This window comes from Acipenser ruthenus, chromosome 33 (genome assembly GCF_902713425.1).
Source record: "Acipenser ruthenus chromosome 33, fAciRut3.2 maternal haplotype, whole genome shotgun sequence".
Lineage (NCBI taxonomy): Eukaryota > Metazoa > Chordata > Actinopteri > Acipenseriformes > Acipenseridae > Acipenser > Acipenser ruthenus.
This window is the reverse complement of record NC_081221.1, coordinates 12,186,635-12,330,813: the sequence shown is the minus strand read 5'-3', so window position 1 is coordinate 12,330,813 and position 144,179 is coordinate 12,186,635. Positions and strand designations below refer to the sequence as shown.

The 144,179-nt window shown below is 39.4% G+C and overlaps 1 protein-coding gene across 1 annotated transcript; it reads left to right on the top strand.

Moving 5' to 3' along the window:
* The first annotated feature begins 56,431 nt into the window (after positions 1-56,431).
* Positions 56,432-111,590, top strand: LOC117433341 (tumor necrosis factor receptor superfamily member 16-like). The gene is made up of 6 exons (XM_034055499.3): positions 56,432-56,824; positions 69,898-70,039; positions 87,002-87,361; positions 102,756-102,981; positions 104,653-104,822; positions 108,366-111,590. The coding sequence occupies exons 1-6, from the start codon at positions 56,783-56,785 to the stop codon at positions 108,674-108,676; spliced, it is 1,251 nt and encodes a 416-aa protein (XP_033911390.1). The 5' UTR covers positions 56,432-56,782; the 3' UTR covers positions 108,677-111,590.
* Positions 111,591-144,179: the final 32,589 nt, after the last annotated feature.

Genomic DNA, 144,179 nt, shown 5'->3' with positions numbered 1-144,179 from the left:
TTACATAGTAGTTACATGTGTACATTACAATGTTATTATGCATAGTTACAATGTACTTAATATGTAAATTATTTTGCATGATATAACCCAAATCCTAAACCTAACCCCAACCTCATTAACCCTAACTCTAAACCTAAGTAGCCCTAACTCTTTTCTGATACAATTGTGTACTTCCATATATCATGCTAAAAGATTTGCACATTAAGTGCATTGTAACTATGTATAATAACATTGTAGTCAAGCGCTGCACCTGTTTGAATACGAATTGTATTTTGTTTGTCGCCGAAGCAGATCACTGTCAGGTTGTTGGGGAACATGATGTGAGTGTAAAAAGTCACATGATAGTGGGACTGTATCGTTTTATGTCTTAGATTGGCTATGCAATGTGTCAATCATTCTGGGGCTGCATAAGGCATTGCAAAATGATGCGGGAGGGGCGGGGCTTTGCTCCAAACAGTGTCTAAGAATCCGGGACAAATTCCGTCCCAAAGTGATTTAGTCTGGGACCGGGACTGGATCTTTACATTTAGGGACTGTCCCGTCCAATTAGGGACGGGTGGTCACCCTGTGTCCAGCCCAGTGTCAGTCGCTGTCCTTATAAAGAATCAGCCTGACAGCTGCTGGAGTACTCTTCAAAGACACATGTGGATGATTCTATAGTTTTGTTACTCAAATTTTCAGTTATTACATCTGCCTCTACCTGTCTTTGAGCTTGTCTGGTGAATCCTAAATGCCGGGACTAACAGCTCTCATGCCATTCAAATCATCTGACAATGTAACCTTTCAACTCTATGAGCCCCACCCACTGTCCATGTTTATATTTGCTTAGAGTAGGTGGGGCTAAGCAGAGTTGAGTCATCCTGTCACAGGATTGGAATGGAATGAGGGAGGCTGGCAGTCCTGGCGTTTTGGATTCACCAGACAAGCTCAAAGCAAGTCCAGTGATTGCAAACCCTGCCACATAATAAGGGGAAGGTAAATGAGCAATACAATGGCATTACAATCTCATGACTCTTTAAATCCTGTTCATGAACTGCTGTTAGCACATGAACACAGCGATCTGTTTTTAATTCATTTTGTCTGCCACAGGGCCCAGTGATCCGGTCACTAATGTTAAAGGTATGAAGCCTGGGCTTGCTGTTCTACACAAAAAGCCCACTAGATGGGGCTGTTGTTCTTTGCAAGTTCTTGACACACAAAGCTCTCTAAACTGCGCTGGAGAGGAATATTGCTCTTCAGTACACTTTTCCAAAACCTTTCAAGATATCATTCAACTTTTTCCCAGAAATAATAAGTTATATTAGCTATTTTCAAACTGCGTTAATAATTGCGTAGCACTAGGACACGAATAGAATATCTTTTAAATAAGACTTTTCAATTATAACACACTCTTTTTGCAATCTCAGTTTGTCATTCGACTCAACATGACTCCAAAGCATTGGCTTCAATTGAAACTGTATCATATCTCAGGATCTCAGTGAATACACTCTGTGGTACACAGCAGTTGCCTTGTGATTCTGAGGCATGTTTATGACCTTTTTTATTTTTAATAAAGTTGCATAACAAGCAGCAGCCCACTTTGTACAGGGAGCGATCCAGTGCAGATGTTGCACAATAAACTTGGACAGCATCTGCATTGGATGGTTAAATATCTTGTGGCAGAGTAGTGCAAACAGTGTAAACCAGCCCCAGCCTGAACAGGGCTGTGTTCCTGGTATAACTGCAGTCAACCACTAGATGGAGTGCTTGGGTAACTAAAATAGGCTTCAGGTGAGGAAATTAAGCACTCCTGATCAGGCTTACTAATTAGTAGGTTCTTATAAAGCAAGAAAAACGCTGATGTCGGGCAGTCTCTTGTTTGACCTGGCTTGAGACAAGACTACCATTGGTGAAGAAGCAGAAAGACAAAGCCAGATGTGTAAGAGACGACCTGAATAACTGTTCTTGAAGTATATAACGATCACTGTGTAAGATAATAAAACAGGAGTAGCTTAAAGGAGGAGTTTAAGTGTTAGTCTAGGACCTCAAAACAGGGTTAGGGTTAGTTTTAATTTCTGTTTTTTTTTTTTCGGGGTTCTTAAAGGGCAAGGAGCTCAATTATGTGAAACAATAAAAGTGTGCATGACCTTCACTAAAACCCCAGTTCAATGGTGTATGTTTTTGAAAGACCACTAAAGAAGGTGATCATTATGGTTAGGGTGCCAGATATACTCGGAGCTGGGTTCAGAGAGCTCTGGGATACCAGATGCACTCGGGGCATGGCTCAGAGAGCTCTGGGATGCCAGATGTACTCGGAGCTGGGTTCAGAGAGCTCTGGGGTACCAGATGTACTCGGGGCAGGGTTCTGAGAGCTCTATGAGTGCTTTCAGCATTTAAACAGCCCCCTGGATGTGAATCTGTCTGATGACTGGAAACTCCTGACCAAACAAAGGCTGAATATGCTATTGCTGATACCCCCCACCCCCCTCTACTCCCAACTCAGGCCCTGCGATGGTTTTATAAAGGCTGTCCTACAATAAAGGGGAGCTTGTATCTCTTTTGAAAATGGGCAACTTCAAGTCAGCCTGTTTGCCAGCTTGCACTTTGAGTATCGAGGAGTATAGAGGAGAGCCTTGTCCGTGGCGGAGTGGTGAAGACAGCTCATTGTCCACTGAACGACTTTCTCTCTCTCCATCGTGCTCTCTCTCTCTCTCTCTCTCTCTCTGTCTCTCTCTATCTCTCTCTCATTGCCTGGTTTATATCACAAAGGGCTCTGTAGAGAAAACACTGATGCTGGCCTCAGCCTAGGATAGAAGCCCCTCTTTGTTTGGCACCCCTCTCACTTCAGACTGGGATTTCCTGTTGCTGAACTCATTTGAAGGGGAGACAAGGCTACTCGTTATCTCTGGGTGTCTTGGGGTAAAGGGTCAGGGGTCAGTAATCCACAGCCCTCGAGAAGCATGCAGTGATACCATTTCAACAATGCAGGGAATTCCAATGCCACTGTGGGCTGACCCTGGAGACTCCACTTTTTGTTGCGCCAATCGAGTAAAAATATCAGTCGGTTCGTCCAGAGTTTTGTTCTTGGCTTCTGTTTAATGGTCTGCTTTTCTCGCTGGAATCTTCATTTTATCTTAGCTCAACCGAATTAGACAACTGTGATTATTTTAATCTGTAATCTTTAAGTTACTAAATCACTTTCTACATCTGTGGACAAAAGTTTTGCATCACCAAGAATTTTAAAATTGAGACATACTAAAACTGTATGACCATAATTTAGATCTTTTATTTAACATCATGTAATCAAAGAAATGATATCGCAAGTCTACCGGAATTTCGGATTTCGAAATGTCACATTTTTCAATTTTAGTTAGTTTCTTTAAGTATATGGAAAACTACAAAGCAGGTACCCGATGTAGTTGGAGCTGGGCTCAGATAGCTGTAATGAAATATCTCATAAACATTACTGAGAAAAAGAATAAATGTTGATCCAAGAAATGCTAGCAGGGCAATATTCATTAAGCATGTTTACCATGTTAAGGTGCTTTGACAGTTAGGTCTGCCATTAGTTTTGCTGACAATACATGGCTGGCTATTTCTAATATGGCAACCCTTTGGCTAGCCTGCATATGTCTGTGTATATATCTGATACAAAAAAGTAGTATAGATGTTTAGTTATAAATGCATTATTAAAAGAACTGACTTTTAATAAGTTCGGTATAAGGGGCATGATAGTGGGTGCCAACAACACGGACATTGAGACAGTCTCCCAGAATGCAACATTCAGAAAACCAACAGAAAGAACAAAGACTGAGCCTCCAGACATATTGACAAGCGATAGAAGTGCTGCGGTAGCCCAAATCACACAGAAGCCTTCAGCACTGGATGAGAAGCACCTGTTTGCAGACACTGTACTGGGCGCTGTACAGTGAGGATTTTAGTAGCTGGGGCAATGGTCATTTTTCTGCATGTCAGCAAAAGCATTTTTGCTCCGTGAAAAAATAAGAGGAATTCCTTGATCAAACGTACGGTTTCCCCAAGAGTTGACATTTATTTCAGGTGACCTACATCACAGGAAGTGATAAGACACAAGAAAGCAGAAGTTGTGACTTTGAATCTATAGCGTTGTGTAAAGGGTTAATAAGAGGCCACAAGACAGATTTGAATGAGGATGTGTAAGTTATTGCACGCCAGCAGGTGACCCGTGACTTATGATATGAACTATTACCCACAATGATGAGTGCGCTGGTGTGAGATGCAAGGCTTGACCCTTCACGCCACCAGTGTGATTGCAATCAGCTCCCGAGGCTTTGAGATGTCTTTTTATCTCCCTCCTGCCCTCAGAAGCAGCTCATATTAAAAGTGAATGGCTGAAATGCCAGTATACTGTATTGAAATCCTAAGTAATGATGTCAAGCCCAACAAAAGATAAGACAATGAAACGCCCTTGGGCTGTGCTGGCATGGGTATGTGTCACAACCGTGGCACTGTCACAGCAGTGCTCAGTCAGCAGGCGCGCAATAATAGAGGGCACTGTGCCGGCGATCACTGGCACAGCCACGGCAGTGACACACGTGAGTAAGTGGCATTTATGAAAGCAGCGATGGTGGCGTTTTCTGTTAAGAGCCGCAGGGCTTACAACTAGACAAGAGAACCCTTCATTTCAGGGGATAGAGCTGCTGTTAGCCCAGAAAGCGTGAACAAGTCCAACAATAGGCAAACATGTCTGCAAAGACCACTGTTTGATTTTAATGAGCTTCTTTTATTATTTATATTTTCTTAATACCATAATTGATGTAATATAGTACGCACCCCTTGTATTGTGTGCATGAATTACCAGTTATATTCAAAGGGTACATAAACTTTTTAAACTTTTAAATTGCATTCCCTGCCTCAAGATGGCTTCCCATGTACCCGCATGGACTTCTCAGAACTACATTTCCCATCATCCTCCTGCTCACTGGTAAATCCATCTCAGTTACATATGCGAGCAGGAGGGCGATGGGAAATGTAGTTGTGAGAGCAAAAATTGCAGTGTCCAGATGTGCAAAGCTGGTAGAGACAAATAGACTCATGGCTGTAATTGCTGCTAAAGGTGCCTCTACCAAATATTGACTCAAGGGGGTGAATACTTATGCAATTAATTATTTTCTGTTTTGTATTTGTAATTAATTTAGAACAATTTGTAGATTTTATTTTTCACTTTGACATTATGGACTTTTTTTGTGTTGATCAGTGGCAAAAACTCCTAATTAAATCCATTTTGATTCCATTTTGTAACACAATAAAATGTGGAAAAGTCCAAGGGGGGTGAATACTTTTGAGAGCCACTGTAACCCTATCCCTAACCCTGACACTGCACTGTCATGAAATTAAAAACAAACCAGCTACAGACCTGCTGAGATGTTCTCTTCCCCTCTCACTCTCCACAGATCAGCATTCCTCTTTCCTTTCAAAGTGTAACTGCATCTCATTGGCAGTGGACAGGGCAACCAGGCTGGTGACCCCATTCAGGATGTGGTGGTTATAAAATTGAATCAATAGACTCATAGTCTATTAATACACCCATTGTCCTGCTCCGTAACCCTTTAACACCATTACAAATATATTTACATTTCAATGGAAGATAAATACCATTGCTAATTGAATCTGGATCTCACATGTTTGTGTGGGATCATCTGTGTAAGGTGGTCATGTTCCCTCACATTAGGGATGAACTTGACATTCTTGAAAATACTGACCTATGATTACGGTATGTGCGGGGACATGTATCTGTGTTTGATAATTAATATACACGCTCTAACAGTTGGATGTAGTACAGTTTTTATTTAGCATTCCTCTGGCCCCCTGGAAGATATGGGACAATATAGGATACAGATAATGGTCACTTTTTATAGGTTAATATACTGTATTTATCAATATATCAAATAATATATATATATATATATATATATATATATATATATATATATAAACAATACACTATGAAACTGAGTGACCAATTACCTTGCAAACGCTACCGAAAAACACAAAAAGACACATTATCCACCCCTGTCTGACACAGATCTTGAACAAATTACTGAAATCCGAGACGTCGTTGAATTTATTTTTAACCCTCACGTCTGTTCTGCTCAGTGTGTCTGCACTGACAGGAAGAAAAAGAAAAAAACTTAATGCCATCTCAACTCCACCCACTGGTAGTTTTTTCAATGGCAATGTGCACTCTATCAAAAAAATGTTTTAATTGAATTAATTTACTCAACTTAGCTAACATAGGACTACTTTAATTGGTGTGAGAGTATTTAATAAAAAAAAAAAACACTAATAATTTTTTTGCCTTAAACATGATTTATGCTTTTTTCCCCCTCCTGGATTATAAATGCAATAAGGCCCTTCATACGTTGAATATACAGACTTCTCTGGGGTTCTGTATACCTTATTGCATATTATCTATCATCTGCTGTACAAAACAAAGGGTTGTTTTATGCCACATTAAAAAAAAAAAAAAAAAAAAAAAAAAAACACTGATAATTATTGGCTCAAATCAATCTCAAGTTCTTGGTTTAATCAAATGATTTAATGAGTATCGGCCAATTCAAGAACAGGATTTAAATCAGTAATGAGTTTATTGACTAGGATCTAAAATGAACCTGTACTAGTATTCAGTAGTTTACTGTAACATGTAGAGATTTTTAAGACTATAACTTGCATAGGTGGTCTGGAGATGAAGAGCTTCTGAAAGCAGACACTGTAAATCCAAACGTTTGGATGGGGCAATATCCAATTAGAAAAGCTGGACTGTAAATGAACCAATAGTTTCACAGTTTGATACAGGCATCGTTTTGATTACAATTCCTGCTGCACCATGGTGGGGGGCTTCCTGGATATGGATACAACAGGACAACCAGAGCTCTTTCTTGATATGCTTGTGCAGAGCATCTGTAATTGTCTAATGGCAGTTATGCAGCTAATGTTGTACAGAAAGAAATAGGATTATAAAAAACAACATATTCAAGTAAAATACAGCACACATGGTAACACTCAGCACTGGCTGTTATACACTGAAATCCAATCAATATACACTGTCCTGCCAAAACAAATAAAAAAGTGCCCCTCCCTGTATTCTTATGGTGATGCAAGGCCAAAGAACTGTAAATACATTTTTGGAAAAAACAAAACAAAACACTGGTTACATTTCGTACAGTTTTCTGAGAAATGAGGCACCAGAGGGCTGGGACACTGCTGCTGTAACCTTGAGCAAGGTACTTTACCTAGATTGCTCCAGTAAAAACCCAACTGTATAAATGGCTAATTGTATGTAAAAATAATGTGATATCTTGTAACAATTGTAAGTATCCCTGGATAAGAGTGTCTGCTAAGAAATAAATAATAATAATAATAATAATAATAATAATAATAACAATAATAATAATAATAATAATAATAATAATAATAATAATAATAATAATATGAGTCAGTAGTTGGGGGGAAAAAAAGTTCTTAGTTTGTTACCTAGCCTTGCAGGAAATCTGTTCCTGCTGCACTTCCCAGGTTATTTCACCTCAATGATGTCTTCATGCTCAAAGCATCTTACTGGCTGAAAAGTATGTCAGTCAATAGGAGCAGCAGCTGGTTGGTTACTGACAGGAAAGACTCTGAAGGGGTGGGGACCATTGCACTTTATTCTCAGATGCTCAAGAGCACTTGGCCAATGTTGTTTTTTTCTTCTTCAGTAATTGCTTCTTTACCGTCATGTTTGTGATTACTATGGATGAACATGTGAAATCTGCGCGGCGATTATAAGATACATTAGTGAAGATTGACTGGAAGTATCTGCTGCACTTTGCGTACTCAGACTCTACATGTTCTGTTATGATGGTGGGGGGTTCCTGAGTTTACATTAATTTTATTACTGTTTACATTGTAATGATATCTGCAAAAAGTCTTAGTGCTGCTAACTGCAATTTCCCAAATACTGTATTTGACATTTTTTTATAAATCTCTATTAAGCATCACTGGCAAGGCTGTTCCCGTCAGAGAGAGTCTCAGACACAACAAGCTAATGCGCACTTTTATTTACAAAACTAAACCAACAAAACACAAACAAACTAAACAAATAGGAGCAGTGGCCAAAATAAATGGCTGAAGCAAACGACACGAACAAACCACTGCTGTACGTACGCCCTTCAATACAACAGAGCACAGCACAGCACCCACAAACCCACCAATAACCTCATCACTGACATTAACTCTAATATTAACACCAGTGATTTCCTTTTTATACACCTGTGGCTGGAGCCTAATTAATCATCAATCATTTCATTATGGCCCCAGCTACATTCCCATGTGTTATTATTATTATTATTATTATTATTTATTTCTTAGCAGACGCCCTTATCCAGGGCGACTTACAATTGTTACATGATATCACATTATTTTTACATGCAATTACCCTTTTATACAGTTGAGTTTTTACTGGAGCAATCTAGGTAAAGTACCTTGCTCAAGGGTACAGCAGCTGTGTCCCCTAACTGGGATTGAACCAGTTAGTCCAGAGCCCTAACCACTACTCCACACTGCTGCCCTGTTCTGGCAGGGAGGAATTTAACCCCCTCTCTGCCAAATCAGTATTCCCCACACATCACACTGGCAAGGCTTCCGTCCTGCTACAAGGTCATTTGACAATAAGTTCAGGAACTGCTCTTCAGTTTATCTGGCCTGCAGTGGAGATACAATGTGTTACAAAGCATCGGCTAGCATAACTATAGTGGCAGATCATTAGATGGCTTTGCCATAAATAGACTTGATCTAATCTATGTTACATATATATATCTACAGCACCTGAACACAGACTCAACATAAACACAGTAATTATAATCAGAAAGTACAAATCAGAATAATAGCAAACGTAAGAGGTCACTAAGAAAATGAATTGTGACAGAGACCAGTTTTTCCACTCCATTACCAGAGATCCAATCAGACATTTAGTAAACAACAGAGAATTCAAAAAGCCCTAGACTATAAAGAGAGCTCACTTACATGATTTAAAAACTGCTAAGTGATTCATGAACCATGTTTCCAATTTGTTCTCTTCCCTGTGTGCTGTGAGTAATTGAGGCTACTCTCCTGTTTCAAATGAGCTGTCCAGTCCTATAGCAATAATGTGGGAGGGTCCCTGTTTGATTAAACACTCAAGGGTTAATTGGTTTACTTCGGCTTTCTTGCTGGCATGAGATTTATTGCCTTCCTCTCTGCAGTGAAGGATCGGTCTGCAGATTTCATGAGCATGCTTCTAGTTAATTGCAGTGTGGGATGACATTAAACTCAATTCCCCAGAGCTTGCTAAAGTCTTAGGTTCCTCTGTTCCGGCAGCACTTGGGGAGGGCCAGAAATGAATGATGAACCTCTTTCGACATTTGAACTTGAGGATCACTGGGCTACTCAAACCCACTGCAGCGCAGCCCAGCACACTAACCACTGAGCTACTCAAACCCACTGACTTCCACACTGCAGCCCAGACTCTAACCACTGAGCTACTCAAACCCACTGACTTCCACACTGCAGCCCAGACTCTAACCACTGAGCAACTCAAATCCACTGCCTTCCACACTGCAGTCCAGCACTTTAACCATTTAGCTACTCAAACCCACTGACTTCCACAGTGCAGCCCAGCCCTCTAACTACTGAGCTACTCAAACCCACTGACTTCCACACTGCACCCTGCACTTTCTATAACTCCTGAGCTACTCAAACCCACTACCTTCCACACTGTAGTCCAGCACTTTAACCACTGAGCTACTCAAACCCACTGACTTCCACATTACAGCCCAGGGCTTTCTCTAGCAACTGTGTGACTAGTGCCCATTGAAGAATGACATTAGTTTGTGCGCCTAATAGATAATGATCGAAGCAGAAACAGCAAAAAAAAAACAAAAAAAAAAAACCCACAGTGAATAAGATATTATGCAGGTAAGAAATTAAACATTTCAGACATGTGGTATAAAGTTCTGACATTTGATCCAAGGACATTGTGTGCTTCCAAATCTAACAGTACACTTAATAGGTTATATTATAGAAAACAATAGTGTTTTGGGACAGTACAATTGTACTTTTTGTATATTGTGGAGAACTGTAGTACAAGTGTAATATTCACTCTTGAAAATGATAAATCCACGAGACTTTTGCAAGTAAAATTAAATCAATCAATCAATCAATCTTTATTTTATATAGTGCCTTTCATAGTGGACCACCATCACAAAGCACTTTACAAGATAGTGAGGAACAATGCATAATACATTAAATACAGTGAAGGTCCTTATAGCTGTTGATCAGCTAACACAAGATGATCTCAATGCAAAAATGTGCACGCCGCAGTGTGACAGAGCACTGGACCGCTGTCTTGCTCTCCTTCTCATTGATACCAAGCCTTGCACTCTATCCACTAATTGGGTGGCGATATGCAAATTAGCTTAATATCAAATATTAACTCTTAAAGGCATAGGCTCTGCATTAGGCAGAGGCTCATTACAATATGGATGACCAGCCTCTTGCCCTAAGCACAGTGCTGTGTGAACCAGTTATCATTGCATACAGAACAAACACCCAGTCTCTTAAGACTAGATTCCCAGCAGCACTGCAATACATTACAATACACGATATCTCCTTAGTGTAGTATTGGGAGCAGCATTAAATTCAATGAATAGAAGAGCAACTCAAATCCAGACAGTCCATGTTCAGCAGGTGAAGCTGGATGTTGGCTGTCAGAAGTGCCCTTCTGATGGAAGTGACTGACTCAGGGTGCCCTTAATTGATCCCACTGCAATCTGTAGGATATGTGTCAAGTCTCTTCAGGGTGGAACTGCTGTACCAGCCTTGCATTTCTTTTGTTAACAAAACCAAAACCAAAATATCCCCATGTATAAACAAAGCTGAATGTCATACCAGCAGTGTATGTTATCAAAGCGTGTGGTCTGTAGCGTTGATATGCCCAGGAGTAAATTTTTCCTGGACAACCATTATAAAAGCTTGCCATAGTAAAAGCATAGAAAAGTGAAATAAAGCATAAGCTATAGATGTGGTGAGTATAGGCATACACAAATGCAAAATTGCATATATGCATTATTTTACATTGCGTACACGCATACCCATACACAATCCAAATTCCATACACATAACCAATATGTTTTCATTGTGTATAGATTGTGTATTTGCTTCAGCAAGTTTTGGACAGAACGTTTTATTGAGCAACCAGAATACACAGACAGAATAGAGTGAAAATCAAAAGATAGATCTGACATAATCTAAGGTAATAATCAACGAGATCTAAAGAACCAATAAGTAAAACAACACGTAGCAGAGCTGGATAGGAGCTAGAAGATTGATGAGAACTAGTAACTACTGTAGCACTGGGCACACACAATTATGCAAGCCACTACAGATCAGACAAAGTAAATGATCGAATAGGAATGGGAGAAAATTCTGAAGAAACTCGGAACAAAACTGTAGTTGGTGAGGAGGAGGAAGGCCAAGAAGACGATGAAGATAGACCAGCTGAAAGTGATGTTTGGCAATTTTTTGGCTATGATGCAGCAGCTGATCATAGTGGATGCAATATCTGCGGGAATGAGGTAAAGTGAATGATTTTTTAAAATGTTTTTGTAGATGGGTGAATTTGCACTGGACATTTCCAGAGTCTGGCTTAATTTCAAGCCTTGGTGGAAGGTTGGTGTTATTGTTACATGAGGTCCATTACTTTGTTTTCATAAAATGTGTGTATTTGCATGATTACTGGCATAGAATTTTGCAAAAGTGGTACATTTTGAAATGTCAAGCTATGCACAAACGCATACTCTTACTCAATCGTGAGTGTGACATTTTGAAATACACAACACGCATACGCAATCTACATTTTCATACTTGCCACATCTCTAGTGAAGGTATGGTAAAGCATTTTAAAAGACATGGCATACCATGGTAAACTATAGTATATGAGAGAAGCATGGGAAAACTGCAAAATTACAGTTAGGAAACACAGGTAATGGAACTTAAATTTAAAAAATAGAAAAAGCCACATGACCTCAATATGGCAACAATATTAGGTCGGAGGTCAACGTCATGTTCAGCACCACATTTAACATGCAGGGTTTATGATGAATAACCCTAAAATGACCTCCTGATTTCAGAGCTGCTTAAAGAGTGAGAACTCACAGGACCCCAGTATGACAGCCTATAGGTCGCAGGTCAAAATGAAGGGTTTGTTAGAGTTTACTCGAAGAGTTTCCATAACACTGACAAACAGTAGTAGGTATGGAGGATTTTCATGGAAGTGAATTGTAATTATGTAGTTTCAACACACAATAGCACTAAAAATGCTCTTTACATTTTATTTTGGGGCTTGAAAGCGGTCTTATATTATTATAATATTATTATATTATTATTTTAATATTAGTAGTAGTATATTAATCATAGTTTTTAAATTGTAATTTGTGTTTTCTTACTTTTTGAAAATAAATAACAATTTGAAATAAAAAGGTACAGGAATAATACTCTCTTATGTTGTTTGTTTTTCTTTTTGTAACATTTCAATTTTTTTTTCCTTTAAAAAAAGTAGGAGTAAATTTAAGATCCAGAATGTGGACACAAAGGTTTTGGCTAATGGATGCCTCCATCAGGGTTCTAAGTCTGCAGTTTAGCAACGGGAGCTGTTTTATGGAAGATTCATATTTGAGTTGCACTGTGATTAAAATACTTGACTGTTTGTTTTCCTCTACTGCTGGTTCTAAATATTCAGGATTAATAATATAATATACTCTCATTCTCTAAGTAGATCTACCCTTCCCTTGAATTTAGTTGGATGATTATATATCTTCCGCAAGCATTAAATGCAGTTCGAACCAAATTGAGGAAGAAGAGGAAATGTATCTCATTTAACAAAAACTAAAACAATTAAGCATGCATCTGTCTCCGTTCGAGTTGCTGTTCCAAGCGATTATTTCTGCCGGCCCCTTAGTAGTAAATAATGTGGTTTGAAACTTGCTTCCCCCCCTCGATTACCTTGAGTTTCACAGGCAGGCAGGGGATAATGCAGTATCTGGCTCCAAATTGATATTCTCTAATTTTAAGGAAGAAGGGTATCATCTAAGTATCAAAATCTGGCAAGTGTTGGATCCTGTCAGTTTGTCTGCCTGTCCGAGAGTCAAACACACTTTTTACATTTACTTCCAGAATTGAGAGCCACTGGGCTCGGCCTTGGACAGATGTCTCTGCTGTCAACCACCGGGCGGTTTCTGAAAAGACTCCTAAAAGATGAATTTCTGAAGGGAGCTGGTTTTTGAAACACTGCTCTGCAACTAGAGCAACTGTATTAGTAAACGGAAAACTCTCTGTACAAACTCATAGTTATTCAGTGCTCTGTTGAATTAATGACCTATGCAGCTGCAGTCTATTGTCATTCACCCAAAAATCACTTGAAAATGCTTATTATGGTGCATAAGGGGAAAAAGAATGTCCGATTTAAAATGAAAGGAAAGATAAATGCAAGCCTATTTATATGGAAGCTGGCAGTGTGTTCCAGGAAGATCTTAAATTGACTCGGTGTCTCAGGAAGAGAATAGGTTGTTAATATGTTTTTTTTGAAAAAGAAACAAGGAGCCTTGCCAAAAAAACAATTACAAAGTAAATATGAGCAATGCAAGTCCCGTCTGCAGTGTGGAGATGCAACTTTGACAGATGGTGAACAGCTTGAATAATGGGCTAGCTGTCCGGGCCCAAGACTAGTAAAAGACGTTTAGTCTCAATTAACATCAAATAAATAAATAAATACATTTACATATACTCTGCCTTTATTAGTCTATCTGATTGAAACTGACATTGCCCTGGGTGTCTTCTCCTGGTATACCCTGGTGTGGGGCATGTTCTCCAGGTATACCCTGATGTGGGGCATGTTCTCCTGGTATACCCTGATGTGGGGCATGTTCTCCAGGTATACCCTGGTGTGGGGCATGTTCTCCCTGTATGCCCTGATGTGGGGCATGTTCTCCCGGTATACCCTGATGTGGGGCATGTTCTCCCGGTATACCCTGGTGTGGGGCATGTTCTCCCGGTATACCCTGATGTGGGGCATGTTCTCCCGGTATACCCTGGTGTGGGGCATGTTCTCCCTGTATACCCTGATGTGGGGCATGTTCTCCAGGTATACCCTGATGTGGGGCATGTTCTCCCGGTATACCCTGATGTGGGGCATGTTCTCCCGGTATACCCTGGTGTGGGGCATGTTCTCCCGGTATACCCTGATGTGGGGCATGTTCTCCCGGTATACCCTGGTGTGGGGCATGTTCTCCCTGTATACCCTGATGTGGGGCATGTTCTCCCGGTATACCCTGGTGTGGGGCATGTTCTCCCTGTATACCCTGATGTGGGGCATGTTCTCCAGGTATACCCTGATGTGGGGCATGTTCTCCCGGTATACCCTGATTTGGGGCATGTTCTCCCGGTCCCTTGATTACTCTGGCAGGCAGAACGAATGCTGTATCAGCTGCATCATCCAACAAATAAGACTGCCGTTGTGTCCTGATAGTGACAGTATCTTTCAGGACGATAATACACCCATCCAACAGAACGAGGCAGTCACCATAATCCCTGGACCTCAATCCAATTGAGCAAGTTTGGGATGACCTTGAAGAACACGTTAGTCTTAACAATTCCCATTCCGATTGCATCAATTCCTTGACATATTAAAGACTGAATGGATTAACTTCTCTTCCAGACCCTTGTGGAGTTTATGCCACATCAAGGCTATGATCAGGGGAAATGGTGGCCATACCTGAAATTAGGTACCGGTCCTAATAAAGTAGCCGGACAGTGTTTCACAAAACAGATTACTCCTTAGAGCTGCACAAACCAATCACTCAAGTGCTCAGATTGAGCTCTCCGTAGGTGAGGGTCATTGGTGAGGACCGGGCTAATTTAATATTCAAAGTAGAACGAGTGGAGAAACAGCTGCTTTGGTTTGTGTGAAGCGCTGTTCTCCGCAAAGCTGAATAAAAACAACAATCATCACAAACCCAAGCAGCTGTTTCTTCACTCGTTTTACTTTAAAGAATAATGCATTCGTTAAGAGAGCTGCGATAATCCAGACCTGTACCAAGTTCTTTTTAATCTACTCCTAATCAAGGTAACAAATGACCATCGCAATATAGCTGTGATCTTAATTAATCACACCTGAGCTTAATCAGAAGTATCCCACAGACCAGACCCTCGAACTAATTAAGCGAAAGTACTAAATCCTGAAATGGGTTGCACTGCTCAATGATTCTTTTCTTATCTTAATTATACTTAGGGCTTGAACTTTTTGGTTTTTATTTTCCAAATCTCTACCCCCCCTTACATGTTAATTAGTAGTTATTAAGCTGTCTGTGCATCCTAATAAAGATGACTAGGTGTGACAGAGATCGAATGATTCTTGGTGTTAGATCTCCCTCCCGACCTGCGAGGCAGCTGTATAAAGGGAACAGAGTACCCTGGACTAAATGGCACGACAGTTTATTCCCAGGGTTAAGTGAAAGTCGGACATCTAGAAAGGGGGAAAAGCTACGGTATACAAACTCAATGACCCAGATGGGAAACGGCGTGGAATCCGCGGATTGGAGGAGCAGATGCGCTTGTTGACCAAGGGGTCATGGGTACCCTTATAAAAAGGGGGCGTAGTGATGTGATCTGTCCCTTTGTGAATGGTTACATTAAAGGACTGGAAGGAGGACCTGTATTGTGAAACGTGAGTGTTTTGTTTGTTTTTGTTTGTCGTTAATAATACTGTTTGTAATTATTTGAACAGCTAACACGATCAAGACCTGTCGCCAAAGGCCAGCACTAAACCCGGATCAACAACACTGCACTTTTGTTTAACACTAAAGAACTGTATTCACCACAAACACTAGAGCACGCACTGTGGACTGGTGTTTGTGTTTGTGTCTGTGTTATGTGTGGGTGAACTAAAAACGGGACTGTTATTTCAGGGCCAACCCGCGGATTACAAATAAGCAATACACGCTGCTGTATTGCTTCATTACCATTGTTATCATTTACTGTTGTTTTGCCATCAGGCCATTGGATTTAAAAAACATTAAACAACATTGCACTTGGATTATCACTGTCTGTCTGTTTATTTATCACCTGCACCTGCACACTGCTAATCACTTTGCCACACTGGGTTTAAGATTATTTCTTTGCTGTACATCAAGGAGATTTTAAATGATCGTCTTGCTATCAGGGGACACTTCGTACTGGGTATTTTATGCTGAAAAGAAAATCTGTCAGGACAACTCTGTTAAACGAGTGAATATAACAAAAGCACAATGATAAACCAGGTGGCTGCAAGAATGAAATGCAGTAAGGATCAGCGATGAGAAATTGACGTAATCAGACGTCTGTTTGAAATTAAAAATTAAGTGAAACAGAATCAGTCACAGTCAAAATATGAAGGTAAAAACAAATGACATTGTTTTGTAATTGACAGCCAAGTATCAAGTGACGTCACGTGATACAAAATAATAACCTGAAAACTTCAAGCCCTGCTTATACCTTATCTTCAAATGTTTGAAGACATTGAAAAAGACAGCTAGTCAAAATATTTGTCACTGGATTTATTAGGTTTCTTTTAGTAATTCTAAATGTAGTAAATGGTAAATGGTTTCAGTGAGCTCTTGCTCTCCCACCCTCGCTGATGGCAGTGTGAAATGGACAGGCAAATACAATTAGGCCCTGGTGTAAAGGCCTCGCTATTCCATCTGTGTGCTTCCTAGCTCCCTGCTGACTTTCTAGAGCAGAGTTGCTATTGATCAGTCCGGCTGATTATAGCCCCTGCCAAGGGTTCAGCTAACACATTACAGGGGTCAACTCACTGGGAAATAGGTCACTGTGGCCTACAGGCACAGAATGCAGAATAGCGGAAAATGTTTGTCCAGTCAGAAATTCTTTATTATGAGCTATAAGTGTTACATAATTATTATTATTTTTTTTTTTTTTAAACCCAGAATTCTTAAACATATTTGACATTGTAGGGTTGAGTTTTGGGGGAATACCTTCTCCTTAATGCCTGCTAATAGAGAGGAACACATAAATCAAATGGGCCACTCTCCTACCACTGAACTCTCCAGCTGTGATTGAATAGTTTTAGTGCCCTAATGTTTGTAACAATGACTATTGTTAAATGACATTAACACCTTTTAAAATAAGTCAAAGCACAGGCTATAGATTACTAGTACAGAAATGGACTGACAACCATAAAAATACAGTAGAACTTTACATTGTGTCTCTGAGTACTGTGTATTTACATAGTAGTTACTTAGTAAATACATGTGTACTTACACATAATTACAATGATATTATGCATAGTTACAATATACTCATACTTGCCAACATTTGGAAACTGTTCAGCGGGACGCTCGTCTCCGGGGGGGGGGGGGGGGGTCATACGCAAAAAACACTCATTATCATATAATAAACATATCCCCCCCCCCCCAACTCAACGCGACACGACCATCATGACAGTAAAAATAGACATAATGAAGCGTTCTTAGCTTTGTATAAGTTAGTGATCAGCAGATGTGTCAGCCGCACAGCTCTACTTTGCAGAATAGATTTTTTTTTCTATGGGTAAATATCAGGACTTTCTTCCTATGCATTGGGATATTTGCTAGGAAATCGGGACTGTCCTGACCATATAGGGACTGTTGGCATGAGGGCAGCAGTGTGGAGTAGTGGTTAGGGCTCTGGACTCAATGGGTTCAATCCCAGGTGGGGGACACTGCTGCTGTACCCTTGAGCAAGGTACTTTACCTAGATTGCTCCAGTAAAAACCCAACTGTATAAATGGGTAACTGTATGTAAAAATAATGTGATATCTTGTACAATTGTAAGTCGCCCTGGATAAGGGCGTCTGCTAAGAAATACATAATAATGTGTACTTAATGTGTAAATCTTTTTGCACACTTGTATCAGAAAAGTGTTAGGGTTAGGGATTGGATTAGGCTTAGAGTTAGGGCAAAGTTAGGGATAGGGTTAGGTTTAGGGTAAGGCTAAGGGTTATTTCATGCAAAAAGATTTACACATTAAACTACAGCTACAAGGGCTAACGTTTGCTGTGAATCAGAGCACATGTGGAGTGTGAAGTGTCCAGGGAAGCACGTTTTCTTTTCAATAAATCTTGATCAGGACACTTCTCATTGCTGGGGTCAATGACAGTGTGTGTAACTCGATACATCGACCAGGCTGCAGAATTGATTTGGAGGCTCGTTGTGAATCCCCTGCCTCTGAGTCCCCCTCCCCTTGGCTGCACTGCTCTGTCAATGAGTCCCCTGTGGGGCTGTGCTTAGTACAGACCCACCCTCTGACAACTGTGACTGGAAAGATCCCGCCACGGAATTAAATCATCTGCCCGGGGCCGTGTCTAATGATTATGTTTGTTGGCTTTTTTTTCAGGCTAATAAATTGAAGGGTGTGATCTGGCCTTAAATGTTCTTCTGGTGTGGGAGCCTTCCTTTTCCTTGTATTTTATTTTTATTCAAAAAATGAGGATGTTATGGGTTTGTCCTTTCGTCCATCTGTCTGTCTGCCATGCTCTTGATGATGAACGTAAAATTACGCAAAACTGATTTTCAGTTTTAACCGATAAAACCTGAAAAACACCCCCAATTCAATAATTTATTGGATAGCCAATAAACACCGGAAAACACCTGAAAAACTGTGGAAATGGTTAATCAATTCATGCTGACGTCACCCTTTTTCTATAAAAAATAAAACCTACTACAAGAATAATACATACATTTCCCAATGCTGCTGGGCAATGTCCCGCCTTCCTGACTTGCATCTATCCCTTGATTCGTTCTGAATACTTTAAACCCGCCCCAACTACTGAGTGACAGCACATTACATTTCTATTGGAGACTCCGCTTGCGAGATTTAAAACGAGATTACAATCAGGATGGATGTTTGTTAGAGGGTTTTAAAGCTATATTAGTTAAGATGCAGAGGATTTAAAACATAAATGCCTCCAGACAAAACCCCCAGAAGAATGTGCCCGTGAACAGAGGGATTTCGTTGTGGAAGACAGCGAAGTAAAGAAGGTACAACTTAAGTGTACAAGTACTGTCGAGTTACTATACATATTTTGACAGAAAAAAAAAAACGCTCAAGCATTTTGGAAAGTAACCAAAAACACTAATTTTATACAGTATATCAAAAACGAAATCCCCGAAAAAAACGATTTACAAAAAAATGCGAAAATAGTTAAAAATAAGCATCGAAAAATACAATTTATAAAACCTGAAAAACAGAACCCCTAATTATATGTTAACAGATATAATTTTATAAAGTGTCTATTTTACCTATTAGAATGCACAGCTGGTCAGATTTGTGGAATGACCTAAAACACATTCAATATAATATAGACAGTAGTGACTGACGAAGTAAACCCTCTATTCAGGGTTCAAACCACCTCTCTGCTTGCTACACCAAAAGACCCACGTTCCATTTACAATGACCGATCTATTACTCATCTTGTTCCTGCAGGAGAGATATTGGCTCTAGGAGAGACTGCAGTAGGTCCAGACCCACCACTTCTAGTGGGCGTACCTATTGAAATCTATCAATAGTTCTGTGACAGATTGTGATAATGGGCTGTAATACACCTGTTTATATATATATATATATATATATATATATATATATAATGTGTATATATACTATACCTTACTATGGTTACCATAGCAGCACTACAAAATAATGGCCTAATGACATCCTCCTCCATTGTTCCAAATGATACCAATTGAGTATTTTAGAGCAATGGTGACTAACATTTTATTTGTAATAATGTGACGCACTTACAGTGTACTATAACAACATCTATGAGCAATGTATCATTGCCTTTAATGATTCTTGTTTGGCACATAGGACCAAAATGTACCTCTAATTATGCTAAACAATTTACTGAGTGGGGACTCATTGTGGCTATTCGCTTATCCATCTTGTTGAAAAAGTTGAAGGCTAGACCTCTCAGCGCTTCTTGTATAAAAATATACTAAGCAGCGGCTCCACTCTTAACTACTGGCTTACTGGCATTTACAGAAGGCTCTACAAACACCGGAAATATAATAACTGTCAATAGCACGTGTTTGAAGAAAAGAAATAAACACTGTCAAAGGACTGCGGTTTATAAAACTGTGTGTTATGACCAGTGACGGAGAGGCCAATGTAATGAGGGCAATCTCAAACGTCTCATAAATTCTGAGATAAAACAAGTAGACCATCATTTCAGCTAATGCCTTCAGTGTTTAATCATTGCTTTGCTGGAGTGTTCTTGATGAGAGTTTACATTAATAAAAGAGACCCGGAAGGGAGGGGAAGGGGGGTCTCGATAACACCCAGACATTGTGTAGCTCCAGCAGGGACGGGCTGACAGTGAGACCCTACCAGATGGTATTGACCACACAGCCATGCAGCATATGCTGCATATTGACCCAACGGTGGCCATCTCCAGTCTTTAACATCTCCAGTGAAAACTCAATGGGTAGAGTTACCAGGCGGGTCAAGGTTAAACCCCCAGCTCCATGCAGAATCATATAGAACCTTAACTCTGAGGATCCTAATCTGTTGTTCGAGAGCAGACACAAGGAGGTTGAGTTTTGGGGGCATACATGCTCTTAAATGTCTGATACCCATTTCCCCGCACCCCAGAACCCCGGGCTTGGGACTTGGGTTCGTGGTCCCCCTTTCCTTGAGAACACTGAATTATTAAAATGACATTTTAAATCAATAAAAGAAAACAACAACATTAGTTAATTTAAAATGATATAATTTGCAACTTGAATTAAGAACCCATCAATGGATGCAGTGCAGGCTTTCATGCAATCATATATTGATCATGACAAACTTCAGTTTTTTACAGGGTCACTTAGGTGGTGTGTTTAAAATTAGGGTTAAACTGACTTCACCAGAAAACTGCGTCCAAAAAATGCGCCCTTTATTAATGTTGTGCAGCTATTATGGATCAAGAATATACTTTCTTCTGAAACAATGTACAGGATCAAGTAAAACACGTAAAGGGATTCTCTTTTTATATTAATTTATGACATATGAAAATATGAAGCTTCTGATTTTTTATTTGTGAGTGTGAGAAGTAGGTTAAGCACCTAAACTAGGTAAAGCTGGGTGCTAGTTTTCAGTCCAGCAATGCATCCTTATTTTGTCAGGGTGTGTCTATTTTATCCAGAAAAATTGACTAACTAGTTTACCATTGATGTGGTTATTCCTTGATGTTGTGGAATGTAAATAAATGATTGCGTGCCGAATAAGTGCGAGGTGGAGGTAAAGGAAAAGAAAAGACAGAATGCTTCATTTCATTTTCTGACACCTACTTATTTTTGAAAACCAAAACCAAACAACTTTGTAAAAGAATTCAAGATCACTGAAGCACAGACGTTTTGGTTGCTTTCAAACATTCACATGAAATGTTCTGTTTAAAAAAAAAAAAAAAAAAAAACGAATACTGAAGTAAACACTAGTTTCTTCATATTGACAGGGTGTAAAAAACACGCATTATTAAAATTATAATGTTTTGAAGTATATGTATCATTGACGAGGGGTCCTCATTCAAAAACAGGAACCCTTAATCACTGATCGTGTCCTTCTGTCTGTCTGTGTAATAACTGTGTTGTGCTGGATTGCATTATTCTACATGTGTTTTATATCCAAGTCTAATTGAAGATGGATACTTAGCTGATGTATCTCATTTCATTTAGAATATAATTCTAAATTGGCCGAAGTAGAGTTTGACTATTTAATCTGTATCATCTGAGGCACTTAAGCCAAATTTCACTGAAGGAAGGATACTGCCAGATATGATTCTTATTGAGCTTTCTAGTGAGTCAGTGTTTTATCACCTAACCTGTAGTACTCCTCTAAAGATCCAGTCAGCAAAGCTGAATGGAGTTTTAAATCATTAAGTAAGCACCCTGCAATAACTTGTCCTTTTTGTTTAAAGATCTAACTTGTTTTGTGAAATAAACATTCAAGTCCAGGTTTTTTTTTTTTTTTTTTACATCAGTATGCTGAATTAAAACAGCTCTGCTGTGTAACACTGGGTTAGCATGAAATGCTCGTCTGCCAGTCAGGGATACATTGCATAAGCAATTGAATCGGTATTGTTTGCAGCTTCTCAATTGGAGGGGTAATCATTTTCCTGATATAAATTGAGCTGGCCAAGTGTGATTGACGGCTGTCTTATGGTGGCAGTCCGTCAGTCCCTGAGGTATAGATCTGGAGCCCTCTGTGAAAAGCACAGATTTCTCCTCCCCAATGTCTGCCTCTGTCTCTTTGATTCATGGCTCAGGCAAACTGGGCTGGCAGCTTAGATTAGCTGGCTGCTCAAGCAAGAAACACATGAGCAAATGTGGATGGCTTTTCAATAGCGGAGGTCCATTTAAGCCTTTTGTGAATTCTGCACTGTGTTCAGGATGAATGCTGCAATAGAGGAAGAGAATGCTACACGATTGCTGTAGTGTGGAAAGTAGTTTTATATTTCTGAATAAGTATGCTTCAAATGAAATGGTGGAATTAAATAAGGTGAACATATAAAGTGCATATATATATATATATGGCAGGGAGGGGGTTAAAATCCTCCCTTTCAAGAATACATGTGTAAATGTGTGTTATTGTTGATTGTATTGCTTGATTGTTAATTGTTTTGGCAGTTGGTGATTATTGTAAATCCGTGCAAGCTGCCTATCCCTGTTTCTGTGGGGAATATAAACCTCACAGCTGATTCATTCAGGGCTGCTGAGCTGAAGGAAGCAAAGTGAGCACTGTGTGTACCGATGTGTCTGTAGTGTTTGTGGTCAGGGCCGTTCCTGCTTATAGTTAACGCTCCGTAAGGAGTTAGGCTTTAGTTTGTTTTAGTTTATTTTGAAATTAAAAGTGCGCGTAAAAGCGCATAACTGTCAGTCGGTGTATTGAGTCTCATTATTAAAGAAGGGAAAAGAATATATATTGCTGTTTCTAAGGAAGATATGGGTGATTTGTAAAATAACTGCAAAAGCTTTTCATAAGTATTTTCTTATTCTGTCTTTGTCATCATACAACTATTTTTTTCTTTAAAGTAATTCCAACTAACACAAAGAAGAATCCGTCTCTTAGCCATTCTGCACTTCCATTAGCTACATAGGGCTCAGACATGCAGTTCTGAAAGAAACACTGTTACAGCACCATGTGTTTTCATTGTCATGCATGGCATCTGGTACTATATTAGATGTAAAAGTTCTTGGTTTCCATGCCTTACTTGCAGGAACTCTGTTAAACTTGCACTTCCTGTGTCATTTCACCTCAGCAGTGTCTTCTGGGTCAAATCTTGTTACTGGCAGCAACTGGTTTGTTCATGACAGGAAAGAAGCTTTTGGAAGCTATTGCACCCTCCAAGTGAAATGACCAGAGAAGTGCAACACTATCTCAAAGTAAAGCTTGCAGACAGAGATTACTTTTACCTAGTCTAGAATCATGTTTTGGAATAAAACAGATATATTTACTATAACATGTGCTGTTTTCAAGACCTGCAAAACGAATGGAAGTGCACCCAGGCACGATTTAGAGAATGTTTCTATTAGCTACAAACACTGTAACAGAATTAGACAATCAGACAATTAGAAAATGATTTAAGACCTGGAAAAACAACGAGTGTACAGAAAAGGCGCTAGCCGAAACCTTTGTCTACTTGATGCTTTGTATAGTTTTAGCTTATTTTTTAAATACAATGCTATACACAGAAAAGTAAACGTAAGAACTGCTATTGTTTAAAATTTTTTTTTTTAATGAATGTATTTTTTGTTGCAGATAATCATTAAGAAACAATAACATTTAATACAGTGCTTTTAGAAATACTATGAGAAATAATGGAAATTCAATGACAAATTACAACACTAAGACTTCAAATCAAAGGTCCTTTTAGTATGTCTAAATGTACCACTACTAAATATTTTATAGTTATGAAGGGAATATCTAGTGCTGTATTTGAATAATTTGTGTATTTTTTTACTGCAGGGGCGAAAAGAACAAAAAGCATGCTAAACAAGGGACCAGAGCTAAAAAGAGGTAAGAAAATAGATTGTAAAGGCTTGCTCAGCTCTTCTAAATATAAATCCATAACTTATAACACTCTGAAAATCTGTATAAAAAATGAAGGAACGTATTAGCCTGGTTCACAAACATTTCAACAACTCTCTTTAAAAAAAGAATGCCTACAGAAAGATGACATTTCTTGTTTCTGGTTCCTCCATTTGATGCCTTTGCTTAGGAGTAGAAATGAGTGACACTAAACTATTCCGTGTCTATGAATAGAAATCGTATCTCCCCTTTGTCTGGATTTCCAGTGCATTTCATCCCAGCCATGTGTGCAAAGTGCCCTGGGCTGCCTCTCTGCAGTTCACTGGGGTTCTTTGATTGCTTCTATTGAGCAATTGAGGGGTGAATGGACAGGCAGCAGGCAAGCCATCATCCCCTGATGATGCATTGCAAAGGAGTCCTCATGCTTCACTTACATCTCTCCCCCTTTGGTAACAAGTTCCTTCTTCACTAATTATCAGTAAAACAGTGATACTTTTGTATTGGAGCAGAGCAGCAGGGGTATAACAGTTAAAAAGCAGTGTTGGTTCCAGAGGGATGATGGTCTAAGGGTTAGAGGGACTGGGTGGGAGGTAGTGTGACCTAGTGGTTTGAGCTGAGGGAATGGGAGGGGAGGGAGTGTGACCTAGTGGTTTGAGCTGAGGGAATGGAAGGGGAGACCTAGTAGTTTGAACGGAGAGCTGAGGACTAAAAAGCCAAGCTCTGTTTACGTGGTAAGACTCTCCAGGAAAGCTGGAATCAGATACCGTCTGGTGCTGTGTTCTGCAGAGGAGTGGTTATCTCCGTTTTCTCAAGTGTCATGACTGGACTCTAATGAGACCCATTTCCAGGCACATTGCTCTAGTCTAGATTAATATATGTCTTTATTAAAGTCATTTGGGAGGGGTGTTCTATCAGTACACACATAGGGGAATCTGGAGAGTATGTACTCATGGTTGAGTCTTTGCTTTGAAATGCACTACCCAGCAGAGGGAACCTACAGGAACTGCTGAATTTATCCTGAATCACTACAATTTAACACAGGTGGAGGCCACTTATTTTGGTGTGTGATTTTGAAGGCGATTGTAAAAAGGAACATGTTGTTCATTATAAATCATGTGTTAGACATCTGTTAAGGATCTTATCCTATGTACATCATGTCATTCCATGCATAAAATATGCAAAACAATTTTAAAAGGAAACAGAATGACCTGTTTCCTTTTAAATGTTATGTTATCAGGAAAGTATTTTTTGTTCCTTCTTCGAGAGTCACGGTATATTGGAACATATAGATGTGATGTCTTGTAATTGGAGCAAGCGTGACCAGTCTGTACAGGAGCAAACTCCATGAGAAAACTATGATCACCGCACCTATAGCATTGCTTGCATGCCATTCTGCTGATGATACACTCAAAACAAAAGCTATAGATCTGTTCATACATACGTAGTTACAAAGAGGAACAAAATATCCTTCCGTCGAAGAGGCAAAATAGATCAATGCAGAGAGATCTTCATGAAACACAGAGTACTTGTAGGGATTGAGATGATCCAGGGAGTTTTGTGTCTCTAATTACTGTGTATTTACATAGTAGTTACTTAATAAATACATGTGCACTTACAAACAAATTGCAATGTTATTATGCATGGTTACAATGTACTTAACATGTATTTTTGCACGATATATGTAAGTACACAATTGTATCAGAAAAGGATTCGGGTTAGAGTTATCTTGTGCAAAAAGATTTACACATTAAGTATATTGTAACTATGCATAATAACACGGTAATTATTTGTAAGTACACATGCATTTACTACGTAACTACTATAGTATGTAAATACACAGTAATTGAGATGCTTAATGTAAAGTGTTTTTATTTACTGTTTCCATGTTTTTTTTATATAATATTTATGGGGTTGTGGGTGGCAGGATCCACATTGGTCACTTCAGTATGGCCTCATGGTCCAGATATTATTATTATTATTATTTATTATTATTTATTTCTTAGCAGACGCCCTTATCCAGGGCGACTTACAATTGTTACAAGATTTCACATTATACATTATTTCACATTATACAGATATCACATTATTTTTACATACAATTACCCATTTATACAGTTGGGTTTTTACTGGAGCAATCTAGGTAAAGTACCTTGCTCAAGGGTACAGCAGCAGTGTCCCCCACTGGGGATTGAACCCACAACCCTTCGGTCAAGAGTCCAGAGCCCTAACCACTACTCCACACTGCTGCCCTATATTAGTCTGTCCTGAAGATATAAGTTAAACATTTCCCATAGTAAATGCATGGAAAAGTGTAATGAAGCATAGTGAAAGCAACGCAATGCATAGGTAAGAACCCAACTGTAGCAAAGCAATGAATAAAAAAAGAAGTTCTATCTCTCACATGTGCAAAAACAAGAAGAAGAGAATAAAATATTCATTTTGCTATAGTAGTAGTTTCTGTTGCAGTAAAAATGGTAGAAGTTGTAGATATCGCATCTTTATATGGCTGTTTTTGTACTTGTGAAAGATCTCTGCTGAGTTAAGCGTACACCTCACAATAAGATCCTGGTGACTTTTACATCATGCTGCTATTTTGCCAAATCCTTTTACAAACACTTCTGTGAAATTGATGAGAAGCAGGCCGGTATGCTTGAGAGAGGACAGTCCCGTCGCTCAGAAGCAGGCCGGTATGCTTGAGAGAGGACAGTCCTGTCGCTCAGAAGCAGGCCGGTATGCTTGAGAGAGGACAGTCCTCTTCTCAGTGAGTTGTCTAGTAATCCGGGTCAGGAAAGGCCTGTCGCCTAGCAGGGGGTAGATGGTTCAGGATGCTCTTTCTTTCCAGCAGGAATGCAGCATTTCCGCCTGCCTCCTGCTTCCCTCATCATACAGGCAGGAGGCCGGAGTTCTGGCTCACTACACCAGGACCATTGGGCTTGTGTTCATGAACACACTGGGGTAAAAGGAGCCTCTTATTTTGAAATCAGATAGGGCCAGTACATTTGGAAAGGTAATAAGCCTTCAGGGCATAGCAATTAGCAAACAACTGCACTATACTTCCCCACAACCTGTTTTAAATCATCAATCATGTTTATTTTGTTTACACTGTATTAAGATGCAGATTGAGATCAGGAGCAGCATCATAGTTCTATAGCTATGGCAAAATGTTTTGCATCATCCTATAGAATTAGCTAAGTTTGCTTCATAAAGTCGAATGAAACCTGCTGAATAATGTGACGTTAACATATTGAATTACACACCGCTTTCTAGTTTTACATATACCTAACGAAGAAATGACAAAAAATGTGACATTTCAAAATCTAACATTAAATACTGTGCTACTATTATGGTTTCCGGTAGACTTTTGCGATATTATTTTGTAGTTTTTTTGATAACATGATGTTAAATAAAAGATACATCATGTTCATATAGTCTCAATCCTTCTAGGTGATGTAAAACTTTTGGCCAAAGCTGTAAATGTAACAGAGATTGGAGCAGAGATAAATACATGAAATATAATGCAAAGTTTAATTCAAAGAAAAGGGGTGGCTATATTTAGCATAAGATATATATATATATATATATATACACACACACACACACATTTGTTTGTCTGCAGGGCAGAAAATTGTAGCACAGTTGCTAACGGCTGGTGCCCAGCTGTATCAACCCTGGGAAATAGGGCTCTCTGATCTAAATACATTCTTAAAATATAGACCCCCTCAAAGATTCTGTCAAAAGAGATGTTTATCAGTTAAGAAAAAAAAAATGACTTAAAAATATAGTCCAAAATGTCCAGACAATGCATGAAAGGCCCCCCCCCCCCTCCCCCCCAGTTCGCCCACAGTGGCAAGTTGGATCAAGTGTGGCCTGAGTGCTATTCAATACCAACACATCTGTGTCTCATCTCTCGATATCTATCCATATATATTGGAAGGATTTCTGGCTAATTGCAGCGATCATTACCTGGTGTGTGTATAAACAATGCCAAGGGGCTAATGTCTTCTGACATACAAAAAGCAGCGTTTATTGAATTTGTACAGCATGCTGTGCCCAGATTAATTTTGTTTTCAATACAAGTAAATGACAGAAGCATCTTGAATGAGCTAGCAGTCACTAATATCCATTCGCCTTTTGTGGTCAGTCAGTGCAGGTTTCACTGTATATTTTTCATTGAATACTTCACTAGAATATAAAGACAATGCAGGAAAAGAAAAAGAGAAAGGTTTCACTCAGAACATGTAGAGCCTCCACCACATTTACAGGTACCTCTGATTGACTCTGTACCACCCTGTCTGCACATGGTAGCCCAACACCCTATAGACAACACTGCTGTACAAATCCTGCAACTGCAGGTGAGACAGTGACCAGAGAGCAATGGGAAGAGGATCGCATGTTTACTGGTCTCTTACTGGATTCCCAGCTGATACATAACCCCCAGCTTGGTTTACACCAATTCGATTAATCTATGGGGGGTAGACAACACTCATTTGAAATGTACAGTAAAGGGAATTTCAATTGACTTCATTTTATGGCCAGCTTGTCAACCTGCATTTATGTGATCTCATCTAATCGTTCCTGCTATGTCATTCATTACCGATTTAGTTTCCTATTAGGGAAAGTGAAATGCAACGCTAATATGCTTCCCCACCTCACCTCCCCACAACAAAGGGGTCTTTTCAGAAGCATCTGTTGCTGGGATAGTTAGTAAGCCTGGTAAATAATGATCTCAGAAGAAACCGCAATAGAGGGTCATACAGAATACAAATATCAGGGTATTAAACAAGACATTACTAGAGGATATCCCTTTAAGTGCCTTGAACCAGCATGACCAGTTGAATACCAGTACAGTGATGATCATTACTGGTATTTCCGACAAAGAATGTTATGGTTGGTGTGTTTAATTGTCTAACTCATGTATGTGTTGCATACAGACATAACTTCCTTCTGGAAACTAAATATATTGAAAAAACATATTTCAGTACATTGGAACATATATGCAGTGCAAAATACTTTCCCAAATATATTTTCAGGTTTGTAAAAAAAAAAAAATTAGATATAATATATATATATATATATATATATATATATATATATATACACACACAGTTTCCCTTTCAGAACCATGCTTAATCTTCCAAAAGCACTCCAACCCATTTTTGCTCTTCTGTTGATTTCGCACATTTGGTTCTCCGTTGCCGAAACTAACTGTCCTAAGTATATGTTGTTATTGACTTCTTCAAGCTTGTTCCCATTGACTTCAATTGCCTGTGGAGTGGTATATATATTGGTTTTACATAAATAAATAAATAAATAAATAACAGATATAAATAGACATATTTAAAAATAAACTGTATATATTTACCTGACTGTGTACTATATTATATTGACATAAATGTATTTCCCATATATATTATCCTGTGATACATAATATCAAACAGCAATAATTTGTATATTTAATAAAATATATGTATATGTGTTGTCATAAAAATGTATATATATATATATATATATATATATGTGACAGACTGGGGGAAAAAATGTAGTCCAGGAGGGGTTACAAAAGACTACATCCCCCAGAATGCCACAGGAGGGAGCCAGGATGAGACTCACCAGGCTCCAATCAATAATAATTATCACCTTCCTGCAATTAGCAGGCAGGTATTTAAACCAAGAGAACTGTTTGTTCGGGGCAGTCTTCAGTGTGTGGAGTGAGGCTGTTACAGTGGTGAAAGCCTGTCTGGGTTCACGAAGGTAGTGTGGAAACCTTTTTGTGCGTGTTTGAAAACTGTTCTGTTCTACATGTAAACAATGTAGCCGTCCCGTTTTATAGTTAGGGATTTACCCAAAAAGTTTAGTTAGCGCTCCAAAACTGAGTTAGGTTTTGTTTTGTTTTGGTGCAATTGTCTTTTATTTCTGTAATTAATAAAATGGCACAAAAGTGCTATTAAAAACTTCAAATTCCTGTGTCTGGGTCTGATTTTAAGGGGCTACGAACCTTAAAATTAGTGAAATCTTTCACTATATACAGTATATATGCCCATTGACCATATGTTTCATTTCATTAAGGGCATTGGTACTGCATGTTATCCCATTAAACAGCACAGAACCATCAGGTACAGTGCAGGGCCTGTTTGGCTGTGAGGTTCACTGAATGAAGAGGTCCTGTGTTTGTCTGATGGTGGGTGTGTTTTTATGGGGTTCTGTCAGTGGGAGATTGCAAAGGCATCTCAACATGGGGCTGCCTTCCTCACATACAAATACAGCAAGCTTCCAGCCCCCCGAACTGTGCCATATCATCTGGAACGCAATGAAACGCACAGTAAAAGCAGGAGGCAGCACTGGTTACAAAAACATTGAGTATGCTCTGAACTACAGCAACTAGACATTCAGAGCTTGTGGGATGCTGAATTGGTGTTATATATATAAATTAAGGTTTAGAGCTTCATTTTAAAGTTCTAACTATCCCTCACTGGTTTTGCTTATACAATATCTAGAGACGCATCTGCCTAGTTGTCACAAAATTTGCGAAGGATCTTCTTAATTCTGGGCTAAATGAAGACTGCTTGTCTTCCTTTCATTGACTATATGCAACAAATGTGCAGTTTTGATATTGCAAACATATATATATATATATATATATATATATATATATATATATATATATATATATATATATATATATACTGTGTATATATATATTGCAAATGATTGCGCCACACACGGGTTTGTGCCCCTTTAAAATTACGACCCAATAATTTTTAAGCGCGGTTGCGCTAAATTTTAATAAACACAAAAATAAACAGCAACACCTAACTCCTCCTGGAGCGCTAACTAAACAGGATTTTTCCCTTACTAATACGCAGAACGGCTAAGCCGTTTACCTGCCCTACACACACAAAAACTACGCTGGCTTAACACAGTACTTACTCCCACGACTGCTCGGAAGCAGAGCACCTCATCTGCCTCCTTCTACTCAGCAGCTGTCCCGCGCAGACTGGCTGCACGTCTTAAATACCCTGCCCCCGGTTCTAATTTTTAATCACCCCCGGGTGCAGGGGATAATACACAATAAAATAACTAACAAAACTAAATTAAACAATAAAACAATTAACAAAAGGTGCAATTTTTTTCTTCAGGGAGGTTTTAACCCCCTCCCTGCTGTCTCACACAACCCGCTGCCTTACAATATTTATAAATATATATATATAAATCATTTTAAAACATGACATTACATAATGTTAAAGAAAGTTATCCGTTTGTTTGCTTCGTCTTCCAGGAAATCTCTTACACTTGCCCTGTGAAAGCATTGTGTTTGGACAGGAATTAAAAGGGCAGGTATCCTGGTGAGAATTTTACAGAAAGAGAATGATATTCTAGTCACGTGCGTCTCATGGAATGTTGTCTTTGTCCCATTCCTTTATCAGACAGCACAAGCACGCTGTCCTAGCCCGGGCTTTCAGAACACTAACAAACAAGTAGCCATGACAACCAGCCCTTCAGTTTCAAAGGCCTTGCTGCCCTGACAACGCTGCCAAGACCTGTGAGGAGAGATGTTGTTCTGAATTGTGCCTGTCTAATTGGGATTCAAATGCACACTCGTACCACAAGGAGGATACTTCCTTTTTTTAACCACCTTTTGGTTCCAGTTAGCTAGCTTGCAGCAGGATATCTCATGTCGTGCCAGCAACGTTAAATTCTGGCTCCAGCAGACATGTTTAATTTTTTTTTTTTGTAATGATTTTATTTTTATTCATTAGCAACAATATTTGATGATGATGATAGTTTCTCATTGGGTCTGAAACAGTCACATGACCTGCCCACACTCCTCCACATACACAGGAGAGAAGGTTTGTGCTTGAAGGTGTGAGGAGGCTTGATTAAGACGGGGTTTGATCATTTAGCACCAGTAGGATCTCTGGTGCTAAACTTTCAAAACAGTTTAGCACCAATTTTCAAAATGATTTGCACCCCTGTTACAGTATGCAGTAGGCTCTTTCAGAAATTCTATCTACAACCTGTTTTTTATCCTGGTCAGAGCTGGAAGTTTGTTGGTTTTCAGTTGATCATGCTGGTTCAAAAGAGAGGGCTAGGCTGGTTCAGGAAAAATACAAACAATTCAAAATCCATTTACTGTAAAAAATCTCAATCGATTGTTGTCTACACTCCTAAATGAATCTAAATGCTTTGAATCTGTGCCAGGGTCACACTGATAAATAAATTTATTTCCCATTGAAACTAAGAACATTGGAAATTAGAGCTATCAGTATAAAGTTATTGAACATGACATATATGAACAGTATGGGTAACACTTTACATTGGGTTGCTAAGTAGTTATTTAGTAAATACATGTTTACTTACACATAATTACAGTATTATTATGCATAGTTACAATGTAGCTAATGTGTAAATCTTTTTGCACAATATATGCAAGGGCACAATTGTATATGAAAAGGGTTAGGTTTAGGATTGGGGGTTGGGGTTAGGGTTAGAGTTGGGTTTAGAGTTAGGGCTAGGTTTGCATAACTTTTTAGGGCAGCAGTATGGAGTAGCGGTTAGGGCTCTGGGCTCTTGACCAGAGGGTTGTGGGTTCAATCCCCAGTGGGGGACACTGCTGCTGTACCCTTGAGCAAGGTACTTTACCTAGATTGCTCCAGTAAAAACCCAACTGTATAAATGGGTAATTGTATGTAAAATAATGTGATATCTGTATAATGTGAAATAATGTATAATGTGATATCTTGTAACAATTGTAAGTCGCCCTGGATAAGGGCGTCTGCTAAGAAATAAATAATAATAACAAGATTGTAATTAAATGTACATACTAAATAACTGCCATGTAAGTACAGTCATTAGGGACACCATGTTTATTCACAATATGAAAAGCGATTCTCCAAAGATAAGCAAAAATGTGAAGTGTGACATTGTCACAAAGACGGCCGGAGTGGGTGGTGTCAGACCAGAGCCAGGAAATAAACAGACAGAGAGGTGTGGTTTGGTGGAGCTGAGCGAATGGTTTCGCTCAGCATTTAATAAACAGAACAGAAAATAAAAAGGTTGAACAAACAAAACACAGGGCACGGCACTGGTAGCCAAAATAAAGAGACGAACACACACACACACTCTCTCTCTCTCTCTCTCTCTCTCTCTCCCGTTCTCCACTCACGAACACCCAACCACAAGTGAGTCAAACGTGCATCTATATATACTGTTGTGCTGGGATTCAATTACTAATTAATTAATTCACTTGAATCCCAGCACGTGAATTAATTACGTGCAACCCCGTGCTCACATATTAATTACTTTAAATGCACGTGCAGTGATGTGAAATCCTGTGCCTAAATACAAATATACAATTTAAATACTCGTGCTGCACTCACCCATTTATATCCCATGTACCAACTACAATACACCAACATTAACACACGCACGCAACATACAACACAGAAATGCACACAGGGGCGGAGCACATTGCTACAGACATACATACTTGTTTGCCCAGGAAGTGCAAGACAGACCAAAAGCATGGCTTGCAAACAGAGATATCTTTAACCTAGTGTAGTACCAGATATCTCGTTTTTAAAAAAAAGTTTGCTAAAACATGTGCTTCTTTCAAAACTGCACACTTGAGACCTTATATAATGAATGGATATGCATGGAGCAGAAAATCAATTGAACTATTTTGTCAGCTGCAATTACTGTAACAAAGGAAACTTTTTAAGGAAAAGTAAGTTGATCAGAAGCAATAAATGTCAGAATGACCGAACGCAGGCAGCTTCACGTATCAGGTAGTGTGCAAGGCCCAGAGCATTACCAGGCAGAAATCCTCACTTGACTGGAAACTAATGGAGTCAGCAGTGAGATAGTGAGTGATGGGGGATTATAGCTGGAAAATGTGCGGAGGGTTGAAGCACTGACAATGCTGCAGCAGCTCATAGTGGAGTGGGTCGGATTCCCCTTGAATAACAAATCATTTCTTTCATTTAAACGTTTTCAGCACTAATCTCCCTCTGTACTAGTTATTTCTTCCTAGGTAGCTCTTTGCCCATTGACAGAAAAATGGAAAATACTGGAAGAGGTTTTAGTTTGAAAGTGGTGTCAGGTGAAGTCACTTGGTTTGTGTTTTCATTTACCTTGGGTTTTGTATTTTTGCATAAAGCTTTTTTTTTTAGATAGGGGATAGCTAGTTCTGGGGTATTAGGTATTTATTTGTACCATTATCCCTTATAAAAGTTTGTCACTGTATTTTTGCAGTTTTACCATACTTTTCCCATGGTTATACAGTGCATTTCCCATAGTTTACCCTGGTTTGCCATGTTTATTTATATGCTTTACCATACCTCGCTATTCTTTAACATGCTTTCGCTATGCTTTCTTACACTTTGCTCTGCTTTACGATGGTAAACTTTTACAAGGAATATCGCTTCGCCATGATTCACATGTCGTATGGGATTTGCTGGAACTAATATCTTGGTATCAGCTATCCTATATGTACCTTTACCACTAAGGAAAGGCCATGACCTTATTCAGGATATGTTTTATAGACCCCTTGACTGGCCTTCATAGCAGTTTGTATATGATTATCAGATTACCACTATTTGTTTTCTAAACATTTCTCTAGCAATTGAAAATCTTTCGACAGCTAGATGAATAATAAAGCAGATATTTTGGAGCCATTTCTCTAATTTTAGTAAATTAATAAAAATGTGTTCCTGTTTCCGTGATATTGAAACGAGACTCATATGAAATAATTATTAATAATTTATTTCTTAGCAGACACCCTTATCCAGGGCGACTTACAATTGTTACAAGATATCACATTATTTTTTACAGTTACCCATTTATACAGTTGGGTTTTTACTGGAGCAATCTAGGTAAAGTACCTTGCTCAAGGGTACAGCAGCAGTGTCCCCCCACCTGGGATTGAACCCTCAAGAGTCCAGAGCCCTAACCACTACTCCACACTGCTGCCACATGGTTATCATCTTGAAAGTAGATTGAGGTACAATCAATGTCAATCCCAGCCCTCTGGTGCCTCATTTCTCAGAAAACTGTACGAAATGTAACCAGTGTTTTGTTTTGTTTTTTCCAAAAATGTATTTACAGTTCTTTGGCCTTGCATCACCATAAGAATACAGGGAGGGGCACTTTTTTGTTTGTTTTGGCAGGACAGTGTATATTGATTGGATTTCAGTGTATAACAGCCAGTGCTGAGTGTTACCCTGTGTGGAGGAAAAATGCTCTATTTTACTTGAATATGTTGTTTTTTATAATCCTATTTCTTTCTGTACAACATTGGCAGCATAACCGCCATTAGACAATTACAGATGCTCTGCACAAGCATATCAAGAAAGAGCTCTGGCTGTCCTGTTGTATCCATATCCAGGAAGCCCCCCACCATGGTGCAGCAGGAATTGTAAGCAAAACGATGCCTGTATCAAACTGTGAAACTATTGGTTCATTTACAGTCCAGCTTTTCTAATTGGATAAAGCCAGAGCCCAGAGCCCTAACCACTACTCCACACCTAAAAAGAGATGACCAGAAAGACACCAGAGTTTAGTACCCTGCTCCTCAGTGAAGACTCAGTTGATAACTATACAATTTAAAGATTGTATAGTTAAAAAACTAAGTTTGAAATGACATTTTGCACTGGTGTTTATTTTGCTCAGATGCCTTTATTATGTCATTGTCGGTCTGTTATTAAATATGCTTCAGCAGTCAAACAATGAATAAGGATCAGATTTGTTTTCTTCTTTTAATGCCCATTCAGACTATTATAAAATATGAAATGATGCATTTTTATCAATAGTGGAAGGACTTATTTTAAACGTGTAATATGTTAAAATAGGAAATATGATGTCATATATATATATATATATAGCGAGAGAGAGAGAGTTACCTGTTTGTCCAGTTGTGGCGAAACTTGCTTAATGAAGTCGACATTATAATTTCAGTAAACTAATAAAAATGTGTGCCTGTGATATTGGAAGTAGACCAGTGGTAGGAGGCTGTGTGGTCCAGTGGTTAAAGAAAAGGGCTTGTAAGCTGATGCATAGTTCACACACCCTAGTCTCTGTAAGTCGCCTTGGATAAAGGTGTCTGCTAAATAAACAAATAATAATAATAGACCAGCACAGCGTCTGAAATCCAATCCTTGAGCCACTAGATTGGATGAAGATAAAGTCAGCAGAGCTCAGGGTTGATGATTGGATAACGGTAACATTTAAAGATAATCTCCTTGAAATTACATTTTGAGAACCGCTTGTCCAGCGGCGGTGAGACTTTCTAAGGACCTCTAAGGACTTCTAAGGACGCTCCTTATCCCACAGCACTGTGATATAGAGCTCCTTATCTCACAGCACTGCTATATAGAGCTCCTTATCCCACAGCACTGTGATATAGAGCTCCTTATCCCACAGCACTGCGATATAGAGCTCCTTATCCCACAACACTGCAATATGCTGAGAGCTCCTTATCCAACAGCACAGCAGTATCCTGAGGGCTCCTGAACTGTTTCAGTGTGCTGTCTGTAGTCTGCTCTTCCATACATTCATAAATGATGGCCTTTCTATATGGGGAGCTGCCAATGGTTTTCGTGAATGGTGTCCATTATACATTGTGTTTTGGAAATGAACCAGGAAACAATCCAGGATGGGAAATGATCTGATAGCACCGAAATCCCACAGGAAAAGGGAGGATCCTAATATTCCAGTGATAAGCCTTTAGCCAGCTGGCCCATTGTGACAAAAGTCTGCTAAGGGTAAGACTGCTCTAAGATCAAGACCTAAGGAATTGTTAACTAAGGCTGCACTTATCAGTAACATGATTGCCAGCCCCTAGTACTCATGATCTTTTAGCTTGCTTTTTTCATATGCAGAATATTGAAGCTGCTTCTTCTTTGACCTTGTAAGTTTCTGCACTGCTTGTCAATCTAACTTCAATAGCCTAGTGATATGAGGCCAGGATCATTAGAATAATGCTGCCAGACCATGGGAGTGAAGATCTGTAGGGTAGATAAATGATGTAATAATGTCTTATTTTAGCCCATAGCAGACGTAAGTGTACACATCTCAAAGCAAACCCCTCAAGGTCCCTAAAAGTCTCACCTGGTAAAGGCATGACCACGTAGTGTAAAGGGTGAGTCAGGGGATGTGCAGGTTTGCATCCTGACGATCTTCGCTGGAGATTCCACAGGGAGCATTGACGTTCCAATGGGTGAGGGAGGAAAAATGGGCAGGGATCGTTTCTTCTCACTGCGCAACAATGAACTTTACTGGCCAGGCGCCAATTGAACTCAAAGCAGACCCCTGCAGGGCTGGCCTTTGTCCTCCAAGAACCCGTAGCATCCGCTGTGGAGCTCCTGTGTGTACAGAGCAATGGGCTTGGGGCTCAGAGGATTCCCACTGACCTTCTCTTGAGCTGCTGTAGGGAATTGCTGCGAAGAGGGGACATAATTGGACAATTTAAATTGGAGAGAAAAACAATTGGGCACACTAAAAAACAACTACCACATAATTTGTCCCAATTCATCATGATTGTCAGTGCTTGAGAGTGAGCACAATGATAGACAGTTTGGAGATGTGTTCTGTTATGAGAAGCTCACTCACTGTCTGTAACCAGTGCCGTTGTCCCTCATTCTTCATGAGCACTGCAAAAAATGTGCATGCATGTCCTGTGTAAATTGCTCACAGAGGTTTCAAAATTGCAAAGGGTTGTAGTTTTTACATTCCCTACTGCACACATTAGTGCCTAAAGTGTAGCATGCGGGCTGGGATAATGAGATTAGAAATGCTGCTGCAGACTCATCAGGACGTGCGCACATCTGCTGAGCCAAATTGATCTAAGAAACCTGAACCCCCTCTGCAGAGTTAAAAGCCTCTCTCAGAAATACTGGAATTATAAATGTGTCAATAGAATTATACTCAGAGAGGGGTGGGGTGGGGAGCAAGGGAATCTGGATGAAGAGACCTAGAGCAAGTAGAAATGTTATTACAGCAGGCTGTGCAGCAAATCAGTCTACAGATAACAGGGGTGCTATCATATATATCAAACGCATGGTTCAGTATGCAATGACAATGTTAATCACATAAGAGAACAGATTAACCTATACGCAAATTACGCTATAGCATAAGGCTCCCAGCAGAACTGGGGCCCACACGAGGTCGTTGTTTGTTTGGGACATTGTGGGCCGGGCCCACACACACAGGAAGAGAGGCGCACAGAAACTTGCTGTCGGTTTATTTTTTTCTTTTATGGTGGCTATGCATTTCTTTGTCGATTACAGCATACCGGGTCTCTGTGTCTCTCACACAAGCAGCTTCCTGCTAATGTACAATACCAAATGCCCTCTACCTCCTGGGAGAGATCCGTCCCTAGTCCTACTACGTCAGAGGCATCAGTCTGCAGGATAAAATGTATGAATCAGGCTCAATTTACGCATTCATTTATTTCAGTTTTAGGGCCAATTTAAAAACCCGTCCTGTTTCAAATGTGCACAGTATGCCTCTTTAAATTTTAGAAACTTTCCTTTTTAATTAGGGGGTTGGAATTTTAGAAAAAAAGGCAGGTAGGTAAATGAATACAATGCGGGAGTCTGAAGGAAATTCAAACGTAGATGTCTGCAGCTGACAAGAAGGGTTCAAGTCCATAGCAATTGCTTCTCTCCCTTTATAGCTAACCAAAAGTTTAAAACAAAAAAGCAAAGAAGTCAGAAAAGTTATTCTCTTTTTTTTGTTAAACTAGGTTGTTTGGTTCCATTGAATGCAATGCTATTACTGGTCCGTAGAAGGGATCGATATCACAGACTGCGTGTAAATTGTGAAATTAGCCCAATATTGCGATACTTTCAATATTCTTAAGAAATAAAAATAAATTATTTCATACAAAAAAAAAAATCACATTAACTAAACTGTACAGCTCTGCTGTGTGCCTACGTGTAATATTCGCCATGCACATAGTGCTGTGCAAGGATCATGTGACTATATGCAATCTAGATGGGAAATTAAAAGAGTACACACTAAACAAGAAAATGGATGTCTCTAAAAAGTCTAAAAATGTTTGTGCAGCAGATCGTGTAAAGCAGGTAAGCTCTTCTGCACGTTGTGCAACGTTACTGTAGTTCAGTGACAAATATCGTCTGTTGACAGGCATTTCGATTCAAGTATTCTCTGAAAGAGAAAGGCGACTTCCATGTTCCAAAAGTCCACTGAAAACCATGAAGCATGAAACACATTACATTTTGACCTGACAGAGGCGTTTGTTTGCGCAAATATGCCCTCTTGAAAAATTGGACATGATAAATTCTTCACTGAGTGTAGCAAATGGTGGAGCGATTCCTTCATCAGCCCAGCTGAGATCTGAATACTTACCTAGAGTTGCCGAGTATCACAAGCAGGAGATTATGGAACTGGTAAAACAGTCTGGTTGCTTGTCAGTGGTCACTGACGAGTCGACTGATGCCCAAGATCAGTACGGGTTACACATTGTATTTGTTTTTGCAAGACCTAAATGGTGAACATGCATCTGATGTAGAAATGAAAGCTGTCCTTGCAGATACACTTTACCTACAGGCTGTTAATTACAACACCATTTCACCAGCTATTGTAAAGTGCTTGAATAACTTTGACGTTGATTTTGATGATGTCAGTGCATTTATCTCTCTATTTGCTGTTTAAAAAAAAAAAAAAAAATCTGCGATTTTTACAGGGTCTTAATAATAGCTGCTAGACTTTCTGGTAAACTAACAAAACCACTGACCCATTAACCTCAGTGGATGTTATATTATGCACTTGCTAATGCTTTTGTACTTTACTGCCTGGGACTGAAGCTTTTTTTATGTCTGTGATCCATATTGCGTCATTATGTGTTCTCTGTTCCTACGGATGTTTGCATGAATTGTTTGCATTAATTAAAATGATCATTAACAACAGTGAGATTTAATTATTATCACTTGCATGTGATTTCTGTCGTATGGTACAAGGCAATAAAGTCATAAATAGTTTAACAAGCCCCATACCTTGAGTACCATGGTTGTGAAAGGGTGATTATGTAGGTGACCCCCAAAATATGGCTTGGTATATTTCCCAATGCAGGCCAGATCAACCAATATGCCAATAACACCATTTGCCATAATATGCACGGGGCCCCCCAAATATGGGTTAGCATAGGGCCCCCACGTCCTTTAATGTGGCCCTGCAAGAGAAGATGGCCTTATGCAGTAAAACCTGTCCAATCCGGCGTCGTTTAATACCGGAAAATTGTGCTGGATTAGACAGAGGAAGATTGAAAACGCAAAGCTTGCTTAAACAAAGGTATTGCTTGACCATCTTAAATCAACCTTCCTTCATCCAACAGCGTTTCGCTGCACTTACTAAACTCAATCCGAGACTTCATAGATAACCTGCAGCTGCACGCAAAGTGGATATCATGGTCTTCCTGGGCCATGAGGGTGCTCCTGTTTAATAGTGAATCAGACACACAACATATGATTGACATCCAACACGCACAGAAAAGTTTAGTAATATAAATGCAACCCTTTCTAAAAGCTTTTGACGTCTGTTAACTTTAGCTGCACCTGTTGGCCATTGCAGACCCCAAAAGACCGTACAGACGTTTTTAAAGGGCCAGTGCTTTTTGGATTCAAACCAAACTGCTGTTGTAATACGGGAGCCCCCAAAAACGTGGATATTCATAACTAATTCAAATGTGAATTAGTATGCGAGCTCAACTCTTATCAAGTTTTGCATTTGTATAGCTCCCCTGTCCTGCATTGTGTACCAAATGTACTAGAATATCTTTTATTCTGACTTGTCTGTTTTGTACTTTTGAATTGTTTTCATCATTTCAGGGAAACACATTAAAATTAGTGGCAGTTCATATCAATAGGAATTCAGTTTCCAATCACAAGAATAAGTGGACTTTCTCATGAATATCTGATTACTTTACTGGAATCCGGTATGAAATCATATTTAAAGAGCATTTGAATTCCTGCTACTAATTGTAAAGTGTTTCCAAATATGGTTATGCACGGCGAGCATCTTCAATTATTGTCATTATTTTAAATGCGTTTCCCTCTGGGAGGGGAGTCCTGACTGCAGTACAAACACAGCTGGAGATCACAGCTATCTGTGAGGCTGTCCAGCTTTAAACTAACAGAATAGGTCCTGCAGGATCTCCCAGATACTCTGTTTCTACCCAGTTATCAATCACATAAAGGCTTCTTCATTTTTCGGCATTTATTTTTGAGGAGCGCACAAAATATTGGAATAAATTGCTCACCTTATGGTGGGTTTGTTTTGAGCTGATTCAGATTGTTCATTGAAACATCATGAGACCTGCTAATTGTCAGTTTTAACAATAGGAAAGAGAATGAAATGTAATCTTTGCATATTCATTTTTGGTCACCTCACTACAAAAAATACATCACTGCACTCGAGAAGGTACAGAGAAGGGCAGCTAGGCTGATCCCAGGACTGAATGACATGAGCTAGGAGGACAGGCTAAAATAATGAAATCTCTTCAGCCGAGAAAAAAGAAGGGACTTGAGTGAAGTCTTTAAAATCATAAATGGTCTAGATAAAGTTAACCCAAGACACTACTTCACATTTATCACAGAGAGAACAAGAGGGCATACATGGAAACTGAATAAAAGTAAGTTTAGAACAGAAGGTCAGAAACACTTTTTACACACAGTGAGTTACACATGCATGGGACAGCCTACCAGGTGAAGTAGTAGGATCTAAAACACTGGGAACATAGACTAGATTCTGTGCTTTTCGAATAAAGGAAAAAGGGGAGAATAGTTTGCTAACAAGGGACGAGCCATGATGGTCCAAATGGCCTTTTCTCGTTCCTAAACTTTTCTTATGTTGTTATTTTGTAAACGACTGTACATTTCATATTATCTCAAGAAGCAGCAAAGTGCCATCTTTACTGCCAAACTGATAGTCAGCAGGTTTTAAAGATGTTAAAATGAAGAACATGTTCCGTTGAAGATCCATTTGTCATTACTTCTTGAGATTTTATTTTGTATTTCTGCTGTCCTCTTTGGCTATGCAAGTACATAATCAATACCTGTTCTTCAATTTGATTTGACCCCAATGTTTTAGCTGCAATCAGACCACGTGACATGCAAATACAGTTACCAAGAAAACCAGGCAATTGCGTCATCTGTCAAAACATTTTACACAACAGGCAGAATATTAAATGCAGAGGTTGGGTGTTTGTTCAGTGATTTTGAAGTTTTTCATTCCTAGTTTGCAGAATAAACATTCATACTCTACAAGAGAGCAGTTTCCCCGCAATACAGTGCAAATCAAACTATGTTCAAGTCTTAACAACAGAATATGGAACAACTCCCTAAGTCTGAAGAGGGAGGCAGGTACTGTTTATTGTAATTCACAGTTTGGATTAGGAGACACAATGGGAATTTCCGCAGTGACACAGTGAGTTTATTCAGAGTGTGGTTTTTATATAATCCTGGAATGCCACTGGTTACCCTGGTGGGAGGAGTGCTCTCACGCACCGAGGGGAGACAGGCAGCTTGCAAGAGAAGGACATAAACAACCTGCTGAAATTAAAGGGAAACTTTATCATCTCCTAATATTTAAAGAGTAAATAGCTTTCAAATGTATCACTGTTTTATGATGTATAAAACCAAGCAGATCTGGGTTTCAATGCCCCAATACTGAGTTATTATCATTCTCTTATTTGGCTCTGAGCTTGTCTGGGGAATCCTAAGTGCAAGTATTGTAGTGTGAAGTCCATAAGTGAAGCATTGTGAACTGAAGTCAATGCTGATGTGCTTCCCCACCTCTGCTTTGAGGAGTCTTTTCAGAAGCAGTTTGTGTTTGAATGGTGATCTTAGCACAGACAACGACAGAGAAAAACTTACAGATCTATATTGCTCACACAAGAAGAAAGGTTTCACAAGATATTCAAAGTTATAAAGAAATCGTTTCAAGTAGCGACGACCTACCTCCCGAAATGAAAGATTACTCCAGACTTTTCTGGTATATCACACACAGCCTGCCACTACTGAGGGCTCTGGATTGATTTTGTTGTATGATTTTTATTGAACAGCCCCATGCTGAGGTTTTTATATTAACTGTAGGCACTCATATGTTATTATTATTATTATTATTATTATTATTATTATTATTATTTATTTCTTAGCAGATGCCCTTATCCAGGGCGACTTACAATTGTTACAAGATATCACATTATTTTTACATACAATTACCCATTTATACACTTGGGTTTTTACTGGAGCAATCTAGGTAAAGTACCTTGCTCCAGGGTACAACAGCAGTGTCCCCCAGCTGGGATTGAACCCACGACCCTCCGGTCAAGAGTCCAAAGCCCTAACCACTACTCCACACTGCTGCCCCCGTATGTCAATACTGACATCTTTGCTGAATTTTCTGTCTCACTCAGAAAGCACAGAAACAAAAATGCTTAAAAATGAGTACCGACTAAGAAAATCAATTTCTCAGCATCTCTTTTTAACATTATTACCGTTTTCTTTGTTCAGCCGCTTTGATCTGGTTAGCTGCTCCTTTTGTAAACTTCTGCTCTGGGTCAATTTTGCTTTGATCAGAAAAAACTAAAGTGGCATATATCAGATCCCTACTATAAGATGATCAAGCTGATAGATCATTAAAATAATTGTACATGTGTTTAAAGGCACTTAAAAAAATACTCTAGTAATGTTTAGCAAATCATATCAGGGGTGAGAGTGGAAGTGGGGCATTAGCCCCCCCCCTCCCCCCAGTTAAAATTAAAGAAATGCTGAGACGTCCCAGTTAAATCAAAGTTATCTTTCAGTGCTCTCTTTCTTTTTAGTATTGGTCTGCATTGATCCTGGCCCCTGGTGCACAGGTGTGTGTATTGCGTGGGGGAAGATTGGGTTGGCAGGGAGGAGGTTAAATTCTTCCTTGCAGAAACATGTGGGAATGTGGCTGGAGCAGTCAATTGAATAAGTGATGATTGATTAGGCTCCAGTCACATATATGAAGGGTGTTAATGGTGCTGGGTAGAGTTAATGTCAGTGTTTATGTTGAATTGTGTGTTGGTATCAGTGGTGTTTAGGGGAGTGCAGTGTTGTGTTTTATTGGAAGCAGCGACTCAGTTAGGGTTAGGGTTAGGGTTAGTGTTTGTATTGTTTTTGTTCAACAGTTTCTTTTGGCCATCGTGACTCGGTTATTTTGTTCGCATGTTTTGTTTGTTGTTTTATTATTTATTATTAAAAGAGCGCTTTAGCGCATAAACTTGTAGCTTCGGTCTCTGGGTCTACTTGCTGATTTCCACCAGCCTGGGCTGTGACGCTGTCCCGTTCACAATCACCCATTACATTATTCTAGGGCATAATGGCTTTTAAAGCTCAGTTTACTTGGAAGTTTCAGCACATTAAAGAGATGACCATTTCACAGTGTTTTTAATAAGTTCAGCGACAACTTTTAACACCTGTAGATCTAAAAGGGTTTCAATTAATTCCTTAAAAGTGACAATTATCATTTTGTCCAAAGCTTTTGGAAAAGAAGACAAACATAGGTGGAGAGCCTCTACCAGCGGGTTAAAGAGGCAGGGTCCACCACTCTGTCACAAGCAGAGAAATAATCAGAAACTCATTGCTTGTTTGGCGTGTTCCTCATGTATTTCGAGTTTAAAGCATGACAGGGTTCAGGTGTGTAATTAATACGCTTCAGACCGGGTACCAGATAAAGCTGCCTGGACTCTAATGGCTGCAGAACCTGCTGATCTCCTGCTGCTGTTGGCATCCCTCTTCTCTGCAGCGTACTTTCAATGCTCTTGTGGTTTCTTTTGAAGGCAGCAGTGCTCAGCAAGCACTTTATAGCTCAATAATACAGTATAACTACACTACAGGAATGTGAAAATGGGTCTTAAACTTTCGTGTGTGTTCAATTTTATGTGACTAAGTGGGGTAGTCGGCAAATTCACAAGCATTTTTTCACCTTTGAAGCCCTTGGGTTCAACCACAGATACCGGTAACTGAGGCTTGATCAGCCTTTAGAGGAGTAAGAGCCAGTGCCATCTAGTGATTTGACACTTCCTTTAGATGTTGCTGGCACTTAATAATATAAAACAGTTTGGCTTATCTAGTCTGTGTCACATATGTCTATGGCAGCAGACTGTAACTGAAATGCAGCTCCTGAACTTATCACCACAAAATCAATAAAAAAAGAACCATTCTGACTAATTGCAAGCATCATAGAATAGGGGACAACGAGAGACAATTCTGAGAAAATGTCAATTGAAATTGACTGTCATTTTCCAGCAAATCCTGACACAGATGGAATTGCATTCAATCATGGACCAATTTAGTAATTACAGGGTCCAATGTGGTGGGTATTATTGCAATTATAATGAATATATAGAATGTGGAGAAATATTTGTGTTATGTTTTCAAGATCCACCCTTGTCAGTACCCCTGGGGCCTGAAATTGCTTCCCAACACCCCCAGCCTGCCTGCCATTCAGTCCTGGGCCTCCCCAGTAAATCTTCCATTACTGCCCATGCATTATTCTATATATAATGTGGATTATCTAATATATTGTGCAATATATGTACAATATATAGTATGGTAATATTACAATGTTGCAAAATATTTTGAAATATATTGCTAAACATATGATATAATGTGAAAAGTAGCAATTATCTGTGAATGTATTTATAGTTTACCATATAATTACAAAAATGCATATACATCCACATGAAAATAATCAATAGAATACTACAGAATTGCTACAGTATTGTATAGAATACCACAGTGTGTTCCGTGGTACCTTGTTATGTGCTATAGTATAAACTACTGTACCCTGTGTACTAATGTATGCCTTATAATACCTGTAGTAGACTGTATTATTGTGATGTATCTCTATAATATTTATTGTAAATACTGCAGTACCTTGTAGTCTACTACAGTAGGAACTGCCGTATAAAATGACAGCTGTTTTGTAAGTATTGATAAAACCCCTTATTGAGCTGGAATTCAAGTCCTATACTGTACCTGTCAGCCTACGAGACACATGCATTATCCCCTGTTCCATTTTTAATTATCTTCTTCAGGTCTAGAATAATCATTAAAAAAATAACAATGAAACATAAGTGGCCATTATTTTATCTCCCCCAGGGGTGCAAACATACTTCAAAAAGTAAATTGTTTGCTTAGATGTAAGAGTTAAGATTAATTTAGAAGGTTATTATCTTGGTACGCTTGATTTTAAATTGTTAGTTTAATATGTTTTTGTAACAAGCCTGGGTTTATAAACAATGCTATCCTTATTTTATCCCCTGAGAAACCTCTTGAGCAAAACCATGTACTTAAAGTTGAAGTAAACACAGGCATGTAATAAAATAAAATCTGCTGTAATGTATTGTAGAGGATAATTACAAAATGTAAAAGCTACACATGAAACCAATCAAAGGATTCATTAAAAAATACTTTAATAACAAGTTCAATATAAGATGGTATTTCATAAAAACAGCAGACTAGAAAGAATACAACGCTGCCAACTTCTGTTTGTATCTTTCCAAGCTGAGTTTAATGTAACAGGATATTTTAAAAGCAAGTGTCCTGTCTCTGCTAAAGTAATATTGCAATGATCTAGAATAAATATATAAATAAATAAATAACTTGGGGCGATCTGAGGCAATAGGATGATTCCTAATCCTCTCATGCCTTTTACCAGATTCTCAACAGAGACCCCAGTGGGGACCAGTGTAATCTACATCACAAAACAAACACCACACAGCTTGACACAGTTAGCAGCCTCTGCTTGAGAGAGGCTCAAGACTGAATGTTAAGGAGTGTTCAGGTCAGATTGAGGTGCCTCAATCGCTTGCATCACAATTGAAGCTCTCATAGGGCCCTTTACTTTTCTCGAGCAAGAACATGTACAAATTATTTTAAAAATCTGCAATATTAAGCAACAAAAAAGTAGAGGTATTTCCATTTTTACAGGTCAGGGCGGATCTCTTTTCATTAGTGCTGTTTTAGTGAATGTTATAAGCTGAAACTCAAAAAAAAAAAAGTGTGTTATTTCTATGTAAGATATCAATTAAACTATAAGAAACTAAGGGGTCACTTTTATCAACCTATACAGACCAAATGACCTGCATTTCACAGGTCAGACCCACAAACTGCCACTAAAACCTGCAGGCCCTTGACAACACCTAAAATAAAACGTATATGTAAGATTGGATGTAAGGTGAATCCTGTCTGGTTCCCGGTCTCAGTGATGGGTTTTTAAGCCGGGTTACAAATTCCATAATTTTAAATTAACCAGTGTTGCTATTTTCTTGTATTGATTCGAAATGTCATTTTAATAATTTAGGTCAAGTGAATCATTGTCCAAAATGTTCTCGAGGAAGGGGGATACCCTAAACCCCCGCACATACAGTCCGGACCAGAATTCCAGTTTCTGAAACTTGGCACCCATGCTCTACCCCGCTGGGATAAGCCACAGCTGGATTTTATTAGAGCATTTTACTGCACTAGGAATGACAATGCATTGTATGTGTAGTGACGTCGGCTGGCTAGGACGTCACTTCCGAAAAAGAGAACCGAAGTGGGAGGGCAGACTTCCAGAGGTATTCGTAGCGACATGGTTAATAACATGAGGACTAGCAGTATTGGGCAATTAAGAGGAATAATCACCAGCATGGCTATGTTATAGACCATATAATAAATAGTTGTTCTGTTTGGGTTATTTTGGATAGAGTGTCGTTATTGTGGGGAATTACACTACGAGGAACCCAAGATACAACAGTATGAAACAACTATCCTTGGTTATCTTAAGATAACCCCTAAAAATAAGAGGTTCCCCAGTAAAGCGCTCTCATAAAATCCAGCGTGGGTTATCCAGTGTGGTGTATATCAAATTTACAGTTCAGATTATGCTGAAGAAGGCATTGGCTGAAATGTTTATCTACTGGTCGAAGTTCTCAATTGCCTAACTTCTACCCACTTGACGAAGTAAGATGGCAGTTGGCATCAGCCAAAGTGTTTGTCTGCTTGACTTACAAAACTGTGCTACTTACAAAAGTTACTGCAGTTTCACTAATCTGTGAGCCGAGGAGGGTTCAGTAGCTCCCAGTCTCTTAGTGTTGCTTTCCATTGAGCATGACATTCCAGAAGGAATGAACTAAAACCACATTGTTGACGGGTTTGCCGGCAGAGAAGTTCGTAAAGTGAGAATTTAAAAATCACTGTGGTATCTCCATATCGATTTAAAACTGTGAGCTCACTTAAAGAGCTTCCCAGATCCATTATTAAAGAGCTCACAAAGAAAGTGACATTTGTTGGCCTTTTAATACTGTACATATGTTTATTTATTTTTTTAGGATTTTTTATTGTTCTGGGTCGTTTGCCAATAGTTTGTTGAGTTTCATGATGGCTTTGGAAGTGATTGTCAATGGCAATGCATTGACACAACGATGACAGTGTTATAGTTCAGCACTTAGGGGCAGTGAAGCAGGACAGATGGTCTATTCTCTACATAAGAGGCCTGTGCACACATTTGTTGCCTAGCAACACAAAATGGAGGGAGTTTTTGACTTGATTATGTACAGATGGCCTAGAATACTATCCCATGATGGTATTGTTGTTACCTTGGACACCACGAAGTAGTTACTTAGGAACCAGGGATATTTTAGTAGTTGCGTCCAGTAAATAGCTCTGTCAATTAGTACTGTTGAATGGGTATATAATATGGCAGTTTAATAAACAAATTGATTCAGATTATTTCAATCTCATGTAACTTTATTAAGCTTAAAATATTGTAGTGGTTGAAGCATATCTTTTATCGAATAATATCAAAACTTTGTATTTATAATCTTGTTTTATGTTGTCCACAGTAAATCGGCACAGTAATTTTGTAGTTTTCCCATGATTTTCTCACAGCTATAATATGCATTTACTACGGTTTACCCTGGTTTGCCATGTTTTTAAATATGCTTTACGATAAATCTCTGTGGTTTCCAATGCTTGCCTATGCTCTAGCATGCTTTCACTAAGCTTTATTACACTTTGCTGTGCTTTTACTACAGGGAACCTTATTTTACTGATTTTTACCAAAAACATAATAACCTAGATGTTCATGTGAGCCTAAAACTGGCAAACTATCCCACTCTTTTCCCACCCTCTGAATCACAAGCTATTTTAAGTTTCTCTCATAAAAATTCCTTGAACTTGACATCCATGAATGAAGTTTAGAAACAAAGTCTGCCTGGATTCTCTTATCACAGAAACCTGTTTGCAATCAGGCTCAGCGGGGCTTGGAAAGGCATACAACCCTCTCAATAGCATGGAGACACCAACTGGCTCAAGTCTGGCTTATAACAAGTCCTGCTTACCTAGCAGAGCGCAGGCTTCTTGCTTTATTTATTTTTTGCTATTAAAAGAAAAAAAAAAACTAGTGTAACATTTACAGGTGATTTAAATGTTTAAGCAAGGGTAGAAGTTAAAATAATTAGAAATAACATTTATTGATAACAACTGAACATTTAACGAAGTACAAGGTTTAAAATTAAAGCAGTAAGACTGGCTATGTGTTCTTTATAAACTAGTAGAAACATTTGGAATCAACACAAGAGTTTGAGATAGTGTTTCCTGGAAGGAATGTTTTAGTGGTAACGCAGTTCCGCCCACGGCAGGAAGCAATGCGAGTGGCTTGTTGTCTGTGTTCGCGTTTATGCAACAACCGAACAGCCAGTGATTAATGTTGAACATCTGCATTGTTAGACCCTGATTCAAGTCACCTTGTTCAAGACCATATCTGGAGTGGTCTCGATTGTTTAAACCCACACGAAGTCTCTGAAAAGTCTTGGCTATGCACACCGGAAGTGAACGACGCGAATTCGAATTCGAGTCGAATAAAGTGTGCAGCGCGCGAGCCAAGCGAACGACACGAATACAGCGCGAGCTCATAAAAAAGACGAGACTGCAGCGCCATGAAAAGAAAATACTGTCTCCTTTTGTGAGACGAAATCAAATAAATAAAACAATGAAGGAGAGTCTGGGGACACAACACACTACAAAAAGGAAATGCAACAGAGACTGTTTATATGAGATCTGGATTAACATGTAAAGCATTCAAAAAGAATACATCCTTAGACATATTTATTTGGAAATACTGAAGAAATTAGTTTAATATATGCCTTTATTATATTTTTCGTCTTTAATAATTACATTCTCATTGATGTCATTTTTTTATTTCTGTGGTAATCTCTGCGTGAGCGAGACAGTGACAGTCTGACAGCCGCTCCCTTTGATCTGATTTCTGATTGGTGCATTGCGACGCCAATAGCTCGTGTCGCGAATAGAAAGAAAACACATTGATTTCTAAATTCGCTCGCTTCGTTCGCGCCGCTCGCTACGGCTGCGCTGTGCATCGCTCCATTTAAATCAATAGCTTTCATTATTTTGTATTTGCTCGCTCGCGTCGTTCGCGTCCGGTGTGCATAGCCCTTTACACAACTATAAAATTACAGTTTATTCTCGACATTTTATATTCGTGTGTGTGTGACTGTGTGTGCGTGTGTGCGTGTGTGTGTGTGTGACTGACTGTGTTTGCGTGTGCATGTGTGTGTGTGTGTGAGAGTGCGTGTGTGCGTGAGCTTACATCAGGCACTGATACAGTCAAGCCGACACTTGGTCTGGTCGAGATGACTATGAGCCAGCTAATGAAACCTCATTAATTAAGAGAACTCGTCAATATCCTGTAGGATGTGGGCTTATCGGCGGACATGGGAATCGATGTGGGATAAGAGTTAGGAAATCCACTCGGCTCTGCAACATGATACTTCTTTAAAGAGGCTGTGAGGGTTTTGTTGAGCCGCATCATTAGACAGGGTTTAATCATTTCCATCAACAAAAAGAATGTGCTGGTAGAGGGGATTCGGGGTATCCCCCTTCCTCGACAATGATTAATCTGACCTAAATGATTAAAATTACATTTCGAATCATTAAAGGAAAAACAAAATTTGTTAATTTAAAACGATATCATTTGCAACTCGAATTAGAACCCATCACTGAATGGAGTGTGCATCCATCAGCAGTGTGGAGTAGTGGTTAGGGCTCTGGACTCTTGACCAGAGGGTTGTGGGTTCAATCCCCAGTGGGGGACACTGCTGTTGTACCCTTGAGCAAGGTACTTTACCTAGATTGCTCCAGTAAAAACCCAACTGTATAAATGGGGAATTGTATGTCAAAATAATGTGATATCTTGTAACAATTGTAAGTCGCCCTGGATAAGGGCGTCTGCTAAGAAATAAATAATAATCATATGTTGATAATGACAAACTTCAGTTTTTTACATCACCCAAAGAGTGACCTTACAATTTTGTTGTACAATGACTGTCGCAGGTTTGCATGTTTTAATTTCATTTTGCGGGTCTGACCCGGGGAATGCGGGTCACTTAGGTGGTCTGGGATGAGTGTCAATATAACCCATACACTCGCAGTCCTATATAACTCTATTATATACTACTTTACGGTTAACATGCGAGTTAAAAAATCCAGCTATATTTGTTTTCTGTTCATGACCAACCTTTATTTAGTCCATTGTGATTGCCATTGAAAAGAGGGATTTCTGGTTTGATGCTAAATTAGGTGGCTGATTGTGATGTCACCGTTTTGAATGGACCGTGCAGCTGAATGGAATTCTGGGAGGTACCTCGGGTATATTTTTTGTAAAGCAGGTGACTTGGCAAAAGTGGTACGATGACGTCATCAATTGAGATTATTTGTGAGGCATTGTAGCATTCAGCAAGTGCAACGCTCTGATTGGCTGAAAGATCCTTAGCAGTCTGTGATAACAACCTCTTTAATTAGATGCTTTGTAATTATTTTAATACACTGTAAAACATTTCCACTTTGAATCTTAAAATAACCTTGTATTGATCGGATTGTCTAATCCCTTACCAAATGATCTTCAACTGCAGTGTAGGAAAGACACTATGACGGCACTGCAGTGGTTCTGAATCTGTACCAAGGCTGAGATCTAAGATTAGAAAAACAACTAGAGGTCATTCATTAAGATCATTTGGGGGTTTGCCAAGGATGGCCTTATACACAATTATGTATCAGTGTTTCAATCTTTGCAAAGATAATATATATATATAAATCATAACCCAACACAGTGAAAGCATAGTAAATATAGGTAAGCATAGTGCTGTTAACCCAGCAGCCAATGTGTAACCCTTTGATGAATAACCTTGTGTAGGACTTCAACACATAACTGTTTGGTATTTTTAATGAACAGATATATATATATCCAAATGGAAAGTTGCATGTTTATATCATGATTGCCGTGCAGGCATAAGTTGTGATATAAAGTGGGTCATGATACAAACCGGGTTTCACGTTTGCCGATAACAGCACATCACGAGTGCGAGAAAAAAAGAAAGAAAACTAACAGTGAATTAAAGAGCAGTGCTTTAATACTGTACATATAGTCGTTCTTTACATTTAAACACATGCATTTACTACAGGAGAAATACATTTTGTATCAACTGGAACGAAACAGTTGGTGTCATTATCTAAAAAGGGCATTATTGTCGACTGATCAGAGCTATCAATTAGCCGTTGCACTTGGTGTTTTGGCGAGTGGTTTTTGAAAAATCGTGACAATAAACGGCCATGATATTAAGCGAGGTGATATAAAACTGGTTCTTCTGCACATTTTACTCACGTAGGGCCCTATTCATAAAAGTACTTGCCGACTGCAGTAATAAAACGAATTTCATTTAAAACTAACGAAATTCGTCTGTATTGCTATTCATGAAATGATCTGAGCAAACGGGCGACTGTTGCAAAGCACTTTATGAATGGGTATACAGTCGTTCAACAATGAAAATCCGCCTCATTTTGATGACATCATCAGCATTATTAATGTTCCCTGGGTGGAGTCAGTAGCCCACTACCAAAACTCGAGTCTGCAGTTTGACCCTATCACGTCTGCCAAAAATTCAGGACATGTCATAATTTAGATAAAAAAAATATTTTTTAAATAAATGCTTTGTATTTTTGTTTTGTTTGGCAATGCTGGTAAACACATTTCCATACACACACATTCTTAACTGTAGGACCAAAATAAATAAATAAATAAATAAACAAAAAACACTGTAGGAGGACATTTGAATAAATCTGTAATTCTAGTAGTAGTAGTAGTAATAATAATAATAATAATAATAATAATAATAATAATAATAATAATAATAATAATAATAATCATTTTGAAAACTTTAAATGTTAATCTTACAAATTCTCAATTATTATTATTATTATTATTATTATTATTATTATTATTATTATTATTATTATTATTATTATTAATAAACCCTGATAAGAGCAGGGAATCAATCAGGGGCAGGTTTATGTTTATGAATCAGTGAAAGTTTCACACTGCATTGCACACTGTACATAAAATGGAATGTTTTGTGGTGTGCAGAAAAAAAGACTCCCTTTCGAACATTGATCGAGCCTCGCACTGAAACTATAACAGAGCAAGTACAGCAATAAAATATGTCTTTTAGAAAATAGTCTGCCGAGGCTGTTGTTAGTTTAGACTTGACTGTAGAAAGCGTTCAATAACGTCTAGTTATCGACAGCATTCACTCTTATGAATAGCAGATTGACGCTTAGGACAGATGAAAACTTTATGCTAATGAGATAATCGTTAACCTTTCTCTAAAATTCGTTAAAAACATTCCTTCATAGATGAAAATCATTGGGGCTCTTATGAATAGCAACTGCAGTTAAATAGGCGGCTATGGACGAAATCTGATCATGTGCTCCTGTTTTCTCATTTCGACAGGCATTAACCCTTTATGAATAGAACCCTCAGTGTCTAAATTGGAGAGGAAATTACTCAGTGACCCAAAACTTTATCTGGAGTGCTGCACATAGGGGAGGCAGTTAACAGTGGAATGGTAAAGCATATTACAAAAATGGCAAACTGTGGTACAATGTAAGCTACAAGTTGGGAAAACATGAAATAGTAACAGCTTCATCTAATCTTCATGTTCTGCCCCACTTTAATAAAAAGCAGCTGAGTGTGGGCCTTTGAAACTAATGCAAGCCAGAACGATCACACTGGAATAGAGAGACAAGGAAAGAAGGCTCACATCCTTCAAACCCCACAAAAAATAACAAGAAAAGATCTGTGCTCCAGAGTCAGCGGGTGTGTCTGGGTATCCTGGACTCTGGGGAGGTGTGTGTGTGTGTGTGTGTGTGTGTGTGTGTGTGTGTGAATTGCAAAGTGCTTGTCTTTCCACGAGGTCCTGCCAGCTTAATGTATGGATGACTGCAGTTCAAGAGTAAGAAGCATCTCATGTCATTGGTTCTGAGTTCTGTTGCTTCCTATTGCATTTGCACACGTGCATGCTGGCTGGAGAGCTTGCTCTTTAGTTGAATGTTAAGACATGCAGGTCCAGAGCTTGCTCTTCCATTCAATCCATGAGCTGATTTATCACAACAGATTACTTCTACTGAAGAGAGCAGGGACTTCTGCTTCAGTCCTTTTATTTCCGGTTTCTAAATGGAAAATTAACTACAGGATTTATCAGCTAGCCCTGCAGGAGGGCTCACCAATATCAAACAGGAAGAGAGCGCCAACACAGCACACGAACGAATGCATGTCCAACACTGTGAAGGTCTCATTACAATACTGAATGTTGACCCATGTGTAAGCATCACCAATGGTAATGAAGATGCACTGGAACAGGCTCTGTGGTCGATCAGGGAAGCAGCCCTATGATCTGTCGTTGCTCAGCTCAAGCCCTGGCATATCTTCAGAGATCCCAGGAGCTCCTAATCCAGGATCGTGTGGCTCCAGGCTGTGAGCAGCTTTGTTAATGTCTTCTGTGTAAAATACAAACTGAGTTTCACCGCAAGTCATGAACAGAGGAGCACAGCCTCCATAAAGCTTGCACTGTACAGCGCCCTCTACAGTATTTTATATATGTACTGCAGATGTGACAGGAAACAGACCTCCTGCAGTGGCCTACATTATTATTATTATTATTTATTTCTTAGCAGATGCCCTTATTCAGGGCGACTTACAATTTTTACAAGATATCACATTATTTTTACATACAATTACCCATTTATACAGTTGGGTTTTTACTGGAGCAATCTAGGTAAAGTACCTTGCTCCAGGGTACAGCAGCAGTGTCCCCCACCTGGGATTGAACCCATGACCCTCCAGTCAAGAGTCCAGAGCCCTAACCACTACTCCACACTGCTGCAGACCCCTTCAACACTGGTCAACACAAACATGATTCTGGGCAGCAGTGTGGAGTAGTGGTTAGGGGCTCTGGACTCTTGAAAGGTTGGGGGTTCAATCCCAGGTGGGGGATATTGCTGCTGTATCCTTGAGCAAGGTACTTTACCTAGATTGCTCCAGTAAAAACCCAACTGTATAAATGGGTGATTGTATGTAAAATAATGTGGTATCTTGTAGCAATTGTAAGCTCAACTCTACAGTTTGCGTTCTACAGCTGGCTTGCTAGGTGTTTATGTCGCCCCCTTGTGGCACGTTATATATTGTTGGGGACACACGCTGCTTCATTCTCATTCAGGTTGCAGTTCAAATGGGAAGCTGTGAAAAGTCCAAGTTAGAGATTCATATTTAATTCATACAACACGTTGCAATAAGACGCTGTGGATTTTATTATTAATATAGTATCCTGAAGTCTTACTTTCACCTTGCATTATAATACTTTAATTTGCTAACCAGTCGACACTAACACACTGATCTCTGATGTGATAAACGCTTAGTATTTGGTCTTCAGGTACTTTCGTTTCTCATTTGTATACTTCTTATTCGTTATGCATTTTTATTAATTATTAATCATTTTGTTTTTTTCACGTCAGCTAATAATATCATGTCAAGGTAAATCCTAAATGAATGAAGACATAAATAAATAAATAGTACCGAATCAAATTACCACAACTAGCCCATTTCCTTATTGAGATAACACATATATGGGTTATTATCGTTTTTTTGTTGCAAAATATTATTTCATACAAGTGTACTAAGAATTTAATAATGACTAAATCAATTTTTTAAAAATTATTATTTAGATTTTTTTTAAAAATCAGTTTGGAATGATACGGGACACTTAAATCCAGCGGTAGTGAACATAATATACAGCATATTGGAAAGATAGTGACAGTACAAAAAGGGGCGTGACTTCTGCGGGGGGGGGGGGGGGGGGGGGGGGGGCTCGCACCCAACTGGTGAGAGGCGTCTCATTGCTATGAAAGCAGAAGCTTTGCTGAGTCCCAAACCAAAAGAACTGTCCGCTCTGCTACTGTAGCCAGTCGCACACTTTTCAAACCTGTCTCTGCTTCTCCGCGAGCAACGCACCCACCTGACAAACCTGCCGCCTGCAAATCTCAAGGAGACCCCACTCAGAGTGTGCATTGGAAACAGAAGATTATCAGACAGCTCGGGGCAAAGAGGATAATAATAATAATAATAATAATAATAATAATAATAATAATTCATAAACGTTTCAACATCGAAGTATATTATTATTAGTATTATTAGTAATAATAATAACAATAATACTCATTATTATTATTTTTCTTATTTCACATTAATACCTCCTGAAGCAGTGACTTGAGCAAAAATGGAATTCGTGGTCTATCTGTTTGTTTTGCTTCTCGGAGCGGTAAGTGTCAATCTTGTACTGTATTACCTATTTTCTTGCAGTACATGTTCTAGTAGCCTAGAGTATACTGTAGTTCCGTCTGTTTTTGCATGACAGTGGTTTTGCATGACTGTGTGAGTTCCCTGTGTGGGTGTATCTGTATCTGGTGGCAGGACAGTGCAGCAGGCAAGGAGAGAAGAAACGATCTTTATTACTGCTCTTTGAAACCGACGCACTGACTCAATACTGGCAATATTTTGCAGTAACTCCCAAATTTATTTCACGACGTTTATGGGAAACGTTTGGGGAATAATGACCCCGAGGGACAAGCAAGGGTGTTTCTCGTTTTGTTTGGGTTTGTTTTGCACGACATGGCTCATTTATAGATACACGATTCGAGAGAAGAACTCGCCACGAGCCAAATACCACTAATCTGAAAAGTGCGGCCAGACAGATGGAACGATATTCGTCTTAGTGTCCGTGCAACCCATTACAGCCTATCATTAATCAAATTAGTATGATATTTATTGTTGTTTAAAAATAGTTTTCAGTGATATAAGACAGATGCAAGGATTATGCATGCCGTATTTATAAGTGCAACGGATATATGCATTTATGAATTAATACAAGGCGTGAAACTTAATAAACAAAATGCCCAATCGATGTTAGCTTGCTTTAAAACAATTCGTCAAAACTGTTCGGAGCAGTTCCAGTTATCAAAAGCGTGAATATATGACTGAGGGGGTATGGAGCGTGTAAATATCGCATAGTCATAAGCGATGCACCCAATTGGTTGGTTAGTATTAAAGAGAATTAAGCTCTTTGGATGAATGGCTAATGTAGATAAACAAACATCCACCTCCCCGATTATTATGGAGGGTTTAATTACCGTGCTTGGAAAGCAGCAATGTGGTTGGCACTTAGTCGGTAAGCAGGGGCAATGCATATTGCAACTTACTTTATCTCTTTGAAAGCGTAGTTTGTCCCGCACTTGTCCCGCAGTCGGTTGCCTGGTTTGGAATTAGTTTTTTTGTAAACTAATTGCTTGGATTTACTTACAAGTCAGCAGAAACTAAAGAGCACACGAAACATGCCCTCACCTTTCACCACAGGGCCTGCGGTAATTATCGGGCATTAGAGGGCAGGCGCGGGTTAAGCGCCGCTGCGGGGGTGCTGTTTGCTCCTGCGACCGCTGTCTCGGGACGAATTATTGATGTCTTGGTGCTAAGCTCCACAGATTACATGTAATTTTTTTTTTATTTTATCTTATTTTTTATTTTTATTTTTTGGTTAGGCTGCTGACTTTTTACCATGACAAGGAAAGAAGGCCAAAAACGTAATTTTAAGAATGTACTATTTATTCATCATAAATTACCACGGATTACAGCAGATACATAATTATGTCGAATGAAAAATATTTGGCACATATGAATCACTAACGATACAGACTCAGGAGTGCCCAGGAGTTACACACCGTATAATCCTAACCACACGACTACATGTTATTGATATCACGATTAATCACCTGATACATTACAACTGCCAAATAAAGAACCCAGAATGGTTCTTTGGTATTCCCCTCGTGCGTAGCAATTGATGCACAATACACGCATCTTTTCATAAAGTCAATGACTCTAGTTAATGGCTCTTACTGTAAGTGTCACCTGGTCAAGCACACACTTTTTTGTAGACGGGTGCGACTATGTATGTATATGTCTATAGGTTTATGTCACAGTAAGTCATGTTAGTAAATTCAATAAGTTAATGGACTCGTGTTCACTACTAGTGTATTGTGCAAATTTAAAAATGGCTTTGTTTTTAAATCCTGTTTGTAATGTATCTTTTAATGTAATAGGCTTTTATTTTATTCATTGATTTTTAAATGTATTTTTAATGTGAAGCTGTACAGCGCTTTGATACGTTTTACAGGAAAGGTGCAATATCAAAATAAAATTGATTGATGGATTTTGTTTACTTTGCCAGGTGGTAGATTTAGGATACTTGCTTGTTCTTCCCTACCTCTGTATCTCTACTACTTGCAGCTGTAGGAGGTTATGGAATGCAAATTTTCCCAAACTTTGTTATAGCAGGGAATTTAAAAATATCCCATTATATTCCCAGTGGATTAGCCTGAAGAATCCCTAGCAAATCCATTAGCAGACCACAACATTCCCAGCAATGGAAATCCAATGGATTAGGAACAAATATCCCAGGTGCCGATATTGTACACTGTTTGTTACAAAAAAAAAAACCCCACTATTTTATAGTCCGTTCATTTTAATTCCGTACATGGTCTTGTACTAGTGCTAAAATACACACTGCCTTTTTTCTTTAAATATTTACCCGAAACCTTGCTTAATATAATTTTATGAAATGACATGTACTTGCATCCAGAGCCCGTCTGCCAATGAAAACAAAAATACTGCTAAAAACAAAACAATATTCAGTTCAACAGAGACAGTCAGTAGCTAACAAATAAGCTAAATGCTCTGTGTCTATTTGTGTAGTTTGAAAGGAACGTTGAAAAGAATTGTGGGATGCGTGGGATTGAGTCAAAAGTTAAGGTATATTTCAAGGTTTTAAAACAACATTTCCCACAATTCTTTTCAACGTCCCGTCCCTGCCTATTGGCTGAGCGTCGCAGAGCAAGCAGGGGCGGCACATTCAAATTTCAAACTGTACAGACAGACATGGAGCATTTAGCTTATTTGTTTTTAAGCTACTGACTGTCTCTGTTGAACCGAATACTGTTTTGTTTTTGGCGGTATTTTTATTTTCATCAGGAGACGTGCTCTGGATGCAAGTACATGTCATTTCCTAAAATTATGTTAAGCAAGGTTTCGGGTAAATATATAAAGAAAAAAGGCAGTATTATTTTAGCACTAGTACAACAAGACCATGTACGGAATTAAAACAAATGGACTAAAGAATAGTAATTGTTTTGTAACAATTTAATTGCTTTTTGGTTGTTAGTAGTTTATTGATCCCAGAATCTCATCAAGCAGCTTCTTGAAGGATCCCAGGTTGTCAGCTTCAACAACATTACTAGGGAGTTGGTTCCAGACTCCCACAATTCTCTGTGTAAAAAGTGCCTCCTATTTTCTGTTCTGAATGCCCCTTTATCTAATCTCCATTTGTGACCCCTGGTCCTTGTTTCTTTTTTTAGGTCGAAAAAGTCCCTTGGGTCGACATTGTCAATACCTTTTAGAATTCTGAATGCTTGAATCAGATCACTGCGTAGTCTTCTTTGTTCAAGACTGAATAGATTCAATTCTTTTAGCCTGTCTGCATACGACATGCCTTTTAAATCCGGAATAATTCTGGTCGCTCTTCTTTGCACTCTTTCTTTTTATAGCGAAGTGACCAGAACTGAACACTATTCTAGATTAGGTCTTATTAATGCCTTGTAAAGTTTTAACATTACTTTCCTTTATTTAAATTCAACACTTTTCACTATATATCCAAGCAGTCCCGTCTCAAAGACCTTGACCTTTTATAGGGTGAAATGAGGAATATTATCCAGTCAAAGCCAATTATTTTCCCAGCTTTTAATATATTTGGGAGGAGAAAGCTAATTTAAGTAAGTAACTAAGTGCCGTTTGACAGTTTCCTGTGCTGGGGGGCCAAGGTGCTATCTGTCAATTATAAATACTTTGTAGTTTGAGAGAGCCTAAGAGAGGAGGAGTGGATAACAGCACTCTAATATTCTGTCTATATGACAAGTGCAATCTGTCATTGGCATTCCAGATCCTGCTTTCCGGTGATCACAGGACATGGTACAATTCCAATAAGCAAACGTCAGAAACACCTTCTCATTTTTCATTGAGTGTTTTTGAAGTTATCGAGGAATTACTGCAGAGATCTGCTCATAATGAGAAGTAACAGATGCTCATAATTAACATCGGTACAATGTGTTTCAAAGCCTTTTTTTTTTTTTTTTGGTTTAACTTAAAATGATATATTGGTACTAAAATATACAAAGTAAAACACCACTGGTAGTTGGTTTAAGTCTAAAATAAATTTGAAAAAGGTTTCTGCAAACTTGATTTAATTAAACAAAATGGGCTTTAAAAAACAGTACTTAACAAAACAGTCTTTAACATAGTCCTTTATGGGAGTATGATATTATATGATATTATATTATATTATATTAGGAATAATGCATGACAGGGCGTGTACTGTGTTGGGATAACATCACGCCTCATCATAAAATAGTTCCTGTTTTCCATTTACAGCTGTAGTAAAGTATTAACTATGATGTTCTAATAGATATACTAAAGTGTTATTACTGTTTAAAATGAGTTAATAGCAGTAGGATCTCAGGTTTGTTATGTATGCTGTGAACACATTGTTGGCTCAGTTGAACTCTGCATTTGACAGTATATTAATGTTACAGCTCAGGGGCGGTTCATTTAAGTGTCTGTTTAAGCCCCACGTAACTGCTTGTGCCATACGGCTCTCCAGAGCTATTTCTGACAGAGCCATACAATTGTTGTAGAACTGTATTGTTCTATTGTGACAGTTTTCAAGTCTATATTTGTGTTTTTGTCATAAAAAAAAACAAAACTTTGCCTGCCCAGTTGGTTTGTCGTTTCGTGGATGCTTCATTTCTGTAAGATTCTGTCTTGTCTAGTCCCTCAGAGTACATCTCCAGGTGTCTATTTTTTGTTCTCTCATTGAGAGGTGCTGTGAAGGCTCTTTGCCAAACGAGGTTTCCACAGTTCTCATGTTTAAGGTAAAATTCACTGCAGGAATTGTGTCATTTATTCTGTGTTGTTGACAGCTGTGGCGGATTGATATGTCTATCTAGGTTTTCAGTGAGGAGGTTGCCGGTACTAGATCCGGGATGTTATGTGGGGATAACATCACGGGTCGAATGCAAAGCTGACCAATCAGAGCTCAGGAATTTTTCTTGCCATTGTATATTATATAATCTTATTATATTATATTATATTATATTATATTATATTATATTATATTATATTAAAGAGCCTGACAATGAGGGTAAAAGAGTTGATTAAAAAAGCAGCGTTCTATTATATTTTATCAGCTACCAGAGAAGACAGTTTTACAATAACTATACAGACCATAGATGAAAGACACACTAACTCTGTCCTGAACTAATCTGGAATCTACCTGATAGTGCCTTTAGCAGCAGGGGACGATTTAAAACTGTTTGAAAACATCTGTTAGTGCCACTGCATTTTATACACTGAAAACACAGCACACCCAAATACACTGGAATACACCTAGTTTAGCCTTAAGCAAAGGTGATAACTTCCTTACCCATAGACACGCACAGTGCACTCGTACTGAATCACTCCTGTCAGTGTCAGCATTGATGTTCTTTTCAAAAGGTAAGGAGCGATTGGCGTTGATGATTTTCAGAGCTGTTAACAGCAGTTGACAGCTGGGGTCACAGGTTCAACCACATAGCCACCCTTGATCATCCAAACGCAGCTTCCACCAACACCACAGAGGTGTGTGCTGCTGTCAGACCTCAGTGCACACATTGCAGGTGAATTGGCTAGTGTTCAAGACACCTTTTTGTTGGGCTGAGCTGTTTAAGGGCGTGCTGACAAGGTTTTTAATCCCTTCTTTTACTTCTTCTAGAGTAAGAAGAGTCTACCCATGATGTTTTGCACCTTGTGAAAATCACAAATTGAAAAAAACATGTTGGTTTTGTTGCATTTTGACCGTGCTTTCAGATGATTCATTTTTATTGTATTCTCTTCAAAACATGTTTAAACTTTAATGTATAGGGAATGTTTGAAACCAGAACTTGAGAATCTCTCCATCGTGTTTTATAAATTACTGCAACACGCATCTGTGTATAAGGCTGTGTGTGCACTGCTGTTAATTGTATAATTGGTAAGAAATGAGATATTAGGAATTTGAGTTCTAGAGTTCAGTTAAAAAAAAACATGCTTAACCCATTAAGTACCATAATAAATGTTTCATTGAAAAAATCAGAACACAAGCTGTATTTATGTAATTTGATACATCACTTTTGTGGTTAACACAATTAGAGTAAGTTATCATAGCAATATAATTAAAGAAAACATTTAAATAACAGATAGAAGCCAGTTAAAAAAAAAGTTCCAGAAAATGACAAAGTAGCCTGCAAATGAGGACAGTGGCACTTAATGGGTTAAGCTTGATTAAGACTCGTGAATGAATAGTGTAAGCCTGGGCAAAGCCAGGGGGGACTGCATGTGCATTGTGTACATTCACCATGATGAATGTTTTTTAAAACACACTGCATGTTTTACAAAGGAGCACAAAGCTTTGTTGTTGAAGCTGTGAGTCAGTGTTGCTGTCAAAACACTCACAGGTAGCAGGGGGGGGGGGAGCACTTTCGACCCTGGGGGGTAGTGTAAAGGTGTGGTACAATCTGTCTTGAAGTCATCTCACCTGCCCCAAGTAACTTCCCTTAGAAAAATAAATAAATACTAGGGTCTGCAACTACCCCCTTATTTAAATATTGTAATTTTTTTAAATCCACTAATTTTTACATTTTTTAATTAGTAATTAATTTGCAAGAGTGTCAGTAACAACGGCTGTGAATTTAAAATCAGAGCTACCAGTATGACAAAAAACTTGAAGACCATGACATATAACAACAGTGTAGAGAATAAGAAACAGTAATGAATAGTGTATTGAAAATTTGATAAGTGGTATTAAAGACATTGATGTCACATGATGGATGTATAGACAGAGAGACATCTCCGTATATCCTCACAATCGGATACTCCCAATAACATATATTACATATTGTGAAAAGCAAGTTTCATCTCAGTTTAAGAAGCATTTTTCCAAATATAAGCAAAAATGTAAGTGTGACATGCAGATGGACAGATGGAGGACAGAAAGACGCCTCCTCACATCCCTACAATTGAATACTTACACTACAAACTGTTAATACCAAGTTTCATCACAGTTTAATGAGGTAGGTGTGTTTGTGGCTCTCACCACTGCTATAGCAGTTCTCTTCAATGGGACTGCGTAGGATTTGGATGCATGACTCCTTGTCGAGCTGGAGCCCTCCTGTCATGTCTCTTCCTCTGTATGAAATGTCATCAGCTGATCTTAGTCACGTGTCGTCTAATTCAGTGTTCCGCATTCCCTCCAATCTGCTTTACTCACATTAGCTTGTCAACCACACCCGGAATCCCCTCAGATCCTTAAAAGGGATTTGAAAGAATAGACAATATTTTGTCAGAACTTTATCCCTTCAAATCCCTATTTACTAAATGTGTTAGGACCCCAAGAAGGAATATATGACCCCTTTGGATTAATAGTGGACCACTAACCCTTAACCTTTAACTCTAAGCTGATAGCCAGTGTTGCCCCGCCCCCCCAACACACACACAAAAAAGAAACAAGCTGAAAATAGAGATCCCTGCAGTACAGTTAGTCAGCTGATAGCCTTCCGGTAATGGCTGAGCAACCTCATCTAAAATACACAGTGAGTGAGTGGGGGGGGGGGGGGGGGGGATGTGAGAGCACAACAGCCTTGCTGACACTACAGCTCCCCCTGAGAGGATTGAATTGCACCGAGCCAGGAGATTTCCCCAGCACAAAGCAGAAGGCTGGAGACACCCAGCCTCTGTCTTTCAATGGCATCCAGCAGAAAAGAGTGGGAGATTCAAGGTGTAGCAACCAAGGCTTGAAAAAACATGTCCCCAGTGGCTCAAGGTAAAGGCACTACCGCAGGGAGCTCACAGTGAGTCATGCACACAGGAGCTAAATGTTGTACTTGACAAGTTGCTGGTCTTGGCCTGGGGCCTACAGGGAGTGCTGCACTGGCCTTTGTGCTCGTTCTGCAGGTTAGGGAGGCAAATTCACCTGAAGACACAACCCAGACTCCTACCATCCTGTATAATGTTTAGTTGACTATATTTTCACTTTGACTCAGGTGTTACCAATTTATAGGCACCCTGAAGGACAACGGTCCTTTTTTCCTGGGTCCAAAAAGAAATCTAAACTACCATCAGTCCAAATTCTGCCAGCTGTTCAATCCTGGGCCTTTCTCTCAAGTAGAGACTGACAGTTGTGCTCTGATATCCAAGGAGGGTTAGATTGAGTTCATTAAACCAATTTCACGTAGGAACTGAGCCTGATATGACTGGTGTTTCTGACGACTCTACAGGCTATTTGGCACAATCACGTATCTCCCTGAACAGTTCAAACACCTTGCAGACTTCTCATGTCAAATCATTGCAGTGCTAAATGCCCAGGGTGGTGTCAGGACAGTGTTCCTGTATTTTACAAGTTAATATTCTAGGAGATACTAGAGCTGTATTTTTGTCTGTCTGTCTGTCTCTCTCTCTCTCTCTCTCTCTCTATATATATATATTGTAATAAGATTGCACCTCACACGGTTCGTTGCCCCTTTAAAAATAGACCCAATACACAGAAATGGATTTTGACAGCGCGGTTGCGCTAAATTTTTAATGAACACAAACAAAACACAAAATAAACACCTAGCTCTTTACGAGCACTAACTAAACAAACAGGAACCTAAACTATAAATCAGGACAGCTAAGCTGTTTACCTGGAACACAAAACAAACCACACAGGTTTACACTACCTTTCTTCACCCGACTGCTCGGAAGCACCTATCCTGCTTCCTTCTCTCTTAGCAGCCATGGGCAGACTATCTGCCTCACTTAAATACCCTGCACCTGGTACTAATTTAACAATGGCTACCAGGTGCAGGGGATAATTAATACTACCACAATTAACAAATTCAATTAAACAATAAAGCAAAACAATTAAATTAAACAAATGTGCATTCCGCACATGTTTTTTCTTCAGGGAGGCTTTAACCCCCTCCCTGCTGTCTTACAATATATATATATTTTGTGAATGTGTTCCTATCAAATTTGCACTCAAGTCTGAGAAAGACAGATCCGTACAACATGGTTTTCAAACAAGGCCAAGTGCTTGATACTGTGTGTGTGTAGACTCTGCTGAATCCCTGAGCAAAGCCTGGCTGCTGTTTGTTTCATCGAGAATGAGTTACTCTGTTGATCTGTGATTCAGATGTAAAAGCTAAACCATTCGACAAATATGCATGGCATGAAAAGAGCAGTATAATACTGGTAAAAAGTGTTGGAACCAGCAGATGCTGCTTTTGGCGTTCAGTAAAGAAGCTGATGTAACGACTCAAGTGAGTTTTGTATGGCACGGATAGGGCTCTTAGTTTTCGTTTTTTATTTTTGGTCATGTGATGTCCATATTAAAGTATTGAGCCTTTTCTTAATTAAACTTTTGGAAAAGCATTGATTGTGAAACAAGTTCACTTTAGTTGTTTTGCCCGTAACTTGAATGAACCTACAATTCTGTTTCATTGATTATGTAAAAAAAATATCAATCTATCTATCTCTTTATCTATAGATAGATAGATAGATAGATAGATAGATAGATAGATATAAATATATTTTTTAATTAAAACTGAACACAAAAAGCAAGTTCAGTGAAATTGCTTTTCCCAGATTTAATATCTTAATGACACATTGCAAAAATGTTATAACCTGTTTTGCAAATAATAGTTTCCTCTTTATTACGATGTAATTAAATCAGTTTAACTTCACTTTGCGTTCTGTTTGAATTATACATAAGTAGCTGCCTTTTTTAAAATGACACAGCATCACACTCCCAATTAAAGTACGGGGGAAAAAAATGAAGTGAACTTGTTTCACAATCAACACTTTCCCAAGAGTTTAATTGAGTCAGCCCAAAAAAAGGGACATCACGTGATCAACAATAAAACCGAAGAGCCCTAGGCATGGAATATCGCTCGTGCCAAACATACTTATTCAGATGAATGAACCTTTTTACAAAATTGTAGTGCTGGTGCTAGACTAGAGAATGCATGTTTAAATGTTATATTGCAGGTCTAAAATAAATATTATATGTACATGTCTTACGTCTCATCATGAGCAGTTCTCAAAAGTATTTCATACACGCAGCAGGCAGCATACAAAAAAAACTGAGCATTCAGATCTTCAAGTCAAAAAGAATCCTTACAAAAATGTGTCTTTTTATGTGGTGTTTTTGGTGAAATCATTTCAGTTATCGTATTTTGCTTCATAATAACTGAATATATTTTATTTAAAGTGCATAATACAACAGTATAAACATACATATTGAAAAAAAACAGCATAGCGTTACATTTAAAATTGAATACACTGTAGATCTACAGTACAATAAAAATTACACAGAAACTGAGGCTCTGCAAGGCTCTCCCTTGTTCTTGTGTATTTTGCTACCATCAAGAGATAACAACTACTGTACTGCACAGAGCAAGTGCAAGACTGTTATAATGTTCATGAGAATAAAAAAGAAAGTTAAAAACAATGCTAGTATTTCAAATGTCTTGCTTGCATACATTTCATGTTTTACAGTGTCTTGCGGCTCTCTGCCATATAGAAATGTTCTTATAGGGCTCGTGAGGTTAGGAAGTTTGGCCACCCCTGATCTAAACTGTGCTGTGTTGTGTTATCGCTGGATAACTTGATTGAGAATCCAAGTGAAAGTGAATGGCTGAGATGTTGTATTATTGATCAGTAAAGGCATTTGAAGACTAAGTACCTTTTTAAATATCAATTACATTGCTTTCTTACCTCTCTGTTCCCATTGTATGGTTAGGAACAGTAATTGTTTTGAGCGGTTCTGGGTTCTAGAGTTGTAGCCGATGTTGCATCTTAATCCAGGTAAAGGCAGATTTATAGAAAAGTGATAGAACTTCAATATAGGGCCAACCGAACCCAGAACCTCTCAAACATATTGCAAACACCGTAACATAGGAATGGAAATGTTATTTAGAAAAATAAACATTAACATTACACGCGAAACTACTTACTGTTTAATTGAAAAATAATACTGGTTATTATTTTGAAATGTCAGTTTTTCATTAAAAATATGGAAAACTACACAGCGGTGTGTAATTCAGTATGTTAACGTAACATTATTCAGCAGGTTTCATTTGATTTTATGAAGCAAAATTAGTTAATTCTATAGGGTGAAGCAAAACCTTTGGCCATAGCTGTACAATGAAAAGACAGTGGCATACAGATAGATGGAGAGGGCACTGGTGTGTTCCTGTTTCCAATGAGCAGCCCTGGGTAAAGCTGATCATACACTATACTGCAAGGATAGAACACTTGTTTGTTCACAAGATGTGTCTGCAGCTCTTCTGCTAATGGTTTTTTTTCTGCATTTGTGTCATCATGCATTTTTAAGCTGGCTGAGAGATTTCTGGACCACCTCATGCATAAACTAAGACGATGTATCTGCTTCCATCACCAGACTTTCTCACTGTCTCCTCTCTCCCTTAAAAAGGCCATCCAGCCTGAACAACAGTGATTGATAATTCAAAAGCAACACACCTCAAAGCCACAAACCTCAAAGCTCCACCCTACCTGTGCAGGGAATCTGGAACACATGATAGAAATGTTAGGTGCTTTTAAATTTCTTAAACAGTTTCTCTTTAGGATTAAACACATGTAAACATGTATAGCTGGTTTCACAGACCCTGTTTAGCACTAATCTTGGACTATCTGAACATATTGGGAGTTTATCCTAGTAACATCCATATTTGACGTGAGTATGTCTGACGATGCGTGAGAAACGTTTAAACATTTGAACTATGAACGTGCCTGCTCCATAGAGAAACATGGAAAAACACGTCAAAAGTTTATTGAACAAGGCAAATACTGCAGAAAAATTAATTTTCCTATTTAAATACACATGTATTTCCTCAGAGAGTCATCTCTGTGTGAGATTTATGGAAATGTTCTTGAGTTCTTGAAGAAAAAAAGAACTTCGAAATGCTTTAGTGCAGGAAAAAAACAGGTGCTGCTAACCCTTTTCTGCCCTGCGAGTTTGAAACCTGTGTTGGTTGTCTACACATTCAGTCTCTGATTCGATGGAATTTAAATGGAATTCGACAGAGAGAGGCTTTAGGCTCTAGAACAGTCATCCACTACCTTTCACAAACTCTGATTTCAGACAAAGAGACAGATAGAGGGCTCAGGCCCTGACCGCAGACAGTAAAAACAATATTGATGAAAAGTCCAGTAGCTCTGTTGCTGGTACATCCCAGCCTGTAGCAATGACACTCCCTGCAGTACCATGCACAGTACAGTACTGCTTCAGGGGAAGGCTCGTTTGAGACAGGCAGAGGGGAGATAAGGATCAGTGTGAAAACATTAGATAACATTCTCAGCTATTTCAGTGTAGCAGGAAGGCAGTAACTCATGGCATGCTGATGACTTTCACTGTACGTTTTTAACAAGACATTAAAGTTTTGACTTTACCCCTAGGTTCCCAAAGATAATTACATCTTGTATGTACATGCCTAATGATTTTCTGTTTTTAACGAATTAAGAGGCAGTGATGCCTAGTGGTTAGAACTGAGGGACTGGGAGAGAAGCAGTGTGGCCTTGTGGTTAGAGCTGAGGTACTGGGAAGTAGGTTGTTGAGCCTTGTGTTCAGAGCTGAAGGATAGGAGGCAGTGGAGAGATAAGGGAGAGGGTAAGTAGGAGGGAGGGAGAGGGGGAGGTGGAGGGTCATCTTATGCCCTTGTGCTACCCACTGAAAAACAGCAGTCACTTTTCATATGGTCTGTCATGGTGAAATAATGTTATATACAGCACAGGTGTTATTGATAATCAAAGATTTCAGTCGTACCACATCAGCACTGTGGTACCCTCAATTATCGGGGCTGACAGCTGTGCTTGTCTGCCTCTTGCTTGAGGCTGCTATCTTCAGCACTGATCAGACTGGTAACTTCGAAGCAGCGTGTGTATCAGGACAACAGCATACTGGAAGCAGGCACTTTCTGTGTCTTTCTTGCTTTCTTTCGGCTTGCTTTCTTAGGAGTAAGGCGCTTCAGTTAAATTTTATTACCATAGAATTCTGATTGAAATTGTGGAAAATAATTTCTTCGTGAATCAAAATGAGTTCCCCCTACTAGGGCAGAATGGCTTTTTCTCCCAGACTTCTGTTCTCATGTTGTAAGACAGTGCTGCTTGTATGTGTGGAGCCGTGTTTAACCCCGTGTCTCTCTCTCTGTCCCCGGACAGGTGGGGGTGCTGACTGCCCAGGAGCCCTGTGATTCTCAGCAGTACACTGCCAGCGGGCAGTGCTGTGAGATGTGCCAGCCTGGGGAGGGCATGGTGAAGAAATGTGGGGCGAAGCAGACCGTGTGCGCCCCCTGCATAGACAGTGAGTACCATTCAGGACTGTTAAACACCAGAGTGCTGGGTATAGAAACGCAGAAAGAAACTTCAATTCAATGACAAACATTTTGACTAGAATATCCTCCATGTAATGCATTCCATTGAAGTTTGTTATTGACGTTTCTTTTAGTATTTCTATAGACACCTTGGCACTGAATTCAGAAATGCAAAAAATCTATTTAAGTCAATTCTCATTAAAGCAAACTCAGATTTTCTACACATTTTCTACATGGTAAAGGTCAAATTTAGCAGTTGCTTATTGTAAATTACATCTTATAATACAAATTCACTTAACACAAATTTATTGTTTGTGCAAAATATTAAACTCCTGATGGGGCAGCAGTGTGGAGTAGTGGTTAGGGCTCTGGACTCTTGACCGGAGGGTTGTGGGTTCAATCCCAGGTGGGGGACACTGCTGCTGTACCCTTGAGCAAGGTACTTTCCAGTAAAAACCTAACTGTATAAATTGGTAATTGTAGGTAAAAAATAATGTGATATCTTGTAACAATTGTATGTTGCCCTGGATAAGGGCGTCTGCTAAGAAATAATAAGAATTATTGATAAGACTGTGTATGTATGTCTATACACATAAATAGTGTATATCTCGATAAGAATCCCATGGTTCTTTTACCCAAAAGGTCTAGAGCAGTTTATATATGATTTATTGGAATTGTTTTGCTAGGTATGTATATTTACAAAAGTGAAAAAGTGTGGAATTATCTTCCAAAATTAGACATGACAGAAACCAAAATGAGTTTCCCCCTTTTATATTCCGGCATGCCCTTTAAATTATCATCAGCATCCATTTGCCCTGTATGCAAGCTTGGATTGTTAATCACCAGTCATTAGCCACAAGGAAAGGCTACTAGCCCTGAGTCAAGCTGAATCCCAAAAGATCAAGGGAGATGTTGAGATAGAACGAAGAGTGCAATGCAAAAAACACACAGCATTGATTCCTAATGCCATGCACCAGTAAGAAAGATCCAACACAATACAGCACAATGCATTCTGCAGCTCCCTTTATTAACTGACATCTTAGTGCTCTGAACTACAAAATAATCGTGCAGTGCCGAGGTCAGATTGAGGTCAGCACTGCCTCGCTCGGAGTCCCCCTGCTTTGACAGCACAGCAGTGTTACAGCAGTTCAGCCCCCAGGATCAAAGCACAGGGTGGGGGGATTACACAAGATCTACACAGTACAGCAATTGCAGCCTGGGCCCTTTGGAAGCAGACAGGGCGTTTAAGCACTTTGCACAGGGATTATGACTCTTTAAAGCCACGATGGGTTGAGCTGTAACGTGTTTCAATGCTGCTATAGCTGCAGCAGATGCTCAAAGAGTGCCTGCCATCAATTATTAACAGGGAGTCTGCTCTCTGAGTGAGGGGACAGAGAGACAACCGAATAAGGCACCTACTTACCTCTCAAATACAGAGCTTGCTCTTTGGTTAAATAGCAAGTCGTTTGTCTTTGGACCGTATAGTTTGCAGTTCACATCCAGCCCTTGGCTTCCCATTCAATTCAATGGGCTGAAATATCAATTTGTTAAAGTGCACCGTGTGGGACCCCTGTGGTTGAAACAGGAAATTCAATATCTGTGTTGTTTGCATTATTATAGCTATAGCGTGTGTGCTGGCTCTGAATCCTGGGGGACAGTGAGGGGTCATGGTTACGAGCCCCATGTTGAAATTCCCTCTCTGATCCAGGTGGAGGCATACTTGTGTGTACACGCAAGGACAAGCTTTGATTAAGCGGGGGGGAGAATGGAATGAATCTCCTCCTAGCGGCTGATGAGTTAATAATACTGACCTCACGACTAGAGAGCTTGCTCTTTAGCTGAATGGTATGACGTTCATCTTTGAACTGTATAGTTTGCGCTTCGCGTCCAGCCCTTGCTTTTCCATTCAATTCAATGGGCTGAGATGCCAGATCATTACAAGTAACTTGGAACATCTTCCACTTCAGTTAGTAGTAAGACTAATTACACCTATTTATTAAACCATAATATTGTACGAGTGGCACACACCCCAAACATCTTTATCAGTATAAGCCACGTCTAGTTCCATTGTCATTGATACAGCCCCTCAATTGCCTCTATACTGCAACCCCCTGAATAGAATGACTATTTTCCGTATAACCTGCAAAGTTTCTGAAATGGGAAACCTGCAGGTACATTTTTTATGTGTTCTTATTTGGAACCCAAGCTCTTATGCCACCAATGCACCTTAACCAGAAAACAAATACATATTAAACCAATTAATGGACCGTCAGACTTGAGAGCAGCGAGAGCTAAATTTAGACTATTGATGGATGCTGCTCTCTGCGACCTTGCAGCAGCATAGAGTTACCCGGCTCTGCAATGAAAACACTCCCTCAGCAGAGACGCATTCAAACATCTCTCCCAGTCCCTCAGCTCTGACCACTAAGCCTCACTGCTTCCCTCCCAGTCCCTCAGCTCTGACCACTGAGCCTCACTGCTTCCCTCCAAGTCCCTCAGCTCTGAACACTAAGCCTCACTGCTTCCCTCCCAGTCCCTCAGCTCTGACCACTAAGCCTCACTGCTTCCCTCCCAGTCCCTCAGATCTGACCATTAGGGCCCCACTGCTTCCCTCCCAGTCCCTCAGATCTGACCATTAGGGCCCCACTGCTTCCCTCCCAGTCCCTCAGATCTGACCATTAGGGCCCCACTGCTCCCCCCCCCCCCCCGTCCCTCAGCTTTGACCCATTGTGCCCCACTGCTTCCCTCCCTGTCTCTCAGTTCTGACCACTAAGCCCCACTGCTTCTCTCCCAGTCCCTCAGATCTGACCATTAGGGACCCACTGCTTCCCTCCCAGACCCTCAGTTTTGACCACTAAGCCTCACTGCTTCCCTCCCAGTCCCTCAACTCTGACCACTAAGCCTCACTGCTTACCTCCCAGTTCCTCAGTTCTGACCACCACCTAACTTCTTCCCTCCCAGTCCCTCAGATCTGACCATTAGGGCCCCACAGCTTCCCTCGCAGTCCCTCAGTTCTCATGATTAGGGTGCAGGGTAATAACAGTGCTGGAGAGCTGAGGAAGAAGTGTTTTAATGCTTGCATATGTAGGTTCATATTTCTTTAAAATGATACAGCGTAGGCAGCTTTTGTTTTTGCGTAACTATCTTAAAAGGCAGCATTTCTGGATTGATTCCATTACCTTTGCTACTTTATAGCATAGCCTTTGGGAAATTGTCAATTTGGAACCACCTAGAAGAGATCCTATCCCTGCTAACTGCATTACTGCTTGTGCTATAGCCCAGACTGTGGAAGAGGTTCCTCATGTAACAATATACTGCTGAAGTACAATCCACAATACAAGACTAACCCATATGAAAAGCAAATGGAAATTCAATTTGGACACGTTCAAGGTAAAAGCACTCCACATATAATTGCACGGCAATGTACAGTACCTGCAGTTTAGAGCTGCAGTCCTAACACAGTGTTCAGTTTTACACAAACAAATCTGTTTACAGTTAAGCGTTCATTTTGTAATACAGTATTTACAGTATTTCCCCCTGTCAGAAAATAGGAGTTTAATTGAAAATATGACCCACCGTGGTCTATGATCTAAACGATGGAGCATCTAAATACTGTCACTGTTTAAACCAGTAAAAGGACAAGACTTTGAGAAACCCAGCATCTCTTGAGTGTACTTTTGTCTTTGAAAGTAAGTGACATGACAATAATTTAATTTTGAAATGGCGCCCACTACTTTAGATAGCCAGTATCTCACTCTGTGTGTCGAATATGCTTCAGCCACTACTATAGGACGCGTACATTACATACCGTATAGCGGGGAATATTGAGTTTATTTCTGACATTTTTCCCAAACTTGTGTTTGTTGACCATTTTTATATTGATAGTTCGTAAAGTTGACAAGTTTTTTTATTATCAGCTGCCAATAAGTTTGTCTCATGGACTAAGATATAAATATATTTCTAAATAACAATTGCTTACCTTCCAGATAAATATAAACAGCCGATTTAAAAAAATGGACCCTCACAAAACAGTAAGGACTGTGTTTATAGTATTATATAAGTGAATTCGTCATGCATAGGACATCTCATATTTTATAAGAGATGTCATCGCGTACAGTTTGAGCAAAATTACTGCTCTTATATAACCCTACACATGGCATATTAACTCATTACAGATCACATGAATGAAGAGGAATAGCTTTATTATATAGCTAAAAGTATTTAGATTTATGTAAAACATAACCTTTATCGCCTCATGTCCCCCGGTCCTAAAATGGTTAAATCCAAAATTTATTGCCACAGTTAATGCGTTTAGGCCTAAAGGTGCTGTGCCGTGGTGAGAATATTTATTAAAATCAAAAGTGCAGCTGGAGAAACTTGCACCACTAGCATTAAAAGATAAAAGGTCTTTAACCTTGTTCATGTTCTAACAATTTCATTTCTTGCTTTAACAAATGGTACCAGGTATGTGTGTGGTTTTTATAGTTTTTTTTTTATTTTTGAACGTTGGAATTAGGTGTGGTATCTGTACTAAGGCCCTGTGAAAATCATGGGAATTTTCTTTAAAATTCACAGCAGTGTCACAGGTAAAGTATCGTATTTCACAGAATGTGCCTGGAACTGTTTTATAAATTATGTGTATGGATTATTAGTATTTTTTAAAACATCAAATAGAGAGATAAATGCACTGACATCATCAAAATCAACATCAAAGTTATTCAAGCACTTTACCTAAGAACATAAGAACATAAGAAAGTTTACAAACGAGAGGAGGCCATTCTGCCCGTCTTGCTCGTTTGGTTGTTAGTAGCTTATTGATCCCAGAATCTCATCAAGGAGCTTCTTGAAGGATCCCAGGGTGTCAGCTTCAACAACATTACTGGGGAGTTGGTTCCAGACCCTCACAATTCTCTGTGTAAAAAAGTGCCTCCTATTTTCTGTTCTGAATGCCCCTTTATCTAATCTCCATTTGTGACCCCTGGTCCTTGTTTCTTTTTTCAGGTCAAAAAAGTCCCCTGGGTTGACATTGTCTATACCTTTTAGGATTTTGAATGCTTGAATCAGATCACCGCGTAGTCTTCTTTTTTCAAGACTGAACAGATTCAATTCTTTTAGCCTGTCTGCATATGACATGCCTTTTAAACCCGGGATAATTCTGGTTGCTCTTCTTTACACTCTTTCTAGAATAGCTTGTGAAACGGTGTTGTAATTAACAGCCTGTAGGTAAAGTGTATCTGCAAGGGCAGCTTTCATTTCTACATCAGATGCATGTTCACCATTTAGGTCTTGCAAAACAAATGCAATGTGTATCCCGTACTGATCTTGTGCATCAGTCGACTCGTCAGTGACCACTGACAAGCAACCAGACTGTTTTACCAATTGCATAATCTCCTGCTTGTAATACTCGGCAACTTTAGGAAAGTATTCACGTCTCAGCTGGGCTGATGAAGGAATCGCTCCACCATTTCAGGTCAAAATGTAATGTGTTTCATGCTTCACGGTTTTCAGTGGACTTTTGGAACATGGAAGTCACCGTTTTTTGTTTCTTTGCAAGTAAAGCAGTCGCAGTACTGCTGTGGATTTCCGCCTTTCTCTTTCAATGAATACTTGCATCTAAATGCCTGTCTACAGGCGATTCTCGGTAGTGATCTAACATTGGAGGACTTACAGAAGAGCTTACCTCCATCGCTGTGTACAACACCTGCTTGATACTGCTTTACGTGATCTGCTGCAGGAACATTTTTAGCCATTTTAGAGACATCCATTTTCTTGTTTCGTGTTTTAATTTCCCGCCTAGATTGCATATAGTCACATGACATAATCACTGCACAGCACTGTGTGCATGGCGAATAGGACACACAGGCACACCACAGAGCTGGATAGTTTCGTTTATGTGATTTTTTTTTTGTATGAAATACAAATAATAAATATGAAATTATTTATTTTTATTAAGAATATTGTAAAAATCGTATTATTGGGCTAATTTCACGATTTCCACGCAGCCCGTGAAACCCCGATTTACCCTGAGGGCCTTAACCTGTACACAGGATAAGATGTTCTGGAATTTTGGCAAATACTTCACTGTGATTGGTTGATTTCTGATATGTGGTCTATAAAGATTCTAGTTAAACAGTGCTTAATTTTTTTTTTTACAGACTACAGGCTTAATTAAATAAATAACATACAAATTGTTCTTATCAAAACATTCCTTAGAACAACCCTGGTCCGTCTGAAATAATGAAAGTAAGACCCCTAGAGTGCTGTATGTACAGCTAACAAGCTAACAAAATGGGTTTAGTTATGTAAACTAACACACATAAATACAGTTTGCTAATCTGATTTTTGTAACGGCTTTAATCTGTGAACAAAGAGTTTCACCTTTAGGGAATGTAAACAAACACACAATAGACAGACTGGTCAAAAGGCCTACTTCCTTTCAGAAGCCTGGAGTAAGCATATTGCAGTGTGGCTGGAAGGGGATATTGCAGACCTTTGGGTTCACTTTATATATTTATACACAAATACCTTTCCCACAATGGTTGTGTTAATAACTGGATAAAGTGACACAATTCTTACACAAAAAGTTTGCGTGATCCAGATTCCTAATTACTTGTGACAACAGATCCCTGAACCAAAACACATTGTGCACCTAACCCCATTATAACATGCACACCTTATGTGACTCACAAGCTCAAACAATACAGACGTTAGCTGTCACCATGATATGAGCTTTTCAAAGCCCTGTGGCACTGCAGCTGTTTGTGATTGTTCACTTCCAGGAGGTGCCATACAGCAATAAAACCAGGCAGGTAGTGTCTTTTTAATTTAGTATGGCCACAGAAATGTGTTATAGTCACATTTGCAGTAAATGCACCAGATAAAGCAGTTTTTAAATGATATGTATTTCAATTTTGCACATCCATTATATTAGATATTAAACTGAAATGAAGGAGCATTTTCAACATGAGGTGGAAAATCCTGGCCAATGCCACTAGCAGGCATCACGGGAGCTTCCTGTCCTATCTGCAAACAAGTGGGAGCGCACCTCAGTGCTTCCCTGCCTGCCATTCATTTCCTGGGTCTCACGCAAACACTGGCAGTAGATTTGTTTGTTTTTGTACAGTGGCTCATTCAAGAAATTCTCAGGAGCTATATATTTCAAAACGACTTATCAAGATCACCCATCAAAATATCTTGAGATCGTCATGACGGTTTGATATCTCGAGATCCTGAAGCTGAGAGCATCATTGCATTTTTATGTCTGACCAAGCGTTCAGGCCCCCAAAGGTCAAACACACAAGAAGAAAGTGAATAAGCTGCAGATTTTACATTTATTTTATATCTTTCAGCGTAGACCACAGAACAATAAAGTATATGACAAAGATGCTGATGCACCAACTCTCAAATCTTTCTCATATACCCCTTATATAGATTTGAGTTTTCAAGTGTGTATTAACTTGGCTGGGTCTCTGGTATCCAGTGGTTATGTCTTTTGAATACCATGGTTTTGTAAAAACCACTATCTCACAGTAACTCAGCTAGATCACACGCTCTGATGTGCCGGTCTAGTGACTGTTGGGGATAGGCTTGATACACAGAGTCCTTCTTTGTGGATTCACTTTCTCAGCAGTTACCCTTTCAATCCTGAATTAAACATGGACTGTCTGCTTCTGATTTAATACTTGTAAACCATTCCTAGTTACATAGAGTGCATGTTACTTCTGAGACCCACATCCTCTTCAGTTTATTTACACAGAGCCAGGTTGCAAACAGCTTGTTTAAAAAATACAGTTAAGGTTTTTATTTTTTATTATTATTTTATTATCGTTCCCTCTCATAACTGTAGCACATTCAAAAAGGTATCATCTTCTCGGGCAAAGCTTTTATCAAACGATCTTCAATGGCGGAGTTTCGGCTCAGTAAACTGCGATCTGCGGTGCAACGGTAGCACAAGTTAGGAAGTGTTTCCCCCTCCCTGTGTGAGCAGCACCCCTCACTGTGATCACTCTGTTAATGGTGGGTGAGCAGCAGGGGGTAGAGGTGTAAAAAGTGAGAACTGAAGAAAGCACAAGCCAAAATGTATCTCTACTCAACTTTTTACCTTTTTGAAGAAGGACAGAATGGGGGTTTGGTGGGGGGTCCCTTTTGTGTGCTGGAAGGGGCAAAACCCAGGGGTGAGAGGTGTATGGGGGGGGGCATGCATCCCATTCAAAACAATACAAGCAACTGTGTGAACATGTTACCCCATGAACTATTACCTTGGTCAACCCTAATTTTCCTTGGATAACCATTGCCAGATCACACTATGGTTTAGCCAATGTCTGAACAGCACCATGCAGTTGTCCTTTGTATTGGGACCACTGAACAGTATTTGTTTTAAATCTATTGTGTTGCCATTGCTGGTAATGCTAAGGTCTGTACATAGTTCTGATAGAGTTTCAGGTAATACACTGGGATTATGCTGATCTCCCAGTGGGCATTTTCCAACTGTTCTGTGAGGGAAGTTGATCATTTCATTTGTATTATGTATGTATTTCATTAGGATCTGGGACAAAGAGTAGAAACAGTTACTGTACTTGGCTGATCAGTTAGAGGCTGGCAGGACGGGATCAGAAAACACAAGAAACACACAATCATCCTCTTAAGCAGTATCTCGTAATGTACTGATCATAAAAGTTAGTATAATGCCGGGAGTGGACTTCATTAATGTATTGACATGAATTATTGATGGAAGCATTATGGTAATGGAAACAGGAAAGGCATATTGCGAATGGCACATTTCCATTGCAGCCAGATACATCAGCTGAATCACAGACCTGCAGCCTTGCTCCCCCCCAGAGAGAGAGAGAGAGAGAGAGAGAGAGAGAGAGAGAGAGAGAGAGAAAGAGAAACAGGGATCGGGGATGTCAGATAGATTAGTACTTTCAATTAGTCATGAAGTGGACCTGAGGGCCGGGCCTGTATCTGGGGACCAGTTGGGGTGAGCGGACACAACTAGGGAGGAAGTGCACAGAACAAGGGACAGGGAAGGAGGAAGCCTTGTGAATAGAGTTGAGGAACAGGGAGGAAGGGAAGTAATGTGCCTTGTGGTTAGAGCTAAGGGACTGGGAGGGAGGAAGTGTGGCCTAGTGACTAGAGTAGAGGGACTGGGAAGGAAGGAAGAAGTGTGGCCTAATAGTTAGAGCTGAGAGACTGGGAGGGAGGGGGGAGGGAGGCAGTGTGGCCTAGTGTATAGAGATGAGGGACTGGGATGCAGTGTGACCGAATAGATTGTATGAGAGCTGCTTTCAAGTTTACTCTCCAACTACCTTGGCCATACTTGGCAAAGCGATACCTCTCCAGTATATCTTGCTTTGAAGTGGAGCCCCAGAACTGAATCCTAGCAACGCGTAATAATAATTCCTGCTTTCATTGTGCTCTGTACTGTACCTCTGACAACTGCAGTGTTGCTGTTTCGTTTCCATTGATTTCAGTTAGAATGTCTTGGGTCCGGTGCACAACTAACCCAACAAAATAAAAAGGCAGTGTGCATCTGTCAAGATGGGATTTGCTTTTGTAAATCTGTTTGCTGGGTTTAACCAAATTGGAATAAAAGCGCCGTCTAAAACGAGACTTCACAAAGCCGATGGCTTGAGCTGTTAATTATATTTACAAGGAATCATTTGCAGGGATCATATTAGCCCCACAGCCCGTGAGTCTGAGCTTGACAAGCTAGATACGTTCTCATCAGTGTGCCGCTTTCTGAAATGTGCATGCTGCATAATTTAGTGCGTTTCCTATTATATCCGAACATAATTCCATAAGCGCATGCAGTATTGATAGCTGGATTTGTACCGCTTAGATCTGAATCCCACAGAGCCCCAAGCCTGTATTATTTACCACCTCCTTGCTCCCTGCTTCCAGAGCCGTATGATTATCTTATAAATGACCAGCAGACTAAGGGGAGCTGTCACAATATTCCTAATGCAGAGGTTTATCCGGAAGTTTCATTGACTATGCCATAAAACAGGAAAGAAACTTGGGTCATAAGGCAGCACTGTATTTTATGAATGAAGGAAAATGCTTAAATGCTTAAATACTTTGGTTTCAATTTATTAACATAAAAGTTTCTGACTTTGGTGTCTTCGGTTTATATTGACAAATACACTACACACGACTTAGCCCCAGGTCCTTGTGTTGATTTAGCCCCAGGTCCTTGTGTTCCGCTACCTTAGGGAGTGGATACCTGAACTGACTCAGATGAAGGCATTAGCGTAAATGTTTGTCAAGGATTACACATTGTATACAATATGTATCTATTACAATATATCTCAATATGCACTGTAACAAATGGTGTATAAGTCGCGCCGGTGTATAAGTGCCCCCCCCCCCCCCCCCCCCTTATTGAGACAACAATTTCAGGAAAATACCTATAGGTCACACCGGTGTATAAGTCGCTCCCCACTTTTTAGGACCCCCTAAAAATACCTAGAAAATAAACTTATACAAAGGTTTTTACAGTATATATATATATATATATACATATATAATTAAGATTTTTTATCATGTAATCAACGAAACTACAAAATGGTATTGCAAAAGCCGTAATAGTAGTACAGTATTCCATGTCAGTTTTTTATTAAGTATATGGAAAACTACAAAGCAGTACTGTATGTAATTCAATATGTTATTGTAACATTATTCAGCAGGTTTCATTCGACTAATTTTAATGTGACTTCATTTCCATCTTATACAAACTATCTGATACAAATATATTTCAGATGGCTGTATCAGATCAATATCAGGTTCTACTATATATTACATATATAAAAATACATGACATTGATGTGATACTGCCATCTGAAAATCCTGTGGAGTGGAATCTGACCCACATGTGAAATGACCTTAAATTTGCATGTTTGTGCTGTACTACTGACGCTGCCTGCCTGTCATTTTTTATTGACTAGCGGTTTTGGTAAATCAAGCTGCTAACTGTTTTTGGTGTGAACACTATAGCGATTGGCACTACCTTTGAATGCTTTGCATGCCTGCAGTTGGAATGCTAAATGTGTTGCAAGAAATTGTTTTCATCCTGACATTGCAAAACATTCTGGTATACATGGCATTTAGTTGATTTAATCAAACTGCTGTTGATTTTATTTTTACAGAAGCGCACAGCACAAGAAGTTATATTAAAAAAGTCTAATTTATTTCTATTTTTCGACAAAAGGGTATTCCTTTACCTTGAGTCTAAGGCTGTTCACAGTCAACACAGATAATGCGCTTCTCCACGTCGCCTTTCTGCACAGGGCACAGCTGTCCGAAGTTTTATTTTTATTGCACTTGCCAACCTGGCATTGGCGTCTCTTGCGGCTCTCATCGGGGTTGCCAGCTTCAACTGTGGGTACACGCTTGGCAATCTCCCTCTGTTCCAAATGCTTCTTGCGAAGTTCCTGTTCTAACTGTAAAATATATTCTCTCCTTGGTAAATTCTTCTCCGTGCATTCTTTGTAAAGTACCCAGGAGCTGATGGCTGCTAGGTCCAATACATTGTAAAACACCTGAACAGGCCACCGTCGGGAGCCAGCATTCACGGAATACTTCTGTGCCATCTGATCCAAACATCAATTTCATATTTTGTTACATTGTAAAACTCCAGTCTCTGGTATTTATTTTCACTAGTCCCGATGCTAATTGACTGACCAAAGCAGCGCAGCTGGCAAGAAGGCGCCAGCCTTCAAAAGGCTGATTGAAAACAATAGACTGTCAGTCATTCACTCAGGCAGAGAGTAGAGACTAATCTGATTACAGCTAAACACATTGCGGACTGGTAAATAAAAATAGTAAAGTAGAATACCATTCTGTATAATCACAATACAATTGTTTTCTGTGTGGCCGTCAATGTGACTGCCTCCGATGCATTTAGGTATAATGTAATATATCTCCTTTATTTCTGCACTCCCGCGTTTCATGCTTTGTGAGAATAATTAATACATACGGACAGAAAGGTACACGAACGCACAGCCCCATATGTGTTACACGACTGGAAAAAAAATACATTTTAAAACCAAAAACTGCCAAAATGACAAAATGACCGCCGCGGGGCTTCTTGTGTTAAGAACACCCATAACTACCAAATACTTCATAATGCTTCATTTAGAAATAGTAAAATAAACATACATTCATGTTTGAGAGCTGGATAGAGGTGCAGTAACCTTAGAAAAATCACCAGGGTGTGATGACTAAAACAGATATACAAAGTGAATCCAAACAAGAAGGAGCAGACATTGGTGATATTTAGGACTCTGTAATACAGTACAGAAGGTAACTATCAAACTCCAGTCTAAGTAACTGCAGTCAAAATATCAGAATAACTACCCTAGCAGAAACCGTTAGCAGACCACTCGCAAACATACAGAACCCAGAACTGATCAGGTGGGAATTACTTGAGGGGCGACAATTTAAATTTTAATATTACCATGAAAAACTGTTTTCTGGAGTATTTCAAAATGGTGGAATAACATTTCAGTTTTCAACATTGTATTCTGTAATAGGACACACAGGGAGAGGTTATCTAATGGGAATGGAATCGTGGGTTGTCATCCTTCAATTCAAAATCCATTTGCCATATAATGACCTGCAGTGTTTTTAATTGGATCGCCATTGTTATTTAGGATACCTTGCAAGAAAACACTTAAGTGCATTTGGTCTGTAAAACACTAGATTTAAATGTGTCATTATCTGGTATTGAGATAAATTGCACAGACCTCATTTTCAATTAGTATCTCAATCCTTCCTTAGATAATGACTTGGGTAGCTGCATGGGTGTCTTGCCAATCCTCTGGTCATTAAATATTCATTTTTGCCATGAGGATGAAAGATTACATACATATCCTGTACATAAGTATATCACACTTCAGAGTTTGGCATACGTGTCTATCTAGAAACGGCTTATCCATTGTGAAGAAACATTCTAATTAATCCAGCTCAAAGCACCCACATTGAAACACCGTTTCATGTTTAGTCTGGCTTAATACGTACAAACACTATTAAAATAGTTTGGTTACAGTTCCTAGTAGTGCAATGGATAGTGGGACTCAATAGGATAGTGTCCCACCATGCTGTCCATGCACCAAGCATATCAAAAAGCATTTTGGGATATTGGAGGATACACAAAAAATGTAGTTTGGTATTGCAGCATCCACACTTGTGATAAACCACACTACCTAATGCGATTTAATTTAGAACCAGACTCGAGACTACCCCCTGAGTCCTGTATTAAAGCTATAACTGTATTTAGTTGGTTTAAAGAGTAAGTAGCAGGGCTCTAAAAAAAAATAGCGTTACCCGTCCCCATATGTTGCTACACTGTTAAAATAAGGTGCCTGTAATTTGTATTTTCATTGATAACATCCATTAACTTTTTACACCTATAACTTTAAAGTTTGTTTCAAAACTCTTTTCAAAATGTCCGCTCTAGTGCACTGGGGTTTGAAAACAAGTGCTCTGGCTTTTCTGTTCCGTACCACATCATGGATCATTAATGCTGTGTTACCTGTTTGACAATGTGGCCATTAATCACTATCGGTGCACTGGAGCAGACGTTTTGAAAAGAGCTTTGAAACAGACTTTAAAATGTAAAAAGTTGTCAGGATGTGAACAATGAAAAGAGGAATGTTTGTATTTTCCTTGGCAGCTGCTGTGATGTTGATATTATTTAGCATGTAATTGTTGTTCTGTTTGCCTTCCTGCTTCTGTTTTTGGTGTGCATGAAAGTAAGGGATAATGACACAGGTACTATAGGCACTATGGATGCATCCGATACAACCAGTCCTCGGCCAAACTGTGCTAAATGATGTGGTTGTTCTGTGACACTTTCATGCCAAGCAAGCTGATTTCAAACTCAAGTCTCCATGTGAAAGACGTAGTCTAGTGAATTAGCTCGCTGTGCCATTTAGTCCGCTAGTATTTCTTCTTTTGATCCCTTAGACCAAGGATGTCCACAGGATGGCTCTTGAGCCATATGTCTCACTGAGCTCACCAATAAGTCCCTTTTGATTCAGAAGTATCTCATTCGAGGATGTTAATGGGTTTCAAAAGTGCATTGTCCTTCCTAGAAGGTCCAGTGTAAAGAAACATGCTTAAAACTAAACCACTGAAGCAGTGACTTAGTTTGATCTGTTTTGTTCAGCTTTTCAGTTTTAGCAGACTACAGCTATTCAAGGTTACAGTCGTATTTACATTTTATTCAGTTTGTGTTTTCTGGATCCTTCTCGGCACAGCTCTTTACCCCAAAAGAGGTTGAACTTTGGATTTGAGAAGCTTGAAAACTACAAGCTGAATTTATTTCCGAGCTATTTCCGAACTCTGTAAACGTCCTGTGCACACAGCGGGCTGCTGTAATTGATGTGCTGAATGTGAGGACGGGGTACAGAATGGAGGACTGCAAACAAACTGAGGCCTCTTAAGAAAAAAAAAACATGTTTGGACTCCTTATTCAGTGAAATATTATACGGTATACGACTAGAAAGGAACGTAGCTGCATGGTCGGGACTGTATTTCCTGTGGAGTTTGTGTTGTGTTTAGCTTCCGATTGTGAGGTCAGGCTACAAAGCATTTCTCTTACAGTAACGTTTGAAGATCCCCATTGGGATCCCATTTAAATCCCAGTTTATTACCCTGAAAAAACCCAGAGCAGAACCATTAGCAGACCACAGCATTACCAGCAATGACAACACACTGAAACTGTGGCAACATTTTTTAAACTGTATAGCTGTTTCATACTAAGTCTTTCTATAAAAGAAAAATGACTGCCTGTACATTTGAGCAGCTGTGAGCTTGTCCGAAGAGTCCTAAATGCCAGGCACCCAATTCCACTGAAATAATGTGACCTTTATGCTCCACTTGCTCTACATCTATATAGATTAGTAGGTGGAAGAGCTAAAAGTTCATAGTCTTGACATAACTTTCCTATATGTATGTTCCACACTTTTGTGTAATGCAACATTCTACTGTAATTTACTTTTTAATTCCCTCACTGAATTGGCAATATTTTAAAAAGTGCGTTCACTTTTTTTTGGTTGCGAAAATGATCCAATCATTGTGCGTGTTGGTATCTACAGAATCAGTAATATTGAGGGACAAACCAGGCTAGCTTTACAACCCTGTTAGGTGGAGTTAGCCAATGCAGTATCAGCAGGGGAAAAAGGTACCTATTTGTATTGCAAAAAAATATTTATAGAGTTGAACTTTAAAGATGATTGTACTTTGAAACAGGTCTTTCCAGTCCACAGAACAGTAGCTTATAGCCGGATGTGTGGAAACGTCAATGTGGCGAGGCTCCAAAGACTACATTATAGACGTCAATGCAAACACTGGTAATCCCTTCCTCAGGCATTCTGGAACCCCATAGTACCGGCGGCTGCATTCACAGAGCATACCTTACAGGGACAGTCCATGGACTGCAGTGTGTTTACTGGGACGTCGCTGCTTCATCAATACTGACCCTGATCACAAGGAACCAATCGAAGAGGGGGGCGTGGACAACAAATGAGACCCCCCCTGCTAAGAGCTTCAACATATTGCTGATATATTAGATTCCTGCTTCTGCTGCCGTTGTTGCTCGATTTTGAATTTTTTTTCTCTTTGTCTATGTGTGTCGTGTGCACGGATGTTTTTTGCAAGTGTTTGATGTATCTGGGACACTCTTGAGAAACGAGTGGTTAAAACTCAAGAGTTCAAGAGTATATTGGTGCTTTTAAAATAAAAACAAACATATTTAGCTCATGGTTATCCACTACTCCAGGAGTAGCTACACTCACTCAGGGGTCACGGCTCATGCCTTAGGTTGCTGTTTCATTGTTGTTATAAAGCCTTTGAATAGCACAGGGGGTAGAACTCTGTCCTTTGAAAAGTTTACCACAGTACATGTGCACTGTATTCAGGGTTCTCCCCAGGAATTCTGTATAGCTGTCTTATAGCCGGGAGCACTATTAACGGAGAAATAAAATTGCCTTACCTTAAATATATAATAAGACAAGGAATTTGAATAATAATAAGACATTGAATAATGAATAAAACTCCACTCTAATTCATAAACAGGCTACACTGCTCCATTCACCCCCTGATCCTTTACAATCTTTTTTTGTGTTTCTGCTCGTCATACCACCCAATTCCAATTCTTCGTCGACTAATATCGGGTTGCTCTTTTTCATTTTTCTTTTTTTTTCCATCATCCATTTCGCTTTGGTAATTTCCACATTCATTGTCACAATTATTGCTTTGAAAATATATATTTTTTTTTTGGCAGACATTTTTAACATTTCAGCTTCTCGAGGTGCTTAAAATGGAAAACCCACCCCTTTCAGCTCTCTGATTGGTTAAATGTAGTGCCAAGACTTAACACAGCAACACAGCTCTCATGTGGTTCCAAGATGTTTTTTTCACCCAGAGCGTGCAAGTGATCCAATCCTTATCGTTAAAGGCACAGAAGCATATGGGGGGTTTTCAGTTGGGCGGCGACAACCACTTAGCCGTGTGGCACGCCCAGCTAAAAAGGCCTGGGGAGAGCCCTGTGTGTGTTGTTTTTATTATGCTTTACCATACAATGCTGGCCTATGCTTTACCATTTAATATGTGAATCTTTTTTAAGGGTTTCCTGTGTAGAAAAACAGGTTTAAGAAAAAGCACTAAGAAGTTTAATGTGCTTTTTAATATTTGATATTCAATTCGAGCAAACAGTAAATCAGAATATACCCAACCCCCCCAAAAAACAAAAAAACATCTAGAATGGTTAAACTGCTCAACTGTAAATAAATAAGCTAAACTCCTTAAAAATAGGAGTAATCACAATTAATAATCAAAATTCTTCCCTTTAGTAGTAAGCCCACCCCGCTCTTATTAAGCCCACAATTTGTTGGTCAGGTTTCACTATGTAAAGGCTCTAATTGATTACCATTGTTTGTGCCGTGCAGGTGAGACCTTCTCGGAGAACTACAGCTCCACAGAGACCTGTCGGCCTTGCACTCAGTGTAAAGGCCTCCTGCGCATGAAAGCACCATGCACTGAAAGCGCTGACGCAATCTGTGTGTGTGACTACAACTACTACATGGACAAAGTGACCGGGGACTGCCAGGCCTGTACACTGTGCCCACTCGGACATGGGGTCTGGAGGGAGTGCGCTGAGGACATGGACACTGTGTGTGAGCCCTGCCCAGAGGGGACCTACTCCGACCAGGAGAGCAGCGTGGACCCCTGCCTGCCCTGCACCATCTGTGAGGACGAGGAGTACGAGATGGAGAGCTGCACACTGACCTCCGATTCCCTCTGCAAAGGTAGGATAGCTCCACAGAGGGCTGCTGCTTCTGGGGGAGAGAGGTGGCGTTCTGTGGGGGTTGCGTGTCATTATCCAGAACTTCAAACACTTCAAACACCTTAATTCAGAAGGAAAACTTATCAATGGTAGTTTTCCAAAGAGTGTTTTTTTTTTTATTTAAATTTTTTTATTGTAATATACAAAGTATAGTTAAAAAATACACCTTTTTTGTCCTTTAAAATATTGGTGTATATTATCAACTTTATTTTGGAAAATATGTCCCTTAGACAAGGAGACCTGTTATTTGGCTAATGCCTTCATCAGCGAAATTACACCACGTTTCCATCGGCCACTGGGACTGACATGAAAGCGGTTTGAAATCAGACTTGTCCATTTCCATCAGCAGCAGATCAGGATCAAATAGATTTCAATTGGGACTCTTGTCAGTCCCAGTTAGTATCTATTAGGCTTCCAGTGTGTATAATACTGCAATAATCAGTCATCGTGAAACAGAAAACTGGTCTGGAATGGACCATGCCCCCCATTTCCTGTTTAAATATTCTTCATTTAAAATGTGCTGGAAAATATATATATAATGCATAACCCATTACCAGTAAAAAAAACCGGATACCTGTCAAATTACCTTAAAGAGACAAACTATGCAGTAGCAGGTGTCTTGCTTATTTCAGACCTCAGTCCTGCATTGGTTTCCCTTGTGTGATGGCTTTAAAATCTGCAATTTGAACAATTGTGAACATTTTGCAACCATTACGTGGTGTTTGTTCAAATGTTCAAATAATTACTGCTAGGAGAAGGAGAGATGGAAGGAGAGAGAGAGAGAGAGAGAGAGAGAGAGAGAGAGAGAGAGAGAGAGAGAGAGAGAGAGAGAGAGAGAAGGAATGAAAGAAAGGAGGGTGGGGACGGACAGTGAGATTGATCCGGAGTTTCAGGACAGCGTCTAAATCAGGCAGCTGAATGGGGGTCAGACTGGCTTTGAACGGATAGGGGGTCATAAACCTAGAAACAAAGGACTGCTCTTTGTATAGAGAGGAGGGGTCTTTACCATGACAGGGTACAGAAGCTTTCACGTAAACAGGGAATACAAGCAGATTAAGAAATGTATTTGCCATGTAATCACTGCGTTTGGATTTTCCTCATCTGATTGTGAAGGATCCCATTACACGGTAATCAGCTTACTTGATGCCCTGTAAACATGTTCTGATTGACTGATCACTGGATTGATAGCCACTTGCTTGCAGAGCTGTGAAGCGAAGCTCTGTGTGGCAATTAGGACCTCGTTGAATTTGAACTTGAGGACTCTGCAATTCATCTGTGTGTTCTACGGTGCTATGTAATCAGACTTTCTAGGTATAAGATGACACATCCATGCAAAGTTTAGCTCTTAATTGAAAACACATAAAGTTACTTTCCCAGATCACGGGAAAGGGTGAAGACAGACTCTGGGATAGAGGGTAGTAGGTTTTTTTAAGTTTTACAGACAGATTCATATTCTTGAATGCCCGTTTCTGAATATTTCAACTTATATTTGTTACTGCAGACAATGAATTTTTGGATTTCCATTTTCAGCCTGTACCTTATATGATCTTAGCCCAGGCATGTTGATTTCCTAAACGTTTCAGCTTTAGTATTAAACACATTTAAAGTGACAGTAGCTAATTAAATAGTTCCATACATTTTCTCACATTCTATAGGTTTCAAATGTGGAGTTTTGAAAGAAACACCTTTTTTAGCAAACTTATATATATATATATATATATATATATATATATATATATATATATATATATATATATATATATGGAAGGCAAGCTTATGAAAGTGCAAAATGGGTAAAATCTGCAGTATTATTTCGTTAGCTACAATTACAATGTAGGAAAAAGTTTGTAACTAATCAGAAAAGCCCTTGATGTATAAATGCAGCTGTATTTGTGTATAAGGTTGTGTGTGTACAGCAATTCATTGTATATTGAAAAAGACTTTGAAGAAATAGGTCTAGACTGTACACTTACTACTATGTAAACACTAAGGCTAAAACCTATATTTGTCCTGCATATTCTTGACAATGGTTAAACGTTTAGGAATAATACTTGTTAAAACTCTAGTTAAAACTATTAAGATCCCTATCCGAAACACCCTGTAGACTGGCTGCTTGAAATGTACTGGCTCTCTGGTCTAGGCATCCTGAGCTGATATCGCGGAAATCAGAAACTCAGCTAAACCTGATCCTCAAATCTCATTACACGCAGTTTACAAGATGATATTTTTTGATTGTTTAGTAATCGGATTTAAACAGGATTTCATGTGCCTTGTAAACATGCTGACTGCAGAGGTCCACTGAGTAGGGTCTGAAGGGGCTTTGACACAGAAGAGGAAGCAATTAAAATACCATTACTTAGAGAAGAACACAGTGTCTGACTGGCCTTGCATGGGAGGTCTCTGCCACTGAACGATGGGGTATCCATCCAGACCCTGTTCCAATTCCATGGGTGTCATCGCATGGATCATGCATGCAATTTCTTTAGTCCCAATAAGACATTCTAATCCTTATGTGAGCGACCAGCTGTCAAAAGACTAATGTTCTTTTGAGTGAGGGTCAAAGATCAGCACCAGGGTGAACATTTATCACACTGGATGAGTTCCATCAAGGCTGGGGTGGGACAGCAACACCCAAGGAGGACAAATGATTTGCTCCTGGAGGTCACACAGTGAGTGGGAGGGAGCTTAGTGGATTTTTTTTTAATCTAATCCTGAACAAAATGAATTTAAAGATACTTCAGATACTAGAAGCACATAAAAAAGTACTATTGCAGAATGGACACATTTGTAGTCATTTAAAATACATATGTAATAATCAAATGAAGTAATTTATACAATGAAATTAAGGAGGTTTATGGGATTATTAGTAATGATTGTTCATTTCCTTCCTATAAGTTTATTCGGTGTGTGTTGGGTGGATTTCTTACAGCGATTTATAATTGATACTGTTAACAACAAAAAAGTTTAGGAATTCAAGCAAATAAAAAAATCCAGTAGTCATGAAATAATCAATCATTTCCAAGTAATTGTTTTAATTTGTATAATAATAATAAAATAAATAGTGTGGAGTAGTGGTTAGGGGCTCTGGACTTGACTTGACTGGAGGATCGTGAGTTCAGTCCCAGGTGGGGGACACTGCTGCTGTACCCTTGAGCAAGGTACTTTACCTAGATTGCTCCAGTAAAAACCCAACTGTATAAATGGGTAATTGTATGTAAAAATAATGTGATATCTTGTAACAATTATAAGTCGCCCTGGATAAGGGCGTCTGCTAAGAAATAAATAATAATAATAATAATATATAATAATAATATATTTCATTGCTGTGTAGGCATTCTGAAAACAATGTGATACCAATTCTAATTTAAACTTTTGTCTAATTCAATAGTTAACTCTAGCTAATTTTCCTCCATATATATATATATTTTTTGTACAAATTCCAATTGCCACGTATCTCTACCAATATGAGGGAAGCGTAACTTTAATGTTATTTAACTAAATGTCACAGATTTCTGCAGGGTACATGTGTGTGCTTAATTTCATTCAATGTAGCTAAACTTGACGCCATTCCCCTATCAATTATCTATAATAAAAGTGCCTTTGCGATATCCGCTCTAAAATGTAATTAACCATTGTCAGGGGTCAATGGATCAACTGACAACAAGAACGGTGCTGTCTGTTAGAAATAATAGGCTGAAGTAGATACAGTGAACTTAGCAAAGGCTCTGGCAGAACAGAATCTGAGATGTGAAAGGTTAGGGCAGCGAAGAGTCCCCATGTGGGTATAGAGTGAAAGTCTGCACTGTCCTTGAATCAAGACAAACGGAGCAACAGCAAGCTCAGGGGCTAAGGCCAGAGGTCATCACCGGGGTCAATTTACAGAGCAGTATTGCCCTGACCTTACAGGTTTGGGCAGCCTTAAACAGACCTGGGCTTCAGCTGAGGCCAGTCACTGGAGAGCAGTACATTATAAGAACATGAGGAACTGTCAGGCTGAATCTTAAAGGATCCCAGTGATTCTGCATCAACAATATGGCTATTCCATACCTTCACCACTCTGTGTGAATAAGTGGCTCAACATGGGGTTATGCTCATGAAGAAAATGAGAACGTGGCAATATGTATTTGTGTTTAAGAATGTATGTCTACAGCATTTACAGCCACTGTATATGGAAAAAAAGGCTATGAAGAAATATTTAATATGAAACAGGTGTAGGCTCATTTATAATATCTACAGTGCCTTGCGAAAGTATTCGGCCCCCTTGAACTTTGCGACCTTTTGCCACATTTCAGGCTTCAAACATAAAGATATGAAACTGTAATTTTTTGTGAAGAATCAACAACAAGTGGGACACAATCATGAAGTGGAACGAAATTTATTGGATATTTCAAACTTTTTTAACAAATAAAAAACTGAAAAATTGGGCGTGCAAAATTATTCAGCCCCTTTACTTTCAGTGCAGCAAACTCTCTCCAGAAGTTCAGTGAGGATCTCTGAATGATCCAATGTTGATCTAAATGACTAATGATGATAAATAGAATCCACCTGTGTGTAATCAAGTCTCCGTATAAATGCACCTGCACTGTGATAGTCTCAGAGGTCCGTTTAAAGCGCAGAGAGCATCATGGAGAACAAGGAACACACCAGGCAGGTCCGAGATACTGTTGTGGAGAAGTTTAAAGCCGGATTTGGATACAAAAAGATTTCCCAAGCTTTAAACATCCCAAGGAGCACTGTGCAAGCGATAATATTGAAATGGAAGGAGTATCAGACCACTGCAAATCTACCAAGACCTGGCCGTCCCTCTAAACTTTCAGCTCATACAAGGAGAAGACTGATCAGAGATGCAGCCAAGAGGCCCATGATCACTCTGGATGAACTGCAGAGATCTACAGCTGAGGTGGGAGACTCTGTCCATAGGACAACAATCAGTCGTATACTGCACAAATCTGGCCTTTATGGAAGAGTGGCAAGAAGAAAGCCATTTCTTAAAGATATCCATAAAAAGTGTCGTTTACAGTTAGCCACAAGCCACCTGGGAGACACACCAAACATGTGGAAGAAGGTGCTCTGGTCAGATGAAACCAAAATCGAACTTTTTGGCAACAATGCAAAACGTTATGTTTGGCGTAAAAGCAACACAGCTCATCACCCTGAACACACCATCCCCACTGTCAAACATGGTGGTGGCAGCATCATGGTTTGGGCCTGCTTTTCTTCAGCAGGGACAGGGAAGATGGTTAAAATTGATGGGAAGATGGATGGAGCCAAATACAGGACCATTCTGGAAGAAAACCTGATGGAGTCTGCAAAAGACCTGAGACTGGGACGGAGATTTGTCTTCCAACAAGACAATGATCCAAAACATAAAGCAAAATCTACAATGGAATGGTTCACAAATAAACATATCCAGGTGTAAGAATGGCCAAGTCAAAGTCCAGACCTGAATCCAATCGAGAATCTGTGGAAAGAACTGAAAACTGCTGTTTACAAACCATCCAACCTCACTGAGCTCGAGCTGTTTTGCAAGGAGGAATGGGCAAAAATTTCAGTCTCTCGATGTGCAAAACTGATAGAGACATACCCCAAGCGACTTACAGCTGTAATCGCAGCAAAAGGTGGCGCTACAAAGTATTAACTTAAGGGGGCTGAATAATTTTGCACGCCCAATTTTTCAGTTTTTTATTTGTTAAAAAAGTTTGAAATATCCAATAAATTTCGTTCCACTTCATGATTGTGTCCCACTTGTTGTTGATTCTTCACAAAAAATTACAGTTTCATATCTTTATGTTTGAAGCCTGAAATGTGGCAAAAGGTCGCAAAGTTCAAGGGGGCCGAATACTTTCGCAAGGCACTGTATATTTGGCCCACCTATTTTTAGGCAAAATTCAAAATATTTTATACTTGTTTAAACTCTAGAAGAGAGTTTTTTCTTTGTATCCAGGTGCTGTTATGGACGCTAGTAAATTAGGAGCAAATTAGGTGACGTAACCCTTGACCTCCTCCTTCAGACCAACCATTGACCCCCATTATCTTCAGCGATCTCAGTAATAAAAGTCTGATGGCACACCAAGCTAGCTTTGTTGCATCTTACGTTTGCTGTACTGTACTGTGCCATTCGTGAAGCTGGGCAGAGATGAAATATTCATGCAGCATTCAGCTCCTCTTTCCTCTTTTCAGTCAGATTCTCCGGTAGTAAATTCCTGGGATTTCTCTGGGGTGTTTAGACCGGTACAGGGATCGTGCTCTCGGCTGGTCAATGGCAGTCCAGTGCCCACTGCCCATAGGCTTTAGGGTCAGTGTAGTGACGCATAGCCAGCAGCCAAGAAATGTGCAGGACCGGCTGCCACAGACACAAGAGCCAGGCTGCAGCTGACTGCCTCGGGCTCCCTGCTACTAGAGCTGATTTCCTATTGTAAGTGTGTCTGGAGAGACTCACAGAAAGACTTGCTGTATTGTCCCTTTGTAAGTGGAAGAGATACATCCATTACAATTAGACAGCTGTACTTGCACACAGCATACCCTCAGATAGACAGAAAGACTAAAGATCAGTGCCTTGTTGTATAGCTGTCACGGTAAAGTCATAGCAATGTATCAATTAGCTAAAAGGATGAAGCCACACAAGCACAAGAGTTGCATGGTAAAGGAAGACACATTTTAATGAACACATGGTTGTGTCCAGGAGCAGTGTGACTCATTGTCCTGTAATGACACAGAATGCAGTCCTGGACAGACTCACCCAGCAGTGTTCTGCCCCGCTCTGGCACAGAATGCAGAGTCCTGGACAGACTCACCCAGCAGTGCTCTGCCCCGCATTGGCACAGAGTGAAAGTGTTGATTCACCTGACAGCTGATACATTTCTCTGCTGGCAGTGAACCTTGCCTCCAGGCACCATCCACACTTAACCCACCTTCATTCCTACCCCCTGCTTGGCTGATGAGAGCAGGTCAGCTCAGCTGTGTTCACACATTGTAACATTCCTCAGGTTCATTGGGCAAGCTAATTAGAAAAGGGGCTCTTAGCTAATGGTAAGTGGTGAGAGGTGGCTGTGCTTGTCTGACAACAGCTTGTCTCAGCAGAGAGGACTGTGGGAACCCTGGCTGCCATTATACACCCTTAAGGCCTTGGTGGAATAAAAAGCATGTCAAAGGACTTTTCCATTTCATGAATATTTAAACCACCACCTGTCGTGATATTTTGTGAAGTTTCTCCACTCCAGCTCTTTCTTTCTTTCTTTCTTTCTTTCTTTCTTTCTTTCTTTCTTTCTTTCTTTCTCTAACCTAGCTACTCAAACCCACTGCCTTCCACACTGCAGCCCAGCATTCTAACCACTGAGCTACTCAAACCCACTGCCTTCCACACTGCAGCCTAGCATTCTAACTAACCACTGAGCTACTCAAACCCACTGCCTTCCACACTGCAGCCCAGCATTCTAACTAACCACTGAGCTACTCAAACCCACTGCCTTCCACACTGCAGCCCAGCATTCTAACTAACCACTGAGCTACTCAAACCCACTGAGGTGTTTTACAACGGGCTATTAAACAAAAATGTACAAGCACACATTATCAAGAGCAGCTCCATTCACCGTCGTTCAGTCTTGCCTAAAGCCTGTAGCACACCTTTTAATTGTCCAGATCAGCTGCTACAGTGTTAATGTTTGGCTGGCTCTGTAATGAGCAGATTCAAACCTGCCTTGAACTAGTCAAGGCATTTTGCAGAGACAGTTTAGCTCAGGGTTAGTGATCAGGTAGCAGAGCCTCACTAGAGGTGTCATTGTTCCTCAGGTTAACGGCTGATGCTGCTCCATTATTTCATTAAATGCAACGCTTTGAATTTTACGGTTTCTTCTGTCTGTGCCAAAGGTTGTGAGCTTAGGTTCATGGACTGTGGTGATGGCTATAAAACTCTGTGTTTGAACTCCACCATGGGACATGAATTGTATCTAATTCAATTGTGATGCAAGTTTCTTTCTGGGCTGTAGTATAACTACATGATTATACTTACACATTTTGCTGTATAACTGCATGATTACAGGTATATTTACATGGTTTCGGTTGGATTTGTGTAATAAATTCATGGCTATCTGGCTAAAAGGACCCTGAGTGTTGTATAAACTGCCTTATAACACTGTTAATAGTGTAGTGTGGGATACTATGGGCAGCAAGGACAGTACCGATTTGATGTGATCCTTTTTTTTGTGGAGTAGTATAGGGCAGCAGTGTGGAGTAGTGGTTAGGGCTCTGGACTCTGGACTGAAGGGTCGTGGGTTCAATCCCAGGTGGGGGACACTGCTGCTGTACCCTTGAGCAAGGTACTTTACCTAGATTGCTATAGTAAAAACCCAACTGTATAAATGGGTAATTGTATGTAGAAATAATGTGATATCTTGTAACAATTGTAAGTCGCCCTGGATAAGGGTGTTGGCGAAGAAATAAATAAATAATAATTACTTCTTTGTAAAGCCTGCTGCATAATGTATCAACCTTGGTCATAGGAAAACAACACAATGTCACTGTGAATGCAAATTTGAGTTCTGCACATTTTTTACCCGATCTATTTAGTCAATTGCTTGAGCCTTGCTACCAGTGCAGCGGTAATGGCGCAGGGTTCTCAGCGCTGTACAGCTCTGCACAACCTAAGTACTAATCAGTGCACTTTTGATTTTAGCTTCCGTTTGCTATCTCGTCAGAACAAACCCCCATCAGGCCTCAAATCAAAGCCAGTCAGTAGACAGAAGAAGATGAGCATTCAATACACAGCAACAAAGAGCCCTCTGACTCCTGCTCCACCAGGCTTATTATGGTTATTAGGATGTTTCATCAAAACAGAGCCTTTTGACTTACAGAACTGTGAATTCTGTGTTAGAAAGCCACTCAGAGAGAGAACTGGGATTGCTGTAGGCAAGATGCATAAACTGAGACTGCGGTTTGTTATACAGCCCTGTTTAGCTGGAGATCAAAGCATCAGTGTGAATGCATATTGCTTTCATGTGTAACTCTGCTGAAGGCAGGCTTACATAAAATTAACTCTAAAACGAAAAAAGAACTCCCTCTTTTAACACGTTTCATAGCTCTAAAAGCAAGGGCAGTGGCGTATTGTTGTTGAAATGGGCTTTGAAAACAGAGTCTGGGGTTAGGGGTGAGGTATTTGTTTGTGCTCATCAAGGTGCAGCGATGGTGGGAGGCCAGGGGGGTTAGACGCAGAGCAACAGGAGTGTAGACCCGACAGTGAGGAGGTTTAGTGTGCTAGAGAGCTGAGAATAGACAGCAGGGGATGTGGCCTAGTGGTTAGAGCTCGGGGACCGGGAGCCAGTGCTGCTTTGCGCCTAGAACTAAGAGACTGGGAGGAAGGCAGGGTGACCAAGTCATTAGAGCTGAGGGACTGGGATGAAGGCAGGGTGACCAAGTCATTAGAGCTGAGGGACTGGGGGAGGGGATGTGGCCTTGTAGTTATAGCTGAGGGACAAGGAGTGAGGGAGGCAGTGTGGCCTTGTGGTTAGTGCTGAGGGACTTGGAAGGAGGCTTTGTGACCTTGTAGAGCTGAAGAACTGGGAGTGTGTGTCACCAACCCTGCAGTAGTTAGAGCTGTGTGCTTCCTCACAGAAAACTATGTAAAACACCATTGACATTGATCATATCTGCAGTGCATGACCCTGCAGGAACCATAGTTGAACCATCAGCACAGCACAGCTATACCAGCAACTCAATATTGCAGTCATTTGAATGTTGCCAATATATCTTATAAGGGCATGATATTTAATATATAGTATTCTGGAGTTTTTTGGTTTCAATGGTTTTTGTATGGGGGGTAGTTGTGGGGGGGTTGAGATGATGTCTCAACAAGTGGCTAAAGTTGTGGTTTTGGTGCTAGAGAAGGGTGCTGGAGCCCATGAATACTGATCCTTGTAAGTGAAAAAAACAAAACACAACCAGCACAGCTGTATCTCAATGGCCCATAAATTCCACTCTCCCAGTTCATCAGGATGCTGTTCTCAGGACCCTCTGGAACACTGTCTCCTAGCTCATCAGGATGCTGTTCTCAGGATCCTCTGGAAAACTGTCTCCCAGTTCATCAGGATGCTGTTCTCAGGACCCTCTGGAACACTGTCTCCCAGCTCATCGGGATGCTGTTCCCAGGGCCCTCTGGAACACTGTCTCCCAGCTCATCAGGATGCTGTTCTCAGGATCCTCTGGAAAACTGTCTCCCAGTTCATCAGGATGCTGTTCTCAGGACCCTCTGGAACACTGTCTCCCAGCTCATCAGGATACTGTTCTCAGGACCCTCTGGAACACTGTCTCCTAGCTCATCAGGATGCTGTTCTCAGGACCCACTGGAACACTGTCTCCTAGCTCATCAGGATGCTGTTCTCAGGACCCTCTGGAACACTGTCTCCCAGCACATCAGGATGCTGTTCTCAGGACCCTCTGGAACACTGTCTCCCAGCTCATCAGGATGCTGTTCTCAGGACCCTCTGGAACACTGTCTCCCAGCTCATCAGGATGCTGTTCTCAGGACCCTCTGGAACACTGTCTCCTAGCTCATCAGGATGCTGTTCTCAGGACCCTCTGGAACACTGTCTCCTAGCTCATCAGGATGCTGTTCTCTGGAACACTGTCTCCTAGCTCATCAGGATGCTGTTCCCAGGGCCCTCTGGAACACTGTCTCCTAGCTCATCAGGATACTGTTCTCAGGACCCTCTGGAACACTGTCTCCCAGCTCATCAGGATGCTGTTCTCAGGACCCTCTGGAAAACTGTCTCCCAGCTCATCAGGATGCTGTTCTCAGGACCCTCTGGAACACTGTCTCCCAGCTCATCAGGATGCTGTTCTCAGGACCCTCTGGAACACTGTCTCCCAGCTCATCGGGATGCTGTTCTCAGGACCCTCTGGAACACTGTCTCCCAGCTCATCAGGATGCTGTTCTCAGGACCCACTGGAACACTGTCTCCTAGCTCATCAGGATGCTGTTCTCAGGACCCTCTGGAAAACTGTCTCCCAGCTCATCAGGATGCTGTTCTCAGGACCCTCTGGAACACTGTCTCCCAGCTCATCAGGATGCTGTTCTCAGGACCCTCTGGAACACTGTCTCCCAGCTCATCAGGATGCTGTTCTCAGGACCCTCTGGAACACTGTCTCCTAGCTCATCAGGATGCTGTTCTCAGGACCCTCTGGAACACTGTCTCCCAGCTCATCAGGATGCTGTTCTCAGGACCCTCTGGAACACTGTCTCCCAGCTCATCAGGATGCTGTTCTCAGGATCCTCTGGAACACTGTCTCCTAGCTCATCAGGATGCTGTTCTCTGGAACACTGTCTCCCAGCTCATCAGGATGCTGTTCTCAGGACCCTCTGGAACACTGTCTCCTAGCTCATCAGGATGCTGTTCTCAGGACCCTCTGGAACACTGTCTCCTAGCTCATCAGGATACTGTTCTCAGGACCCTCTGGAACACTGTCTCCCAGCTCATCAGGATGCTGTTCTCAGGACCCTCTGGAAAACTGTCTCCCAGCTCATCAGGATGCTGTTCTCAGGACCCTCTGGAACACTGTCTCCCAGCTCATCAGGATGCTGTTCTCAGGACCCTCTGGAACACTGTCTCCCAGCTCATCGGGATGCTGTTCTCAGGACCCTCTGGAACACTGTCTCCCAGCTCATCAGGATGCTGTTCTCAGGACCCTCTGGAACACTGTCTCCCAGCTCATCAGGATGCTGTTCTCAGGACCCTCTGGAACACTGTCTCCCAGCTCATCAGGATGCTGTTCCCAGGACCCTCTGGAACACTGTCTCCCAGCTCATCGGGATGCTGTTCCTGGTTCAGTGGCTCCGTTTCTATGCTCACCACAGGGTCTGTGTCAGACTGAACGGAAGCGATTGAGTTTGAACTAGGGGGCAGTGGAAGGCAACTAATCTAAGAGCTCACAAGACCTCTTCACCACACAGTTTTCTTGTAAATTGCCTTGGATTCTGTTAATAAATTACAGAGTTCATTTGAACTGCGTCAAGGTTCAACAGATTAAAAAGCCTAAAACGGTTAAAAAAAGATTCCTTACATTTTTGTGAATGGGGCTGAACCCGTTTACAAGTTTTTGAGAGAATTGTGAGAATCTGGGTCATGGTGACCTACTTTTAATAGCTTTGGAACTGCTTACCCATAGTTGATGGAACTATGCATTTATAGTTTCTAACAAGAATGTATTACATAGCGACCTACTTTTGTCACAGGACACTTGGTATTACATTTTTTGTATTCTTTGTTCAGGTGTTTTTACCTGAGTTCAGGTGTTGCATTTCTCCTAATTGCCTGCCATAGACATATGTTAACCAGGCTAGATAAGGCTTGTTATAGGAGTAAGTGCAGCACCCTCTAGTGATCAGCTGTGAAGTGAACAAATAACTTCAACATAAAAGAGCAGCTCATGTTCTCAGGTCAAAGCACCTTAAAAGGTACAATAAATACTGGGTATAAAATGTAATAATGTTCTTTTCGTTTGAGCTCAGCATCATTCCTAGCAATGTGTGCAAAATTCCCTGTTTAACCCTTTGCGGTCCTATGTCGGACCCTGTCCGACATCATCAAAAAGGCGTCAATCACAGGTCCCAAGTCGTTTTTTCTCCAGAATAAACCAAGGAGAGCTTTAAATGGCCAAGAGACCGGAAAAAAAATGGAGGCGGATCTGAGCAATACACATAGTCCCTTCACCACAGACATAACACGGACATAAACAACCAAGATAGCTGCTTCCGCATCCAGCGCTCAAAGAAAATCGCAGACAACTGCCAAGGTTTTTGAGATGTTATAGTAATAAAATAATGACTTGGATCGCATTATTGAGGAGTTTGGTGATAAAACGAGTGATCAGGAGATGATTTATCAGTATGCACAACTATGAAGAGATATGTGATAAATACAGCGAACGAGGGGTGGGGCAGGGCTGGAGATGCAGTACTGAGGGTCCTCTTGATATGCAGTGCCTTTTAAACCTGTTTTACTGTGAATACAAATACTTTTAAACAGCACATGTAAAATAAACAGCTCGTGTGAAAATAAATTAGACCTGCCGTGCCTGACAGGCGCTGAATAAATGGACCGTAAAGAATTAATGTGAGTCAAATGTCTCTCACTAGCTTACCTTTAGTCTTACATTGTTGAAGCAGAAGTCTTTAATTCCTACTGGGCTACAGCACTATCCTGTCACAGCACAAACACTCACCCCCAAACTCCTCTCCCCAATTAGCACCAATTACCTAATTGGGTAATGGTCACACCTGTGATTGCTGGCAGGGACCGATTTAACCCCATCCCTGCCCACCTGACATTCCCACACACACACACACTGTTTACAGCAGCAGGGCTTCTGCGCTGATACAGTTATCTAGTCATGTTATTGATGCTGAATCATTGTGATTAAGCCAACCTGAAATCTTGAGATCAACCTTCTTGGAACTGGACGGGCACTGATGAGCATGATGGCCTGCTCTCGTTTGTAATTTGTTTTATATGATCTTGTGCTGAGGGAACACAAAACCACTTAGTGGCTTGAAACTTGGCACACCAGGGGAGACTTGGGGTTTGATACAGCTGCCTCAAACTAGGTTTCCCGGTCTCCTGGAACCAGGTTTCAAGCCACTGTTCCTGAAAAAGTGGTTTGTATTCCGTCAGTTTTATGTTTCTTATCTAAACAGCCGTGGATCTACTGTAAAATATGTAAAAAGCCAAATCTGTGCTTTTTGAAGGATTTACATTTGGTAGACTTTAGATCAGTGTGATCTAATTCTGACTAGTTTTTCCATCCTGAATAATGTAAGTATGAGCTTCTGTGTGCTGGTACTGCTTTGCGATCGGCTTTGAAAACCAAACTTTTTAATTTATCCCTTTACGACAGAGGTTTATCAGAGAAACGATCATATGACTCTCATTTCCAATACATTCTATCAATGCTCAGTTTAGCTCTGGAACAGAAAGAGGCTTTTTACTTGATCAGGATGAGCTACCAAAAGTCCATAGAGATTTTATCATTTTGTATTCATTTTCATATCTTATGCGTATTGCCAATACACAGAGAGAAATAATAATAATAAAAAATGTCCCAATAGTCATATTAAAACAAAAACAATGAAAATAAATGGTTTAGCATCCTTAGTGGTTGCAGTGTTGGAAAATGTTCTTCAGCTAGGGCCCAGATAGTCCAGGATTCTAAAATTCAATTCTAAAAGTCATCTTTCCTTTGGTAGGATTCCAGCTCATTTCTCTCGTGTAGAGGAAGGTTTGTCTGACGCACAGTTTTTGAGGATACGCTGCAAACGATGCAGTAATAGAGACAGTAATATGTTTATTATTGCTATTATTTTTTATCCCATGACTAGATTCTTAACCCTGTAATGCCCAGTCATTTTTTAAATGAAAAAAGCTACTTTATTTATGTAACTAGATTCTGTTTCTTGTGCATGACACAATTTTTCGTCCCTGTCAGGCAACACATAATATACTGCATATGAAAAATCCTGGCTTGCGAGGCTGGATTTTAAAAATGATAATATACAGGGGTGGCTCAGACTTGTATCACAGAAATGTGCATTACAGCATTAATTAATATTTTCTTTATCCTGCTGAATATATAACTTATTATGGAGTCCCAAAGAGAAGACAGTGTCAGAACAGCTGCATCTAGCCCCCTGTCACTCTTACATGTGCACAGTTCCTAGAAACGCTTAGCACTGTTTTATTCTCATAGGCAGCATATATAAATATTTGCAAAGTCCCTAGAAACCCTACCCTAGCCATTAGCAGACCACTGCATTCCCAGCAATTATAGGAGCCTCGTGGGTATGAATAATGATTGCACAATGGCTCTGGTGCAATAGAAATGCTGTATCTTTATGGACACTCATTCAGATGAGTGTCTGTATACTAGTGCTGCGTAAACCGATTATTCAATTGTTTAGAAATCAGGTGCTGACAATCAGGTGAGGGTGATTGGTGTTGATCGGGCTAATTTACCATTGAAGACGACAGCTGCTTGGAATAGCAATCCACACAAACCCAATCGGCTGTTTCTACAGTTGTTTCACTTGGAATGATAGAGCTTGATCCGAATAATTGGTTTGTGTACCTCTATTGCATATGCACAGTCATCGATACTGTGGCACTGCCATAACATGATAAGAGAACTTCTAGAGAAAGTGAGACATACAAAATGTCTCAGTAGATCACTCTTAGAAATGATCGCTGAGTACATGATTAGCGATAATCATTTTTAAGAACATCAAACAACCAACTAAAGAGATTCTCTCTAATATGACGCTAATCAATTACAGTCCTAACCCTATCAGTAACAAGTGTCCTTCTTTGCTCTAGAACTGAACCCCAGGTTTTTCACCCCCACCCCCACGATGGACATGACAGACAACACCTTGGGAGGAGGGATCCCCAAAATCACTCCCCCCACGGACACCGTGACCACCACAAACCCCAGCTCCACCCGCATGGGCGGCGTTGGAATGGACCAGAACCTCATCCCCATCTACTGCTCCATCCTAGCAGCCGTGGTGCTGGGACTCATAGCCTTCATCGTGTTTAAGAAGTAAGAGCCACACTGGAGCCGGGGGCAGTATTGAGGGGGGGGGGGGGAGTTAGTGAGGGTTTACTGGTGTTTAACTTACTCTGTAAGGAGATAATGTTACAAATGAGAAACTTTAGAGTGTGTAAAGGGTTACTTTACTTCCTTATTTTCCTTCTTCATGTATGGAACATTTTTCAAGTCACAGCTTGTTCAGTGATTGCCCTATTTAAAAGTTTCCTATAGTAAAAGCCCAGTAATGTGTAATGAAGCATAGTGAAAGCATGGTAAAGGATAGGTAAGAATTGTGAAGCTCAGGGAGGTAAAGTAGGGTAAAAAAAAAAAGGCAAACCATGGTAAACTGTGGTAAATGCAAAGTATATTCACAACTGCAAAATTACTGTGGTAAACATTTCTAAAGTTATCAAACTAGAAATAAACAACTCAGAAATATAATTTGAGAAATATATATATATATATATATATATATATATATATAGATATAGATATAGATATAGATATACATATATATATATATATACAGTATATAATTGTGACCCCAGAATTACAGAATTACTGTATATGACAGCTGTATGGTTTTTTGTAAAGTTTAAAGACGCTATTCAACAGACTGGTGTCAATGCATTTGTCCCCTATGGTGCATATTTATATACAGTCGCACAAAAACAAATCAGGTTATTTATACTTGAGGCTTCTTGATTTTCGGTTTTAACTGATAAAACCCGGTAAAACTCCCCCGATACAAAAAAATTAAATCAGTGGACAACCAATAAACATCGGAAAACACAGTAGAAACTGTGGAAATGGTTAATCTATTCACGTTGACTTTACCCTTTTCACAATTAAAAAAATAAAACCTACTACAAAAATAATAATAAATACATTTCCCTGTGCTGCTGGGCAAAGTCCTGCCTTCCTGACTTGCATCTTATCATTGATTCGTTCTGAATACTTTAAACCCGCCCCAACTACTGAGTGACAGCACATTCCTACATTTCTATTGGAGAGACTGCTTGCGAGATTTAAAACGAGATTCCAATCAGGATGGAGGCTTGTTAGCGGGATTTAAAACTGTATTACAGTTAAAACAGGGAGGAATTAAAAAAAGAATTGAGCGAAATGTACAAAAATGCCTCCAGACAAAAACCCCAGAAGACTGTGCCGTGACCAGAGGGATTTCACTGTGGAAGCAAACAGAAAGTACAACTTAAGTGTGCAAGTACTGTCGAGTTACTATACATATTCTGACACACACACACACACAAAAAAAATGCTCAAGCATTTTGGAAAGTAAGCGAAAACACTGATTTCTTACAATATATCAAAAACGAAAGCCCTGAAGAAAACAATTTACATAAAACCCCAAAAACTAGCTAAAAATTAGCACCGAAAAATACAATTTATAAAACCCGAAAAACAGAAGCCCTAATTATACTATAGTTAGGTAAATTTTATAAAAAGTGAAGCCTGAAAGTTACCTTAAAGGTTTAGATGCACTTATTGCTAGCTGTTTTAGTCTTTCCATTGATGTTGTATATATACAACTGAGATAAAGCTCCTCTTCCTGCACAGTGCTTTAATCTCATAATGGGCATCAGTCTTTATTCCTATATTGAATTATCTGTCTCTCAGAGACGCTAGCTCCAAACTGACCCCGCCCCCCTCCTCCTACAGGTGGAACAGCTGCAAGCAGAATAAACAGGGAGCCAATAACAGGACAGTGAACCAGACCCCGTCTCCGGAGGGAGAGAAACTGCATAGCGACAGCGGAATCTCCGTTGACAGCCAGAGTCTGCAGGAACAGCAACAGCTGCAGCAGCAGCAGAGCCTGTCCCAGCCACCAGGTATGGACCGGACACGGGGTACAGCACAGGGGCACTGTACAGCACAGGGACACAGTACAGCACAGGGACACAGTACAGCACAGGGGCACAGTACAGCACAGGGACACAGTACAACACAGAGGCACAGTACAGCACATGGGCACAGTACAGCACAGGGGCACAGTACAGCACAGGGGCACAGTACAGCATAGGGGCACAGTACAGCATAGGGGCACAGCACAGCACAGCACAGGGACACAGTACAGCACAGGGACACAGTACAGCACAAGGACACAGGGTATAGCACAGGAACACAGTACAGCACAAGGGCATGGGGTATAGCACAGGGGGTTCTGATTAGAGGTATTAGGGTAGTATAGAATAGGTGCCACAAGATAAAGCAGTAGAACTAAGGGTTCAGATACAGTGGCCCAGCTCTGACCTCTAGGTCACATTACCTTACTGTCAATAGAAACAATGTTGTTAAATGTTTACATTTACTCTATGAAGGATCTACCCACTGCTGTCCAGTTTTAAACTCTAACCATGAGGCCACATTTAAAAAACAGTCAAATTAAAAAAAATGATAACATTGAGTTATTGTTTGATCATGAAGCCAATATGTTTCCCACAATCTATTTTTAATGTCATTTGACGCCTCTGCGTTTCTTTGTGGCGTGTTAATGGGAATGTGATACAGGGACTGTGACCCCAAATTTAAAACCATGAACCCCACTGTTTCCTCAGAGACGCCTATAAAACCAGGACAGCTGTAAGAGATCAAATTCACCCAACTCATGAAGCGGGACAGCTGAAACCCAGATTAATCCCCACTAGTAAACCAGTTTTTATTGCGTGGCTTTCATTTTCCAAAGATACACCTGAGCAATTTGCACAGTCCGGCAGCTGACATATCCTGTCCCTGACTTCAAACACTCAGTCACTGATTCTAAAGCAAGACTATAAGAAACTAAGTCAAGCAGATCCACGTGCTATATTAGCCAGTGCCTTCACTGAAATCACACACCCAAGCAGACAAACATTTAGAACAATGCCTTTACTATTATATTCAAATACAGAACCATGAGGGGGAGGGGGGGGGGGATTCGTTTTTCATTTTACCCCCAAATCCCCAGATCCCCAGTACTGTACTAAGTTCTCTATACCAGACTGCATTGAATTAGCTGGCTCTCAGGTCCACAGTACTGAGTTCTCTGTACTATACTGTATTGAATTTGAAAGACTTGCGCGCTATAATATGTATTGGTGGTAAAAACGATTGGCAGGGGGTGAGGGGCAGAGGGAAAGGGGTATGGAGTATGCCGGAGGCTTTATTTGAAAGTTCATTAGCACGTGTTTGTGACACAGCTCAGACCAGGAAAGCACAGCTAGCTATCTCACATCGTTATATAATATGGCTGATTACTGTAGGTGCTAATGACCAGACTGCAGAGAAACTGAGAGACAGTTAACATCGTGGGCTCTAGTACAGAACTTCATGTCTGTCTATTAGGTGCAATCCTATCGTAACCATCACACCTACTGATTCTATTGAATCTCCTTGGCAACATTCATTCTATTATATCTATGAAGCGCGATCAATGACACAAAACAGACACTAAAATAACTCTTTGTTCTCAGTAAATATCACATTAAATTAAAAACAAATGAAATAGAAGTTTAGAAATGCCCCTTGGGGTGATTCGTTAGTAATGTATGTTGGTTTTCCCCAGCTGTTCATTAAACATCTTCAAGCAAACAAGTCAATTAACAGTTGTGATAACCAAGGCTTTAAAAAAAAAAACATTTTATTTTCACTGCATTTTCAAGAGCCCCTGATTATTTTGCTGTGGCTCTTTTTGTTTTCCAGACTGATTTATTTTTAGGTTACGTTTTTACTTCTACAAAACCATACATGCATGTTGTTTCAGGTAATAGGTAAGAAAATAGACAGACAGATGTCAGGCGACTGTGCGTTTGCAATCTTATTAATTACAGGGTGCACATGCAATCTTATTATCAGTAAGCGAGGTACCTACTAACAATAATAAGACAGTTAAACTCAAGAGTTTATAGGAAAATCACAGTTTACCACATATTATAATAATCAATGTAGTATTATTTATTTCTTAGCAGACGCCCTTATCCAGGACGACTTACAATTGTTACAAGATATCATAGTATACAGATATCACATTATTTTTTTTTTACATACAATTACCCATTTATACAGTTGGGTTTTTACTGGAGCAATCTAGGTAAAGTACCTTGCTCAAGGGTACAGCAGCAGTGTCCCTCACCTGGGCTTGAACCCACGACCCTCCGGTCAAGAGTCCAGAGCCCCTAACCACTACTCCACACTGCTGATTGTTAGTTTTACATGTGTGCCTCGTCAAACAGGTTGGAAATCAAATTGCAAAAAAAGTCAATGATAATCTGGTTCTGCAGAAGTTTTGCACAAGTACAGTATGTTGACAGGAGAAGCCTGCAACTAAATTATCCAAATGTCATCACTGCTGTTACCTGAGGGCACAGTTTGGGGAGTAAAAACGAGTTAGTAATATTAAAAGAATAACAGGAAATAACTCACATGTATGGGAGAGTTCTTCAATAGCACAGGCAGTAATTACAGGTATTGTAACATTGCAGTTGTTAAATCATTGAAAATAAGTGGCACTCCATTGCAGTACAGCTGGCACAACACAAACATGTAATTATTTCAGTAGTTATCAAACCTGGTCTTCAGGTTCCCCCTCGCTCCACCTACCATGCATACATGTTACAAATAACAGAAGAAGTAGGTTACACATGTTCAATAATAGTTTTAGTTTTCGTGTTTTCAGGTAACCGAAGTAATGTTGAGTTTGCCACTAAAGAAACACACATCATGTAGAGAACTAGACAGGAAGGAATATAGAAAATAGTGCCAGTGTCACAGGAAATTGGTCGACTGGGAAATAACTTTTGATACTGAGCATGAGCGAATTTCTGAATTTCTGAATTGTGTTCTAATTCAGCCCTTCTTGTAGATATATCTTTTTTTTTAAATTCTACCTTTTTAATTCTTGGGCACTGCCTCACTGAATTGATGAACAAAGCCTTTGGTTCAATATACATTGTACAGACTCATATGGTATACAGTTTACTTAGCAAGCTTGTGTGAAACACCCAAACTGTATAACATTAGAACAAATACAGGGTATCTTCAGTGTGCTAAAACATTTTATAGATAAATAACTATTAAATATTATTCTATGTGGTTGTGATATATATACTTACCACCGTTAAATTAAGAAAACATAACACTGACGCTACCAAGCTTCAGATAAATCCTTTAAGAGCTTCTACATGAACCTCTGTGGTTTCCTGCTGGTTCTGTAAGAGTTTGATTTTCTTTTTACAAAAAAAAGGTGCAAGCTTAGCACAGCGGTAAATGCTTCATAGATATGGCCCTGTGTATCTTAGCACAGTGGTAAATGCTTCATAGATATAGCCTGGTGTATCTCAGTTGTTGGCTGTTTGATTGTGTTTGACAACCCCCCCGTCTCTCTCTGTCCCCCACAGTGGTGAAGGTAGATGGCAACCTCTTTACCATCCTGCCCCCTCACAAGCAAGAAGAAGTGGAGACGCTGCTTGCAGAGAAGAGCGCTGAAGAGGATATGGACTGGTGCAGCCTGGCTGGGCTACTGGGCTACCAGGAAGAGCACATAGACACCTTCCGTCAAGAGGAGCACCCGGTGAAGGCTCTGCTGTCTGACTGGGGCTCCAAGGACTGTGCCACGCTGGATGCCCTGTGCACCGCCCTGCGCAAGATAAAGAGAGATGACATCGCCGAGAGCCTGAGTCCCGAGCCCACAGCGACCTCTGCAGTCTGAGGCTGGGACTGCGCTCCCCAGGACACACGGAGGAAGGAAGACCAGAAAGGGAGTGGGTGCTGTCTGAAGAATTTCAGAATTTCAGTTCAGACTTTTTTTTCCCCCCCGTAGTGAGGGATCCAAAAAAAAGAAAGGATTGACGGGTTAAAAGAAGAACTTGTGAAGGATTTACAGAATGAATATAGCCGGCCAACCCCCACTAACACTTTAAGACTTTACCCATGTGCACTGAGGCATCTATTTTCAGTATTGTCCCACCTCCCCTTCCCCTCCTCCCCCCCCCCCCCTCCCCTCCCACATTTCTAGCCCCTCCTCCCTACGCACACTCGTTATCATTACATTATGTATGGACTGAGTGTGCAATGCAAACACAGTCAGAAGAAGAGGTACTTCCCAAACACTTACACTGTGACTGCATCCAACATCGAGTTGTGAGACCTTGCAACGGCAGAAAGCATACCCTCGATTGACTGTGTGTCGACACTGGGGACATTGTAATCCCCCTATTACGTGCAAGATTCCTGCAAAATTATCAAAATCTGTGTAAACTGCATAGCTATTCTCTCTTCCTCAATCCAGCTCCACACGACTAGGTGGGGCTGGGTTTGATTCTCAGCTTTCCTACTGGTTGATTCACTGTGACCTTGGACCCGGCTGCCTTATAACATCTAGTGAAAACTTAAGATCATGGCTAGATCAAGTATATATTGTATATCCTGTAAAATGTATGCCATTGTATGTAAAGTAATCATTTAGGAGTGGCCCTCAAGAGAAAATGTCAGCGAATGGCAGTTGAGGGGTGTGGTTTAAACCCTTGCTCATCAGTGGGATGTGTCCCCTGTTAGAAATATTCTTCACAGCGCTCTATAAACTGGTGTGATCAGTTTTGTCCCAGTATGGCAACTTTGTGCCCAACAGTCTGCGACCACTTCTTTAGATGGCTTTGTAATGAAATCATAAGCAGGTTGTATGAGTAAGCAGTGTGTTCCAGTATACAGTAGACGGCTTTCCCTACACAAGCAGGATAGCGTTTACAAACTTGGCAATTCCCAGCAGTATGGATCCCATTCATTAATGCATTTTTTATGTGATGCTTGAACCTCAGTGAACATAATCGAGGCTTTAAAAAAATAAATCTTCCAAGCCCCCATTGCCATGCTGTTAATTCAGACTTTCCCCGAATCTGATAAAGCCCAATTTCCTGCCCAACACTGGAAGTTGATTTAAAAGCTTCCTCTGTGTTACAGGTAATAGGATCCCACCTCTTGACCCCATGGTCCTATTAAGTGTAGCACATGCAGTGAACTAGTTGTGCCATTGCTGGATACATAGGAGTGAAATACAGTGACATTTGTTTTTATGAGGCAGTGGGTAGTGCAGCTGATGCTTGTAAGTTAGACTCACCTGTGACAATCATGAATATCAGACGTAAGTTGCCAAATTGGCACGCACTTCAGTGAAATAAGTTGCTAACTTAGACAATCCTTTTATTAAAGGGATGCTGCTGTACATAGATTTGAGAGGACCAAGCTGTTAGTTTGAATGAAAAGTGGGGCTTGCAGCCAACTCCTCCCCCTCCAGAAAAAAACAAAACTACATATACTATAAATAAGAAATACTTGAAATGGCTAATTTACTTGAATGTATACTTTGACAGTAAAAATATTAATTGAAGAAATGAACATTGCTAAGAAGTGCTTATCATTCTGAAGTATAAACAATAGAGACACTAAGTGATTTGTTTTACTTCTGTCCAAAAATTACTAATATTTACTTTAAGTTACCGTTATTCATTCTTTTAAGCAGCTTCACGCGTTCATTTTGTTTTCTTTGAGCAGATAGGGGTTGTGTAACAATACGCAGTACAGAGCAGACAGTACCAGTAAGTTATAAAAGTGGAAGGATGTTCAACCTCAGGGATGGAAATAAGACTCAAGTTGAACAGCAGTTTGATCCAGTCCTGGTTTTGCTATGAGTTTAATAAGACACACCTGACCTTGCTACTCATACACTGTGGCTAATCAAGCTTGTAGTAAAACCTGGAATGGGTAAAACTGCTGAGCAATAGGAGTTTTATTTCCATTCCTGAACACTGATAACATGTAGAAGCTTAGGCTATCTCAAATATAAAATTGCATTGATAGTAACTATAATTGCATCGAGACCCATGCAAAAAAAATGTATTACACGGTTTTGACATCAAAAAGTCACATTACACCTGTTATAAAAGATTCCCATTGTGTAATAAAGCACAGTGCAAGTATGGTAAAGCAGAGGTAAGCATTGTAAAGAACAGCAATGTATGGTAAAGCACAGTAATAAACATGGCAAAGCAGGTAAACTACTGTAAAAATGCTTAGCATAGCCATGGGAAAAGCATTGTAAAACTGCAAACACACCACGATAACTTTTATAAGGGATGGTCAAAGTCATATTATACAGTTGTCTAGATATAGTGGAACAATCTAAAAGTGTGTGATGTATAAAAACAAAAAATGAGCTGATAAATTTCAAGCCAATACATTGTATCTCTGGCTTTACTCTTGTAGTTTATGATCCCAGAACCCCTCAATGCAATTTATTTGTTAGTACTTCCCTACAACCATATATATATATATATATACATATGCTTTTACTCCAGGGTCCTGGGTTCAATTCTGGCCTCAGGGGTATGTCTGTGTGGAGTTCGCTTGGTTTTTCTCCGGGTACTCCGGTTTCCTCCCACAGTCCAAACACATGCTGGCTAGGTGGATTGGCCTCTCTAAATTGCCCCTTAGTTGCCCTGCGATGTCCAGGGTGTAGTCCTGCCTTGCGTCCTGTGTCTGCCGGGTTAGGCTCCGGCTCACCACGACCCTGTTATCTATAGATAATGGATGGATGGATGGGTGGGTGGGTTGATGGATGGATGGATGGATGGGTGGATGGATGGATGGGTGGATGGATGGATGGATGGATGGATGGATGGATGGATGGGTGGGTTGATGGATGGATGGGTGGATGGATGGGTGGAAGGATGGATGGGTGGATGGATGGATGGATGGATATATGCTTTTAAACCGTAGTGTGTATATTGCTTTTTGGTGATTGTAAGTGAACACACCAGTTTCAGATCTGTTCAGTATATTTCAATGGTGGTAGTTACAAATCTAGCAAAGCTCCTGTTTAAAACATAACATAGGAAGCCTTGGCTGAACCAAACCAATTTTGTTTCAGACATACTAACCTAGTATGTATATGTAACCAAGCAGTCAATGCCAGTATTACAATAGAGCTAAACTGTTTGTTTTCCCTCCTGATGGAAAAAAAAGAAAAAGAAAAAATGTAAATACATGAAATGAAGGCGACTTCCCATCACTGTAAGAAACTTTTAATTTTGTATTTTTTTATTTTTATTTTTTTTATGCTACGATATTATTTTATAGTACTTATTTACTGGAAATTAATACTGTATTAAACTGAATTCCAAGCTCCTGTTTCTTCATCAGGACTATTTTTTCTTTGGTTGTTGCCAAAAATCTGACACTGATAACCCCCTCCCCTCTCAGATCACTTTCTGAAACTCCACTCAAACCTGAAGCCAAATTGTCAAGTTCACAACTTTCAGTGGTTCACTCGTCCATCATTTTTTAGTAATCCTTCAGTCATCATTGCTTTGCACAGATGCAGTGAAGCCCTTACTGGACTGCAGAATAGAATATAATGATAAAAGCAAGGGGATGTGATTTAATGTGGAGTAAAGGCAGATACATATTTTAAAGAGGAATACCCAGGATCAGTATAGGATTCTTTAAGAGCCAACTAGACAAAATTCAGTGAGCTACAAGGAGCCGGACAAGTGTTGCTGGGAGGCCACTTGTTCACGTCTCTTCTGTTCTTAAGATGACCGTTAAGTTCACAGTGATTACTGAGTGCTCCACTGCACATGTGTAAAGCAATGACGAATTTGAAGAATTCCTCAACATTTAGCAGACAAAGGAACCACACTAGTTACTGCGAACCAGGAATTTGGCCTGGGCGACATTCCGAAGTCATCTCAATTAGTAATTCAACAACGTGTTCATTGTGAGAGACCAATTTGGACTGTTTGCGAAAAGGAAAAAAAAAAGTGAAATATGAATTCATGCAATAAAACAAAAAAAATGAACCACACGCATTGCAATTATTCCATGTATTTGTATTTAAAAAAAAAAAAACAGCAAAAACTAAATTGAACTGAGCCCTTTGATGATTCTCGCATGAATATTTGATTGAAATATTTATTGAACCCAGTGCTGCTATCACTGAAGCAAGACATGGACAGTTACAAAGGAGGGGTTGGGGTTCCAGTCTGCTCCGAGCCAGGAATGTGAAGCTGTTTGCACTCCCCCTTGTGCTGATGGAGAGAGACCATACATGGTTAATATAATCAAGACCAGAGGAATGCCTTATGTGAGATTCTGTGCCACTACGTTCTGTCTAGAAGCTGGTGGCACAGGCGGCTGCACTGTGAAAGCCAAACCTAGATCTGCAGCAGCAGTAATAGTAGTGTATTTATATTGACTCTTTCAATACTGCAGACTGGTACACAGGCCCAGGAAAGATAACTCCACTCAAACTGTCTTGGGTATGCCTTTTAAAATAGAAGACACTGCAACTATTCAGTTAGTTATCTCAGGGTTATCTTTCTGTAAAGTTATTTTGTGTTGAAAGGCTTTTCAACGCAGAGTTAAGCATGGATCAGGAACGAGGACCTACTAACAACAAACACCTGGGTATCTACTTCTCTGGTATGACTGAACCAAATCAAGGGATGTTACTTTTGTAGAAATAGGTAACTCATTCTATTGGTTGGTAGAATGCAATGCCAATATTAAATACGTTTGAAGACATCCAGCAAGGCAGACTGTTACACTGAAGGAGACATTAGCCGAAGTCCAAATTACTTTTATAGTAGTTTTTACCTCAAAAGTTAGCAATTGATAGCAAAGTTTCATATATCCATGCTGACCTCTAGTTGGAAAAATAAAATGCGAGCACTCTGTATATCACACAGTCCATTCTATACCATACTGTCACATTTTGTATTCTCTGTCTTTTTGTTTGTTTGCTGCCCCAGATTGGAGAGATTAGCTCGTTTGGAACTGTGGACAAAAAATGAAAGAAAAAAAAATCTAATAAAACAGTAACTCAAAGACCACATGTGTTACATTTTTTTCCATTGGCTCAGCAGATCTTAGGAAATGCTTTTTGTGATTTCAATTGTAGTTCTTTATGATTCTTTAAAGAAGCAAGAAGGTGTAACAGACCTTATCGTGGTAGCTGGTGAGTTAATGATACTGACATCTCGACAAGAGAGCTTGTTCTTTAATAGAATGGTCAGACAGCCATCTTCATCATCTCAGCCTATTGAATCGAATGAAGAGGCAAAGGCTGAAAGCGAATGTCTAACCTATTCAAAAATGAATGTCTTATCTTTCAACCGAAGAGTAAGCTCTAGTCGAGAGGTAAGTGTGGGTCTTATGCTGAGGTCAGTATTATTAACTCATCAGCTGCTAGGAGGAGATTCATTCCATTCTCCCCCCGCTTAATCAAAGCTTATCCTCGAGTGTACACACAAGTATGCCTCCACCTGGATCAGAGAAGGAATTTCAACATGGGGCTCGTAACCATGACCCCTCACTGTCCCCCAGGATTCAGAGCCAGTACACACACTATAGCTATAATAATGCAAACACAGGGGTCAGGATTCTTCCCATAGGGCGCACTGTAATGAATTGGCATCTCAACCCATTGAATCGAATGGGAAGGCAAGGGCTGGATGCAAACTACAAACTATGCGGTTGAAAGACAAATGACTTGCCATTCAACCAAAGAGCAAGCTCTGTATTTGGGCAGTAAGCTGTGGTCTTATGCTGATGTCAGTATTATTAACTCATCAGCCTCTAGGAGGAAATAGAATATCACATTAAAGTTATTATTATTATTATTATTATTATTATTATTATTATTATTATTATTATTATTATTATTATTATTATTATTATTACTACAAAGGTACGTTCACATGCTCTGATTAATCAGTTTAAATAAATACAAATACACACTCCCGGTTTCAAGAAAAATCAAGATAAACATCCCTGAAAGCAAGTTGCATTCAACTCTTAGTAAAGCCACTTTTATTCCAAAAAAACCTTACAGCATGAAATATTACATTTAAATCAGCAGAGTTTATCAAAAATACCAACATGGTAACCAAAAACAAAGGCAGGTGGTTTTATATACAACTCCACGCAACCCCTTACACAGACCGCTCTAGACCTTCTTAAGATGGCTGCCACAAGCAACTCTCCCAGTTAATCACAATATCTTTCCTGGACCTTCTCAACATGGCTGGCTGCTCCATGCGAATCCTAATATACCAGGAAAAAAACAACATGCGCAAATGAAAATTGACTAAAGGCATTGAAAAAGACATCTACTCATGACATGTGTAATTGAATTTATTAAGTTGCTTTTTTAGTACAGTCAAACTTGCCTTGTATCACTCCAGTTAATATTACATCCTGCTTATTATCATTAAATTGAAATGTCCCGACCGCAATATAATGGAAGTGGACGGAAATAAGCTTCTGATAATGTCAGTTTGGTTAATGTCACACTGTGCTTAATGTGAAGGAAATGTAACGGTCATGCAATTGATTTCCACCCCTCTTCCATAATGAAACGTAATATAATCTGGCCCACAGCCTTGTCCATTGGAGATCGATAGCCGCCCCTATACGCTGGCCAAACTAGATGTAATGTATATTGATTGAATGATAACTACTGCCAGCGGGCAGGACAAGTGGCATCCTGGGCCGTCTTCCACCTAGACAAGGTGGAGACAGGGGAGGAGGAGGAGGTCCAAACAAAGAAACGACAAGGAGGTGCAGACGAGAGGACTATTTAAAGGTTTGATTAATAGGGAGATTGCCCTTTCAGAAACACCACATAGTTTTCAATTAATATCACTTCAGAATGTCTGCATCCACTGTCCCATATTTTGACACATTCTGTATACACTGTACTCGACAGCCCTGTGGTCACATGATCACCCAGCTTGACTCATGGAGATCTGTGTTCAGTGTTTTTTTTTACCATGATGTAAACGTAGCCACGACGTCTGAAATAATTGCTCTATCCGAGAAAGGAGAGAAAAAAAGAAAAAAAAACTCTCAAGTGGCTTCTCCTACTGCGCACAGGAAAGTACGAGGACTTAGAAGAGAACTTCGATTGGTTTCAATATGCATGCGGTCATTTGGTTTGTTAGGTTTTTGATGAACCCTGATAAATTCACTCCACTTAGTGTCACAGTGTATAGTCCCTTTGAAGGGATATTAAGCGGGCTGGACTGTATTTCAAAATTTGAATAAAACCCTGAATCCAAATGCACGTTAGCTCAAAAAATGGATAAACAAAAAAACAAGAAATAATAATAATAATAATAATAATAATAATAATTCCCAGTATTTGGAGTATTAGCCAGTCAGAGCACTGCATTTCATTCACAAGAGGATATTTATCTTTCTGTACAAATGCCTTTGACACCATGCACAACAACACAGTTTAAACCTGAAAAAGATTACTTAAATAAACTCTTAATCTCATAAAAATGACACTTTCAGATGGGTTCCCAGACCCTGATTAGTACTAATCTCTGAGTATTAGCCATTAGGAAGTCTAAGGTTTGTGTTAATCTAGCTATGAAGCCAGCCATTTAAGTATCTACTCATAGCTAACCCACACGCTCCAGCTGACCACGACTGAATTACAGAAGTTAAACCAAGTGTCTGTGAAAGCAAACAGGCTGTGATTTTCAGTTTGTTTAGACAGGGTTTAATAGTAATCTGTTAGTTTATCCACATCAAGGCTGAGAAGGGAATCGTTTCAGATGTGGTGCTCAGGTCTGACCTCCTTGGTTCAGTCAGGGAACTCATGCGATTGATTATTTATTAAAACATAACCTAGACAATGCTATTACATATTTTACACTACGTTCTTTGGCCTTTGGCCTCTTCTCCTGAGGTACCCCTGCCCAGAAATTCGCTTGCAGATAAGTGGAGAGGCTAACTGTAGGGAAGCAATGGGCAGGGGGGCAGGATAGCTCCTTCTCCGTTAGGAGGCGAATTCTGGCGCACAGCAGGGATGTAATAGATTGAGGTAAGATATCAATCCTTTTATTGGACATATTGGTTATCGAAGGATAAAAAATATACTAGCTATTCGACTGACGATTTCATCTGGTATTGAAAGTGCCTATAATATGTTTGATGTTTATGTGATTTGATCTAAGGTTAAAGTGAGTTCCTTGCCAGAACCACCACTTTGCTTAATTCAACATACTGAAAGATCTCTATTAAACTGCCTGGGGGCTCCCGGTGAAGCCTGTAATAATGGGTTTAAAGCCTAATCCACTGACCTCTGCAACTGACTATAGATTCCTGATTGAAAACCCTGTGTTGCAAAAGTGTATTGAAGTGTGAAAGTTATTAGATGTACAGTGGTGCAAAATACAGACCCAACATGCTGGCTACATACCTATTAAATAGGATTTTATTAAGATGTATATTTAATTCAATCAAGCTTTTAAATTATATTTCTTACCTTTTGAGCACTAGCAACATAAACGTGGTATATTAGCATAAGATATTAGGAGTATCAGATTGTGAGGATATATGGAGGTGTCTCCCTGTCTGCATGTCACTCTTGAAAACCCAAGAAGTGTTTCACGTACTGTAAATCATTTTAATGTCATAGCCATGACGCTAACACCTCATTTGCTTAATTAATTAAATCTGTATAACACATTACTATTATCCACCAAGTGCTGTTTTCAATCATTCATGCTTCTGTTGCTCCAATATTGAGCTATTATAAATAGCTTTAAGAAAATAACGTGAACATAGAATCAGCCTTTCAACTTTTTCAGACCTGGCTTCTCTATGTCAGACAAAGAGTGTGAGGGGCTGTTACAGGATGATTACAGACACCATACAACAGTAAAGGAAGCAATTCAAAAGGTACTTACTCTAACTAAACATAATAGGATGACAGGGAGGGTGTGGGAAGCTGTAAAAGGCTGCTGTGGTTTGGCTGAACAATGCGTACCTGATGTTCGTTTCACAGCTGAGCAATCACCTAATGGAGCGACTGACACTTCATTCACAGGCTCCAGAGCTGAGTGTGTTGACTGAGCTGTGTTGACAAAACCGACACCAAGCAGGGATCTTCTTTCAGCATTCATATAAATGCATCCTTACTGAGTTCTTTGTCATTTCCTGGATTCATTTGAGAATCTAAATAAACTGCAAAATAGTTTATTTAGCAAAATTATTTTTCGGCACTGTAGATGAAGTTGTGGTAACACTTTAAAATAATGGCTGTAAATCCCACAGGAATAACTCCTGAATGTGTTCTGCACTTCCTCTGAGTTCTGAAGTCATTCCTTTTTAATTCAGCCCTGTTAATTCATGTGAATTTAATTATCCGTATTCATTCTATGTTCCTTTGTAACAAATGGTGTGGATCACATAAGCCATGCATTCATGCATGAATAACTCGCCCACCAGGGGCTTGTAGGAGGCTGTGTGGTCCAGTGGTTAAAGAAAAGGGCTTGTAACCAGGAGGTCCCTGGTTCAAATCCAACCTCAGCCACTGACTCACTGTGTGTGACCCTGAGCCTTAACCTCCTTGTGCTCCATCCTTTGGGTGAGATGCACTTTTAAGTGACTCTGCAGCTGATGCATAGTTCACACACCCTAGTCTCTGTAGCAGACGTCTTTATCCTAGTCGCCTTGGATAAAGGCGTCTGCTAAATAAACAACTAATAAGTGTTCATGATAGCTCTGATTTTTTGTTTACAGCCGTGAGGGTGATTATTATTTTATTATTATTTATTTCTTAGCAGACGCCCTTATCCAGGGCAACTTACAATTGTTACAATATATCACATTATTTTTACATGCAATTACCCATTTATACAGTTGGGTTTTTACTGGAGCAATTTAGGTAAAGTACCTTGCTCAAGGGTACAGCAGCAGTGTCCCCCCACCTGGGATTGAACCCACAACCCTCTGGTCAAGAGTCCAGAGCCCTAACCACTACTCCACACTGCTGCCCTATGTGATATGTATGTTTTTAAATTTACAATTCCTCTTTAAAATAATAGCGGCGCCCGCAGGCATTTTAGGATTAAAACAGTTAAGAAAATTACAGAGTAAAACTTTCCAAGCTCTTGGATTCACAGGACTGGAAGAGCAGGAAAACCCAGAGATGCTAACAGCATGATTTAATATACTGCAGCTTGCAGCATCTGTTTCCAGGACAGAGAGAGAAGGAGGTTCCTCAGGCACACACCCCACTGATCTAAAGTTACAGATCTGAAAATACAACCTGGCTGCACCTTGAAATGTGCTCTTGGCTTTTAGCCAATCATGAAGGAGAATACTGCCCTGCTGCCCCACTGTGCCAGAGGAGGACTCAAAGCATATTAGTCTCCAGAGTACAGTAGCTTACCGTTACAGAACAGCGTGTATGCTTTAAACGCAGAATTTCTGCGTGCTAAATTGTGTTGTGTGTCATATAAGTATATAGTACTTAAAATGTATTTCAATTTTGTATTGTACACTGTGATATTTTTACCAGGGTAGCTGTATGCAAGAAACTTGTTTCATACAAGAGGTGCATGCACAGTCATGCTAGTTTTATACGCTGTGCACATTATGGTGTGAAATTAACGATAGTAGCCCAAATATGGAATAGTAAATGGCTTAGAGGTAAGGATACTCGCTAAAAATGTGGCGTATGTAAAGAATGGTGTTCACCTGGCATGCCGCACCTGCTGTAAAATGTGCACTTTGCCATCATCAATCCATTACATCCATCCATCCATCCATCCATCCATTATCATTAACCGCTTAATCCTTTACAGGGTCTCGGTGAGCCAGAGTCTAACCCGGTAGACACAGGGCGCAAGGCAGGACTAAACCCTGGACGGGATGCCAGTTCATCACAGTCAATCCATTACAATTATATTGAAATGCAATCAAATGAAGAAAAGAGCATGGAATTTGGCGGGATCTGGATACTAAGTGGGCACAAACATTATAATGTGATATAAGGATTTTGCCTTGCACTTAGGCAATTGCTGTCCCTCTAAAAACCTTACACCTCTTCTTACAAGGTGCAAACCATTGTAGAAGCGAGTAACTAAGAGCTGTATGAAAGCACGCACCTGCAGAGACCTGTCACTGGCTGCTGAGGTACACTTCCTGATGCAGTGTCACTTGGCTCTTATTGAGGAGAGGCAGGAACACGTTCGGAGGAGAAGGGCAAGACGAAGACCCCGCATAGTCAATCCCAAATTTCTGGATGTCATGCTGAAAAGGGCAGGTCAATACATATCATTTCCTAAGGATACTAGCACAACTGATGTTGGCTGAGGCTTTTCCAAACAACTCTGTTTCATGCTGAGTGACCTCAGCCTTAAGGACTCTCAGCTCCTTCTCAGAAAACTTTTCTTTTCTTTTCTGTGCGCCAAGAGGACTTTGCTGCCCTTACTCTAACATTTATTTTATTTTTATTTTTTTTATTTTCATACTCCACAAATGTCATATAGCGCCTGCTGCTCTCTGTACTCCTAACTCTGCCAGCGTGGCCACTAAATAGACTGATGCGCTCAGTGAGACTCTCATTATCATAATTGCTGATCATTATTTTGTTTGTGTTGAGTAATTTGCATTAAGCTTACATAGGGCGCAGTGCACCATGATTGCCTGGCTGCAATAATTGCCTGGTGCACTGCACCTATACTTACATCTATCCCAATATAATTTATCACTGGCTTTGGGCACTCCTTCGTTCACAGAGTTTTTGCTATAAATATCCTGGTATGTAAAATGTTTTAGAACCAGTGTACAACATTACACAGCCAGAAGTATGTTTATTACAGGGTTATGATGGACCTGCTACTGTCCTGATGCAGTATGGAGTGCCATCATTCTGCAGGTCTCCCATTTTCCTATATGAAACACACACAACTATTAGTGGAGAAAAGTATTGATTGTCCTTGCAGGTATTTTAATTCTACACTTAATTAGAAATCTGTCATTGTATGTATAACTGCAGTGTACAAAAAAATGAAACATACACAAATATTTTAATTGGAGAGAGAGAGAGAGAGAGAGAGAGAGAGAGAGAGAGAAAAAAAATCAGAATATTTTTTCCCCCCAGAAGCAAATTACATATTATTTTATGCTGACTGCTTTTCTAAGTAAATGAAATGCAGCATTAAAAAAGTATGCAAAACATTTGTCATTTTTTTGTTCACTAATTCCATTAAAAATACTCATTCACCATAGTTAAGGCTATATTCACGATTATCACAGATTTCACGATTTTTGTGAAATGTACCCTATGAACATTCCCAGTGTAAATTTTTCACTTAAAAATAAATACAGCAAACGTTTGCCTTAGTGACGCACTACCTAGCCCGTTTAGTTTGCTTCCTGTAAATGATTGAAGACACACTGCATAGAGCTGCACGATTTCTTTAAAATGTCTTCAACAAAAAAAGACACCGCCAGCAAGAACGATCAGAAATAAAAGATCGCTCTGTCCAGTACAAAAAGGGGACATTTCATGTGACTGTTGTTATTTTTATATGTATTTATGTTTTTGTTTTGTTTGATAATTCACTGGTGGTGAAAATAAATATATATAAAGGGGGACATAAAAAAAAAATACTGGCATTCTACAATTTAGCATTTAGTGTTTTTCAGGTAAGCATTTAAATATTTAGGCCCATTTGTTGTATAATGAATTTTGAACGTGACAACGCTATATATTTTTTAAAATAAATATTATGTTTAATCGTGAAATACAGTACCTACTTTTAGACAGTGAAATAGACCAGGATACAAAATACATCCCTAATGTCTTTCATATAAATGTTGGACATACACCTTTGTTAAGATTGTACTTCATTAAGAATGATATGTACACAGCAACAAGTATATAAAGCAAGAACATCTAGTAGAACAAAAGAAGGTCTGGGTCAGGTCCTTTGTTGTTTTTAGCACACACTTATTATAATCATCCCCTCTGAAAGTCTTGAGCAGTCTTGTCAGTCACTATTTCAAAAAACTATTTACTTGGATAACGTGAAGAACACATGACTCACCCAGACGTACTGCATTGGTAGCAAATAAAAACCACTGGGGGTACTGGTGCCGCTGCATTTATGTTAATATCACCCACACACACACACACACACACACACACACACACACAGATGAGACTATCATCTTTTAGGGATACCACAATATTTAGGGAACATGCTTTTTTATTTAACACAGCTCACATGATAAAAAGCAAATGTTGTAAGTCATGTGCAAAGCATCATTCGACAGCGTCTGATTTTAACATGTGGACGTCTTTGGATAATGCCTTCCTCTGCAGTTGACTCAATTAATATTGGCTGCTGCTCATACCAGCCTGTGACCAGTTTAAAAGTTTCTCATTGCTACTTTCAAAACTGACCTTCTTGGGCAAATACTTCCTGAGCTTAACAAATGCCACATTAAACAGCAAGGCGCACAAACTTTAAAAGTTGTGTTTTTGTCCTTGCTTTTTCCATGTTTATTATTCCAAGTGCTGGACAGAATATGACAGAGCCCTGGTATTCAATAGACGACCACGAGCCCACAATTATTACCATTAATAACCCTGGATAAGGGTGTCTGCTAAGAAATAAATAAATTAAGATATGTGTAATATAACAGACAGAGAAATCAAATCGAAATGTCTGGTATGAAATTGTTGCCTTTGGTAAAGACGTGCACTTAGAGACACCAGGGAGACTTAGAGACGTCATTCTGTTACAGCTTATTTATTGTACATTTGACATGTAAAATATTTTAGCTTCCAAAATGTATAAATGCACCCCAAGCACCAGCTGTCAGCATCAGAAACTGGTTTTGATTCTTTCACTTTGATCCATTCACTGGTACTGAACTCAGGCTCACATCCAGAACTCAATCCCTGCTGAACTAAAGAGCCAGGAGTCTGCTCTCTACATGTTAGCTGAAGCCCCCAAAAATGTGTGTGCGATCTGAGCTGATGAGATGGAGCTCCACGCAGCAGGCTTGTTAGCTATCTCCCGAGCTCTCCAACAGGGTCATTCCTCTGCAGTGTCATCCATCTCACTCAGCAACCTCCACTGACAGATCTCTAATTGGGACAGGCAGGCACACCATTGGGGAGAGTGAGTACTGGTCATGAAGTTGTAATGTATTATTATTGTAGCTGTGGGTTGCAACGCCCCATGTGTGAGAAGGGATTAAATTGCTGTCTTCAGGGAGGTTTTATTAAGAGTGAAAACACTCTCTTTTAAGAAGAAGATAAGCTGGGTGACAGACAGCTTGTTGCTTTAAAGTATTGACTTTCAGTTTCTATTCCTTGGAGTGCGGTTCGAGTAAAAGATTCCTTTTATTTTACATTTACATCGCCTTGAAGAACACTGTCAGGCAGATATTTGCAGGCAATACTGTACATGTCATTATTTTTTTTAACCTTTTCTCTGCCGAGCTGAATAGAATCTGCAATCTGTGCTTTATCACATTGCTCTATTAATATATTTGCTAAGAGCACGTAGCTTTACATTTCGTTGTCAACCTTACCATTTTATGTTTCTTGCATTCAAAACTGTCCATATATTTCTCATTTCACTGAAGTGTATTCTTATAGATTATATCAATAATTAAATGCTTTGTGGTGGGTAAATGTTTTTTGCAAGGTGAGTTCACCTGGGCTCAGTAGCTGCTCTTCAGTTCTAGTCTCCTGTCATAGATATATATATATATATATATATATATATATATATATATATATATATATATATATATATATATATATATATATATCAATCAATCAATCAATCTTTATTTTATATAGCGCCTTTCATAGTGGATCACCATCACAAAGCGCTTTACAAGATGCAGTAACAACAAGAAAATCCATAATACTTTAAATACAGAGTAATTCATAATACATGTTATACAGTAAAAAAAAAAAAAAAGCATAATACATTAAATCCAGTGGAAAGTGCATAATTCATAATAGTAGCATAATACATGAAATAGTAGCAGCAACACAGCAGCTAATAGTAAAAGAGAACAGGTGGGGCTTGAGAGTTGATTTAAAGCGAGCGATGATGGGAGCATCAGGCACCAAAGCTGGGAGAGAGTTCCAAAAGAGTTAGAACCATGAGGCTAAACGAGCGTTCCCAAGTGTGGTGCACTTATGCTTGGGGATAACAGGCAGGTCAGAGTCGGAGGACCTCAGCTTGCGGGCAGGGACATAGCGGGTCAGCAGGTTGAGGAGCGACTCCGGACCTGTGTGATGAAGGGCATTGTAGGTGAGCAGGAGAGTTTTGAAAATAATCCTGAACTTTACATGTAGCCAGTGCAGCTGGGCAAGACGGGAGGTGATGTGATCATGTTTTTTACATCTGTTAAGGATCCTGGCAGTGGTATTCTGAACTAGCTGCAGTCGGTTTATGGTGTGTGCCAGGAGACCACCATAAAGAGAGTTGCAGTAGTCGAGTCGAAAGGAGACAAATGCATGACAAAGTATCTCCGCATCCGGGAGAGAGGTAGGGACGGACTTTGGAGATGTTTTGAAGATGGTAGAAGGAAGATTTGACCACGGAGGAGATGTGGGCATCAAAGGACAGGTTGCTGTCAAGAAGTACACCAAGGCTTCGTACTGTTGGGGAAGGCAGCAACAGGCAGTTTCCGAGGTTCAGGGCAGCTCTATTTAGATTCTTAAGTTGAGTTTTAGATCCTACTAAAAGGAGTTCTGATTTGCTAGTGTTCAGCTGAAGAAAACTGGCAGACATCCAGGCCTCGATGTTTTGAATGCAAGCCGAGAGCCGGTCCATGGCAGAGGGGCTTCCAGGATGGAGTATTAAGTAGAGCTGGATGTCATCAGCATAGGAGTGAAACATGAGGCTGTGTTGGCGGATGAGGTAACCCAAGGGAAGCACATAGATATTGAAGAGAAGGGGCCCAAGAACAGATCCTTGTACAAATACATGGGCTAGATCAAATAAAGTGTCTTTATAGAGGTACATCGGACGCCCACGCTGAGCCAGTGGACAACTGTTGAATGAAACTGGCTTGGTCATAAGATCAGAGGGTACATTGTCTCTAATTACTGTGCATTTACATAGTAGTTACTTTGTAAATACATGTGTACTTACACATAATTACAATGTAATTATACATGGCTACAAAGTACTTTTGCATGATATAACCCTAATCCAAGCCCTAACCCCAAACCTAATTCTAAATCTAACCCTAACCCCCCTAACTAATCCTAATCCTTTTTTGATACAATTGTGTACTTACATATATTGTGCAAAAAGATTTACACGTTAAGTACATTGTAACTATGCATAATAACTTTGTAATGTAAGTACACATGTATTTACTGTGTAACGACTATGTAAATTAGAGACACTTCATGTAAAGTGTTACTGATCAGAGCATACCCAATGACCTTCAGTTCTCCTAAGCTCTTGTGTGGGCTCATAATAGGACAACTGGGGAGAAAAACTGGGGCATAAAAAAAGATTACAGGAATACGCACAACACTGGAGTTTAGTAACAGTAAGCAAAGCATTTGTTCTGTAAACACTACCGCCCGTTCAGTAACCTTTAAACCATTCTTTCACCATTGTGTATTACACATGACTTACACGTGGGTATGTTAAGACAGCGTGGTTGTTAAAATACACGGCAGAATTGGAATTAAAGCATGCCCACACACAGTTAATCTCACACCCTCTCTCTGGAGGGAGCCCAGCCACAGCTGAATGCATTGTTCTACACTGTAATTAAACCCCAAACATCTATTAATACAATCTTTACAAACATGCTTGGTCCAATTTATGACTTCAGTGTGCATTATTTGTCTGAAACATCAAAGCGAGGGAGGGGAAGACAGCTAAAGGAAAGAATGGGAGGGTGAGTGGTTTCGATTAGGAGTCTCTCTCCCCTCGGTGTGTGTAGCAAACAGGCTGCTTTAATTAAGGAGCTCATTGGGTTGAATTCAGACCAGGTTTACATAGCGAAGACACTCATTAACCAAAATAGGGCATTTCCTTACTGAAAAAAATAATCAAACACCATAGAGTTATATTGCAATATACCGTATACTGTAGTAAATTACACAGCAGTGGAACTGACTGTCTCAATTTGATCTATAGGGATATACCACCTCATTATAGAATCTGTAAATCTTACGATAAACCCAGTATCATAAAGGCTTTACTTTTAAATCAGCACAGCTCAGATTCCAGCTTTCACTGAACAGACACCACTTTCAAAGCAGTTGTTTAGAAACAATGACACTAATAGGGTTAATAGTTTACTGTACTTTGATAAAAAAAAAGGCCGTCAAATCCGTCAAAAAGGCCCGTATTGTGTTGAAATAGTGTTTTATGTTTACTTCACTGCTGTACCCTTTTTATCAAAACCCACAGCGTTTTACTCAACAAAATTGAGTCAGATTGTAAAATTATTAATTAAAACCAAGTTAAAATAACATGCAACACTCCCTAAGGTTGGACAGACCCGATTTCCTAGCAAATGTCCCGCGTCCTGATGCAGTGATCTGATTCAAGCATTCAAAATCCTAAAAGGTATAGACAATGTCGACCCAGGGGACTTTTTTGACCTGAAAAAAGAAACAAGGACCAGGGGTCACAAATGGAGATTAGATAAAGGGGCATTCAGAACAGAAAATAGGAGGCACTTTTTTACACAGAGAATTTTGAGGGTATGGAACCAACTCCCCAGTAAAGTTGTTGAAGCTGACACCCTGGGATCCTTCAAGAAGCTGCTTGATGAGATTCTGGGATCAATAAGCTACTAACAACCAAACAAGCAAGATGGGCTGAATGGCCTCCTCTCGTTTGTAAATGTTTCCAAATGTTGGCAAGCATGCTAAGGGTGTATTTGTTTTCACGATTATCATTGATTTCATGATTTCCGTGAAATGTATCCATTGCTGTGTAGGTATGTAGTTCCCAGTGGTAATTCCCCTTTCTGAAAGAATAGTGCAAATATACATATTTTTTTATCACTTAAAAATAAATACAGCAAACGTTTGCCTTATTGAACCTGGCAGCCGGTTTAGTTTGCTTCCGGTAAATGATTGAACACACACTGCATAGAGCTGCATTATTTCTTTGGAATGTCTTCAATGAAAAAGAATCCCGCTGCATCAGAGATGATCCTGTCCTGTACAACACAGGGGCATTTCACGTGTCTGTTGTTATTTTTACTTTTATTGATGTTTTTATTGTGTTTGATAATTCACTGGTGGTGGTCTTTAAAAGTTGGACATAAAAAATATTCAACAATTTAGCTTTTACTGTTTTTCAAGTAAACATTTAACTACTTAGGAACGTTTGTTGTAAAATAACTAGAGAAAATTATCAATTTTGAAAGTGACAACGGTATATATATATTCTTTCGCTTTTAATAAATATTATGTTTAATCTTTAATTTAATTTTTAGACCATGAAATGCTGTGAAACTAGCCATTTTATAGTGGTGGAAAAAAGTACAGCCCAGCTCATAAACTAAAGTGTTGGGTATCTCAGCTTTAACTTGCTTCATGAAACTGTCAATTAGGCAGGAGCTGTTATTTCACCAGGCCTGTGTGCACTGGCATTGGAGGCTGTGAACCTTTTAATTTAATTTAATCTTTCCAAGAGTGTGAATAACAGCCGCAGGGTTGAGAGCTGCCCCAGCACTTACAGATCACATGGCCATGGCTGCTGCAGTTGAAAGCATGGCCTCTGGTACACAAAAGGTGGTCCTGAATGTCCTTGACCATTGTCCAAAAGCTGAGTCACGTTTATTAAAATTCAGATAACATTTAGACAGTTGCACCAAAATAATGAAGACAGTTATGGTAGGTTTTAAGTTTGATTTGTATCTATATAAAAAATACTGCAACAGGAGAGGGTTAGGGTTAGGGTTAGGGTTAGGGTTAGGGAAAGGGTTAGGTTTAGGGTTGCACCTGTTTCTACTGCCTCTGACTAACGATGGTTATGGATTCAAGTTCCCTTCCGGTGTGTAAGCTGCAGTGTGTGCGGCAGTCATGCAAGAACATCAGGAAAGGACGCTGGCTGTTTTGTGGCTGTTCTAGGGTGTTTCTGTGTTATGTGTTATGTTATTTTATTAGTTAGTTATTTGTGTATTTTAAATGTTTATAATTCTTAATTTGCTTTTACTGTATTTCTCTCCGTATCTTTCTTTTTCTTTTTCTATTTTATTTTTCAACTTAAGGCTGTAATTTACATATTGTTATATTTTGTTGAATTTCTGTAAGTCGCTTTGGATAAAAGCATCTTGCGAAATAATTAAATAATAAGAAGAAGAAAAAGAAAAATAAGGTCATGCTTTATTTTAAGGGACACCTATTAACTATTCACAACGAGCTAATAAACATGTTAATAAACACGATTTCTTTTTCTGTTAATTGTTAGTTAATATGCCTATTGACTATTAACAACACGCTAATAAACATGTTAATAAACATGATTTCTTTTTCTGTTAATTGTTAGTTAATATGCCTATTGACTATTAACAACTAGCTAATAAACATGTCAATAAAAACATGATTTATTTCTCTGTTAATTGTTAGTTAGTAGATAGTAGGCTATTTATTAATTAATTTAATTTTCTGCTAGCAGCAAATACCCTACAGTACTACTATGTTTGTTAATAGAGACTCTTTACTGTGTTATTAAGTCATGCACATGAAGTCAGATGGACATGAATAACCACACCCCATAGATCCCTATAATAACCCTTTATAAAGTATCTATAATAGATATCTAGTAACTGTTTTAAAACTATGTAAGGCTAAATTAAGAGAATGAGTACACATATTGACTGAGATGAATAATAGGAAGATTATGATAGACAAACCAATGAACCCAAGACTGGTTTGATACTATGAATGTCTTAACTTTACTTAAATGGCAGTAAAGTTGGAGTGGGGCAGCAGTGTGGAGTAGTGGTTAGGGCTCTGGACTCTTGACCGGAGGGTTGTGGGTTCAATCCCAGGTGGGGGACACTGCTGTTGTACCCTTGAGCAAGGTACTTTACCTAGATTGCTCCAGTAAAAACCCAACTGTATAAATGGGTAATTGTATGTAAAAATAATGTGTAAAAAATAATGTAATTGTATGTAAAAAAGAATGTGATATCTTGTAACAATTGTAAGATGCCCTGGATAAGGACATCTGCTAAGAAATAATATATAAATGGGTCTGCTTGCAGTTCATATTTATAAACTGTTTATTAACACAGCTTTCAATTATTTATAAACAAAAGGTTGTTCATGACTCATTTAGAAGCATATTTATAAAGTGTTTAAAAGTTTCTAAAAAATACAAACCATGTTAACATAGCCATCAAAAGTAAATACTGTGTCTCATTTTAACATCGAGTGCATACCAATATTTGATCCAATATTTTTGTTTTCAAATACAGCTGTCTACATTATTAATGGTTGCAAATATGGTAAAAGGAAGCTTTATCTATTTATGCTATACCATGGGTAGGGAATGTAAAGAATTACAAAGACATTTTCTGAAATGCATGCCTGTCCCATCAGGTGTCCCTATCCATGGGGTTTTGAGTAAAACTCATATTTATTACTTATTTCTTACTCATTTATTACCACCTGTTTAAACTATTGATGCATGTAACATTTGTCAGCATGTTTATAAAGAGTTTAGAAATGAAAAAGGCCCATAAAATAAAGTGAAACACATTTTTATTTATTAACAGGTTGTTAAGCATTTGAATCATAGGTATAAACATGTTAATAAACTTAGTGAACGAGTCACACCTTTTATATTGCAACTGTATGTACATAATTCTACTGTGTATCATTCATTCAACTAAAGTAAAAAGGACACCGTTTTAATGGAATAATAAGTTTATTGTAAGCACCAATAACAGATTATCAAACGAAAAACTGCACAAAACACAGTTCAATTCAGATACAGTTTTAATATAATTGCGGTGTAAAATACAAGTACTTTACACGTAAAATTTTAAGGATTTTAGAAGCCATTACGATTACAACACTGTCAACACAATTTCCCAAACTATGTATCACATCCACAATGTGATAAATAACAGGATTTTTTGCATCTCTTTAAATGTTGTTCTGGATTTTTCACCGTTGGGAAAAAAGCATGCAATTGAAAAAAAAAAATTACCATTCAATATTCTGCTTATTTCAGACAGTTGAAAGTTGTATAATAGTTAATACAAATTTTAAATCATGTTTTGGTGGCAGTGTATCACACTACACTAAATATACCCACTCGTGGTATAAACCACATAAACAGCACAACTCGTTTTAGAAACAGAACAGGCACAAATTATGGCAACAACAAATGATTTACAAAACACTATGGGTGGTGATTATATTGACATTTTTTCCTAAATCAGGCCCCTTTCTTACAAAACACCCTGGTATCTCTAAATAACTAATCATCTTGTTTAAAACCATGGAAAATATTTTAATGGGCAATTCAGGTAATACTCCAAAGTACTTTCCTTTTTCTTGGTAAGTATTTCAACTGGTGATGGGAAGTTTATTGCTATATATATTTACTTTAATGATCTTCTCATTAAATATATTTTTGTATCACTGAATAAAAATGGTCTCCTGTTAAAAATATACTCAAGATTTTAATGAACAGTGTCCCACAAGTGCTGTGGTACCCCAAAAATGATCCATTTACTCCCAAAGCAGACTGACTGGGTATAACATTTTCTCTTCACGTTACCCTCAGAAAAAGGTTACAGGCTAAGGGCTGCCAAGGACAACAATAAATTGAATATTGTACCAGTCTTGGCAGTCATACCTCTGGGAATATCATTTTTGGGGTAAATTACAGAACACATGTTCCATCCAGTCATTCAGCATTGTTAGTAAATGTATCATATTTAGGGTAACCGTGAACTTGTCAGATGGATTAAAATCCTTTGCATTACCTTAGAGACCATTATCTATTCAGAAATACAAAGATATTTAGTGAGCAAGTAGTCTGAGTGAAGTTATCCAGCAACAGACTCCACTGCTCTAGTTGTACTGCTTTCATAGAACAAATTGACATTTTTTGGTTTAGCGATGTCTTGCTTATTAAAATAAGAAAACTGAGCAATAACTCCCCCTCTGTTATTCTGTAAATCTTTAGTTGCATTCATAATGTGCGTCATTTCGATATTTGAACACATTCACATTCCCATGACTGATTCTTTTTTTTATTTCAGCCTCTCTATACACATTTATTTTCATATTATTATTTATTTCTTAGCAGACGCCCTTATCCCGGGCGACTTACAATTGTTACAAGGTATCACATTATTTCACATTATACTGGAGCAATCTAGGTAAAGTACCTTGCTCAAGGGTAGAGCAGCAGTGTGCCCCTCCTGGGATTGAACCCACGACCCTCCGGTCAAGAGTCCAGAGCCCTAACCACTACTCCACACTGCTGCCCTACATTTTTTTGTGTAGGCAAAAAGCACTTTTTGTATCTCTTTAAAACTTAAAAAAAAAAAATATGCAATTGATTAAAAAATCACGTCACATACAGGATTTTTTTGTCACTGATCTACACAAAATAGTCCATAATGACTAAGTGGGGAAATAAATCTACATATTTTTCAAAATTATTTACAAATAAAAAACTGAAAAGTCTTGATTGCATAAGTATTCACCCCCTTTGCTGTGACACCCCTAAATAAGCTCTGGTGCAACCAGTTGCCTTCAGAAGTCACATAATTAGTTGAATGGAGTCAACCTGTGTGCAATTAAAGTGTCACATGATCTCAGATTAAATACACCTGTTTCTGGAAGGCCCCAGAGTTTGTTAGAGAGCATATCTAAACAAACAGCATCATGAAGACCAAGGAGCTATCAAAACAAATCCGGGATAAAGTTCTGGAGAAGCACCAATCAGGGTTGGGTTATAAAAAAATATCCCAAACTTTGAACATCCCCCGGAGCACCGTTAAATCCATTATTAAAAAATGGAAAGAATATGGCACAACCGCGACTCTGCCTAGAGAAGGCCGTTCACCAAAACTCAGTGACCAGATAAGGAGGGCATTAGTAGAGAAGCAACCAAGAGGCCAATGGTAACTCTGAAGGAGCTGGAGAGATCCACAGCTGAGATGGGAGAAACCGTCCATGGGACAACTATAAGACGCTCCACAAAGCTGGGCTTTATGGAAGAGTGGCGAGAAGAAAGCCATTGCTGAAAAAAACCCATATAAAATCCCATTAGGATTTTGCCAAAAGGCATGTGGGAGACACAGCAAACATGTGGAAAAAGGTTCTCTGGTCTGATGAGACCAAAATTGAACGCTATGTGTGGCGCAAAGCCAACACTGCTCATCATGCTGAGAACACCATCCCCACGGTGAAGCATGGTGGTGGCAGCATCATGTTATGGGGATGCTTTTCATCGGCAGGGACTGGGAAACTGGTCAGGATTGAGTGCAAGATGGATGGAGCCAAATACAGGGAAATTCTAGAGGAAAACCTGTTTCAGTTTGCAAGAGACCTGGGTCTGGGGCGGAGGTTCACCTTCCAGCAGGACAATGACCTTAAACACACAGCCAAAGCTACACTGGAGTGGTTTAAAAACAAGAACCTGAATGTCTTAGAATGGTCCAGTCAAAGCCCAGACCTCAATCCGATTGAGAATCTGTGGAAAGACTTGAAAATTGCTGTTCACCAATGGTCCCCATTCAACTTGACAGAGCTTGAGCAATTTTGCCAAGAAGAATGGGCAAAAATTGCAGGATCCAGATGTGCAAAGCTGGTAGAGACTTACCCAAAAAGACTCACAGCTATAATTGCTGCCAAAGGTGCTTCTACCAAGTATTGACTCAGGGAGTGAATACTTATGCAACCAACAAATGTCTTTTTTTTGTTTAATTAACTTTTGTGTCACAAGAAAAATAGTGTTAAGTATGTTGTGTAAATCAAATGGTAAAAATCCCAATTAAATCCATTTTAATTCCAGGTTGTAACACTACAAAATGTGGAAAAGTCCAAGGGGGGTGAATACTTATGCAAGGCACTGTAATGCTTATCCAGCTGTAACAGTTATTAGATACTGAATTTTTAAATCCACAAACAGTACTACTACAGTAATGCTCTGCTGCAAATGTAAAGGGGTAAATAATATAAGTAACACTTCCTTCGCTTGCTCCTAGTGTATGTGCTGTGTCACGTTCACTAATTGTGAGTAACCTATGTGACCAAGTTTAACATAAAATATGATTTTCCTTTTTAGCTGCTAAAATCTACAGAGCAGAGCACACTGCAGAGAAGTGTGGATAAACAGTGCAATTTCTGTTGCAATATCAAGACAATAGTCTGCTGTTTCCATATCTATAACTTCAAATACCCACCTCTGTGCCTTGTTCCTTCCGTTGAAGTCTCCTTGTGTTTCTTGACTCTTCTCTGTTTCTTTCTTTTTTTCCCGTTTCTCATCACTAGACGTATCACTTTCATCTTCACTTGAACTGGATTCTGAAGAACTTGAGCTGCTTTCTGTAAAAGCTCCCCTTTTCTTCATACTCCCAAGCCCTGTAAACACACATAAAATACACATTCTACATAAAAGACATACTATGGATAAAAATGAAGTACATTCAAGTAAACTGTAGCAAGGCACCAACTATTACATAATCTGTCCACATTATTTGTGATCAGACCTATGGTCAATTACAATTACGGCAACAATGTTAGCTGAAATTAGAATTGCATTTACAATTATGCAGCAGTTATTACAAATGTAATTACAATTACACTCACAAAATAAACTACTGCACACCTTAACACGTTTACTTTTTAAATTATTATTGTAAACCTGGCAACAGCAGAGCGAATGTCTGAGAGGGAACACTTCTCAGTCCTTAAGAACTTTTCCTGATAAACTGAGGTAGCAATAGGTATGGCAAAACAGAGAAATAATTATAATGCAATTCATGAATTACATGAAATACATGGAGTATTCACAATCACAATTACACAGCAATTGATCCCAAGTCATAATATAGCAATATATACCTGAAGCAACAGATGCAAAGGAATCAAGCGAAGTCTCTTTCCTTTCTCAGTTCTTCATTCATTGCTTTCAACATCTTGTTCTGTTCACTCAATGCTGCCAGCTCAACTTTTTGTTTCCAAGCTGTTAGTTGGGCAGACTTGTCTTGTTCTATGGCAAAGTAAAATAAAGGACAAAATCATGACAGGAGTTGCTCTAAATCATAACGTTATGTGTGATAGTTGTACAAGCACTAAAATAAATGAAACATCTCAAAGATCTTAAGATCAGAAGTAAATCCTGGTTAGATGTTGCGTACTGTGATGTAAATATTGCACACGTGATTTGCTGTCATGCCATTCAGAGGTTTTGCAGTACACTGTAACTTTTAGATGAAGTTAAAAATCAATTAACATTGAAAATAGGTATATGGTAGGTAATAGGTGATTAGAAAACGCAATATCATTTTAACTACTACTGCTGAAATTAAGCCGCTAGATCTCAGACAGACAGCGCGCTTTCTCACGTATTCAGTCACCGTCAGTAGCAGATATGGGATACCCGGACTCTCCAGCCATGATCTCACTGAATGATTCCTACAAGCTGTACTCTCTCAAATACTCCTGGCCAGGCCTGTTTTAAGGCATATTGGATTTTTCAATAGGAAATGCCAGGATAAGTACACCAAATGAAAGCCAGAGGAAAGCTCATTCATGAAAAACTGATGGTTTAATGTTCTCTTTGTTTAAAATGCAATGCATGTATTGCATGGAAGAATGCCTTGGGAACTGATTCATCTTGAAAAACATTTCTTTAAAAAACTTAAAACAGGACATACATTCCCATCCACGGCTGTAAATTCAAAATTAGAGCAATCACTATAACGAAAAGGAGGATGAACATGGCGTGTATCAACAGCATGTACTGTATGTAATTAGTTAAGTAAATGCGGTGTTCGTATCTTGCAGTGTCCACATATCTGGAGAAATGTAAATCATACAATGGCAGGCATTGTTCTCCTGTTCATTACACAAGAAGAACATAAGAAAGTTTACAAACGAGAGGAGGCCATTCAGCCCATCTTGCTCGTTTGGTTGTTAGTAGCTTATTGATCCCAGAATCTCATCAAGCAGCTTCTTGAAAGATCCCAGAGTGTCAGCTTCAATAACATTACTGGGGAGTTGGTTCCAGACCCTCAGAATTCTCTGTGTAAAAAAAGTGCCTCCTATTTTCTGTTCTGAATGCCCCTTTTTCTAATCTCCATTTGTGACCCCTGGTCCTTGTTTCTTTTTTCAGGTCGAAAAAGTCTCCTGAGTCGACATTGTCAATACCTTTTAGAATTTTGAATGCTTGAATTAGATTGCCGCGTAGTCTTCCCTGTTCAAGACTGAATAGATTCAATTATTTTAGTCTGTCTGCATATGACATGCCTTTTAAACCCAGTATAATTCTGGTCGCTCTTATTTGCACTCTTTCTAGAGCAGCAATATCCTTTTTGTAGCGAGGTGACCAGAACTATACATGCATCGTAGACATGGCGATAATTCAGGACAGTGCCCCTCTTTAAACTGATTTTTGTTTGAACTGAATTGTTTGTAATTTCTGATTATCTCGTAGGCATGATATAATCTCAATAAGGTATGACGGGCTCTACATAGGCATGATATAATCTCAATACAGTATGACAGCCTCCACTATATCCCCATCACCAGGGATTTCAAGGATTTCTAAATCCTGTGGTAGTCATTTCCTAAAATATATGATACACATCTCATACCAAATTCCCTTATAAAACTTTGATGTTGAGAAATGTTGGAATTATGCAATGAGGAAAAAATACCACTGCATAATGGAGTTTGTTAAAGTCACACCACAATAAAGACTTCACTGTAAATAAACCAAACCACACTGACTTTGAACTTTCTTAGGGATGAAAAAAATACAAATTCCTCCCCCCCCCAAAAAAATAACAAATGATTAAAAGCACATTGCCCTCTGTTTGATGTCAAGATTTACCTAAATTAAACTGACAATAAAATGTAAAAGTAAGAAAAAGCAAAGCATGCAATGCTTTATATGAATATAGATTTCACCAGCTGTAGTGCAATTTAAAATATCACATACTGTTTAACTAAAGCTTGAATATCTTATAGGCTCTTATAGGTAGCTACAGAAAGCACTGGGCTGCAGTGTGGGAATGTGACAGACTGAATGATTCTTGGTGATAAATCTCCCTTCCAACCTGTGAGGGTGCTGTGTAAAGGGAACAGAGTGCCCTGGACTGGATGGCCAGACAATTCATTCCCAGGGTTAGGTGGAAGTCGGCCATCTAGAAAGGGGGCACATCTGTGGTACATTCAGTCATCGCTCCAGAGGGAAAGCGATGTGGCAACCGCGGATTGGAGGAGAAACGGTTGCACTCGCTAACCAAGGGGGCGTGACTGAAGGTACAAGAAGGGGACGTGGCTAGGTGATCTGTTCCTTTGTTTATGGTTAAGAGAATGCTAAAGGACGAGCAAAATATTACTGTGAGTGTTTAGTGTTTGTTTGGTTTGTCGGTTCGAATTGTACTGATTGAAATTTATTAGACGGCTAACGTGATCCGGAGCTGTCGCTTAAGTCCAGCACAAACCCGGGCAACACTGCACTATTGTTCACCGATAAATTGCATTTGCACCACCAGCACTAATAGCACACACCCTGGACTTGGACTTGTGTTGTGTGTGTTTAAATACTGTGCTTATTATTTTGGGACTGAACCCCGTGTTGTCTGTCGTTATCTTGAACATTGCATCACTTCTACACCTGTGCACTGCAACACACCTTGCCACAGAGAGGTAGTGGGTTTGAGTAGCTCAGTGGTTAGTGTGCTGGGCTGCAGTGTGGGAGGTAGTGGGTTTGAGTAGCTCAGTGGTTACTGTGCTGGGCTGCAGTGTGGAAGGTAGTGGGTTTGAGTAGCTTAGTGGTTAGTGTGCTGGGCTGCAGTGTGGGAGGGAGTGGGTTTGAGTAGCTCAGTAGTTTTAGAAAGAGCTGGGATGCAGTGTGGAATGACTTTAAACGGTAGACATAAAAAAATACTCTACAATTTAGCATTAACTGTTTTTGAAGTAAGCATTTAAATATTTAGGAACATTTGTTATATAATAACTAGAGAAATTATCAATTTTGAATGTGACAACTCTATTCTTTTTACTTTAATGCATATTATGTTGAATCATGAAATATCTTGAAATACCTATTTTTAGACCACGAGCTGTGCCACTATGTAAATTATTCTAGGGATTTAAGGTCGTGTTCACAGTGGGTTCATTACAAACAGTCTCAGTCCAGTTCCTTTGGTTTAAAACAACAAATCAATCTGCTTGTTGTTCACACTTATTATTTATTTCTTAGCAGATGCCCTTATTCAGGGAGACAATTGTTACAAGATATCACATTATTTATACATACAATTACCCAATTTGGTTTTTACTGGAGCAATCTAGGTAAAGTACCTTGCTCAAGGATACAGCAGCAGTGTCCCCCACCTGGGATTGAACCCACGACCCTCCGGTCAAGAGTCCAGAGCTCTAACCACTACTCCACACTGCTGCCCCTGGAATGAAATGTACCTAGTTCTTTTGGGTATGAAATGGAGTTGTTTTTCTGGTTAATTTCCATGGTTTTTCAGGACAGTTTGTGTTCAGTTTTTATTATTCGTGGAGCGGGTGTTTACGCTGTCTGCAATGCATCTTGGGATCTTTTTAAGAGTGACTGGGAGGTTGTTCTATTTTTTGTCAGCATGTGTTTACATTTTTTTAATCACTTTTGATCTCTATTAAAGCAGAAGCGAACACTGGAGGAGAGCACAGCAGTGGGAGAGAGAGCATTCTCTTTGTTAAGTTCAGCCACATTTCTAAGTGTCCTTGTTTCTTTCATTGTTCCCCTTGACATTTTTTTGACAGAAATTTTTGCAGAATACAACACACAAGACACACAACACTACCAACGAACTGCACAAAAATAACCAGGACACTTCCCTTTCTAGTCAGCTACAAAAGGTCAAAGTGAATGGCTTGTTTACTGTGTGCAAATGAACTGAGTTCCCATGTTGTTCACACTTTAGCAAACGAACCAAACTCTTCAGGTGGACTCAGTTCCTTTGCCACCTCTTCTGAGTCTTGAGTTCGGTTTCTTTACCAGGTTCACACCACACCCCCAAGTGTCACACTTTTTAAACCTCAGCTCAGCACAGACCACCACACTGAACTTTCAAAGGGCTTGTTTATATACAGTCTGTACAGTAGGGTGTATTTTAATTGTTATGATTACTGTGATGAATGAACACAGTTTTTCGCCCTCTTCAGAACTCAAAATCTGAAACGTGGAGGTCGTTGAGATAGTTTGCTGTTTGGTTTGTACAGCTGTTCCAAGTCCTGCTGTCTTATGATCTTACGGCTATTAACAGTAAGACTGTAAACTCCTGAAGTTGATACAGATGAAACCATTTACTACTAATAATATACTGCATATAATCTATGGATTGGAAAATTGGTGGTAACTGTCTAAATAATTGAAACAGTACGGGATGCAACACCGTATAATGGGAGTGCAATATATCCATACTTTAAATCTATGTTTGTTTGCACACTCCTACAAAGAATCGGGCCGATCTGGAAGTGAGAGGGGTGGTAGTACAGGGAGATTGGATGTATTGGAACCACAACATGCTTAACCTTTCCAACCTCTTTGGTTTCTCGCAGCTTATCTTGATTATAAAAGTGTTCATCAGCAGCCCGCTCTTTCTTCTCTCCCTCTGTGCTGCTTGTCACTCTGCTCCCCACGGGCTGCTCCGTGCAGAGTCCACAGTGTAGAACATTGAAGCACAGAGGCTCGCAAATAGGAAACAGATTCACTGCAATGGGGGCAGCCAGTCCATTTGATCTGCAGAAAACTGCCCCGGGGGAACTCAGTGAGATTGTGGGGGGTGGAGATTAAAGAATTTCAGAATCTCAGAGGCCTCCAGGTACATCTGACTCAGCACTTGGCTGTATTTTTATTCCATTCAAAAGACGGTAGTTTTTCCCCATGGTTATAATATGCATTTACTATAGTTTACAATGGCTTGCCATGTTTTTTTAATATGCTTTACCATACCTCTCTAGGCTTTGCAAAGCTTACCTGTGTTTTCACTGTGCTATATAACACTTTGCTATGCTTTTACTATGGGAACCCTTTATAAGGGTTGTGCTGTATGTATGTCCAGAATGTTTTTATAAACAAGAACATTATTTATTCAGCAGCTTCTAGAACACTTTTAGGAATATGAAACTGTACTTAATTAATAAAATATCAAAAATCAAGCTCTGTTTTATTAATAAAATATCATGAATATTCAATTAAGTAACTTCAAAGGAAATGTGTTCATCATTACACTTTCTGAAACTGACAACATTGAGTAAACAAACTCAAAATCCACTTACCAAGTAACTTAATAAATTCATTGACAAACATTTTGACTAGAAGTCTATCCCAATGTCTTCAGGTTTTGTGAATTAGTTGGTGCATTTTAAGTTTCAGCCAGTGGCACTGGAACAATTTTTAAAGTGGGGGTGCTGAAAGCCATTGAACAAAACTGTCACCCCTGTATATGATGGAAACCATGCAAATCCAGGGGGTGCTACCGCACCCCCAGCACCCCTAGTTCCAGCGCCCTTGGTTTCAGACATTGTCTAATACAGGTGAATACTTTATTTCAGTTAAGAGCTAAATATAAATAAATAAACACGAGTGTTGCCAGTTTGAATTAATGTGAAATAATTGAAAGTCTAAAGCTCTAATTAGCGATACTTATAACAAACATGTGAAATCACCCATTTCACTTGTTTCACTTTGAATGGTGAATCAACCCGATCAACACCAATGACCCTTGCATGATTGTCAGCGCCTGATTTCTATGAAGAGCTCAATCTGAATAATCGGTTCCTGCAGCACTAGTTAAGCTAAAACAAAATCGCAAAGTTACGAGGGCTTTAATTATGCAACATAACTCTGGTTAAGAGCATTACAGTCTGGTAGTTAAGCACATCATCAAGGTAAAAGGTGCTATGCAGACAACTACCACTACCAAGATAATGCCCGATAATCAAGGCTTCATAGTGATAAGAAACTCATAAACAGTGCCTGTATTGGTATTTGAAACATGTGTGGTAGTGCCCTGCGATGTACCTTCCTGATTGATAGATGAAAGTTCTGCTGTTTCCAATAGAAGTTTGACCACACTTTTCTGTCATTTACCAAACTGCAAAACAGACTTCATACCATTCACAAGGCTTCTTTCAAGCCCAACAAGCTTCAGGCATGTCTCAGGTCAGGTCAGGGGGTGAACTGCTCCAGACAGGCAAAGCTGTCAAAGTAAATAAACACTGGTCTCAATGTGTTATCATTTTTTGGAAGCACTGCAGATTCCTTCGCTTGTGTCTGTATTGGAAGCAGCACAGTAGTGCAAGCAGGTCACTTATGAACATGTCAAACAATATCAAAAGACTTTGACAGACTGGAAACTCTTACAACCCCGTCAGCCATCAACGAAAGGAACGAATGGGCCTGACACCTCTCTGTGCTTGTAAAGCACTCTCTGCAACAGCAGTCTGTCTGCTGATAGAGGTATTTAGCACAGCAGACAGATAGACAGAACATCAATCTCTGCAGCACTGGGGTTTCATCATTAGTCACTATCTTAATATTAAAGAGTTTAATCAAGTTTTTAAAACCCACTTTCCCATATGATCAACTGAATAAATCCTGATATGACCTACAGCCATGGCCAAAAGTTTTGCATCATGTAGAATTTTAAGATTGAGGCATTATTAAAGAAATATATCTATATTGATATATGAACATCATTTATTTATTGTATTTAACATCATGGAATCAAAGAAACTACAAAATGATATTGCAAAAGTCTACCAGAAGCCATAATAATAGTATAGTATTTCATGCTGGATTTCGAAATGTCACATTTTTTAATTTTTGTCAGTTTTACGTTAAGTTAACGTAACATTATTCAGCAGGTTTTATTTGACTTTATGAAGCAAAATTTGTTAATTTTATAGGGGGATACAAAACCTCTGGCCATAGTTGTACAGGAAAGGTACCAGGATTCAGAAAGTTTATCTATAGAGTTATAGGGGACATTTTTCAAATCATAAATTGAAACCCACAGATCTGTAGCAGAATGAAAGAGGGGCCAGTATTAATGTTTAGAAAGATATTATAAAGTGATCGGGGGACCCTCAAATCAAGTGTGTTTGTGGCAAACGTTTCAAGTTTTCATGTTGAATGATCATCAATCAATTATTCCTGCTATTTCAAATTTCAGCATTGATTCTTTCCTACTAAAATCCATTTCTAACTTAAAAACACTCAAGACACCCTAAGGTAACGCTAAGGTCAAGCAGGCAAACGATTAGGATGGTGTCTTCTTCAGTGCACTGATTAATAAGTCCATGTGGTGGTATTTATATTTCAGTTAGGAAGTGGCTCCCTCTCACTGTGTGAGCAGCACTGTGATCAGTTAATGGTGGGTGAGCAGGAGGGGGGTGGAGTTGTGAAAAGGTGTGAAAAGATGGTGAAGAGGGGTACGGGTGAGACATTTTTATTGCAAACTAATCCATGTTGATTCTAAAATAAATTTAGAAATAACAACTTTAACAAAAACTAGAATAATAATGCATATTGAATAAAATGTATTGAAAAATAATATTCATGGTCTTGTACTGTATAATATTTAGTGAAAAAAGGCCCAAGCTAGTCTGTTTAAGATGCTGTAGGAAAGCTGATCCCAGGCTATTAGGTACAATATTTGTCTTATAAGTGACGCAAATACCCAATGACAAGCGAAAAATACCAGCGATAATGGAACAAATGTGATAAATATCATACCCAATAGCATGGAATCAGTTATCCTATAAGTACCGCTGTTTTTAATGATGGGTGACAACTGGGAAAGAAGTGCTAAGAATTCCCTATCATACAAATCAAAGTTTATATTGGTGTTTTTCTTTTTAATGTAAATGGAAAATACATAACTTTAAAAGAGCTAGCCGGTGTTTACTGGATTGATTTTTAGCTGTTATTATAAGCAACACGACTGGTATAATATTCTCGGGGCCATATTTTCAAAGCACTTACTCCAGTCTTTAATGAACTACTATTTTTTTGACAGAGATGAAATTCATATTAATGATACCATATGAGAACCAAACACGACGAGGGTGCTTGGGAGACCTATTGCATTACCTAGCTGTTTGGTTACAGCGTTGTCTCCCACACAACTCCACTGCTCCGCTCACTCCACTGGCTCCCGATCACCGCTCGCATCCAATTCAAGACTTGTACTCGCCTACAGATGCCTTGACCAGACTGCACCCAGCTACCTCCAGACACTCATCTCTCCCTACACCCCCACTCGACCTCTCCGTTCCTCCTGCACTAGAAGACTGGCTGTACCTCCTCTACGCTCCCCTGCCTCCAGAGCCCGCTCCTTCTCCACCCTCGCCCCGCAGTGGTGGAATGACCTTTCTACAGATGTCAGGAATGCCCAGTCCCTGACCACCCTGACCACCTTCTGGTGCCTCCTCAAGACTCACCTCTTCAGACAGCACCTGTAGAAACTCCTCTTTTTTTCCCTCTGGACACTTATCACTCTTCCTTAAATGCGCTTTACTTGCTCATATCTGCCCACTATTTTACTGCATTTAATCCTGTGCTTTAGAGTACTGTAATCTGTCAGGTGTTATTTAATCTGTAGTATTTTGTATTTAATTATATCCTGATGCAACTATCACTGACACTGTTATCTGCTCCGTTATTGAATCGTATTTTGTCATACTTGTACTTGCTAGAACCAAAGTCACTGTATTTATCTTGCTCTTAATTGTATTATTACTTGTACTGTGATTCTTGAAATGTATTTTTGTTTACGACTGTAAGTTGCCCTGGATAAGGGTGTCTGCTAAGAAATAAATAATAATAATAATAATTTACAGGTGTTTTGTCCATTCTAAATATCAGAGTTAATTAAAGACTGGAGTAAGAGCGTTGTAAGTATAGCCCTTTATGCGTTAACACAAGCTGAGCAGAACCAACTGAGATCAGTATAAAAGCATACTTTGTTACCAAGTAATTGCTCTTTTTATGTCAGGGGTTCAATTCTAGTGGGCTAGAGTTATAGTGATACAAAGAAACAGCAACATTCTTTATAATAACTCTAATTACTATTGGTAATTAAAGGAAATTGCAGATAAAACTGGGCTTCCCAGTCTTTAATCCACCTCTAGCAGTTAATGTCACAAGTCAAAGATATGTCCAGCCAGAAACAAGCTTGCATGCCATTATGTTAATTATTTAATGGTAATAAATGCAATCATGTTTCTTTTTTTTATGTTAGCTAAAATACGTAAATTTAAAAGAAGGGCCTGTTTTTTAAAGCACATCTTGCATACTAATTGAATTCTAAAATAAATTAACTTAATTTTGTTCTGTTTAAATGTTTAAATACATCAATTCATTAAATTAACTTTTTTTTTTTTTTTTTTTTTTAAAGAGGACCCATATCATAAGTATTGCACTATTAATTACTTCTGAACATGATTCAAAAGAAATACTCATAATCTTGAAAGCTTTATTTAATTTTATTTTTGTTGAAGTGATTATAAAAAGTTTGTGTATGAGATGTAATGATATAATAATGTTATTTATTAGGCAAATTTTGAGTTCTAATTAATTGTAATCAGATCAAAAGTGAATTCCAAATATGTTTGGATACTGGGTATGTATGAGATGTATTCATCTGTTGTCTGTAAATTACCATCAATCACCACAATAAGGATCATCTATATGTTATTAGAATGTCTGAAAATTCGTCACTTGTAAGCTTCAAAATTACTGTTTGTCTCTACAGTCCTGAACCATAAGGAAATAAGGATTTTGACTTGGCTGGTTGGTGTGAATCGACAGAGACAATTGCTTATATTATGGACATTACCTTATATTGGTCAGCACCTCTATGGAAACTGAAGCATTGCAGTGCGTGAAAGGGTTTTGTTCTTTGTTTATATATATATATATATATATATATATATATATATATATATATATATATATATATATATATATATATATATAGGTATATGAAAGACATGTTTTTTAAAAACAATATACACAATTTTTTTTTTTAAAGATTAAAAAATCTTATTTTTAGGACGTAAAAAGAAAAGTAAACACAGTGTAATAAACTATATTATTATTATTATCCAGGGCGACTTACAATATATATAC

What these genes read in the sequence shown, in the direction of transcription:
- LOC117433341 (XM_034055499.3), top strand. Translation starts at nt 56,783, where the DNA reads ATGGAATTCGTGGTCTATCTGTTTGTTTTGCTTCTCGGAGCG. An exon ending in TTGTTTTGCTTCTCGGAGCG is followed by an intron (nt 56,825 to 69,897) that starts GTAAGTGTCAAT and finishes GTCCCCGGACAG; the next exon opens with GTGGGGGTGCTGACTGCCCA. An exon ending in GAGCCTGTCCCAGCCACCAG is followed by an intron (nt 104,823 to 108,365) that starts GTATGGACCGGA and finishes TGTCCCCCACAG; the next exon opens with TGGTGAAGGTAGATGGCAAC.